At 31.0% G+C, this 141,457-nt stretch overlaps 8 protein-coding genes and 4 long non-coding RNA genes across 15 annotated transcripts; 6 read left to right on the top strand and 6 right to left on the bottom strand.

Moving 5' to 3' along the window:
* Window positions 1–14,400: 14,400 nt before the first annotated feature.
* LOC114927431 (uncharacterized) lies at window positions 14,401–15,159 on the top strand. The gene is made up of 2 exons (XR_003817929.2): window positions 14,401–14,581; window positions 14,902–15,159. It is a non-coding gene; the product is annotated as an uncharacterized lncRNA (long non-coding RNA).
* Window positions 15,160–16,114: 955 nt separating this feature from the next.
* On the top strand, window positions 16,115–16,819 carry LOC112791513 (uncharacterized). Its single transcript, XR_003817930.2, has 2 exons — window positions 16,115–16,527; window positions 16,631–16,819. It is a non-coding gene; the product is annotated as an uncharacterized lncRNA (long non-coding RNA).
* Window positions 16,820–17,159: 340 nt separating this feature from the next.
* Window positions 17,160–18,767, bottom strand: LOC112791514 (uncharacterized). The gene is made up of 2 exons (XR_003197231.2): window positions 18,455–18,767; window positions 17,160–17,659 (listed from the first exon to the last, which is right to left on the bottom strand). It is a non-coding gene; the product is annotated as an uncharacterized lncRNA (long non-coding RNA).
* A 927-nt stretch (window positions 18,768–19,694) lies between these two features.
* On the top strand, window positions 19,695–21,101 carry LOC112782370 (FHA domain-containing protein At4g14490). The gene has a single exon (XM_025824728.1). The coding sequence runs from the start codon at window positions 19,695–19,697 to the stop codon at window positions 21,099–21,101; it is 1,407 nt and encodes a 468-aa protein (XP_025680513.1).
* Window positions 21,102–26,045: 4,944 nt separating this feature from the next.
* On the top strand, window positions 26,046–29,370 carry LOC112791515 (cellulose synthase-like protein G1). Its single transcript, XM_025834374.3, has 8 exons — window positions 26,046–26,691; window positions 26,808–26,915; window positions 26,996–27,118; window positions 27,233–27,445; window positions 27,614–27,713; window positions 27,829–28,001; window positions 28,090–28,437; window positions 28,566–29,370. Exons 1-8 carry the CDS (start codon window positions 26,089–26,091, stop codon window positions 29,112–29,114), a joined length of 2,217 nt encoding a protein of 738 aa, XP_025690159.1. The 5' UTR covers window positions 26,046–26,088; the 3' UTR covers window positions 29,115–29,370.
* Window positions 29,371–31,146: 1,776 nt separating this feature from the next.
* LOC112791517 (uncharacterized) lies at window positions 31,147–38,734 on the bottom strand. The gene is made up of 14 exons (XM_025834375.3): window positions 38,075–38,734; window positions 37,385–37,546; window positions 37,238–37,303; window positions 36,941–37,084; window positions 36,700–36,813; window positions 36,389–36,490; window positions 36,113–36,298; window positions 35,389–35,478; window positions 35,177–35,311; window positions 34,212–34,334; window positions 33,920–34,005; window positions 33,218–33,830; window positions 33,001–33,078; window positions 31,147–32,493 (listed from the first exon to the last, which is right to left on the bottom strand). Exons 1-14 carry the CDS (start codon window positions 38,330–38,332, stop codon window positions 31,468–31,470), a joined length of 3,183 nt encoding a protein of 1,060 aa, XP_025690160.1. The 5' UTR covers window positions 38,333–38,734; the 3' UTR covers window positions 31,147–31,467.
* Window positions 38,735–46,309: 7,575 nt separating this feature from the next.
* On the bottom strand, window positions 46,310–47,439 carry LOC112771371 (glutaredoxin-C9-like). Its single transcript, XM_025816101.3, has one exon. It carries the CDS (start codon window positions 47,385–47,387, stop codon window positions 46,980–46,982), a length of 408 nt encoding a protein of 135 aa, XP_025671886.1. The 5' UTR covers window positions 47,388–47,439; the 3' UTR covers window positions 46,310–46,979.
* A 2,556-nt stretch (window positions 47,440–49,995) lies between these two features.
* LOC112791518 (auxin response factor 3) lies at window positions 49,996–55,577 on the bottom strand. 4 transcript variants are annotated; one of them, XR_011880350.1, is made up of 11 exons: window positions 54,612–55,577; window positions 54,255–54,311; window positions 53,676–53,837; window positions 53,341–53,425; window positions 53,150–53,240; window positions 52,899–53,063; window positions 52,177–52,296; window positions 52,018–52,093; window positions 51,686–51,845; window positions 50,547–51,593; window positions 49,996–50,430 (listed from the first exon to the last, which is right to left on the bottom strand). XR_011880350.1 is itself a non-coding variant. In XM_025834377.3 (11 exons), the coding sequence occupies exons 1-10, from the start codon at window positions 54,951–54,953 to the stop codon at window positions 50,764–50,766; spliced, it is 2,088 nt and encodes a 695-aa protein (XP_025690162.1). In that variant the 5' UTR covers window positions 54,954–55,577; the 3' UTR covers window positions 49,996–50,430; window positions 50,753–50,763. The 4 variants fall into 4 exon arrangements, 2 of the variants coding, with proteins under 2 accessions (XP_025690162.1, XP_025690161.1); XR_003197232.3 differs by having other exon boundaries at window positions 53,676–53,849; XM_025834377.3 differs by having other exon boundaries at window positions 50,753–51,593.
* On the top strand, window positions 55,202–55,853 carry LOC140183878 (uncharacterized). The gene is made up of 2 exons (XR_011880351.1): window positions 55,202–55,334; window positions 55,572–55,853. It is a non-coding gene; the product is annotated as an uncharacterized lncRNA (long non-coding RNA).
* Window positions 55,854–89,100: 33,247 nt separating this feature from the next.
* Window positions 89,101–90,813, bottom strand: LOC112791519 (isoflavone 4'-O-methyltransferase). The gene is made up of 2 exons (XM_025834379.3): window positions 89,771–90,813; window positions 89,101–89,675 (listed from the first exon to the last, which is right to left on the bottom strand). Exons 1-2 carry the CDS (start codon window positions 90,563–90,565, stop codon window positions 89,373–89,375), a joined length of 1,098 nt encoding a protein of 365 aa, XP_025690164.1. The 5' UTR covers window positions 90,566–90,813; the 3' UTR covers window positions 89,101–89,372.
* Window positions 90,814–111,612: 20,799 nt separating this feature from the next.
* On the top strand, window positions 111,613–113,591 carry LOC112791520 (2-hydroxyisoflavanone synthase). Its single transcript, XM_025834380.3, has 2 exons — window positions 111,613–112,618; window positions 112,692–113,591. Exons 1-2 carry the CDS (start codon window positions 111,719–111,721, stop codon window positions 113,364–113,366), a joined length of 1,575 nt encoding a protein of 524 aa, XP_025690165.1. The 5' UTR covers window positions 111,613–111,718; the 3' UTR covers window positions 113,367–113,591.
* Window positions 113,592–116,562: 2,971 nt separating this feature from the next.
* On the bottom strand, window positions 116,563–117,185 carry LOC112791521 (histone H3.2). Its single transcript, XM_025834381.3, has one exon. The coding sequence runs from the start codon at window positions 117,097–117,099 to the stop codon at window positions 116,689–116,691; it is 411 nt and encodes a 136-aa protein (XP_025690166.1). The 5' UTR covers window positions 117,100–117,185; the 3' UTR covers window positions 116,563–116,688.
* Between the last annotated feature and the right edge of the window lie 24,272 nt (window positions 117,186–141,457).

Consider the following 141,457-nt stretch of genomic DNA (forward strand, 5'->3'; position numbering starts at 1 on the left):
ATCTAGAAAGCCATATCTGGGACTTGTGCACGGGTAATGTCGGGAGTGGGTAGGTAACCGACACATGAGTTCATGGCCTGCGTTAGGAATAGACATGCATCATGTTGTTTGCACATTTGCATTTGATTGTGCTTGCTTGTCTTATTTCTTTGTGATTGTGCTGTTTGTCTTGTTGTGACTTGCTTGTACATTGAATTGAATCTATTGCTTGTACTATTTGTTTGTGAATGTATTAAAGTGATTACGAATTGACATTTGACTGAAGATTAACTATGTGTCTGAGAGACGGATAATGTAACTAGTTTTGTATTTAAAATTTGTTGTGAGTTTAGAGATTTTTTAAAGAGAGGTAATTTGTTAGCTAAAGTAGAACAAGAGTATTTTCAAAGGGTTCGATAAAAATAAAGTTTTATTGAGTAAAGTTAACTATTTGCACTTTATTTCGTTACTTTTATGGCATTCCATTCCCTACTGAGAACGTGTGGTTTGTTCTGACCCCAAAATCTTCCACCCTTTCAGTGACACAGGTTCAAAGACTAAGTTTGAAGTTGCGGACAGTTATTAGTTTTATTTGAGTTAAGTTATTTGTTGAGTTACTTTCGTAGAATATCCTTGCCTTTGTTATTAAGATTTTATTTTTATACAGAGGGATAGAAATTGTATCTGAATTCCTTTGATTTCTTTTGTACAATATTTATTATTATTAATAATTATGTGATTGTTATTACTTGGTGTTCTTTGATGATTGGGTTTGATTAATAAAAAAATACAAGTTTTCGGCATATTCTTAAAATTGAAACGCGGAATCGAACTAAAGGCTCAATATTAATTAGTAAATAAGGAAAACAGGTTAGTAATGCCTTACTTTTGGTACGATCATGACGTGCTAAAAGTTAGGGTGTTACATTATAGTATCAAAGCAGTTTGTTCCTGTTAGAGCCTTGGAAATAGACTGACTATACTTCATTGCATACTCTGAGTGTCTGTCATGCAATAGGACTTATCTTAATGGCAAGAGTTTGAATTTCAAATGCATGACTGTCTATTAATTAATACCGTTAGTTTACCTTGCATATATGTTAATACTAAGTCTGGCCAACTTAATGTTGATGGTTTATGTATACGAGAAAGTTAACGGGTTGTCATAGGCAAGATAGAAGTAATAGGTAACGTGAATCGTGGGCTTTGGGAACGTTAGGAGTTAATTTCTTGATGTTACTCGGTTACGTATCTATTCTTTCATGGTTTGCCTTGAGATTCTAGTTCGAGATTTCTTTCCTGAAGAGAGTTAACTACTTATTCTCCAACCCTGTTTCCTTGTTCATATGCTATTTTCATTTAATCTTAACTGCATATGTTTACTTGAATTCTCTGAGATATCTACTTTTCTTAAGATGCGGTTTGGTTCTTTTGCTTCATGTCTTGCATCTTATGTATATCTCATTCCGATTGAATTTGGTTCTTTTGAAGTTTTTGTTTTGAACCTTACATTTTGAATTATTCCCTGTTTGATAGTAGTATTCTTAAACATTCTCTTGAATTCCTGTGAACCCCGTCCATAAAGTTTGTTCTTCTCTTCCTAAGTTTGATATCCTTTTAGGTAACTCAAGCTTGTTTTAGAGTAACGTGCGATTCCTTGGATATTTTTCTTGTGCTGTTTAAATTCCTTTTCTTGTCTCATGTATTCTCTGATGTAAATTTGGACTTGTTGATGTTAGACTTGTGCCTGTTAGTGGGTTGCAGAGTGTTTGATGAGGTTGAGAATTCACAGAGAATCTGTTTAATATGGTATGGTTGGGAATGATGAAGTTACGTCATGTTGAAGTTTAGGCAGCTGAAGCTCTAAAGCTGGTATGAGTTCAGTGTGCAAAAGATATACCCATCGCTCTAATATCAGCCTATCTTGTATCTTTCACTACGCGTCACACTTTTTTTTTCCTATATTTTTTTAAGCCATAAGAATGTCTTGGATTTGAAAACTGTATAAGTATATATATGTTGAGACCTTAAAACTTCTTCTTTATATGTTACGTCTTATACATGTCAAAATATTTTGATTTTTTTAATGTGTTTAACAGTAAAGCTAGTTTGAACTTCTTTCATCTTATATCAATTTTCGAGGACGAAAATTTTTTTAAGTGAGTTAGGATGTAAGACTCTAAATTTTTAAAAATTAAATAATTAGTTATTTATGTGTCATTATATTTATTACAATTTTGTTTTTAAAAAAATTATTATTTTACCAAAAATAATCAAATAAAATTTTATTATTATTGAAGTTTAATTTTATTATGACTTATTCTAGTAAATTGAATTATTTATTAAAAACTATTTTATAGATAAAATTTACATTTATTATTATTATTATTATTCAAAAAAAAAGGAAAAAGGCCGAAGCCATCAAGCTAAGGAAACAAAAGGAAAAAAAATGGAAACGTGTGTTTAGTACACATAGGTATATATATGAATTTAGATACTCTAAAGTTTGAATTTTACTTTAGAGAGTAAAGTGAGATCTCTCACCATTTATTTTATAGGACCAAGAATAAATATGAAAAACAAATTATTCAAAAGTAGAAGATTACACTTTACTCTTTAAAATAAAATTCAAACTTTAAATAATCCGAATCCTATATATATAACCTTGACACCTTCACATGCCTTATCTTTAATCATCATCATTATCTTTTATTCCTTTTCTTTTATCACCGAATCATAAGGAAGGAAAGGAAAGATAGAGAGACCGAGGGTGAGGGAGGATCCGTGACTCCCTATAATATTTCGGCTTCGATTTTTCACGATCCGTAACTTCAATAAAAAATCTAATCCAGTAAAAATATTTGTATCCTCTTCTTCTACATATTGGCGTTACTTTTGTTCAGTAGAAGTTGACGGTGATGTAGCTCTTCTTTCCCTTGAGTTCGATCAATTGGAGTTCTAGGAGGCACAGACAATTTCTGACTTTTTTTTTCAGCAACTGAGTCAAAAAGCTTCTTTGGAATTTTTATGGACTTTGATTACGTACGGAGGTAGGAAATTTATTTTTAAAGTTAAAAGTTTTTAATTTAGAATGCCTACAAAATTAATTAGATAATTGTAAATATATATATATATATATATATATATATATATATATATATATATAATAGTAATGTTATTGATTATAGATTATTGCTTTGAATGTGATTGGTTTGGTTGTTATGAGAGATTAATTGGTGGAATTAAGCTTGGATTAAGGTTTTGAAAATGTGATTGATGTGGAATTGAGATTTACTTAAGGATGGTAGATATTGTTGCAAGCTTGTTTGAGAAATTATTGGTTACTGGATATGTTAATTTGATTGGATGATATTGTGTTGAGCGTTGAATTGATTTAGGCTTTGTGCTCAGTCTGGATTTATTGTGATGACGGTTTATTTGTGACTGTTTTCTGATTATTAAGAATTTTGCTAATTTGAGAATTATTGAGAAAAAGGCTGGTAAATTGTTGAAGAATAGGGAACCCGTAAGGGTGGTTTAGTCCGAATTTTAGAGGAAATGCTGCCGAAATTTTATAAAATCTGAGGTTTTATTTGAAAAATTATTTTAAATGATTTGGTTTTGGAAAATTAAATTATTTGAGATTTATTTAGTTGAGAAAATGTGTATTTTATTTTTAAACTCGATTTATTAAGAAAAACATAATGTTTTAAAACCAATTTTTCAAGGAGAGATTTTGTTTTAAGTGTTGTTTTGATCTCGGTTTTTTAAGAAAAGGAATTTCTGTCACAGGAGAGCAGAGAACAAAGATTAAAGGAATATATTAATTAGAAGGACCTCTACCACATGAGAGCAGAGAGCAAAGATAAAGAAAAACTTTAAGAGACTGTCTGCCACAAGAGAGCAGATGTGACATTGTTTGGGCCTTAGTGCCAAATGTAAAGTGGGGACGCCCACACACTGAAAACTGTTTTCTAGATATACGCTTATTGATTTGGAAAGTCACATTTTATGCGGCCTAACCGTACGACTTATAAGCACACTGTATGCATCTGAAAAGCCATATCTGGGACTTGTACTCGGGTAATGTCGGGAGCGGGTAGGCAACCGACACATGAGCTCATGGCCTGCGTTAGGGATAGACATGCATCATGTTGTTTGTACATTTTCATTTGATTGCACTTGGTTGTCTTATTTCTTTGTGATTGTGTTGTTTGTCTTGTTGTGACTTGCTTGTACATTGAATTGAATCTCTTGCTTGTACTATTTGTTTGTGAATGTATTAAAGTGATTACGAATTGATATTTGACTGAAGATTAACTATGTGGCTGAGAGACGGGTAATGTGACTAGTTTTATATTTAAAATTTGTTGTGAGTTTAGAGATTTTAAAGAGAGGTAATTTGTTAGCTAAAGTAGAACAAGAGTATTTTCAAAGGGTTCGATAAAAATAAAGTTTTATTGAGTAAATTTAACTATTTGCACTTTATTTCGTTACTTTTACGGCATTCCATTCCCTACTGAAAACGTGTGGTTTGTTCTCACCCAAAATCTTCTACCACAGGTTTGAAGACTAAGTTTGAAGCTGTGGACGGTTATTAGTTTTATTTGAGTTAAGTTATTTGTTGAGTTACTTTTGTAGAATACCCTCGCCTTTGTTATTAAGATTTTATTTTTATACAGAAGGATAGGAATTGTATCTAAATTCCTTTGATTTCTTTTTTACAATCTTTATTATTAATAATAATTATGTGATTGTTATTACTTGGTGTTCTTTGATGATTGGGTTTGATTAATAAAAAAATACAAGTTTTTGGCATATTCTTGCGGAATCGAACTAAAGGCTCAATATTAATTAGTAAATAAGGAAAACAGGTTAGTAACGCCTTACTTTTGGTACGATCATGACGCATTAAAAATTAGGGTATTACAGTCGACGTGTCCCGTGTCGTATCGTGTCCCGTATCTGTGTCCGTGCATCATAGAATGACGCCTAATACTTTTATTTTTTTTATCCTTTGCAAAGTAAACAAATTATGCAAAAGAATATTATTTTTATGTTTTATCTTATATTGTGCAAAAACAAAATAGAAAATAAATAAAAGAATAAATAGTCATATATTATTATTTAAGTTTTAGGATAAATAACATTAGTAACTCAAATGTTAACGAGCTATAACTCAAATAATATAGTCCCTTCAAATTCACTTAGAGCTCACGAATTCGATTCTTACTTTTAACTTTAGAAAAAAAAAACATTAAATAACTTAGTTTATTAATATTATTTACCCTAATTTTTAAGTAAAATGAGATTTATATTTAGTTTATTTTTATTACAAATTATAGTAGAATTTTTATTCAAATTTAATTAATTACAATCATCAATTCTAATAAATTCAAACTAAATTCATCAAATACCTATAAATTCAAATCAAGCTTACAAAATCAGCAAGTTTAAAACCAAACTTATTAAATCAGTAGATTCAAACCAAATATATCAAACCAATGAATCTCAAACCAATATCACTAATTTAGCATATTTGAAACAAACATACCTAACCACTAAACTTAAATTAAACTTATCAAATCTCTAAGCTCAGACCTAGAAAAGGAAAGAGAAACAATATTAACTCAAACCAACTTCGTATTTTCGAAATTCAAATACAAACAAAAAAACATAAATCAATAACTTTTTCTATTTTTTCTCTCTTGCTTTTTTAACTAATGGTTTTTTCTTGATTCCTCATTTGATCATCACTTTAGTTTTTTTCTACTAAAAAGGGAGATAGGCTTAACAAGCTAAATAACTCTAACAATAGCTAAGACATCTTAAGACAAACTTTTTTTTTTTAATAAAAATGAACAATAGATATTTCTATGTAATTATTGATGAGGTGGAAAAAGAAAAAAACTTTGAAGAGAAAGAATATTGCTGATTGAGTGATACTCATACTCTTGCTTTTTAAATTATGAAGATGCATTATGCAAGCTATATAGGTGAATGTTAAATTCAGAAATTGAAACTTTTTAACCACAAAAATCTGACATGTGTTAGCTATCATAGTTTTTGTATATTGTCATTGCTCCTTTATGATTGTGCCAACTGTACTGTTGATACTCTCATTTGACCTTCATTCTTATCCCAATCATTTATACTAAAATGTCGTCATTCTTTCCTTTTTTGACTCCAAGTAACAGCAGCCTAACAAAATAAAGTGGACTCAGGGGACATTTCTACCCAACCTTAATTTTGGGTTTTATACTTGTAAATTCTTAATCCTTCCGACAACATTGGGTTTTATACTTGTAAATTCTTAATCCTTCCGACAACATTTAAACACATATATAAAATCATATTAATAATTTAAATTATTAATTCATAATATAACAATTACTTGTCATTATTAAATACTAGTAATTTTAACTTTAAACTCAATAGTTTTACATCTCACTACAATCAGAATTATAAAGTGAATTCTATCCAACCCCCTCTAAAATAACATGTAAGTTACCTTTTATGATGTGTCACATTTTAATTGGTTATTATCTTAACTATAGTTAGGTTATTTTGTAATTTATTATTTTAGATGGGTAATTGTATAATTTCTTAAAATATTAAAATTCTACCCGGTAAGCAGCGCTGACTTAATTGTACGCAATCTCTTTCTACAGTGCATCATTCCTTAATGAGTCGTTGAATTCCCATGACTTGTAACTTTCCCGTTCTTCCCACTATAGCCAGCGCCGACTTTATTGCTATTTCCTGTCCTCTCACTCAATCCTTTTCTTTTTTTGTCGTGGATCACTTCTTACCAACATAATTAATGGTTAGTTCGGTTATTAAATTTTTTTCATTAAAAATAATATATGAAATATATATTCATATGTAAAATATAATATAATAAAATAAATATGTTCAGAATACTTAAAGTATAATTAAAATCAGGAATATACAAATATAATAATAAAATTTGTACTCTAAACAAGTAAATATATCTTTTATCATACATAAATTATTTAAAAAAATATAAATTATTAAAATTAATAACAAAAATTTAAAATAATAAAATTCAACTTTCTTACAAGTATTTTTTATAATATTTTTATTCTTTTAATTTTTAATTTATTAATATTTTATTATTTAATTAATGATTAAACAAATTATTTTCATGAGAAATTATTTTTTGTATAATCTTAAAGAAGAGACCAATATAACAGTTTAAAAATTAATGTAAAAATGATATTTTAAATAAAAAATAGTTAATATTAAAATTTTTAAATACAAAAACAAATTGTATAAATATTCAAGATATAAATATAAATTATATGTTTAAAATAAATAAAGAAGACAAAAATAATTATTTATTTCTTATGAGTACTCCCATTTTATCTGTTTTATTTATTTTATGCATATATTTATATTTATCTTTTAAATATTTATACAAATTATTTTTGTATTTAAAAATTTTAATATTAAATATTTTTATTTAAAATTTTATTTTTACGTTATTTCTTAAACTATTATATTGGTCTCTTCTATAAGATAATACAAAAAATAATTTTTTATAAAAATAATTTTTTTAATCATTAATTAAATAATAAAGTACTAATAAATTGTAAATTAAAAAATAAAAATATTATAAAAAATACAGTAAAAAATTGGATTTTATTATTTTAAATTTGTATTATTAATTTTAATAATATATTTATTTTTTAAATAATTTATGTATGATAAAAAATATGTTTACTTTATTAGAGTACAAATTTTATTATTATATTTATATGTTCATGATTTTAAATATACTTTTAAGTATTTTGAATAGATTTATTTTATTATATTATATATTACATATGAATATATATTCTATCATGTAATTAAATAAATATATATTTTTTTAATGAAAAAAACTTAATAACTGAACTAACCATTAATGATGTTGATGTTGGTAAGGAGTGATCCATGGGTCATGGCCAAAAAAAGGGATTGAGTGAGAGGACAAGAGATAGAAATGAAGTGGGCGCTAGCTATACTGAGAAGAACGAAAAAGTTACGAGCCATGAGAATTCAATGACCCGTTAAGGAATGATGCACTGTAAAAAGAGATTGCGTGAGAACGTGCTTCAATTAACGGGGTAAAATTTTAATATTTTAAAAAATTATACAATTACCCATCTAAAATAATAAATTACAAAATAACCTAATTATAGTTAAGATAATGACCAATTAAAGTGTGATACATCATAAATGGTAACTTACATGTTATTTTAGAGGGGTTGGATAGAATTCACCGAATTATAATCTTATTGTCCTTTTTTTAAGGTAGTATTTTTTTTTAAATGAAGAAAGGCTAAATTAATAATTTTCTCAAAAATATAAAAAAAAATGTGATTTAAAAAAGAAGAATTTTCCTAAAGAGTCCACTTAATTATTAATAAACTAAAACTAAAGTGAAAAAAATATATAGATAAAATACGTTTATAGAATTCAATTTTGATAATATATATAAAGAATTTTACTATCATTAATTAGATTTATCGATTTAATTTTTTTTTTCAAATCTATTTAATATACTAAAACTGGATTTTCTCCCAACTAATGAAGGTGGGGTAACGATCTTTCGTAACTCCGTTTTCCCTCCAAAATGAACTTTTCTATTATCTGTTCTAAATTATTTTATAAAAAATATCTTTATTATAATTATATTATCATTAATATTTAATGAATAATACATAATTATACTAATTTAGAAACATATCTTTATTATAATTATATCAAATCAATATTTAATGCATTATTAAACTACTTATCAATTATCAATTGAAAATACTTTTAATCATTTTAATAATAATAATAATAATAATAATAATAATAATAATAATAATAATAATAATAATAATAATAATATATGATAATGATATGATAATTGCACTGGTCGTAGTAATCATGAGAAGAATATTTGAATCTAATCATAAAATGATCAAATTTTATGATATTAATAACGCACATTAATTTTAAATTTTTTAGTCATTTTAATTATATTAATTTTAAAAATATTAATATAATTCTAATTCTTATTTATTATCCAATAATAATAATAATAATAATAACTTGAAAAATCCGTATATAAACTATTTCAATTACTCGTGTATTATTATTAAAATTCTATATGTTTCTAAATATTGGTCTTGAAAAATACGACCTGGCACGGCTATTAGTGTATAGTTGTTTAGGTTTATTTAGGAAGATAAAATAGAATTTATATTTCTAAATTTCAAGACATATATTTCTATTTTAATATGTGTATATCAAGAATAATATTCTTATTCATTGTCCGGGATTTCTTTAATTATGATAAAAGATAATGATTCTAATCATATTATGGAAAATTATATAATTTTAACAAATTTAATATCTGATGTATAATTATTGTATATAATAAAAAATTACTTTAATAATAAATAATTTACATATTTATTTTTGTTTTACTAAAGTCTGTATATAGTATTTTTCTGTGGTACACGAATCTAAATTTGAGAGTCAACTCATAATTTTATATTTAATATTTTTCTTTTACTATTTTATAGAATAAGAATGTATTCTTCGTTTTTCATCGAAGTTGATCCTTTTAAGGTACAATTTATAATTTTGATACACTATTAGTGTAAAGTAGTTTTACACAAATATTCTGACGTAATATCATATCATAAAAAATAACTATCTTTTATATTGATTGCATTCACCTAAATGATAATCTAAAAAAATAGACATAATTAAACAGTTATATAAAATATTTTATACTATCAATAATTAAAATTAGTCTCTAATTTGTATTTAAAAATATAATATAAAATTATATATTAAATTAATTTAATAAAAAGAAAATATTATTGTAACATTATTTAATTAATAAATTTATTTAGTTAAAGGTTATATTTTTTTTTTCAATTCCACTTTAATATTTACAAATAAATTGAAGAATTTTGTATTGGATATCTATTTTGATAATTAGTTCTCAAACATAAATTAAAATAAAAATCAATTAAAATATTAACGCATTTTGTACTTTTATCTATCTAAACAACTAATTCTATTATTATTATTATTATTATTATTATTATTATTATTATTATTTGAAATTAATTTTTTGTCTTTTTTTATTAAATAATTAAATAATCTATAAAATATATAATGAGGATATGAGAAATTTAGTATAAATTTTTCTCTAAAATATCATTTATTGTATATAATTCATAAAAAAATATATTTCACTTTTATTATTGATTAGAAGATAACCTATTTTTATTTTGATTAATTTCATTTATTATTATTATTATATTTATTTTACAGAAAGATAACTTAATAACCATATTATTATTTATCAATATATTAATATTGATAATGATTACATAAAAATTATTTAAGATTTAATATTTTTATATTATTTATTTTTTATATATTTTAATATATTTATAAATATTTTTTATTATTTTTATATGTTATATGTTTATTCCCATTATTTAAAATTTCTGGATCCGTCACTACTTTTGAGCGTGTTTCTTAATTTATTTTTTTTTAATTCATTGAATACAATTTATTACAGTAAATTAATTATATCAACTAATTGATTTGATTAGATATTTAAATATCACACGATTTATTATAATTCATATCAATCAAATAATTATAATTTATTATATCAATTATTATTTGTTACTTATAATGATTAAATACAATAAATATAGATTAATTTAGTTAAAAAAATTATTGTCTCATATGTTTTCCTATTTATTTTTTTAATTTATTAAATCCAATCAATTATAATAAATTAATTATATCAACTAATTAATTCAATCAATTATTTTCTAATTTATTTTTTTGAATTCAATAAATTAAATAAAATCAATTATACTAATTATTTGTATCAACTACTTATTTGATTAATTCTTAAAAATATTTTTATTTAATTTATTTAATTTATTTAAATACATGAATTATAAATGATTAATTATTTAATTTTATTACGATAAATATCAAATTCTATTATGAATATAAAAATATAAATTTTTATTCCTTCCGTTTTTATTTTACCACTATAAAAGACCATATATGCTAGAAAAAATATCATTCATTTACCAATTACTCTTTCATTAGGTAGCTTTTACAACAATTATTTTTCTTTCTATGAGGCGTCGTTGCAAGAATGCAACTATCGTGGACACAAACTACCACACACTTTTCAACTCCCGTACTCATCATTCAGAGCAATATATGATATGTTATCCTTGAAGCATTTATAGACCATGGTGTTATCATGTATGCATAAATTAAAAAAAAATTCGTAACTAAGCTTAAGTCACTTACCTGTTTGTGTGGTATATTATAGTGTGAAATTACTTTCAATTTGTGTTGTGCAATGATATTATAGTTTAATTTAAACTTTTGTTTTAGAACTGTATTATGATTTTATCTCATCATTTTCTCTTAGATATCAAGTTGATGTATTTTTATTTATTATTATTGAAACGAACGTGATATAAAATTTATAAAAAAATAAAAATAAAACTCTCACACTCAATTTATTTTATTGTAGTCTTTTATGTCTTCTATTTCTTTTTATTTTCTTCTTATTCATTTTATTTTCTTTTTAAATATCATATAATTTATTATAATTTATACCAATTAATTAATTATAATTCATTATATCAGTTAGTTTAATTCATTAATTTATAATATGCATGAAAAATAGATTATTTGTTACTTATACGTTTATTCTTCTAAAATCTAAATCTGAATAATTATATTTTTAGTTTTAGTTATGAACAAAATATTATTAATAATAAATAATAATTAACCACTTATACTTTTAATTAAAGTGTTTAAATAATTTTTATATTTATTAATATTAATTGTTAATTATTTTTTGTCAATAAATTGTATTATAATTTTATGTTAGTTCATAATTAATTAACGATTAATATTCATGAAGCTATGTTATTCTAAATTTTACATTTTATAAATATTTTATTTAAATATTTTTTAAACATAAAAATGTATTATTTTTAATAATATCATACTTTTACTTTTTTTTAATTACTCTAAATGAATATTTTATCAAATACTAATTAAAGCCATCCTTCCATTTGTTTTTACTAATTTATTATCTAACTATCATATAAAATTAAAATCAATGAATTTAATATTAAAGTTACTTTGGTTTTTTATTTAGAGTATTTTTTAATTTTTTTAGTCTAATCAACCAAAACTATTCAATTATAAATAGTCACTTTTATCTTATTTTATATTATCAACTAATTAAAATCACTAAAATTTAATAATACAATTATGTTTTATATTTTTATATTTAGTTCAATCCATCTAAACTATATAATAATCATTTTAATTTTTATATTTTATAATGTAATACTACATACATTAATAGTAAAATAACATAGTAAATTTTCATGTTTTAATATTAAATATAAAATTAATACGTACAAAATTTTTTAAGCTTTTAAATCAATACGAATCATTGTAAATAATACTTATTTATGGCATAAACAAAGAAATATAGAATCTTAAGTTTTGCATATAAAAATTTAGAAACATGTTATATGTACAAATGTAATTGCATAGTTTTTTTTAATGGTGTAGACCAACAATTCTAATTTTATTTAACAGTCAAATTAAAAAAAAAGTCGTAATTTTAAAGGTAGTAAAAAAAATAACAAAATTAATCAAAAAAATAGTTAACTTATATTATTCTATTAATTTATTTAATATATTAAATTATTTTTATTTATATTAAGATTAATTTAAATATTTTAAAATAAAAAGTATAATTAATTATAATTTGCATCTTAAATTATGTTAAGTACATAATATTCTATTGTGCTCTTAAAAATAAAAATGAGATAACAAATATAATTTTATCTCTTAATTCAGTATATTTATTTATATTTTATACTTTTTTTACGGTTAATTTTGTACGGTGTTGGTATATTAAATAAAAATATCTGTTATAATAACAAAAAATAAAATAAAATTTCAATCAATAATTTTATATTCTTTTCTTTTTTTTTCAGTTTTATTTTGGATTTTAATTTATTACTAAAAGATAATGAAATTCTATTGATACTGAAATAAAGTTGCAAAAATGTCTATAGAATAAATAAAATAATGTGATACCCACATTACAACATTCAAATGAAATAACCTAGGATCTAAAATATTTATCTTTCTCTTTCTCGCTATCTATTATATTATCGATTCTATTATATAAAAATCAATTTTTTATATTTAATGATAGAGTCAACGTAGCATGTTTCTGAGAGTGTTTCTTAATTTATTTTGTTTAACTCACTAAATACAATTCATTATGATGCATTAATTATATCAACTAATTGATTTGATTAGATATTTAAATATCACACAATTTAAAATTATGTATATTGATTTGATTTGATTTTTATGATATATAAATTTAAGGAATAAATTAAAATAATATAATTTATTACTTATTTAAATTAAATACAACAAATACAAAATTAATTTAGTCAAAAGTTTATTATTTTCTAATCTTTTATACATAAAAATGACAAAATAAAATTGTAAAAATAAATTTTTTTTATCGTTTTTGCTATTTTAATTTTATTTTCTTTGCTTTTTTTTATGTGTAATTTTATTTTACATTAACTTTGTGTATTTAATAACAAATATACTCATATTAATTCTATCATATAATAATATATTTTTCTGCTATGTTAATCAAAGAATTTCAATAGTTATCAAGTACATCTAATATAATGACTGAGAAGTGAGAACCACGCTAAGTTAAACCCAGGTTCAAAATGCTGAAACGAAGGAAAGAAAACAATGGATATATGATTAGAAAAAAATATATAATAATGAGAAATATACTAAAATTGGATTTTTCCTCCAACTAATAAAAGTGAGGTGTCAATTCTTTATGAATTCATTTTTCTTCGAAAATGAAATCATTATTTTCTTTTCTAAATTTATTTTAGAAAAATATATTTATTATAATTATATTACAATTAATATTTAACAAATAATGCATTATTATACTAATTTAGGAAAATATCTTTATTATAATTATATAAAATCAATATTTAATACATTATCAACTAATAAAAGTGAAGTATCAATTCCTCATGAATTTATTTTCTCTCCAAAATGAAAGTACTATTCTCTCTTCTAAATTTATTTTAGAAAAATAACTTTATTATAATTATATTACAATATTACAATTATGGCCATGGATTCCTTACTCCCATTTTTATGTGGGAGTATGATTAACCACTAACAAAATATTTACAAAATAAACCCCATTTTTTATTTTTAAATTAATTAATAATTAAATATTTGTCCCTCTAATTTTTTTGTTTTACACATTTCTCCTGTTTCTTTCAATTCCATATTCAAAGAAGAAATCCTTGGCTTTGCTAGGTTTTTGCCTCTTTTACTCGCCTTGGTTGTTCTATGTTCCTCTCTATCCGTGCTGCTTCCTCGTTCTCCCCTGCACCGTGTTTGTTTTCTGATCCTCGACGCCGCAACACGTTTCTACCGCCGCCGCTATACTTGGGTATACCACTTTATCGTTTTCTGTCGTTTCTCTGTTTCCCTTCTTCACCAGCGACTCTGATCTCTGCTTCTCCCTCCATTTTATTTTTATTTTTATTTTACTTTATTTTCTTTTCTATGACAATTTTATGTGAATTTGAATGTTCTTCGTTTGTCACAGTATGGATTCTGAGAAGTGTGCAAATGTGCAATTTCCATTGGCAATAGATTTATTTATATATTTAATAATTTTATCTGAATGTTATTTTGATTTCAAAAGAATTTTATGCAGTCATATCATTACTACACACTCTCTTATATTTTATACTTGTATTTTAACAGGGAGATGGGAGGCCATTTTGTGTAATTTCTGAAGTCCCTGGTTCCAGTGATGAAGATTATTTTGAAGAAGTTTACAATGTGACCATTTTACGTAGGAGACTGCTCTATTTGTTATATTAGTCCCAATTTATGATGATTCTCTTAATAAAGTTAATTTATCTATGAATTGCACAATCGTTTTGGAAAATTCAATTCTTACCTATCAAAAGATTCAAAACCTTGAATACTTTGATAATATCTATCCTTTTTAATTGTTCATCTTCTGGTCTTCCTTCTTGTTCATTCCTCAGAATTCATATGTTGTTTCTATTTATCTATATACTATTGCATACTTATCTAAGAAAAATAAATTAGTAGGAGATTTTAAAAGTACCTGACACATGCCTTCAAATTTCAAATATACAATATGACACATGCTTGTTTCTGAACTTAGCGTTATTCATGTCAATATTGTGCAAATGGAGATGTGTGGCATCTTTCAGATGGAGCTTATGAAACAACTACTCTTCTCAAGGATGTTGGAAGTTTCACGAATCAAATATATCTTTTTTCTCCTTAACCATTGTTTTCTTTTAAGTTTGTCCCTCCTATCATAGTAAGATGATAAACACTGGCACAGTTAAGATAACTGTTGTATCCAACTTTGATTCCCGCTTAAGAAAACTATTGAAGGATCTTAATGTTTTGAATCTGTGAGCTTCTGTAGTCCCTTCAATATGTTTTTACTTAACTCATGCATATTTTAGGGATGTATTGAAATCTTTGCATTAATGTTTATGCGAACTTGCTTGTTGAACTTCTCTTAATAATTTGCTCAAATGTTAGAGTGTCTGTGTACACCTTTTATAATGTCTGATTAATTATGTTTTTTTTTTTGCTTCAGTTTGATAAATTTAATATTCTTAACAAATAATTTCGAATAAAGATATCAAACTCTAGAGTTCATTTGAAGTCATGAAGCTTATATAAAATTGAAGTCACGAAGCTTTGATAAATTGGAAGTTTGGCATGGGAATGAATGATGAATTAGGTGTAAGTAGATTAAGTCTTGTTTTTATTCTATATCTTATGATATAAATCATTGTGATTATTACATAGATACTCTTAATTGCCTGACATATTCAGGGAACCTAAAAACTACTCGAATGTGAAAGGTGAAGAAGAAGCACCATAACAAAAATCATTGTGAATCTGTTTCTAATCAATTCATCAGTATTTTTTCATTGATTAAACTTGATAAAGGTGGTGTTGGATTAGCTTCACAATCACAAGTGCAACAATTCAAAGAAGCAATTGATTCAATTAAGTAGGAAGGGTTTCCATCCCCTGCCATAGTCACAAGAATCTTGGACTCATTATTATCAATAACCACATTACTAGGCATTGTGCTTTAACAGGAAGAAGAGATTGGCTGAGACGAAGGAAGCAGCTGAAGTTGAGATTTGGATCAGTGGTTCCAATTTTAGGATCTGATTTTGTTTGAGAGGTTTCACAGGCTTCCTCTGATGTTTGGGTGGTCGTCATCCTTTACAAAGATGGGTATGCTAGATGACATTTCTAAGTTCAAATTTCAGGAAATATTGCTGAACACCACACGTCCTCATATAATATCTATAAATTACTTGGGTAATCCAAATTTGTTTAATTTTATTTTTATGCTTCTTGTGCTTGTTTTTGAAGTTTGTTGTACTTTATTTTTGACATTGCTGAATGTGGAATTTTGATGCAGTGCATTGAAAAATTTGTCACAAGATATCCTGTAACAAAATAAATTTGTTAAGATAATATCAACTGATTGCATTTCCAATCTGCCCACCGTATTGGTATACAACAATGGAGCAGTCAAGGAAAATTGTGTTGGCTTGTGTAGTTTTGGATGAAGATACACTCTTGAAAGAATTTAATTAATTTTATCTTATGATGCCTTTTGTGAAACTTGTTAGTTTAAACTTTAAAAATATTTAAATTTCAGAAACGTGATATTGAATGCATATTTATTTTCTTTCTTCTCTTTTTTCTAATTGGAACTCATATGTATTATTGTATTTTTGTTGTAATTCTTTATTTTTCATAACATTTTAGTTCTGTCACATAACCTTGTCTATGCTATTGTAGTTTGTTATTTGTGTTGTATTTAAAAATTGACAAGATTAATTGCTTGCCAAAACAAGATTAAGACTAATTCTTTCACTGTGGACGAATTCTTATGTATCCAATTCAATTTATTCAAACATAGAAGCGAAATATAATGTATCCAATTTTTATGATTCAACTATTCAACACTTTCTTATGTCATTTGCATAGAATCAACTACAAAATCACTTAGTCCTTGATATATTAGTGTATAATAAGAAACTTCATTCAAATGCTTGTTTATTTTGAATAAATGCATGAAATTAAGCTAAAACTACTTAAACTACCTAGCTAATCTAACTAAAATGTGAATGCATCAATGAACACTTCTGATCCCCAACAGCAAGGCACAGAACAACCACATATTGAGCCACACCTCCTTCAAAGAATGAAGCAAGAGATACTGTTTCTTCTGCTGATTATCAATCTGATCCAAGATAAATGGCAAATTTTTTGGAAGGTTGCCAACAGCGATATTACCAAGAGCATAAGAGGCAGCAGACTTTATCTCTTCAAAAGAAGATTGGAAGGATTCAATGACAATATTTTTTATATGAGCATGTGCACTAAGATCCTTCCTCCTACCAATCTCTCCCAAACATAGAAGGACAAGGTGCTGCTTGGCCTTTAAAATGGAAAACGAAAATATGATTAGTACATAGGAAAGTGCTGAAACAATCTAAAAGGGTAAGTCATGAGGATGTATAATGGGAAGTGTTGGACTAATTCATTCCACAATATATTGAAAAGATATCCTGAAGTTATAGTATCTATTAAATTCCAGGGATAGCCTAAAATACTACAAATTTTAAGGACATCCTATCAGACTAGCCACAAAAAAATTAAAATAAATAAAATACCAAAAACAGCAATAAAGATTCAGCAGTCCATCATCCATATTTTAAACAAGATTTAATTGGGGAAGGCTGCAAAAGTAAGGAGACAGGAAACAGATTATCAGCAAAACATTTGCTATGCAGCCGAAAAACTGGAGAACATACAGAGTTAGAAATAACGAGCATCCAGTCAATTATCAAAGCCTCATGAAAGATGAAATGCTAGAAAAAATAATTAAGAGTGAATTCAAAATCGAAATCGAAAATATTATTGAGAGAGGATGTAATTAGAATAATTAGCATATAACAATTATTGAAGTAATCAGAACAAGAGGATGTGAATTTAGTTACAGATCTAAAAGTGAGAAGTTAGAACGCAAATTGAGAAACAGATCGAGGAGGCGAAGGCACGTTAATGGATAAGGAGAAGCTACCAGAGCAAAAGCTCCAGGAAGGAGGAGAAGCTCGCAAGAGCAAAATACGGCGTTTTGCGCGGCGGCAGATTAGACTCTTTCATATTATTTCCATTTCTTAATTAAAAAATTGAAACTTCGAGAAGAAAGAAACTAAATTGAGAGAGATACCTGAATTGAACTACCGAACTAAAGTAGAGAGCCAGAATGAGTCCAGACAAGAGAAGAAATGTTGCTTCGACTTCGAGTAGACACGGAAGCAAGACACGACGAGATCACCCACCAACGACCGCGAGACACGGGGAGAAGCAGAGCAGTAGCGACGGCACACGGTGAGGAGCAGAGAACCAACGACGATGCACGATGATAAGAGATAGGGACCACAGAGGGAGAAGAATAGAGAACCAGCGACCTGGTAGAAGGAGGCAAAAACCCTAACAGAGCCAAATGTCTCGTCGTCTTTTGAAACTATGATTAAAAGAAAAAGGAAGAATGTGTAAAAAGAAAAAATACAGGGGTAAATGTTTAATTATAAATTCTTCCAAAAATATAAAAACAGGGTGCTATTTATAAATATTTTTATGATGGTTAATGTTACTCCCACATAAAAGTAGGAGTAACGAATCCGTAGACTACAATTATATTACAAATAACATTTAATGAATAATGCATAATTATAGTAATTTAGAAAAATAAAATAAAGTCCAGTAATTTATCTTTCGACTGCACACGTATGTAGAATAACTTGTAAGAAGGAGTCACGTATATTAAATACGGTCAATGATTGTAAAACTGTATACTAACATTGATATAATATTATTTCAGGTATATGTTTTGGAGGTATAAAAAAAGTGTTGAGTTATTTTTTAGTGGGTTTAAATTATTTATTGTTTATTAGAGAATTTTGTGCTTTAGAATTCTCTAATAATTTATTATTTATTTTGAGCTGATTTTGATATATTCTTGCTTGACAGTAAAACCAACATATAAAAATTTGTTGGTGAGTCTAAATATTATTAGGTTATTTATAGTACATATGTTTGATTTATTAAAAAAAATAAGTTATTAAAATTAATTAATAACTATTTTAGAATTAATACATTTAATATTAAATAAAAAAAAACAAATAATATATAATATGTTATATTTTTATTAATCAAATTATTATAATTCAAATTAATCTTAACCAAAAAATTTAAATTATAATTTTAATATTATTACGTGCTACGCTATTACACTTGTAATGTATTTAAAAATGAGTTATTTGTTTGAATATAATGTAGAAATAAAGAGTTAAATAATATCCTGAAACGAAAAGAAACGCAGGTGGGTAGAGCGGGAAAATTGAGCATTCAAACGGCAATACCCGAAACCCTTCTTTTCTGATCTCTCATTTTCATTCTGCATTCAAATGGAAGCTCCGCATCTGAAGCTGGTAATGCTTAAAGGTCCTCGACAAGGTGAATCCTTCGAGTACCGTCCCGGAACCGCCGTCAAGATTGGCCGTGTCGTCCGCGGCAACACCCTCACCGTCAAGGACGCCGGCATCTCCACCAAACATCTCTCCATACTCACCGAATCTGGCCAATGGGTTCTCCGAGACCTCGATTCCTCCAACGGCACCATTATCGACGCTGTCAAGATCCCTCCCAACACCCCCTTCAACCTCTGCGACGGCGCCACCATCAAGATCGGAGAGCGTACTTCCATTCACGTCGTCTTCGTCTACCATCACAACAAAGCTTCGGCCGCCGTACCGCCCCAACCCAAGCGAAACCCCTCGCGTCGCTGTCGATCCGCGAAAGCTGAGGTTCAGAGCGTTGAAGAGAACAGCGATGATGCTGAGGGATCTGAAATTGTGCCTTCACCCGAGAGTAAACGTGCGACCCGAAATCCGAAGAACAATAAACTCGGTGTTGCTGTTGATATTACATTTTCGGAATCGGGCGCTATGGATCTCGATGCTCCGATTGAGAAGCCGAAGAAGACCCGGGGTAGGAAAAAGAAGGTTGTGGTGGTGGAGGAAGCCGAAGAAAAACAATATGCTCCGATTGAGATTTCCGAGTCGACTGCAGTGAATGCTGCTCCTGTAGAGAGCGTAGTGGTGGTGGAGGAACCGAAGAAGACTCGGTTGACCCGGAATTCAAATAAAAAGAAAAGTGTGGCTGAGGGTTCTGATTTCAGTGCAGTGAATGCTCCGTTAGAGAATGTTGTGGTGGCAGAACCGAAGAAAAGCATGCTAACCCGGAGTTCAAAGAAAAAAGGAGGCTTAATTGATGAGATTACTGCTTCTGTTGTACCAGAAGAGAAGGTGATGGTGGAGGAATCCACAGAAACCTGGGTAAGCCAAGATTCGAAGAAAGGGAAAAGCCCGATTCGAATTAGTCCTGCTCAAAACTCAGGATTGGAGGTTAGAGTGGAGAATGCTGAGCCAGAGGAAACAATGGATGGGGATAAGAGTAAGGAATTGGAGGAAGAATGTGCTGCTCAAGCTTTTGAAATGGAGCAGTATGATAAGGTTAATGAGAGAGAGGAAGTTCGAGGTTCTCGATTGGAGGGTGATGAGATTGATGATGGTGGTGGTAGTGGTGAAGATGGAAACAGTGTGAAAGAGTGCGGCGAAGATTGCAGCGTGCAGAAGGAGGATGTGGATTGGGCTGATTTTGAGAAGATGACTCTTGGTGAGTGGTTTGATTTCTTGGAAGTTCATTTGCCCAAACAGATTATTGATGAAACAGAAGAGATGATAGAGTCCATGAAAAGCAAAGCTGAGAGGCTCCGCGAGTATATTATGCAGCACAAGACAGAGCAAAGATAGCAAAAGTAAAATCCCCCTGTAATACATAGCATTATCATTAAGCATATGCTTTCATTTTTTTTTCCTCCTTGATTTCTCTAGTTAGTTCACTTGTTTGCTGTAAATATTATTAAGAACTTTAATGTTAATCAGGAAAACAGATGTGCTATATAGGGATGAGAAGAAGAGGTGTCTGGTATCCATAGATGATGTTTTAGGAAACTGCTACTAAATGGGGGTGAGGATGTTAATTCTTAATTAACTGTGTGAGATTGGAATTTGTAACTTGTAAGCAGCTTTAGTAGTAGACATCTGCAAATGATGTATTGGGGATTGTAATGAAATGTTAGCTCTTGACAGGAGCGAGTGAGACTCCAGTATGTTAACTCTTTTTGTGTATTTGTGTTAATGCTTTATGCATTGATTCACCACACTACTAGTAGCTGCAACCTCAGAATTATAACTCAAATAGGCATATCTGACAAATCTGGAAAGAAAAAGTTGTTGCAATAAGAAACAATCCTTAGAACATGTTGTATATACTATATACAGACAACAGAGCAAGTTTGGTTTTAAATTGTCTCCTAGTATTGCCTGTCTCTGCATAATTGGGATGCAAATGATGTGATGAACTGATTCCACTGATTCCCTGGAATATCATCATTAAGTTCCCATAAAGCATTGGCTGGTCTTACCATGTTTATTACTATGAAATGAATCCAGTTATTTGGACATAATAGGGTGTTTAGATATGCATTCGCCTGGCCTTAATAGGATAGACCTGAAACAGCTTGGGATTAGATATATATACTGTCAACATAACAGGGCAATCAAACTGAAACGTGTTTTTTTGTTTGCATTAATAGGTAGATATTATTAGAGTTTATTAAGTACTGTTGTACTTACTGTGATTCAAGTTACATAGCAGTAATATTAAGTTCTTGATTGTTATTTCCTTGTATTTTATTGCTGCACAAGGCTAATATATATAGTGATATCTTCCTCTCACTCAATGGCTATTCTTAATTATATTTAAGGGGGTTAAGCATATTTGTTTTTGTCTATACTGATCTGTTAACGAAATTGCAGAAACATGTTCTTCAATACTGAATAGGGTTTAATCCCCAAATATGTACAAATTCAGAAATGTGGAAGCCAACATGGAGGATTATATAGCAATTAGCAAATAGATTAAGGTTGAATGGTGGTTCTTTGAAAATAGATTTATTTCAATAATCACACAAACAAAATATACGCATAAATGAAATCCTTTTATTAGAAAAGTAAACATGTTGGTTAAAGACTTAAAGTGAGGGAGAAATATTTTGATTTTTAAAATGCAAACGTAAAAGCTCTGGTTAAATCACTTACCATCTTTATTAATACACTGGCGAAAATAGTGTTATCGATTTTCATTTTATTTGGTAATTTGATATGTAATAGTTATTTTGGTTTCTGTACATATACGCATAAATCATTTTGATACTTGTAGGTTTTAATGAGTTAAAGTAGTCAATGTATGTAACAAATGCGACTCAGATATGAGTAAACTGATTTGACTCACATTAAAAGGACTAATTTGGACTAATTTTTTTACATACAAAAGTTATTTTTGACTAATATTAGACATAATTGATTTTTATTATGATAGACCATAATAAAAAGATTTAAATGTAAAGTATTATTCATAAAATTAATTCTATTTTTTTATTAAACATTGAATTTTTATAAAATCTAAGTAACACTTTTTTTTAATTAGCAGTAGATAATAATTTTATTTTCACTCTTTCTCTAGAAAAAGGAAAGAGCACACAATTGATTAGTTAGTTTGTTATGTCCAAATTTGGGGGGAAAAAAACATTTTTTTGGGTTTGAGTGTGATTTTTATCAGATATTATTTTTTAATCAAATTCGGATTATGCTTTTGATATATCTATCCTAACCCAAAATAACACTTTTTTTCTTAAGAATACATACTTTTTAGTGAAAATTAGTGATAAAATATTTGAATTTTATACTTTAATCGATATTTTGAATATTATCTAATGTAATTTTTTCAAATAATTGATTTTAGTATAAACATTATATAATATCTAACAAATTTTTTTTCTACATACAAGATTTTATTAGCTGAGAGTATATATAGTTTCCAAATTGTGTAAATTAATTGAATGCTAAGTAGACTTGGTTTAACCCGATGGTTTTGGTTTAATTTAAATGTCAACTTTAGGTCTTCAAAAGTAATATGATCAAAATTTTGGATATTCTTAATTTCCTTGTTTTTTTTTTCCCTTATGTTAGTTATATATTGATTACAAAATGATTATGTATGCATGTTGACTTCTCAATTTTATTAGGTATCCAATTTAATTTGATTTGACTTTTGACTTTGTTGAACTTGATTTTGATTTGATATAAGAGGTTTACTACACATACAAGCTTTTTTGACTTACAAGCTATACAAGTTGGTCCAGATAAAAAAAAAAAACATGCACACTACTCTTTTAAAATTGAGCGTCCAATGCACGCGTTCATTATGCCGCACTCTTCCTCTTCTTCCTCAATCAAAACGCAAACTGTCAAGATTCGCATTCTTCTTCTTCTTCCTCAATCAAAATGCAAACCGTCAAGATTCAAGCGACATTCGAAATAAAAGACACGTTTCAACTCCTCGCGAAGAGTAGAAGAAATCAAGAAGAAAAGATACAAATCTCTATAAAAAATCACCAGAAAAAACGAAGAAATATTATTCAAGGTACTGTTTTACTATTTTTCTAGGTTTTTTTTTTCTAGATTGCTTCTGCCATGTGCCTCATTCTTAACCAGCAAAACATTAAAAGATTTCAAGAAAAAATATACTATCTCCCCATATTTTAGGTGTATTTCTTAAATATTTTGGGTGTATTTCTGTAATCCTTTGGGTGTAATTCTGTAACAGTTTGGGTGTATTTCTATAATCCTTTCTGTAACCATTTGGGTGTATTTCTGTAATCGTTTTGGTGTATTTCTGAAGTTTCATTATCTTTAAAACAATTTCAAAGCTTTCAGAAACCATAAAAATCGAAAAAAAATGAAGCAAGAAGGAGATCTAACCAATTTGGCAAAAAATTTGAAAAAAGAAACGAAATCTTTTGAAAAATGAAAGTTATATATTTGTGCATTAATTGATTTGAATTTATTTAAAAGCCTGTTAAAAAGGCACGTAACATAAGCAACGCTTTTAGTGGGTTTTGTTTTCTTTAAACTTGTAAAACTTGTAAGCGCAAAACAATTGTACGTAGAGATTAATCCTTAATATAATATATCTTATTTTATTTGAATATAAAACATAATTGTAATAGCTAAAATGTCTGATTTTTTCATTTAAAAAATTGGTGGAAAAGATATTTTTATTTATTCCTTTTTTTCTATATTATATCTATTAAAATCATTCTAAATTTGATCAAATATGATGGTTGCAATTTATACTTATTAAAAATCACTTTTACTACAACTTATCAAATATAATTACTATCATTGTTAAAAATCACTTTTTTTTTAGAATACATACTTTTTAGTGAAAAGTAGTGATAAAATATTTGAATTTTATACTTTAATCGATATTTTTAATATTATCTAATGTCAGTTTTTCAAATAATTGATTTTAGTATAAACATTATATAATATCTAACAAATTTTATCTCTATATGCAAGATTTTATTAGCTGAGAGTATATATAATTTCCAAATTGTGTAAATTAATTGAATGCTAAGTAGACTTGGTTTAACCCGATGGTTTTGGTTTAATTTAAGTGTCAACTTTAGGTCTTCAAAAGTAATATGGTAAAAATTTTGGATATTCTTAATTTCCTTGTTTTTTTCCCCTTATGTTAGTTATATATTGATTACAAAATGATTATGTATGCATGTTGACTTCTCAATTTTATTAGGTATCCAATTTAATTTGATTTGACTTTGTTGAACTTGATTTTGATTTGATATAATATATCTTATTTTATTTGAATATAAAACATAATTGTAATAGCTAAAATGTCTGATTTTTTTATTTAAAAAATTGGTGGAAAATATATTTTTATTTATTCCTTTTTTATTATATTATATCTATTAAAATCATTCTAAATTTTATCAAATATGATTGTTGCAATTTATACTTATTAAAAATCACTTTTACTACAACTTATCAAATATAATTACTATCATTGTTAAAAATCTATCTTTAATAATAACTATTGTTGAAAAAGTGAAAAATGTATTAAACTGAGTCTAAATGGATAAATATGTCTCTAAGTTTTAGCTGAAATTGTTGAAAGTGTTAGATAATCAAAGTTAATAAAATGCAACTAAGATTTGGAAATGAAAAATAATAACTATAACAAATCATGTTCGTAAATATTAAAACAATGATATTATATATATATATATATATATATATATATATATATATATATATATAATTAAGTCATTTTAGTAATTAAATTCAACTAAATTAATTTAATAACTTATAATTGATTTAGTTAAAAATTAAAACAATAAAAAATTATAATTAAATTTAATTAAAAAATAACTTACTATAATTGTGATAGTTGAAATATTTATTCTGAAATCCAATCTTTAAAAAATATAATTTTTTATTTTCCAGTTTCTGGCCGTTGGTAGTGCGGTAGCTGTGATTATTGACTTAGTACAATTTACATGCTAAAAAATATTCTTTTTAGGATTTAGAGTCTTTAACTTAGTTCTTAAAATTTTAATTGTCTTAATTTAGTTTTTAAATTTTTTAAATTTTAATTACGTTAATTTTTATAATAATTTAATTTCTATTACAAAATTAATTAAAAAATTTAAAAATTAAATTAAAATAATTAAAATTTTAAAGATTAAATTAAAGATTCCAGTACTCCTATGATGATGACATAATAATATAATTTACAAAGACAAAGTGCGCGTATTAAAGGAAAGATGGTTTCCTAAAACATTATATTATATGTCAGAGTCTGTAGGGAACAGAAATGGAGGACTCTCCTCTTCACAGCAGCCATGTCCAGAAGCTCTTACTTGTCACAAACAGAGTCCACATGCTTCTCCACTCCACAGCCTTATGCTTCATCTTCTACTACAGATTCTCTTTTCTTTTCCAACCGCCTCACACCACAGAAAGCCTCTTGTTTCCATGGTTCCTTGTCTTTGCTTCAGAGATCATTCTCTCCTTTATATGGATCCTCGGCCGTGCGTATCGGTGGCGTCCCGTCTCGCGCACCGTCTTTCCGGAGAGGTTGCCTGAAGATCACAAACTTCCTGCTGTTGATGTGTTCATATGCACTGCTGATCATACTAAGGAGCCTACTTTTGAGGTGATGAACACTGTCCTATCTGCCATGGCCCTTGATTATCCTCCTGAGAAGCTCAATGTGTACCTTTCGGACGATGGGGGTTCCTCTGTTACCTTGCGTGCAATGAGGGAGACTTCCAACTTCGCAAGGTTGTGGATTCCATTCTGCACAAGGTACAGAATTAAGAGCAGGTGCCCCAAGGCTTTCTTTTCCTCTTCAGATGATGATGAGTCTGATTTTGTAAGAAGCAGTTTGTATGTGGAAGATAAGAAGCAGATTGAGGTTGAGTGTGTTAAATTGAAAGTTTGAATATTTATTTCCTTGACGTTTTGGGTTTTTAGTAGGCTATAGCAGTAAGCAGTGCTTACTGAATTTAATGTAAGTCAATTGTTATGCAGGAAAAATATGAGGTCTTTAAGGAAAAGATTGTGTCCTTCAGAGATAATATGGCCATTTCAAGAGATGATCCTACCATAAATGTTCAAGATCACCCTCCTAGCATTGAGGTACATAATAAGCTAATAGAATTTTTGGTGTTAATCTATAATTTGCAATCATATGAGAATAAATCTTCTGACTTTGGCAGGTTATGGAAGGTAATATCTTTGATGATGCAGATAATGGCAAAATTCCTCGCCTTGTGTATGTTTCCCGTGAGAAAAGACCATCTCATCCCCACCATTTCAAGGCTGGAGCACTCAATGTCCTTGTATGATTACACTCTTCATATCTTCCAAAATATATATACACTCAAAATTTGCTTTGCAAATATGACACATGTGATGATGCTTCCTCATCTTACATAATAAATATAACCTTGCAGCTCCGAGTATCTGCTGTGATTAGCAATTCTCCCTACATTCTAGTTTTGGACTGTGACATGTTCTGTAATGATCCAAGTTCAGCGCGTTACGCCATGTGTTTTCACCTTGATCCGAAGATATCATCCTCCTTAGCTTTTGTTCAGTTTCCTCAGAAATTTTACAATGTCAGTAAGAATGACATCTATGATAGTCAGCTGAGATCAATATTCACGGTAAGGGCATCAAGATTGCTATCTAGTACAATTGTTTATATATAAAAGGGTTGTGTATGTTTCTAAAGCACACAGTAAATGACAATGCTCCACGCTCATATAGCCCTTAAACCAAGGTAATGATGGTTTAATGTGTACTTAAATAAACTTTTGTTGACAACATTTCAGCTTCAATGGAGAGGTATGGACGGGCTTAAGGGTCCAGTAATGTCTGGTACAGGCTTTTATATAAAAAGGGTGTCACTTTGTGGAAATCTCAATATCAAAGGTATTCAACACAATAATTTCCTAGTTTCTTCTCGGCATAAGATTTCAGTTCATTGAGATGTGAGCATTGCCCTTATGATTGCAACTCCTTACACTTTCTGAGTATTAAATGTTAGGGACTGATCTGACTCAACTTAAAGAATATTTTGGTTCATCCAATGAGTTCATCAAATCACTTACTCAAAACTACACAAGTGATTCCGCTTCTGGTGGGAATGCATTACTAGAAGGAGAAACTCACTTATTGGCTTCTTGTGAATATGAAATCAGTACTAAATGGGGACAAGAGGTAGGTAAACTTTTTAGTCCCATTAATGCAGATATACATAAAAACTCATTTAGAAAAAGTATATACATATTTTGAATCTTTTTTCCAGGTTGGTTTCTTATACGATAGTGTTGTGGAAGACTATCTCACTGGATTCATATTACATTGCAATGGATGGACTTCAGTTTTCTGTGAACCATCTAGGCCACAGTTCCTAGGATCAGCTACAACAAATTTGAATGATGTGTTAATCCAAGGCACTAGATGGTACAGCGGTTTATTTGAAAATGGTATAAACAAATATTGCTCTCTTATATACGGTCCTTCAAGGATGCCAGTCCTTCAGAGACTATGTTTTGCAGAACTCACATATTTCCCTCTTTATTGCTTCCCTCTATGGTGTTTTGCCACCATCCCTCAGCTCTGTTTACTTCATGGAATTCCCTTGTACCCCAAGGTAACAACGCTACCTGTCAAATATCTGCATCTTGGTTCAACCAGAATCTCAGTTCAAAATCGTACCTACAATTCTTCCATATATTTGCTTCATAGACTAAAACAACAATCTTTGAAAATTTGTGACAGGTTGGAGACCCATTTTTCATCATATTTGTATTCATCTTTGTATCAGCTCTTTTAAATCATTTGGAGGAAGTCCTCATAACAGGAGGAACACTTCACAAATGGATGAATGAGCAGAGGATATGGATGATGAAATCAATTACTTGTCATCTATACGGGTGTTTGGATGCACTGCTAAAGAAAGTAGGTATAAGAGAAGCAAATTTCTTGCCAACAAACAAAGTAGCGGATGATGAACAAACTCAGCTGTACCAAATGGATAAATATGATTTCCGAGCATCCAGCATCTTCATAGCTCCAATGCTTGCCGTCATCACGATCAATATATGTTGCTTTCTGGGTGGAGTCTACAGAGCGGTATTTGTTGGTAGTTGGGACAAGATGTTTGTGCAGTTTTTCATTGCAGGTTTCATCATTACCGTTAACTACCCTATAATTGAAGGGTTGGTAATAAGGAAGGACAAGGGACGCATTTCAAAGTTATTAGCCATATGTGTTATCATTGCTACCATGATTCTTTTGGGATGTTTTACACTTCTAAGCTCTGTGTAATGATATCATCTACAATTAATATACAAATACTAAAACGAGACCAGCTCGATGCGCGGAACGGTAAATTAATGATAGTATATAATAAATATTAGAAATCGCTATGTTTTGTAGAATTAAATTAAATATGTGTAAACTAAAGTTAAATTTAAAATGTGTTTTATTTAAAATAATTTGTAATACAAAAGATTTGGACGTTGGAATTGTACAAAGTGACACTTTTGTTTAGTGATTTAATTTTTGCATTTGCTTTTGTTGATGGAGTTAGTCTTTTTATGTAGTGCTCGTCCTTCTTTTTTTTTTATTGGTTATTGTTAGAATTGTTGCTTTCTTCTTTTTGTCGTAGGTTCTTGTGAAGACATGTTCTTTATAAATTGTTGAGTTGTATGTACTTTCTACTGTGTTGTTTGTTCCATCTTTGCATGTATGTTCTTCTTCTGAATGTGTCTTGAATTTATATGATTTTCTTTCTCCTTAATCTCTTGATGGGTATGTGATCTTCGTCTGATGATATTAGTATTGGCGAAGTTGGTTCCTATAATCAATGAATAATTTAAATTAGAAATAAAAATGTCTTGAATAAGTGAATTTTTTCTGGAGTATTACCTGTTTTATTTGTTGTAATGTGTGTTGAGGTTCAGTGTTTTTTGTTGGAACAAATGTTTTGGTAACAGTGTATTGTTGACAATTTTTTTTAGATTAAAATCATTTATTTTGATTTCAAATATAAGTGTAAGGTTGCACAAATTTTTCAGTTAGGATGGTGTTTCAATGTATTACTTTTCTAGAGTGTTATTAGGTTTGAAGTAGTTGTGTCCAACACTTTTTTTTCTTCGCCATCAAATATTACAGAGATTGTTGTAGCACTTTGATTTGAAATAAGTATTAGGTTAGTAAGTAATAATTTAATAGATGAGATTATGAAAAGTATATAAAATTGGGAGTAGATTCTCTCCAGTGAAAAAAAAAACTGAATAATGTCCATTGTTTAATCTAACCATTCATTGCTAAGAGATCACATTGTATTCTGTCAAGTGTTAAAAAAATTGAAGAAGATTCATTTCCTATAGAATTACCTTATTGTTGGATATTGTGGTGTTTGATTACATGTGCCACAAATGTAGTTGTCAGGGGCGGAGCTAGGTGGTGGGAAAGGGGGGCGATGGCCTCCCCTAATTTTAATTTTTTACATGTAAATTATATGTAAATTTCAGTTTAGCCCCCTTAAAATTTTATTTTAGTCTTAGTTTATTGTATAAATATTTTTGGCCCCCCTCTAATATTTTATCTAGTTCCGCCCCTGGTAGTTGTCTCCTTTTTATCTAATATAATCATTTTTAAACAAAGAAGCTCCTCTTCATTTGTGGTGGTTAATATTTTTCATAGACAAATCACGCAAACTTTGATAAACCAATTGTCATATATATGAGTAAGTTTGAGATGTTGTGTAGTTCGAAAATAAATTTTTTGTGCTAAATTTGATATTATTTAAAGGAATAATGATAAGAGACTTATATAAATAGGTCAAATACTATAAAATTTGAATATTTATAATATAAATTTTATTATGATTAATAATATTATTATAACATTTATAATACGGTTGTTTATAATATTTAATGAGTTATTTATAGAAATTAATTATTGGGGGTTATAAACTTATTGGTATTTTTTTTAATGACTTATATATGCATTCAATGTCTTTGTAGGTTAATTTTTAATTATTGATATTTTTTTTTTGCTGATTGGGAAATAATAGGTAATTTGAAAAAAATTGTGTACTTGATTCTAAAATTTTGCCAAATAAACGATGTTGCTGACATAACATTAGTAGAAAGAGAAACATATTTTAAAAATAATGTGAATAAACTTATGTATCTACTTTTATATATTAAGAATAGATAGATATTGTTTTGTGGGTCTAATGCGCTGAGCTTTTTCTTTAGGTTGTGCTAAAATTAAGAATCACGAAAACCCATATTGATTAACCAATCGATCTTCAATCTGAATTTCAGGAAACACAACATTGGGCATATAAAAAAAAAAAGAACTACTGTCAATGTTTAACTCCTTAATGTGCAAACAATGTTAACAGTAACAAATAAATACATGATAAACTATACAAAAATGTAATAAATACAGCTAACTCGACCACTCAGCAAAGAAAGATCGGGCCATCAAAATATTTTATGGCCTGTCTGATGATCATTACTAGCAACAAATTCAAGTAGAAAACACTCGGCAAATATGAACTCAGAAAACGGGGGGCAAAAAAGGTTAAACCATCGCACAACATTTCTAGTCTAATATGTAAGCAACCATCGCACAGCATCCCACATAAGTCTTTTCCCCGTATCTATGACTTCTGCAGAATACATTTCTCGTACAGGGCAAGAATATCTTTTCTGTTGGGTTTAGTCAACTTAAGCAGCTGGTCACCATAGTTATGTTTTGTCAGCTCTTGCTTAAGCTGCGCCACTGTAAGCTTTTTATAATCCTCCTGGTTCGTATGCTGACTGTAATTCTCCTCAGAACCCTCAAAAATGGAACCCCCATCTTCCGGTTGCGTGTATGTACTTTTAGATCTCTTGTTTCCCCTAACAGTTTGAGGGCTTGCATCCATGTCTTGGACAGAGTCCACACCAAATTCATCATCTACTCTCATCCGCTTACCATGGGATGGAGCTTTCATTTTACCATCAAATGCTGATTCATTCAATCGATACTTAGTCAGCTCCAGATGGAGAGAATCAATTTTGGCTTGTGCAGACTGTAGTTGGAGAGAGAGAGCCTCAGCCCGGTCATTTGCCTGTGTATGTGCTTGTCGTTCTGTTTCTAAAAGCTGTTCAAGAATCTGAGCATTATTTCGCCTGTGTGTTTTATCTTTATCCAAAAGCATTTCCAAGTCCTTCTCTCTCTGTTGCACCTTTTCTTCAAGTTTTGCAACTGTGCTAAGTGCATCCTTCTCGGAATCCTTAATTCTCTGCAATTCATTTTGCAGATTGTCTTTCTCCCTCTCCAAACCTTCAATTTTCCTCTCGGCCCTCTCAATATGTGCCAGCCTCTCCATTGCCAGTCTTTGCATCTCACTCTTCTCCTTCTGGGCCATACCTGCTTCAGACCGTGCTTTATCAGCCACTTCAGTGGCCCTTGCAGCTTCTTTTTCAGCAGTTTTACATCTTTCCTGAAGCTCCTCAAATCTTTTGAATTCAGAATGGTACTTCTCCTGCAAATGCTCCTTCTCCTGCTGATACACGATGGCATCCCTCTCATATGATTGGGCCTTAGCATTTTCTGTTTTCAAATTCTCAGTCAATTCATTAATTTCAGTCCTTAATGATGATATTTCACCTTCATAACTCCTTATCTTAGATTCAGCAGCCTGCAGATATATTTAGAGTCAAACACGGCATTAGTCCCTAAAGTCTGACTATAAAAGCATTAATGGACAAAATGCTCTTCTGAAGTAAGATAGTGAAGTTGTATCCTCTATTTCATTATCTCTAGTGGATTGTGATTACAACGTACATTGTTGGCATAAGAATGAACAGTATAGACACAATGAAAGCATCGGTTGTGATAAAGACCAAATCTTACGGCATTACAGAATAACCATTTTGGAGGGCAAACTTACAAGTTACAACCCGTGTCAAGTGAAGGTAACAAAAATCAAGAAATTATAAGAGATGGAAAAGCCCAGACACCAGGAAGCTTGCTTGGCATTGAAGATCAACACCTTTTGAGATGCATGCCCATAATTAAAAACAAGATAGAAATTGGCCAGAAGCATCGCATATATATGATAACATAAATAAACATAAATCTTGTCATACTATGAGCCCTTAACAATAATTCTCTGGAAAAAACACACTCAAGCCAAGAATCTCACCTTCAATTCTAACTTCAAAGTTGTTAAACACTTCTCAGCATGCTCAATTTTGGCAGTCTTCTGCTTTATTTCATCTTCCTGCATAGTTAACATGGCAAAACACATCAGATACCTTCAACTAAAGATGCAAGTAATATGTTCATAATGGTGCTTATTTAACAGTCTTACTAGACAAATAGATATTTGCAAAACAAAAACCAAAGAAGATAGAGCTCACTTTTTCAGCCAAAGTGTCGGAGAATTCTTCTCTTAAAGCATCTTCCCTCAACTGTGTCTGCTTGTTTGTGCGCTCTTGGGCAATAGCTGCCTTCTCTAGAGCATTCTTTGCATCCCTCATAGCAGAATCACACTTCCGCTTCCACTCTTCAGCCTCCTCTTGAGCAGACTGAGCTTGTTCCTTTGCTGCTGCTAATCTTGCTTCAGCAGCACTACTCCGAGACTTTAAGGCTGCTATTTCAGAACTAGCTTGATCTTCCTCAGCTTTTTGCTTCAATATAGCTTGCTCACACTTTCTTTTCCACTCCACGGATTCTTGCTTGGCAGACTCTAGTGATTTTAATAAGCTAGAATACCTCTCCTCCTGTGAGCGACGGTTAGCCTGCAGATCAGTTATGCGATTCATATACTCATCGGTTAGTTTCTTCTTGTCATTCATGGCATCCTCATATCGCCTAATGTACTCAGACTTTTCGTTCTCAACGGCTTCCAGCCGCTTGTTCAGTAGGGCCATCTTGTCTTCAATCATCCGACATTGTAAAGCAACAGAATTCTTCTCTGATTCAACTTTATCTGTTAGCCTCTTAACAAGGTCAAGCACTGGGCCTTCAAAACTACCGCAACAAAACATATTAAGAGTCAGAAAAACAAATAAAAAGAGGCAAGAACGCAAAAGATGCTTTGTTAACACACACGCACAAACCTTTGTTGCAAGAAGACAGAAAGCTTTTGCCACTTCGCTGGACCTTGAACAGTCTTTTCATATTCTGAAAATAGAGCATCAAGAACCTGCAACAGATACAATGTCAAATTGGGTTGCCATTTCAACAAGGCCACCTTAATTTTTACAAGGGAAGACAGCACAAATTTTAGCTTTCTTCTATTCAGGTATCCTTTTAACCAAGTTTCCCTTGCATAAATGTTGGATGATTCTGAAACTTTGAATATCTTTACACTTACAGAACTAACAGGTATCATCAATATTTAAATTTTACCTTTGCAACATTATCAATTGTTGCACCAGAAGCATTACAAGCTGCCCTCAGCCTCTTTTCCATAGACTGTATGGCATTTGAGCATTGTATGTCTGCCTCCATAAATGCATTCCGCTTATAATCCTGTTGGTCAATAAGTGACAAAGCATACAGATGATTTTTCCACAACCATAACTGGAAGTAGGGGTGTGCATGGCCCGGCCCGGCCTGAAGACCCGGCCTGGCCCCGAGCACTTTTGGGCCTAATTTGGTGTGATTTCATCGGGTCTAGGGCCGGGTAAGGGTCTCAAAAATAGACCCTGTCATTATTTTGGGTCGGGTCCAGGCCATGCCTCGGGTCACCCGAAGTCGGCCCAGTGGCCCGGTCATCATACACAATTAATATTTTGTGTTATTAGTGATGGATGATGGCTATTCTTATGTGGAATTTAAGTATTGTAAACCTTAATATTTTGTGTTATTAGTTATTATAAGACTATAAGTTAATGTTTTATGTTTAAAATGCATAAGATTTTAGACTAATGCTGTTGTGTTATTTGTATTGATTTAAATATTTGGTGTTATTATACAATATTAGTATTGATTATGATTATGCTTTAATTTTAGAGAAGAGTCGGTTTTTGTTTTTCTAAGTGAATTTTACCATGTCAAATAATAGTTGGAGTCTTGGAAATTTGGATATTTTCACATGCTAGCTTATAAGAAGGTATCAAAATAATGTAATGTTAATGGCCCGGTTTTCACCCGGTTTTTACCCGGTATAATCGTGGCCCGAAAGTGTATAGGTTTCACCGGGTCTAGGGCCGGGTTCGGGTCTAATAAATAGGCCCGGTATATATTTCGGGCCGGGTCTGGGTCACATCAAACCCGGTTTCACCCGGCCCATGCACACCCCTAACTGGAAGAGAAAAGGTGTTAACTAATACAAAAAATAGCTATATCTAAACCCTCATGTTTTCAAATACCTCAAATGCTTTTTTGAAGAACTTTTGAAGAAGGCCCTCATATTTCTTCCTGGCAGAACCAACTCCTACAGCATTTGCATTAAAAGCAGCCATTGACTTTTGAACTGCTTCATCATGCGCTTCTCTCATAGCAATCTGCAAGCACTGCAATTAGTAAAGGAACGAGAGAAAACAATACGCCCTACAAAAATGATATTCACAACAATACCCACCTCCTCAGGTGGTTTTGAACGGTCAAAAGAAGACATATAAGCTTCAGTAGCAGAATCATATGCCCTGCGACACTCCGCTTCTTCAACACTCTGCAAAACACCAAAATAAAGTCAACAGTAAGCAAATGAAATTCAAAATACTGAATTATTATAATATGTGATTCCCTAGAAGGAGTGTGATTCACAAACTAAATGGGTATGCCTGCATGAATCAAAACAGGAGTAATCATTCAAACAAAAAGAAGTGCATAAAAAGCGTGTGATTCGCAAATTAAGTTGATGCAAAGGAATTTTCTTGGTATATATCAACTGCATGTTAAATATCCCAGTTCTAGAAAACATTGTGTTAGCTGTGCAAAGAATAAGTATTACTTCACATCATTGGGTGCAAATTACATCAATAATCAAAGATTCATTTTATTGATAATCGCATTTCTTAAATGGACCAACCCTAGTAGCATGCCAATCTTAAGCATAATCCAAGGGAGATAGAAAGCAAAGTAGAACATTGGACAGCTAAAAAATATTCCTATATTATCCAATGAACTATTAATACTTCTAAAATATAACATTCATGTTATTCGTTATTACTGCATATAGCTGAAATCTTAAACATATTTGATATATATGACAAGTTGGGAACTTTTTTATACAATAATTATACATTAAGCCTGTTTTGTTTCTCATATAAGCCTGAATAACAATATAAGGATTTAATATTCACCTGCCAGGAGGAAGAAATTGTAGGAACAGCACCATGGTTGAGCGCATCCAAATACGATTCAGTAATACCAACCAATACAGGTCCTGTCATCATAGTTGCCCCAACTTGTTTGGGCCTTGTTCTCTCAAATACAAACTTAGTGAAAGCATCAAGGCCAGCTCGAAATTCAGGTCTTAGTTTGTCCAACTGCATATTGAAGACAAATTATGAAAAAATGATAGAAAAATAGATAACAAAATGACTAGAGAAGCATTTAGTAGCTAATAAGTTACTAACCGATATTTGGTCCAGTCGCTGTAGATCATTTTCATTGTTCAAAGGTCGCACAAGGGTGAAGCATTCCCTGTCTGGGAATAAAGCTCGAATAGAATCTCGAATCTATTGATTGATATTCTCAAAAAGTTAGAAACTCCAGAAAGAACATAAAATACGTTGAAAGAACTTATAAACAGAATATATAAGATAGGTAAAGCAAAATGGATAGAGTACGTGGGTGATACTAATAGAATATTCCTAAAAACTATAACATCCATGAATATACAGCTGCTTCCTTGAACAAACAAGTAAAATAGTTGGTGGAAAAATACCTCATTCTTAGCAGCTATATCCTTTCCACTCCCTTGGACTGGCCTTAAAGCAAGTTCCAGATAATCGCGGGGTGTAATTTTTCTGTTATCTTCTGTTAGGTCCAAATAGAAGTCCTGCCAACAAGAGGGAAAAGCATGCGAGTTGTCAGTGAGAATAGGGTAAGCTATGATACAATTTTAAAAATAAAATTTAAAAAAAAAATATTGTGACATTCATTCCAAACATAAGCACACAACTTACCCTTAAAAGCCAAACGAATATAGGGGAAAACTGTCCAAGTTCTGATACAGAAGCTTTTCCTCCAGATGCTCTAACACGAATGTGCTTTGTCATTTGAGTAACAAGAGAAAGACGATCAAGAGCAGCCTCATCTATACCACCCATCTGGACAAGGAAAACATCGTTTTAACTTCCATAAGAATCCAGAAAGAGGGGAACAAAGCTGGTAGTAAATCCCTATGTAACTGTTAACAGATCCTGAAATGTCATAAAGCAATTATGCCTGAGCAAATATATGTGGCAGTTGTCTATCCCTACCTGGTTATATACGAACATGCTAGACAAAAGTACAGCCAATGAGAATATCTGTGTGCTGTATGTTCCCTGTATAGAAAAAATAATAATGGGTGAACATAAAAACGATCAGAAAGCATGTATCGATTGCATGGAAACTGAAAGACCAACCGTTTGATCATATGCATCAATTCCTTCACTGTCTAAGAGCAGGAGATTGTACTCTGTTCCATCAAGAGCAGTCCTCTTCAAAGGTGTACTCCATAACCAAAGCCCTTTGGTACATGGCTTATGCGTTGAGGCTACTTGAAATCCACTACTCCTTCCTAAAAGCTGCAATGCAAAATTTGTTAGCCACAAATTTATAATAATAAAGCCCGCAGAAACTATTCCCTGAGAAGCTATATTTCATAAATCATAAAGATACAAAAACTAGAGCAATAGCTCAAAACCCCAGTCAAGTAAACAATTAGATTGCCAATTTATCACATTCTTTCTCTTGTACATACGGTAGTATAAATTAGCAAGAAGTTTTTGCCCGAGATTTTCCAATGATGACAGAAGGACACACAATCCCACAACGTTATAATCGCACACAAACCAGAACACGAGTAGACACTCCACTGTGGTCAACTAAATGGTCAACAATGGTCCTGCGTACCATTCAACAAGAGGCTAATCGCAACAGAATATAATGCACTTGATATTTTGGCATAAATGCAAGGCAATCAACACTTATAAACCGAGTAACCATCACCGTCATACAAAAACCCTAATTTACAACAGGTACACCACAATACAAAACCCTAAACTCAAGCAAACCGCAGAAATTGCCGTCGAATTGGAAGAAGTGGGAATTACCTGGTTCAAAATGAAGCTCTTGCCCTGGCGGGCTCGTCCGCAGACGGAGACGACACCGATGGGCTCCTTGACGAGTTGCAAGGTCGCAACCGCTTCCGGATCCATCCGAAACTTTCCCTTCTCATCGCAGTACACGAGACGAATTGGCCTCGCCGGACCGGTGACAGGCGAGGCCGAGGGAGACGATGACGCCACCGAATAGGGCGGCGGGGAGTCATCGGCGGGAGTGTCCCTGCCTCTGAAAAGCCTTTGCATCATGGTGCTTTGTTTCTTTTCTTTTCTTTTTCCTTTTGCGCCTTCGTTGTTCTTTCTTCTTATAATTGGGAATTCTTCTTCGTTCGTACCAAGAGTTGTTGGTTTTTGTTATTTGGAAATAAAATAAAACAATTTTGCCTTTTTCTTTTCTCTCTCCCAAAACTGTCTTTCGAGGGAGGTTTAAAATTGGGGAGGGAAAACCAAAAGCATGGGTTTAAAGAAAGACAGAGGAAAAAAGTGACAGAGCCGAAGAGACTAGTAGCGCTTGCTGTCTCTATGTTCGCTTTTTATTTGTGTTGCGGTTTGGAAGCACAGCGTGCGTATAAAGCTAACACGGCAACGAGTCATAACTCATACGCCGAAGAGTTTTTTTTTTTTCCCCCTTCGTATCATCGAGTCCGACAGGCTAATTCGATGCGATACTAAGCTCTATTTATCTGCTGCGATTCTGAGTTTATTGTTTGTCAATAAGTTATTGCATACATAAAATATAATTTTAAATTTATAATATTTATTTAAATAAACTAATAAATTAATTAGTAGATCAATTTAATTAAATTTTATGTCCAAAGAGTTAAATCTAAAAAACTATATCCAATATATGTTTCTTTTTTTTTTTGGTGACCCAATATATGTTTCTTAGTTTGCGAGAAATTAATTCCTTTTTAAGTACACTGACCCTAAATTTTGTGTATTATAAATTATAAGTTTGTTTGAATATTATTAAAGTATTTGAAAAATTTTCTTTTCATAAAAATAGTTTTTTGTTAGTATGTTTGTCAAAATTTAAATAGTAAAAATAAAAATATTAAAAAAAATATTCAAAATACGATAATAATACATTATATCGAATCAATTTAAAATATTATGTCAACAAAAGATATTAATTTAGACTCCTTAGAAGCATGGAAGAGCATCACTGCAACAAGGGAAGACCGATATCACACCATACCAAAAACATTGTAGATGTGGAGAGACTTCTTACTCATTTGGATGCTTTACTTGTACATGTATGCTTAGACATAGGATAACAAATGCTTTGGCTAGGTCCATTAGGGAAAATGATTTAGTAGTTTAGGAAAAAATGATGAAAATATTTAATTATTGGGTAAATATATTTTCTGTCCCGAAGTTTGACAAAAATTTTAAAAATACCCCTTAGTTTTATTTTGTTTTAATTTTGTCCCAAAAATTTTCGATTTGCATCAAATATATTCTCGGAGGCTAAATTTTCAAAAAATTTAAGACCAATATAACAATAATGTATGAAAATTATGGTTGATTTGCTTGTGTTGAGGGGTTGTTTTTATGAAATTGTTGTTGAATCGATCTTAAATTTTTTGAAAAATTAGCCGTCAGGAGTATATTTGATGCAAATCGAAAACTTTTAGGACAAAATTGAAACAAAATAAAATTTAAGAATATTTTTAAAATTTTTGTCAAATTTTAAGGACAAAAAATATACTTTACCCTTAATTATTTAATTGTACAATATGTTTGTTCTTAGAAATAAAACTGGTTCACTAGTTTGAGTAGTTACTGGCTATGTCGTAAGGTCATGGGGCTAACCTCCTCATATCTTTTTTTTTTTTGGGCTTGACCTCTTCATATCTTAATTGCTATATATATGTAATATGCCCGATGGGTATGGGTCTATCGGACGGAGATGTATATATGAGTAAAGCCCTTCAAAAGTTTAGAATACCTCCGTTACGGGTAGTTAAGATTTTATTGAGCCCAAGATTTAGGCCCAAATGTGTTTTTGTACATAAAACGCCAAAGCCGAAATACAAAATATAAAATAGAAATAAAAATAACCAAGATGGGTTAGTTTAATCCATTTAACCAAATGTTAGAGATTTAAATACCGTCTTATATAGATAGTAATTTATTGGCCGACAAATCTTTAAATAGAATTCTGATTCATGACGAATTAATTTTTATCATGAAAAAAAATATGAAAATTGATATTTTATTGAGGGATCGAATCCTTTTCCCACCCTCTTTCCATAAAAGAAATAAAGAAAGAAAAAAGTTTGTCCATGATTATTATGGTAGAGTGCAGGGCGGTGTATGTAACCTGCTACGGTGCTACCACTACCAGCGACGACAAGTGAACAAGGCCGAGTGAAGGAAAGGGAGAAGCAGTCATGCCTTTTTCTTGTGGATATGTGCTAAAATGATAATGTATGTGTCAAAGTCTGTTATTGATAGAATGTGTTCTTAACATATATACATCGAGACCTGCAACCTAAACCAAAAACCAATCCTTCTAAAACTAACTGCATATCTGCAAAATAGGAAAATAAAGATACAGACCAAAAATAGAGGAACAAATTCTTACTCTAATTATACTAATTGATGCTATCAGCTAACAACTACTAAATATAAACATACTAATTTAGGAATAGAGATTTGGTGCGTATCACCCATTCCCCCTCAAGTTGGAGCATGGAGATTTTGAATGCCCAACTTGTTAAGCAATGAAACAAACTGTTTTGTGCCAAGTGCCTTAGTGAATATATCAGCCAGCTGCTCTTGAGTGGGAACATAAGAAGGACAAATGTGATTATGAAGAATCTCATCACAAATAAAATGACAATCTACTTCGATGTGCTTCATTCTTTTGTAGAAGACCGGGTTCTTGGCAATATGAAGGGCAGCTTGACTGTCACAAAAAAGAGAAATTGGCGTAGGATGAGGAACACCCAAGCAAGTCAAAATATCCTTAAGCCATTTTAGTTCACAGGTGACGGTGGCCATAGACCTATATTCTGCTTCAGCAGAGGATTTAGAGACGGTGAGTTGTTTTTTTTGTCTTTTAAGAGATCGGGGAATGGCCAAGAGAAATGAACCAACCAGTAAGAAATTTGCGTGTGAGTGGGTATCCTGCCAGTCTGAATTGAACCAACCATAAAGGCGCAGATCAGAGTGCCGTTGCAGAAGAATACCTTGACCAGGTTGACCTTTTAAATAACGAACAACTCGAAGAGCACCTTGCCAATGTTCCTCTTGAGGTTGTTGCATAAACTGAGATAAAATATGAACACTATATGAGAGTTCGAGCAGGGTAAAACATAAGTAGATGAGATGCCCAACAAGGCGGCGATATTGGGTAGGATCAGACAGTAGTGGCCTCGTAGCTAAGGCCAATCGATGATTATCTTCCATAGGAGTAGGAGCCGGTTTAGCCCCAAGAAGCCCAATTTCGGCAATTATGTCTAAGGCATATTTCCGCTGGTTCAAATAAATGCCTGTGGGAGATCTCGCGACTTCTACTCCCAAAAAGTACTTCAGCTTGCTAAGTCTTTCATATAGAAGCAACGGTGAAGATAGTTTTTGAAACTACAAATGGCCACATGATCATTTCCCGCAATAACAAAATCATTAACATACACCAGGACCACAAGTTGTACATTTTCTTTTCGAAAAACAAACAGAGAATGATCTGACTTTGAGTATTGAAAACTATACTGAACTAGAGCAGTAGAGAGAGTAGCAAACCAACAACGAGGTGCTTGACGAAGGCCATATATAGATTTTCGAAGGCGACATACCAGTCCTTTTTGTGACAGCGAGAACCCAGGTGGTGGTTTCATGTACACATCTTCCTCAAGGTCACCATGTAGAAAAGCGTTGTGAATATCCATTTGATGGACTTCCCAGTCTCTAGCTGCAGCTACCGCCAAAATAGTGCGGATAGTAGCCATCTTGGCCACAGGAGCAAATGTTTCTGTGTAGTCTATTCCCTCCACTTAATGATTTCTCAGGACAACAAGACGAGCTTTAAATCGTCCAATGCTACCATCCGAATGATACTTGATTCTGTAAATCCATTTGCAGCCAAGAGCTTTCTTGCCGACAAGAAGAGGTGTGAAATCCCAAGTTCTATTCCGTTGGAGGGCATTAATCTCCTCAACCATATCGTCCCTCCAACGTGCATCTCGAATAGCTTCGGAGAAAAGCGTAGGTTCCTGCTCATCTTGAAGAGCTGTGAGAAAAATGCGATGGGAGGAAGAGAATTTTTCACAGTTCATATAGTTTGCCAAAGGATAGACCGTACATGAGGAGCTCGATGGAGAGGGAGAACGACTTGATGGATTGGGAGGTACTGTGGTGCAAGTGACAAAATCTCGTAGCTTGACAGATGGTATCTTCAGTCGATGTCCTCTTCTAAGTGGTGCGACGGTGGTAGGTTAAGGCATGGCGGAGACGGTGGTGGCAGGAGCGGCCGATACCGACAATGAAGTGGCCTCCAAACTCCCAATATCATTGTGAGTATCGATGGTGTCTCTTTGTGTTGAGATGCTACAACCTTGTTCTGTATTGATGGGCTTCGTGTGGTCATTGGGCCTAATTTGACCAATCTGGCAATTAGGCCCTAATTCTTCCTCATTGAGTGCACCAAGTCCAGCAAGAACTTCATTCTCAATGGTAGTAGCTGGACCCATTGTAGAAGCACTGGTTTTAATGAAAAAAGGAAAATCATCTTCAACAATCCTCACATCACGTGAGACAAAGAATGTTTCATTGTCAAGATCAAACAATTTTCACCCCCTTTTTGGCCATGAGAATAACCAACAAACACACACTTACGGCTCCTGCTAACAAATTTATCTCCTTGTCGATTTTGGTTGTGTGCATAACACAGGGACCCAAATACCCTTAAGTGTGCATAGGAGGGGGATTTTCCACTCACAACTTCATAAGGAGGCTTTCCATTGAGGACAGATGAATGTGGCAGATTAATCAAATAACCGGCTGTCAGAATGCATTCTCCCCAAAAACTAATGGGAAGGCTCCCTTGGAATCGAAGTGCACGTGCTACGTTGAGGATATGCATGTGCTTCCTTTCAACCCTACCATTTTGTTGTGGTGTCCCTACGCACGAAGTTTGATGCATGATCCCATTTTTCAAGAAATATGATTTCAAGCACATAAACTCAGCTCCATTATCACTACGCACTTTCTTAACGCGTTTCCCATACTACCTTTCCACAAGTGTAAAGAAATCTATCAAAGTTTGTGACACTTCTTTCTTTTCACACAACAAGTAAATCCATACAGCACGATAATAGTCATCAACGATTGCTAAGAAATATGAAGCACCACTAGATGAAGGAGTTCTATAAGGTCTCCATAAATCACAATGTATTAATTCAAAATTATCATAAGCATGACAATTATTCAAAGGAAATTTTTTTTTATACTTTGTTTGGATTTTTCATACACTTCACAAGTTTTATTCAAACACTCTCTTCTACTACAGTTGCCCAAATTTGAAATCATCTGAACAATTTTATAAGACGGATGTCCGAGACGCTTGTGCCACAATTCCAGTTGAGAATCTCTACCAGCTTGAAATACTTTTACGTCACTTACATCACGATAGAAATAAAGTTCATCCTTCCGTTCACCCACTCCAATCGGCATCCTCGAAGTGAGGTCCTGCAATAGACAAAATTTGTTAGTGAACAACGCCATACATTCTTCTTCATTACTTAATTGTGATATTGATATTAAATTTCATCTCAATTGTGGCACGTATAAAATATTTTTAAGTCTTAGTCCTCCATCGAGAATTGTTGTTCCTTCCTTGTTAGCAAGCACTTTTTTCTCCATCTGGCAACCCAACTGGGCATCCCTGTATATCCCGCAATTCACACAAGTTTCTCAAGGTCCCTGTCATATGATTAAAAGCACCACTATCCACAATCCAAAATTTCCAAAAAATTTTACCGGTCATTTTTCCATGATCATTTGATTTTTGTGAATTTAATGCTGCCATTAACATTTTTCAGTGCTCCTCGCTGATTTTTGTCATCTCAAGTTTCTGTTTTTCTGCGCTTGAGTTGATCCCGCTTTCGATTCCGACATATACCACATTTGCACGAAATTATCCTTTTTTTCCTCGGTTTCCACCCGATTTTTGTTGGGTTCTTCCAGTGGTTCGGCCCTCATTTCGCAGTCGGTCACCCCACCATTCAGGGTATCTAACAAGTTGAAAGCACCCTTTTGTATCATGGCCAGACCTCCCACAATGAGAGCACATAATTGTTTTGTCCTTTGCTTCACCTCTTTCCCTTGGTTTATATCCTGTCTGGACAGCGAGGCCTACTACCATACCTCTTTCCTCCTTCGATCTAGTGGTTGTCTTCATTCTCTCATCTTGTACCATCATAGCATAAACTTAGTTCAGTGGAGGCAGGGGATCTGTTGCTAGAACGTTGGACCGAACTGTCCCGTAACCCACATCGTCCAGCCCCATCAGAAACTGATGAACCTTTTCTTCTTCTCTGTATTTGTCAAATTGTAATGCAAGATTGCAATTGCATCCTCCACACACACATCTTGAAATTTGCTCAAAATTTGCCAGCTCATCCCACAAAACTTTCAGTTTTCCATAGTAATTTACCATGGACATTCCCTGTTGTTTGCATCCCGTCAATTCTGCCTTCAGCTGTTGTATCCTCGGACCGTTTGTTATAGAGAAGCGTTCTTTTATTTCTTTCCACAAGTCCTTCGCATTTTCCACATATGCCATAGTTGAGCGCAAACTAGGCTCAATGGTATTCAGGATCCAGGACACAATCATGAACTGAACAGTCCACCAATCTTTCAATTCTGGAGCATCACTTGCTGGCTCCTTGTGGGTTCCATCAATAAACCCCCACTTTCTTCGAGCCCGTAGAGATATCTTCAATGCTCTAGCCTATTTGTCATAGTTTTCACCTCTCAGCTGTACCTGTGTGATGATATTTTCAGGGTTGTCACTTGCACTCAGCTCATAAGGTGATGGAGTTTTTTTGCTTTCATCGCCTTCAGTCTTTTCTACAATTATCTTTGCAGCGTTTTCATTCCCTTCTTTTGCTGTCATCCTTACAGTGGAGATCTGTCCTTGATTTGAATATCAGAGTTTGGACAGCTCTGATACCATGCTAAAATGATAATGTATGTGCCAAAGTCTGTTATTGATAGAATGTGTTCTCAACATATATACATCGAGACCTGCAACCTAAACCAAAAACCAATCCTTCTAAAACTAACTGCATATCTACAAAATAAGAAAATAAAGATACAGACCAAAAATAGAGAAACACATTCTTATTCTAATTATACTAATTAATGCTATCAGCTAACAACTACTAAATATAAACACACTAATTTAGAAATAAAGATTTGGTGCATATCAATATGGAAGCTAATGAGAATTTTCTTTTTGTTTATTTTTGTCTGTATCTTTTTTGGCCAATGGCCTCTTTGGTAAAAACTTTTTAATATGATATGAAACAAACTTTGTATGTCTTTATTTGTACATATAGTTTTAGCATATGCTGTGAATGAATTTCAACTGGATTTTGGGATGTACATGTATACTATGTTCTATATTTACAGGATGACTCGACTCAGCAACGTAACCATTAAAATAAACAAACAATTTACTCATATTATATATATTTACGGGTAAATAAAGTGGTGTAGATTTACGCATGATATCGCATATGATCGGTTCCTAGCTACTTGAACGTTGCTCGATGTTTTATTTTACTCCATATGAATATATGATAGAGTATAAATTTTGAAAAAAACAATTCTCTACTTCCTCTAAAATTTCTAGCTAGCAAGGGAAAAGCAATACTGTCTAAAATTTCTAAAACTTTGGCTTTAGCATCACTTGATTAGCTATTTGGATGAAAAATCCAATATATGAAGATAAATTGACTGGCGGAAACATTTATTTAATTTTCTCTAATCATCTATCAGTACTTTGGTATATACATCCACTGAATTAAGGTTAATCCATAATCATAGGCGACAAATTAAAGACTATTGACTATTAGCTATTACGTAGAAGTAGAACCATGCAAACATATAGTAGTGAAGTGTGAACCACAAATTTTCACCTCACACGGTTTTGCAATAAGGTTATTATATAATATTCTTCTTCTCATTCAAATATTCAATACAAAATTATCCAAGTATAATGGTCCTGCTATAAGTAATTCATAGCTCTATGCCTCTATCTCTAGCTAAGAAAAGATACATGGAGAATTATTTAATAGATTGACTAACAGTAATTAACAACAAAATAGAAAAAAAGTGTATAATATTGTTGGACACCAAAATCATGGTACTTTGCATGCATTTGCATTGATTTGTGAGAACATCACTCTTGTTTTCTGCTCTTCAATTTTTTTGCATACAATATTCAGATAATACCATTCAACATAACATAAAAAAAGATGAAAACAACACCATATTTAAAAGGAAGATTGAGACTGAGATTAAAAGATAGAGATCGAAACTAAATTATATTTTTATATTATATTAAATATAAAATATACTGAATTGAATTATATTTAAATATAATATTTAATTTAAAAAATATATTATTTGAGTTTTAATCTCAAATTTTAAAAATTTTAGTCTCACTTTTTTATATTTTCTAAAGAGATTGAAAGAACTAAAATGATTAAAATTTTAATTTCAATATTTGACCACCAAACACAATATTAAATCGGTCTCAATCTCAATTTCAGTTTTTGAAAACAAACCCTAACAAGAGAAATATGAATTTCTCTTTTTAGGTAAAATTGTATATAGAAAATTTGGTTAAGGCATGCATATATAGTATTGAAAAGGCTCAAAATTAAAGCCACAAGGCCCCAGCTTGTTTGAGTACAGGAACAAGTTCCCCGGAGATATGAGCCGCCATCACTCTCTCCAATCCACCAAAAAACTTACCACCCACGAACACCGCCGGGAACTCCACCACCTTTGCGCCGCCGCCAACAACCATCCCTGACAGCGCTGCGGCCACCATAGCTTCGTGCTCGTCGTCGAATTCGTACAAAGGAGGGTTGACTCCCTGACCCTGTAAGAGCTTCTGCACAACGGGGCACATGCAGCATCCTCTTTTCCCTATGATTACAACCGCCGTATCAGAAACCAGCTTCAGGACATGAGCGGCAGGTTCCGTCACGGCAGCACTGGATTCTGGGTTTCCATGGGCGGCGGGGGCCGTTGGTGGCGGTGGTGGTGAATGATGTTTGCGCATGTTGTTATGGCGGCGGAAAGTTGAAAACTGAGAAGAGAGAGAGAAAGAGAGGAGTTTGTTGAGAGTTGAGAATGAAAAAAGCGGGAAAAATATGTAATGTTTATTTATATAGAAGAAAGGCATCAAGTGGGAAAGCATATGCACAAGATTATAAGATTATTACGTAATATATAAGAGCAAGTGCGGTGACATGAATGAATCATTTCAATTGGATCACTTATTTTTCTAGCTTCAAAATGCTTTCGCTTGGATTTTTTCTTTACACTCAAATTTAGTACTAAACAACTTTGAGGATAAGATGTAAGATACATTAAATTATTAATAATTATTTAGCACAGTATATCCAAATTAAACATTAGGTTTAATACATGATTTCAGAATTCCAACGTTTTTTTAGTCAGTCCATACTTTGCCCACGTTTACCTGCAGGAGGAAACCAAGAAGAAAGTCAAAAGAATAACAAAATTTCTAAACCGAAAAGTAAATTATTTTGGAAACAAAATAACAAGTTATAATCTAATCGGGTCTAAATTTGCTGCTAATTATGCTGCACAAGGTGTGAATGCCCCAAGCTTGGTAAGGCATATCTTCCGGAGAAGCTCAATGACCCTAATCTTTACTCTTTGCATGTGAGAAACATCAGTCAAATTATTGCGCCACGTTATTACACCGAAATTACACCCATTTTTCTTCGTTCTTTCTATATATATATTGTTTTGCACGTTGATTCAACTATTCATCAAGCTCACTTCTTTTTTAGATTTCCAAAAATACCTAATGCTAACACAATAGATACTATATTATCGTATTTGGACTCATTTGTAACACTATAGGGCCTGGCATAAGAATGTTTTATCCGATAAAGACTAATCACTTCTTCTTTAATAGTCCCTAATCACTGGATAGCAGTAGCGGAGCTTGAAACAAAATTTTGAGGGGATCAGATAGAAGATAATTGTTAACATACTTTTGATATGGACACATTTAAGATAAACTCGTCTAACCTCATTTCTCTAATTTGGGTGATATTGTCAAATTTAAAGCTGTTTTATAGGGTCTCGTTTCAAAGAATTAAGGTCAAACTCATCAGATGCAACCCTTTGAATTTTTTAAGGTTGTATTTCACTTTTTTTTTGTGATTCATTAAAGTAGAAAAACTATCTACAGGTGTTGATATTGTAAAAGTTTCCTTCTTGAATATTAGCCTTCCTCTTAAAAATGCATCAATAATTCTTTGATTTTTCATGATTATTTTGTATAAAAATTCAATATATATATATATATATATATATATATCCTATAAAATATGTAAAAAAGAAATTAGAAGGACAAATATTAAAATTTATAATATTTATTGAATTTTTTTATTAATTATACAAATACAACAATATCAATACTTATTGAATATTCTAATATTTTTTATTATATAAAAAATTAAATTAAATAAATAGTAAAATATAAAATAATATTAAATTACATAAATAAAAAATATCTAATTTTTTTATATTTGAACTCAAGTAGAGGGAGTGTTGCTTATTGAATAGAGAGCTGCGAAATGCGAATACATTCAATTCAGTCCAAATTCAACAAGGTTTGAATGTTTAAAACTAAAAATTATTGTGCAATAAAAGTAAGAGATGAAGATTGAATTTTAGTATTTTAAGTCATAATAAACTATTTGAGCCAACTAAATTATTTTTTATTTTCTGAAGAAGTACTACTAATTTTTTTAACAAAAGTTTGAGAGGCTATGACCCCTTGTCTTAACTAAGCTCTGCTCCTGCCGTATAGTTTTGAACCAGGAAATTGGGTTAGTACTAAAAACAGATCTTGAAATAGTAAATTTCGCCTACTAATAGATGATGATAATTAAATGTAATCTATTACTGTTAAATGTCACGTACCTATACACTAAAAAATAGTTACTAAATAAGTCATTTATATAGAATAAATATTAAGATATAAATTATACATTGAAAATAAATTCAATAATATATATATAACAATCATTAAAAAATCATCGCGAGTAAAGAGGAAAAACACGCTGATACTTACAGCGTACGAGAATTTTATAGTAGTAGTAATAACAACAACAATTAAATAATTAAAATTAAAATGGGAAAGAATAATTTAATGAATTTTATAATCCACAAAAAATTGTATAATTAGATGACTGAATAAATGCAAAGGTGGTTCACAATTTGTGTAGTAGTGTAGTAGGTATCTGGACACAGTAGAAGAACCGCAAATTAAATATACTTCAACTGATTACTAAGCTGTTGTATGCACTAGGTGTCATTTTGAAATCATCACTCGGATGCATAGAGAAGGACGAGTATGAGAGAGATAAATTTCGGAAAAAAAATCATAAACCACCAAGTTTGGAATTTATAGCTAAAATTAAATTTGAACAATGACGTCAACACAATATCCTTATCCAGTGGCCTACTTTTGCTTGCATCACATCAATTCATGGTGCACAAAAAGAGTCTCATGCGACCCTTCAACTTGTTTTGCGTTACCGTTTAACACAAATTGATCGTGACATAAATGAATGCTATTCGATCATGCAGTGCGTCATGTTTTCATGCCATTCGACAAGGAAAAATTATGTCATAACACAAGCACAACTTTCTAATAATCACATAAACCTGTGGGTCTAACAAGATTTCCAGGAGTGAAACCAGGAAAGTAGTGACTCACGTGGTCAAAATGTTTTCATACTTGTTTATAGGGGGACATGCTCTCAAATCATACAAGTACAAAGAAGAAACAAGAAACCACCAAAAGTATATGAATCTAAGTCAACGTGCTTGCATGTTGCATCTCATGATATAGGTTAGAGTAAACAAAGATTAATACAAGAATCCGGTCACAGGATAATGGCCAAATTCAGGTACATGTCTATAAACGTTTATTTTGGTACCCAAAATCCTAAATTATTATGCCAAAGACATTGCACTTTTGCTACATTTATCCCAGTGATCATCGCTAACATGCATTGTGCTTTCTTCTAACTTTGAAACCAATGCTGCAGTTGACCCTGCACACAATATGAAAGGAAGAATAATTTAATAACATAAACTACATGCATAAAAACTCTTCTGACATTTTCAAATTAGTCCCAGTAAAGTTAACCTCAATATATGGTGCACTCACATTGTTAACGATCCATGCTTATTGTGATCTAATCAATGGCCGTTTCATAATTGTTACTGAATCCACTAATCATACAAGTCAAATACTGTGTGCTAACAATTCCAGGTAGTGAAGTTGTTTAGCATTTACCTACAGATTCTATCTTAAGACAAGTGCACTAGAATGACATATCAAATACAGTGTCTCATAGAATGTCTTGCACTTACGTGAATGCCCTTCATTGGCAATGTCTTGTAAAAGAAGGCCCAGAATTTAATTGAAAAGTGACTGTAGAGGGGTCAGTCTCTTCATTTGCAACGGGAGCACCCTCGGTTAGTGAAAAACCAAAGACTCTGCAGTTGCTTTTACATGAAGAAACCAGCTCTTGACTTCCTCTCGGCTCTGATCTTGAATCAGGTGAACGTGGACTACCACCCAACTGATCATGCAGATTTAAAAAAGTGAAAGAATTTTTTCCTTCCTGAGCTTTCCCATGGAAAGTTGTCTCATAAGATGGGAAGGAAGCATTCGTTCCACCATCAACTTCAGAAGCATATGAACCTCGTTGAAGTGCTTTACCACCCTTCACCTGATTAGCTTTGTTGCTATAATCAGAGTTTGAAACTGGATTAAATGCTTGCTGGAACATCAACACGGATGATGGAGATGAGAGTTGACCAGATGGAAAGGGTGCATGCAAATGAGAAGAATTGCTATTCATATGCGCAGACCATCCATTTCTGGACCTTAGCATCTGGTAACCATCAAAAGCTCCGAGGCGACCATTTCCATATGGTTGGCTTGGAAGTATTTCTTGACCTTGCAAGACCTTTTGGAATCGGAAAGATTCACCAAAGCCTATGCCATTGCAGGAAGCATCGGAACTCACTTGTGGGACTGTACCATGTCCTGCTGTGGTAAATCCAGGATAGCACCTTCTTAGTTCCGATAATTGGTGACACTGAGCATTAATACCATTGACAGGATTATTAACACCCAAAATTTCTTGACCTTGCAAGACCTTCTGGAACCTTAGTGATTCCCCAAAGTCTGATGTACTGATCCCATCTGTTAGAAGTAAATAACAACTTAAGTAGCTGAATATTGGACAGGCTAAAAACTAAACCAGATCAAAAGAAAGAATAAAGATTGATGCATACTGGGAACTGGAAATTCTAGCTGTGCTGAAGGCAATCCAATCTTGCTCCTCTTCAAACCAGCTGTCATCAGGCTACTGGCAGTGGAAGCAGAACCTGATGGCTCAATCTCCCATGGAGAAACCCTGTTATGCCGTGTGGTTTCTAAGTCATCCCACCTTACCTACAATGATAAGAGAACTTATAGCTGCCATCATTTAAATCACTGAAGAAATGATGTCACATCCTTGATTAGTCCTTAAAATCCAGTAAACAAGAAACATGCTCATTTGTCAAAAGAGTTTTGTGAATGATAAACCATATTAAGCAAAGTAAGAATGATCCAAACAACATACCAGCAGGCATCTCCATTTTGATCCGGGCCATCTGACAGGATCAACATCATTAATCCCAATAATTAATCCTGTGATTCTGCCAAAAGAAGTCCAAATAAGATTTTCCATTGACAGGGTTGTCTAAGTTCATCAAAGCACAGGAACAAACCACAAACAAACCTTCGATCTGCAGCATCTTCGGTTTCAAAACGCATCCTGAACCTCATTCCAACTGAATATGAATAATCAAGGCTCTTCAAGAATTTGTGGACAGGTATGATGAAGTCTGATGAACTAACCCTACAAAGAAACAATTAATTATAGTAGACAATAATCAGATACCAGGCACACCAAGGCAGAAATCTTTAATGTTTAATAGTATATGGGGCCATTAACTTAATGAGCTGAGACTGAAGAAAAAGCAGGAATCTTATGTTGCTCGGCTAGATATATCAGAAAATACTGGTTGCGTAATAAGGTTTTGCAGAAGTACCAGAGGGTAAATAACCATGCTATTGGCAAAAGAAAATGAGAGATTTTGAATAATGATTGAATTTGAAACAGGGTAAATAAAAATTATAGTGACAAATTAAAAATTACAAATTGAGTGACATTCAAAAGGAGATCTTCAGGTGAAAAAGCTTAATGTATAAGCAGAAACAACTTAGAAAATTGGCTTCACAATTTCTGAGGGATGTTGCCAAGAACTTTACTGTAGCTTGTTTTAGTCTATAAAACCAAATCTCCTGTTCAGTTGTTCGTTTACTGTGACGATATGGGAAGATAGTGATCGAATGAATATCTCTCTATTTGATATATAACTAAACATCCTTCTGAATCACATCATATTCAGTTTCCATTTCAACAACCTGGAAACAGAAGAGAAAAACCAGAAGAAATACCTTGGGTTATAGTGAACACTGAAGGCACATCTTGAAGACAGAGCATTAATCACTTCCACAGGAGTGCTATGATTCAACTGCTGGTGAGGGAGAACTGAAAATTTACCATCACTTTTCAATTGACCTGCCCTACGAATTCCCAATCTCAGTTCACCATCTGCCCCCCTATCATGAAGTATAAAATGTTGGTTATGTCCTTCTTATAAAGACTAGTTAATATTCAATGTTTGGTAGAATTTAGATCTGAATACCTAAGAAACAGGACAGCATCTCCAGACACCAGCTGCTTCTTGTTCACAAATGCACTCCATCCGGTGGTAAGCAAATGCCTTCGTGGCTGCCCTGTTCAGACGAAACAGGAAATACTAATGAAATACACAAACAGCCACATATCCACAATCTCACTGTTTTCCTTAGAAAGAAAAGAGACACCATGACATACCCCTGTAAATATGTCGAAACTTCCATTCCCGGCCATGCAGATCCTTTGCTACAAGCTCTTGTGATGGCCTCTGTTGACTATAATCCTGAAGTAACACTGAGTTATAACTTATATTCATAATTATTCAAACTACGGATCTTACCTAATCCTAGGAAAATTGATGCCAGTTGTTATGATATATGAAAGAAAACTTCCAAATTCTACAACAGTGTAATTTCAATACATTTACAAGGGCTAGCTTAACATCAGTAGATATAAACAAAATGCTAAAAGTAGAATCAAGGAAACACTTGATCAAGGTCACTTTGAAGTGAACGTATCCTCATTATAATTACCAGTGGAGGAAAGCAATCTTCAGCTGCACGACGGGGAACCGAGAATCCACCATGAGTGCTGGTATCAGAAGCTGTCAGAGTCTTGCAAAACATGTGGGGTGTTGTTGCCTTCATCACAGCATCCGTGTCCTCCTCTTCACCATCAGCCTCAATATCCCCTTCCTGAAATTTTTGCTGTACTTCATATAAACAACAGCCAAGTTTATGCAAAATCAAAGTTTAAGAAGGGCACTCAATTTAGTACCAATCTCTTTTCTTTAACTTTTATGATTATGTAACAATAGAATGTGTTTTATAGTTCCCTTGTTCAGTTCAGTTGTAAGGGTGTGTTAATGTGTTTAAATGACTACTAATACCATTGAAAGAGACACTGAACAAAACCTATAGCTATGTTGTGTACTTTTGACACCTTTGGATTTCAAAGACTAGACACTTGAGCTTTACCTTAATTAAGCAAATTCATGAGAATTACAATTATCACAATCTTGTCAATTTTACTTAGCCCCTTAGACTTAGGTACAGTATCGCTTTCCCTGGAAAGGAGCTGAACAAAGGTGAAAAACCATGAATGAGCCTCACCTCATTTTCAGGAACAAGCAAAACCTGGCAATACACTTCATCACTCCCTTCCTCTGCCTGCACACAAGAATCACAACGCACAAACATCACATTACACGTAAGAATTTCCAAATAAGACGAACCGAAAGCTCTCTATTCTACATGACTCGCCCTAAGCAGTAAGAAGCAGAGAGGCCACTGGGTAAAGAACGTTCATAAAAATTCAATCCTTGTTTTTTAAATGAAAAAGTATAATTTTGTGATACACACACTTTGACCCCCCATCAAGCAAGCAAAACCCAGATAAGATACGACAGAAAAATAAATCAACTTCACTACAAAATAAAAGAACAGAGAGCAGAAGAAGATAGTACTGACATGGAGCTTAACATCGAGAACGCGACAGAACACATGGGGTGGGATGCTGTTATTGTTGTTAGAGAGAGGAAAATCGTGAAGTTGCTGCTCAGAGTGTCCCTGTGGGAAGTACACAACAAGAGTTCCCTTCTTCGGCAACGAGATCATTGAACCTGCACACGCGTGCCACAGCTCCAAACACACGGAGTTAGAAGAAGAACCAGGAACAACCGGAGCTGAAGCTGAAACAGAAGCAGTGCTTGTTCCCGAGTGCGAGGAGGAAGAAGATGGAGAAGCAGCGTAGGAACCATACGACGGCGTTTCATCGTCCTCCGTGGTGTTGAGATCAATCAAACCCGCCATGAGAATTAAAATTTAAAAGAAGAAAGAAAAGAACTTGTGAACAATGGTAATGGAGTAGCAAAAGGTACCAACTTGGAGTTGAAGAGTTGGCGTGGAGAAGAAGAGGGAATGGGGAATGGAGAGAGGGATTTGAAAGAGAAGAAGGGTTTCATTTCATTTCATGTTCTCATGATGGGTACTGCATTTTTTCAGAGAGCTAACTTTGGCATTTGCTAAAAAGAAGCTGACCCAATACTCCCAAAAAGAAAGAAAGAAAGAGACCCTCTCTCTCTCTCTCTCTCTCTCTCTCTCTCTCTGATGAATTTCCTTTTCTTTCTTTCTTTTTTGGGTTCTTTCTTCCTTTTACTTTTGTTTCCTGGCTTTGAATGAATGAGTGAAATGGTCTCTCTCTCTCTCTCTCTCTCTCTCTCTCTCTCTCTCTCTCTCTCTCTCTCTCTCTCTCTCTCTCTCTCTCTCTCTCTCTCTCTCTCTCTCTCTCTCTCTCTCTCTCTCTTGGGTACCATCAAATCATGCTTTCATTCCCATTTATCTCATCAAAATCCTTTTTTTTCATTATTTTATTTACTCTCTTTTAATATATTTTGTTTTACTTAAATGTTTTATTTTGTTGGTTTGCAGGGTGAAGCAGCAGGAGGAGCAGTGGTTGCAGCTGCTGCAATGCTGAGACTGTTGGGTGTGATGTGTGGCAGAGAGAGACAGAGAGGGAAAGAAAGAAAGAAACAAGCAAGAACAATGACTGTACTGTAGACTGTAGTAGTAGTAGTGGCTCATGCATTTTATAAGAGCCTTTTATTCAATTTTCATTGGTGAAAGGGCCAATTACAAAATATCACAAAATTAAATAAATAAAAAGAATGTACGGCCTTCTCCCTGTATTTCCGGGGGGGATGTCTATTCTGTCCCCTTCTATTTCACCAAATCTCACTCTTATCCCTTCTTCTTTCTTCTTCCTTTGCCTTACTCACTTACTGCTTAGTAAAATCAATGCACTACTTTAGATTACCACTCATTAGCTCTGGTTTTCGATTTCGTTCTCCCTCATATGATTATGCTTCTTGCCAATGGCCTTTGATTGTGAATAGATTTCCCATCATTTTTAGCACAGGAGACTAGGAGAGTCTTTGTTTTACAGTATTTGGAGGCAAAAGATAGAAAAAAAAAATTTATACACTAAAATTAGTTCATATATATTTATATATAGATATATATGTAATTTAATTTATTTTTAATATATATTTTATATTTTAATATATATTTTACTTTAATAAATAATTTTAGTGTATATTTAATATAATTAAAAATAAAAATATTTTTTATTTTTGTTAGTTTGAGTAAAAGCATTACAAAAATATTTTATGCACGCCAATATAATATCTGACATTATTTTAGAATTCTAATATAATTGTTTTTTATAAAGTAAAATCTGATTTTATACGTGCATTACATCTAATTATATATCTGAGTTAATCTTTAAAATAGTTTATGAGGATAATTGTATACATAATTTCAAATAATTTTTAAAATTTTAATTACATTAACTAAATTTTAAAAAAATATATCACGTTAATATCTAATAGCACTGGGAATCAATCGATTTAAAAAGTTAAGGAAAAACATAATGTATTTTTATCATTCTCAATAATGTAATTAATACAATTGAGATCTTAAATACTTTCTTAATGTAACTAATTTCAAGAATCATTTTAAAATTTAAGCCTATATAATATTATAATTGCATCATAATAACAAAATCATGAACATATGTCTATACAGAAACGTAATGCAAGCATAATGATAATATTGTTCTAGAAAATCTAAGTTGAACCTGAATAATTTTAAGGCACTCCATTACCACTTCTATGAGAGACAAGTGCAAGATAAGTGAGTTTGGATGTGGAAAGTTGCATGCTGTTTTTGGGAAATTCATCCTTCATTTTGGAATTTCTGCCTACCCAAGTTTTGACTTTTCCTTTAGGGTCCTAACTATTATTATTAGCTAGTTTCTTAGAACGAAAGTAACGGCTAATCCTGGTCCCTGTGCCTAACCAATTAGAGAACTGGCAAAATGATGATCAACATATCTTTATGCTTTTCATAGTTTAGACCCTCATTTTTATATATATAGACCTAACCATTTCAAATGTGGAGCAGCTATTTCATATCAGTTCTTTTTAGGCCAACCTTTTTACAATTTTGGAAAATTAAAAATTCATATATAAAATTTATCTTTAAATGTTTTTTATTAAATAAAGACTATTGTATTTTTTACTAAACAAATATTAACATTTTATTTTGTCATACATTATATGAAAAAAATAATTAATTTAATTATTTGTTGAAATTGAAAAAGCATTTAAAATATATAATCTGTCATTCTATTTATCATGTCTAATAACAGATTACTTTTTAAAAGGAGCTGCATTATTCTCAATTTTGCTAATACTCACACACACACAGACTAATTAATAAACAAGATTACAAGAGTATTTATCACTTAATCAATTATATGTTAATTTTGTTGCCTTGAATTAGGTGTCCATGCCTAGCTACCTCTTTAGCTTGTGCCTCCCTACAAAGAAAACTTCTATACTTTCTGCTGGGATTATTAATTATTTAATTACCTGCTCTTATACTTTCACACTGTTTAATTAACTAGTATTCTATGAATTTCTCCATTATATGCAGGAAAAGAATTGAACGTGGTTGCGTTAAATACCATTATAAAAAAAACGTTAAATATTGTCAGATTTATGATTAGATTTAGTATTAAAAGTTAACGACGAATTTGCCGATAAATTTGACAATAAATTTATCGAATAAAAATATTACCATCAGATTTAATTTTCCAAAATAAATTTGCTAGAAATAATTGAAAAAAAAAAGGAAAATTGGCGTGCCAAAAATAATTATATTTAATGGACATACTGTATACTATATTTTACTATCTATTATGATATCATGATCACAAAATAAATCTTTTAGCATATTATTATACGCCTCTAGTTTAACATTAATAGTATATATATATATATATATATCCTGAAATTTGATATTCAACATTAAAAAATCTCAATACCGTTAGTTGACATAGTTTATGTATGATGTTAGAAATTAGTTATATATTGAATTTTATTAGTTTAAAACTTTGAATTTTGTTATATATTGGTTATCTATATTGAATTTTGTTAGTTTATGTACGATGTTCTTAAAATTTTGAATTTTGTTAGTTTTAAAATTATTAAATTTAAATATTTAATATTATATGTTAAAATTTTAAATAAATTTTTTTAAAAAATTAAAATTTAAGTTTGGTTAAACCCATTGGTAACTATTAATTTAATTACTAATAATAAATAATATATTATCGTCAGATTTATCGGGAGAAAAATTCAACAGTAACAAACTCCAAAAATTTTGTCAATTAAAAGTTTATATCTGCCGTTAAATTCGTCGATAATTAGCGACGGACAAAAAAATCTGCCAATAAATAATTACTGACGAAATTTATACCGTCTAATTTATGTTAAATCTGATAATAAACAGATTACCAACAGGTTTTTTTAATAAATCCGACAATATATGACAATTTTTTTACAGTGTACAACAACAAACTAATTTTAGGATAATAAGACATTACTTTAAATAACCTACAAAAAAAAAAGAGATAACACACAAAGAAAATGATGTAAAGATATATATTAGGCAAAAATTATAAAACTGTTAAGTTTTGATAGTTAAAATTAAAATTAATTTTATGAATTCTTAAATAGTGAACATTATTATATAACAAGCTAAATCATGAAGATGATACTGCTGTATTCTACTTTTTTCCTTGGTGTCGGTAACATTAATATAATTGATATCTTACTTGTTTACTCCCTTAAGAATTTGAAACTTCACTGTTATAGCCATATCCACCCTAAACTCGAAATCTACCTTAATTTGATCACTCAAGTTGTGTCATCACCTAAATTATTGGCAACTCATAACAAATCATTCTAGTAGTATTACTCTTCAGTCTTCACAGACAAAACTTATTATCATATCCGTTTTTTCATGCAATTCATTTTGGCGGCATATATAATTCAAACATATTCATATTCTACTACACTACTTAGCATGGTTTTTTATTTATTTTGAACTACTGATGCACTTGCGCTTAGTTCATTATTTATTAAGTGATGATCCACGTTCTACATACAATTTATTCACGAAATTCAAAATAAAGACATGCTGCTATAGTTATATCTATTATACAATGAAAATTAATTAGAATATATATACCTTTTAGTTTTATATTTGTAAAAAAAGAAAAAAAACCTTTTTCTATTTTTAAAATTCGAACAAAAAATATCATGGTTATAATATAAATATTTACTACCTAAACTAATGGGTAAAAAACATAATTAATAAACCGGCTGAAGAAAAAAATTACGGAGATCCCCAAAGTTAAAAATGTTAAGTGTATCTCCTATAACTACATTTCTATATAAATCGAATGAGTTATATAATGTCACTGCATATAATAATAATAATAATAATAATAATAATAATAATAATAATAATAATAATAATAATGTAAAAATTCACATATAGATCTTTACGTGAAATTTTAATAGTTGATAACCGTTAGATAATTATTTAGTCAAATTAAATCATCTAATGATTTTTGACTATTAACTTTATATAAATATAACTGTACCTGAGTTTTACCTATTAATAATAATAAGAAAAAATATAGGTAGACAATGAAAATACTAAATAATATGATCAATGGATATATCGGATGTTTTCAATTCACTAGGTGTGCGAATGATTATCTTAATATTAAAATTTAGGTGGGTTATTTGGGAGTGTAGTGTATTTTTACTTTATTTGACCAATTTTAGAACTCATTGTTCATATTGTTCACAAAAATTACCTAGCAAAGTCCAATAATAATAATAATAATAATAATAATAAGGAAAAGTGTGTTTGTTCGTGACAGTGTAACTCACAACCGACAGTCACATGCATGGCTTAAATTAAATAATAATGTGGAAGAGAAGAAACAAACAGAATTGAGAAACACAGTTAAATGTTCACTTTCAGTTCGTTTTCAATGTCCCAGGCTATATCCTAATAATGCACAAAATTGTTCGGAGCAACACAGCATACACAGTGTACCAAAGTTCTTCCTGAAAAAATCATGCATTATTACTATCCCACCAATTTTTTTATGAAAACATTAATTTATTATTAATCTATATATATCATGCAATAATCAAATAACACACGCCTTTATTTTCCAGTGTGATAGACTTTACTGAAAATAAAATGAAAAAACAAAAAAACAAAGCAAAACTAGGAATCAAGTTAACAATAAAAGTAGCATCCACATATAAAAATGATGGAGACAGACAAAGAATATGAAAAAGCAAACAAGACAAACACAAAACGACCACAAGTGTGTCAATTCAGACCATTCAAAGCTTAGTAAACAATTGATTTTTAATTACTTTTGATTCTCCTAAAGTACTCTTAGTATTCATCACAAATATAGCCCTACAATCAACTGATAAATTAGCCAAATGACATTTCAACAACAACAACAACAATAATAATAATAATAATAATAATAATAATAATAATAATAATAATATAAAGTATAAGAAGCTAATTTTTAGTTAATTAATATCAATTAATTCTTTATAATTCTTAAAATTTTTCATTTTTGAAAGATTTAATATTTATGATTTATAATTTATATTTTAAGATTAAAAATTTATAATTTAAAATAAATAAAATAAATTTAAAAATTGACTGATCGAAAATAAAAATCACTACCTATCATATATATATATATATATATATATATATTCCTCTACACTTTAAAGTATCTATATATAATAGTATCCTAATGAACCTAATTTCATCCCTTTTGAATTCAGTTTAACTAAGTATTGTTTAAATTGTTTTTTATTCAGATTTTTATGACATTAATTAAAAAAATAAAACAAACATATTTAAATAGATTTAATATTTTTTAAATTTAATTATACATCCAAAAAACAAATTAAATAAAATTAAAATTTAAAATTTTAATTTTAAAATTCCATTTTAATTTTAAAATTTTTAATTTCTAATACATCATAATTTAAATACACATCCAAAAAATAAATTAAGTAAAACTAAAATTTAAAATTTTAATTTTAAAATTTCCAAATCAATTTTAAAGTTTTAAATTATTAACACATCCTAAATAAAAACTCTAATTCCAGATTTCAATGATCTAAATAGTTAATGCTGTAAAATCACAGAGCTGTACATCGTCCGTCGCCTTCCTCCTTCTCCGTTGACGCTTCATCCTCCGCACCGTTGTCCTCCTCCTCCGCGCCACTGCTGCAGTCCTCATCTGTGCCGCTTTCTTCTTTGGCGTTCATCCTCGTCGCTGCTCTGTCCTCCTCGTCATTGTTCCTCCGCATCGCCACTTCCTCCACGCTAGAAATGCGTCTCAGGTATTTAGATGTGTCTGTGTTCAAATTTTTTTTACGCATTTTCTATCGTTGCTCATCTTTTTATTCTGTACTGTTGGTGGGTTCCCAACTTCAAGTGGGGCCCACACAACTTAAAAAAAATAAAATAAAATAAAATAAAAAAACAAAATTGGCTTTAGCCACGAAGAGAGAGTGAGAATTGTGTCTCACTTTTGAGAGAAAAGGAGAACAAAGCAAGGGCTTCGACGGCGAGAGAGAAGAAGAAAAATTTGGGGGAAAAGAGCATGACTATCTTGATCACATTGATTTTGTAAACTTGCTCCATTTCTTATGAAATTTTAATATGTTATTCCTGGTGTAGAGATGAACATTAGGATATAACTTATATGTTGTATTGCCTTCTCTTTTACCTGATTTGAGATACCTACTTTTGTGGAAGGCTTATGTTAATTCCACCAGTTTTGGTGATGTATTTTGTTGATTGTTGAGATGCCCTAGTGTCACTAGGAAGATTGTTTGTGTACCCATTATTCTGATAGTGAAAGATTTTTCTGGACTAGGTCCCGTGGATTTTTTGTCCCTCTTTTGGGGGTTTTCCCAAGTTAAAATTCTGGTGTCTGATTATTTAATTCCTGCCATTATATTTGTTGCTTGGAGTATCTTTGGTGTTGCCCATTTAATTGCACAGGTTGTGGGAAAATTATTTTTGGTGCTTCCGCTGTTAGATAGGTTCTTGTTTTTGAACCTTTATTAAGTTTTTTTCCCAACAAAGTGGTATCCAGAGTTTTAGTTGTTTATTTCTGTGCTGATTAAATGGAGGAAAATACTCATGGGCCGAATATGGTCAAATTGAATTTCCAAAATTATTAAATTTGGAAGACCCTCATGGAAGACATGTTGTATAGTAAGGACTTGTATGATCCTGTGGAGGGAGATAAATCCAAAGGTACTAAATCCGATGCTGAATGGAAGAAACTGAATCGGAAGGCAGTTGCTTTGATTAGGCAATGGCTTGATCTTAGTGTGTATCCACATGTTGACACGGAAACGAATGCTGAGAAGATGTGGAAGAAATTGAAGGAGTTATATGAGAGAAAGAATGTGCAAAACAAAGCATTCTTGATTAGGAAGCTTGTCAATATGAAGTATGTTGAAGGTAAATCAATGCCGGAGCACTTGAGTATTTTTCAAGAGACGGTGAACCAACTGACAAATAATGAAATCACTTTGAATGATGAGTTGCAAGCCTTGTCATTGTTGAGCTCTTTGCCTGATAGTTGGGAAGTTCTGGTTGTGACACTGACTAACTCAGCTCCAAAAGAAAAGTTGACATTAGCAATGGTTAAAGAGAGCATGTTGAATGAAGAAGCCAGAAGAAGAGAGCGAGGTTTGACTAATGCCTCCTCACAGTCAGAAGCACTTGTTTCAGAGTCACGGGGAGAAGTCAAAGTAGAAAACCTCACAGTTCTGACAGGTCAGAGAGTCGAAGCAAGTCAAGAGAAAAGTACAAGCCAAGAAAAGAGTTAATTTGTCACCATTGTGGCAAGCCGGGGCATATCAAGAGGTATTGTAAGTTCTTGAAAAGAGAACAATCAAGGGGAAGAAACGAAGACAAAGGTAAAGATAGTGATAAAGAAACTGCTGCTATTGTTTATGAAGATGTTCTTATCACATATGATGAAAATTATGTAAATCTTGTCTGTGATGATTCCACTTGGATTATGGACTCTGGTGCCTCATGTCATGTCACTCCGAGACGTGAATTTTTCACTTCCTATACTGCTGGAAATTTTGGCAAGATCAAATTGGAAGATAAAGGAGTGTGTGATATCATTGGTATGGGTGATATGTGGCTTGAAACCACCATGGGATGCAAGTTGCAGTTGAAGAATGTTAGGCATGCACCAGATATGCGGTTCAATCTCATTTCAGTGAAGGCATTGGATCAAGAGGGGTATTGCACTTCCTTTGGTAGTGAAAAATGCAAGGTTACCAAAGGGGCTCTCATTGTTGCTAAGGAAGACAATAGTCTCACTACTCTCTACCGGTTGCAAGCAAAGTTGTGCAAAGAAGATGTGAATGTAGCTGATGATTCCTCTTCTGATTTGTGGCATATACGTCTTGGTCACATGAGCGAGAAAGGACTAAGCGTCTTGGCCAAGAAGCACTCACTTCCAGTAAAAGGTACAACTTTAAATACTTGCACTCATTGTTTTGTTGGAAAGTATGCTAGAGTATCATTTCATAATTCTGGACCTCATAGGAGATCACATGTTCTAGATTTAGTTCACACTGATGTTTGCACCATGGATGTTAAGACACTAGGTGGTGCATCATATTTTGTTACTTTTATTGATGATTATTCTCGAAAAGTGTGGGCTTTTGTTTTGAAATCTAAAGACCAGGTGCTCGGAATCTTCAAACACTTTCATGCAAGTGTTGAAAGAGAAACAGGAAGCAAATTGAAATGTGTTCGAGCAGATAATGGTGGTGAATACAGGGGTCCGTTTGAAGAGTATTATAAAGGACATGGGATCAAGCTTGAGAAGACGGTTCCCAAGACTCCTCAACATAATGGAGTTGCAGAGAGAATAAATCGCACTATCAATGATAGAGTCAGGTGTATGCTCACTCATGCAAAGTTGCCTAAATCCTTTTGGGGTGAAGCGATGAAGACTGCAGTAGATCTGATCAACCTTTCTCCTTCAGTTCCACTTAATGGTGATGTTCCAGAGAAAGTTTGGAGAGGGAAAGATGTCTCCTATAGTCACCTGAGAGTGTTCGGCTGCAGGGCTTTTGTTCACATTCCAAGAGATAAAAGGTCTAAACTTGATGGAAAGTCAAAACAGTGTATCTTCGTGGGTTATGGTCACGAAGACTTTGGTTACAAATTATGGGATCTGGTGAGCAAGAAGATAATTAGAAGCCGAGATGTGATTTTTCTTGAAGACCAAACTATTGAAGATCTTGAGAAGACAGATAAGCCAACAGTAACTGTTAGACGTTCTGTTGATGATGAACCTGGTCCTTCCACTAGACCTCCTGTTGATGGGGGAGATGTACAAGTTGATAATGATGGTGATGATTTGTAGGATGAACCTACACCTCAACCTGAGGTGCCAGATGCAGAAATTCCACCAGATGTTGAAGTTCCACCTGAACCACCAGTTGAGCATGAATTGAGAAGATCTACTAGAGAGCGTCATCCTTCTCAGAAATACTCTCCTCATGAGTATGTGATGAACACTGAGACTGGGGAGCTAGAGAGCTACCAGGAAGCTATGTCTGATAAACATAAATAAGATTGGTTGAAGGCCATGCAAGAAGAAATGAAACCCTTGCATGAGAATCATACTTTTGAATTGGTGAAATTACCGAAGGGTAAGAGAGCATTCAAGAATAAATGGGTGTTCAAGTTGAAAGCGGATGAAAATGTCTCACGACTAAGGTACAAAGCTCGATTGGTTGTGAAAGGCTTTGAGCAAAAGAAAGGTATTGATTTTGAGGAGATTTTCTCTCCAGATGTGAAGATGTCCTCTATTCGAGTTGTGCTCGGATTGGCGGCTAGCTTGAATTTAGAGGTTGAATAGCTTGATGTGAAAACTGCATTCCTTCACGGTGACATAGATAAAGAAATCTATATGGAGCAACCAGAGGGTTTCGAGGTTAAAGGAAAGGAGCACCTTGTATGCAAGTTGAAGAAGAGCTTATATGGGTTAAAGCAAGCGCCAAGGCAGTGGTACACGAAGTTTGATTCCTTTATGGAAGGTCATGGGTATAGTAAGACTTCTTCTGATCATTGTGTCTATGTTAAGAAATTCTCTGATGATGATTTTATAATTCTCTTGCTTTATGTTGATGACATGTTGATTGTTGGTCATGACACTAAGAAGATTGAAAGTCTTAAGAAAGACTTGAACAGATCCTTTGCTATGAAGGATTTGGGTCCTGCAAAGAAAATCCTTGGCATGAGTATCACTCGTGACAGGAAGAATGTGAAATTGTGGTTGTCGCAGCAGAAGTACATTGAGAAGGTTTTAGAGAGGTTTAGCATGAGTAATTCCAAACATGTTAGTACTCCACTTGCTAGTCATTTCAATCTAAGTTCGCAGCAATGTCCTACAAGTGAGAAAGAGAAAGCGGAAATGAAGAAGATTCCATATGCATCTGCAGTTGGCAGTTTGATGTATGTTATGGTTTGCATCAGGCCGGATATTGCTCATGCCGTTGGAGTTGTTAGTCGATTTCTCTCTAATCCTGGCAAGGAATACTAGCAAGCAGTGAAGTGGATTCTCATATACCTTAATGGTACTTCCAGAGTTTGTTTATGCTTTGGGAGTGGCCAACCTGTGTTGGATGGTTACACAGATGTGGATATGGCTGGGGATCTTGATTCAAGAAAGTCTACTTCTGGTTATATGATGACTTTTGCAGGGGGAGCTGTGTCGTGGCAATCTCGACTTTAGAAATATGTTGCTTTGTCTACTACAGAGGCAGAATACATTGCTGTTGTTGAAGCTTCTAAGGAACTCTTGTGGATGAAGAAATTCCTAAGAGAGTTAGGCATCAATCAAGAGAAGTTTGTGTTATTTTGTGACAGTCAGAGTGCTATCCATCTCTGCAAGAATCCGACGTTTCATTCCAGATTGATGCACATAGAGGTGAGGTATCATTGGATACGTCAAGCGCTTGAGATGAAGTCATATGCACTTGAGAAGATCCATACTGATGATAATGGTTCAGATATGATGACTAAGAATTTACCTGCAGTGAAGTTTGATTCCTGCAAAGAGAAGGCGGGCTTGGTAGAGCAGCCTATCCCCACTTGAGTTGGTGAGGGAGAGATTTGTTGGTGGGTCCCCAACTTCAAGTGGGGCCCACACAACTTAAAACAAAAAAAAAATAAAGAAACAAAAGTGGCTTTAGCCACGAAGAGAGAGTGAGAATTGTGTCTCACTTTTGAGAGAAAAGGAGAACAAAGCAGGGGCTTCAACGGCGAGAGAGAAGAATAAAAATTTGGGGGAAAAGAGCATCGCTATCTTGATCACATTGATTTGGTAAACTTGCTCCATTTCTTATGAAATTTTAGTATGTTATTCCTGGTGTAGAGATGAACATTAGGATATAACTTATTTGTTGTATTGCCTTCTCTTTTGCCTGATTTGAGATACCTACTTTTGTGGAAGGCTTATGTTAATTTTACCAGTTTTGGTGATGTATTTTGTTGATTGTTGAGATGCCCTAGTGTCACTAGGAAGATTGTTTGTGTACCCATTATTCTGATGGTGGAAGATTTTTCTGGACTAGGTCTCGTGGGTTTTTTATTCCTCTTTTGGGGGTTTTTTCACGTTAAAATTCTGGTATCTGATTATTTAATTCCTGCCATTATATTTGTTGCTTGGAGTATCTTTGGTGTTGCCTATTTAATTGCACAAGTTATAGAAAAATTATTTTTGGTGCTTCTGCTGTTAGATTGATTCTTGTTTTTGAACTTTTATTGAGTTTTTTCTAACATGTACAAAATCCTTTTTTTCCTTGTAAACAATAATGAAATAAAATGGCTTGAAGAGATTCTCGTATATCTTGTAATGTTAATGTGTTTTAGATGTGCAAATTCTGAATTTTGAATGTATTTATGTTATTTTCTCAATTTTGAAAATGTATAGTTGATAATATCTACATAATTCTAATTAATAATGTTTTTATCTAAAAAATAAGAATGTAATTTAATTAAAACATAATTAAATAATATTATTTAAATCAAAAGACTAGCCAAAGACTAAAATTTAAATGGATGAGTAGCATATTTCCTTTGAATATGAGGATCCCCATCAAAACCGTGTATTATAGGTGTTCACGGGTCGAGTTGGTTCGAATTTGAGGTGAAATTAGAACCGAACCAATTGAATTATAATTGGTTCAAATTACGTGATTTTGTGTATGTATCCGAACTAAACCAAATTAATTAAGAAAAACATATTGGTTTGGTTTGAGTAATTGGGTACTCGATAAAACATAAATACATAAAAAAAAATTTTATTTTAAAAATTCTGTAAATATAATAAACATGTAAAATCAATAAATAAGTCAATAATATGCTAACAATAACAAAATACCCATAACAATCCACAATTATAGCTAAATACTTAAGTCATTATCATAATCGAAAGTCTAAACACATTAAATCTAAACTAGAGGTATCCAAACAGCAAACACATTAAAATCCAAATATATTAAATACCAAACACATCAAATTCCAAACACATTAAAAACTAAAAACAAAAGTGCAATATAAATAATCCTTCAAAGTCTTCACTCGATAATCTTTCATTCTATCAACCAAACATGTTCAAAAGAGAAGTTGTGACCTTCAAAAAATCAGCATATAATTAGCCAATGTCAATACATAAAATTGATTAATTGAAAATAATTCAACAAACAAATAATTGGTGAAAAAATATTAACCTCAAATTGTTGTAAACAACATCAACTCCAACAACTTGATTAGATATTGTTAAAGCTAAAAATTCTACTTTAACACTACATTAACAACAAAAATTGAACAAAAAAATTATCAACAAAAATAAAATTTGAACAGAAAAATTAACGCTTACTTGACCGGAGAAGATGACCACCACAGATAGAAGTGACAGCGTTGTTGACGAGTAGATGACGCCACATACATTGACGCACGTTGGACGAAGCACACTGCTGGAGAGGACGACGTTGATGAAAGACAAAGACGTTGTTAGAAAAGATGACGCTAACGGAGAAGACGATGCTGCCGCTACTGGAGAATACGATGGAGAAAACGATGCTAAAGGTCACAAAGACGATGATGCTAACAGAGACAACACTGATGGAGACGTCGACAGAGAGACAGCTGTCGTGAGAAAGTTGCTGCCAATTTGGTTGAGTGAGTAAAAATGAGGTGGTCAGAAAGCTGTGCTAGAGTTTATACCATAGGTGATTGTCGCTGCAATGTGTTTAGGTTAGAGTTACTAGGTTAGAATCAGTAAAAGACATTTATATATTTTAAAATTATATTTTATTCATTTAATTAATAAAGATTCGGGTCTACATGTTGGTTCGGATTTCGCATCTCATAACCATTACTTGGACTAATTATTAGAAAATGTCATCAGTTCGGTTAGGGTTGTACCCGATTACCCATTGATTTCAAAAAATTTAATATGTACCATCCATAAATCGCAGTTAGATATAGCGGTTTATGAGGAAACAATTATGTATAGGTGGATTATTTGTACATTATTATTATTATTCAAATCTCTCAGATAGGTCAAGGTAGAGTGAATAGAAGGGTCTTAAATTATTCTATTATTAAAAAAATTCTAAAAAATGTGAAATTTAATAATTAGACCTGTATCAATATTTTTTGGCAAGATTAAGATAATTATAATATAATTAATATTTGACCGCTGAAATAATAATATAATTATTTATCAAATAAAAAAAAAACCATTAAACTAAGAATCGAAGGTGGTGTTGCATTATTTGACCTTCTTTTAATATTTTTATTTATGACTAATTATATGGTACTTATTAATTGGTGTTTAAGTTTTATCTAACTTATTTTTTATAACAAATTTTAAATTTTAAAAATTTATTTACTTTTATACTCTTAAATTAGATATTAATTTTTAATTATTAGACACCACTTTTTAAGTATAATAGGTCAATAATAATCACCATTTATTTAAAAAATAGAGAGTACAATATTTTTTATTCTAGACAATGATAAGAGTATAATATTCAACTGTCTGTTTAAAAAAAATCATTTTTAAAAATTGTCTTAAAAAATATGTTATTTTAAAATTTAATTTATTCAAATAATTTATTTTTACAAAAAATTATTGTGGTAAAATTTAAAAATTTTATTTTTATTCTACAAGCAACAATAAATATGTATAAAAAAATATTTAAAATTATTTTTTAAAAATATTAAAAATTATTTTCATTATCTTTTGAGAGTATTTAAGGAAAGAATTTAATTTTGTATATTCTGAGAATATTAAAGAAGTTTACAATTATAATCAATCGTAAATAATCGTGTATAAAAATAGATAAATTTAATTAAATGATAGTAAAAATCTTAAATTTTTATTTATTAAAAAGTATGTAAAATTTAAGTAAAGCTTTGTTTTGCTCGCTTTCTATGACATGCTTATTTCAAGCTCAATTTCATCTTATTATTCACTTCATTTCATGCATAATTGATAAAGAAATAGAAATAATCTCTATGAATATATAATCCGCTACAAGATGCCAGAAATTATGCTATTTATTATTTTCTCATAAGTCGCTATACCCAATAGCAGTTTATACATGGTATATAACTATATACTCTTTAGAAACTACACACCCTCTAGCGACTTTTGTTTTGTGCTCTGCGTACAAGTTAAAAATCGCAATATTTATATAAAATTTAAAAAATTACAAATACGTATTTTAAAAAGTTATAATTTAATAAATTTAAACCTTAATTATTTTATTTAGGTAAGTTACCCTAAAATAGTGATATAGTAAAAATAACATTATTTGACAATGTTTGTACAAAAAGATGAAAAGGGATGGCATGTATCGACCTGCATGGAATGGCAAATTGGGTACAGTGCTTTGGTTGCGCAGTTGCACACATTACTATTGGAAAAGCCATAAACTACACACTTTTGAGAGGGCAAAGGGGTCACATTTGTGAATTCCATCACTTTTAATTATTTTAAGTGCAAAAACATGACTATAGTAACCAATCCCGTTAGTAATGAAAAGGGTGAGGTCTTTATCAGAGACTATGAATGGCCGAGGACCCAAAACACACAGAGACCCTCCTAGTTTATGGCCCTAGCCTAGCTACCTAGATGTGGGTCACACCACACCACACCACTTAGACCTTAGTGCATAATTGGTTAAAGCCATGACCCATGCTTTTTATCCTTTTCTGGAAACACTTCTCACTTCTCACTCCACGCCCTTTTTCGTGTGTGTATTTCAACTCTCTACACCCAATAATATTAATGCTGAGTTTTGATTTTGAAAATAAAATAAAATAAAATATTAATAACAAAATATAAAATATAAAAATAAATATTTTTATATTTTATTTAATAATAAATTAAAATAAATTATAAAAAAATAATTTATTTTTATTAAAAAAATTTAAAAAACATAATAATAAAAAATTTTAATTATAAAAATTTGATAAAAATAATAAAAAATAAATTTATTTTTTATTAACATCTTTGTATCTTTTTTATCAAAAAAATATAAAATACATTAATTTAATATCTATAGATATTATCAATATCTTATTTACAAAATATAACTTTATATCTTTGTACTTTTGTTTTAATATTTTATACATGTAATACAACCTAAATTAGTCACACACAAAAATACAACCTAAATTTATACTAAAATTAATCACAAAAATTAACTATATATAATTTAATTTATTTTTAATATATATTTTATCTTAACAATTAAATTTATAATTAATTTTAATATACATCTAATATAATTACTCTTTACACCTGCATACAAACACAACACGGTTAATTTTTTTATATATTGAAAAAATTTGGGTGTAATACTTAATCATTGGATTTTATGGTGTTTTTTGAAATTGTGGGAACAGTACAATACGCCCCCCTTGTATTGTATATTTTAAATTAAAATATACAATAGAAGGGGGCGTATTGTCAATACAAGGGGGGCGTATTGTACTGTTCCCACAATTTCGAAAAACACCATAAAATCCAATGATTAAATATTACACCAAGATTATACCAATATGTAAGAAAAAAATCACACAACACAATCCCCTTCTCTTTTTTTCTTCTTTTCGTGGTAAAATATTTTTTTTAGTAAAATAATGTTTTAGTCTTTATTATTTAAACTAAATCCTAATTATATTTTTAACGTTCGAAATGTTATATTTTTTTATCTTAAAAATTTTATTTTATCATATTTTAATTTTTTAGTCAAAACTAATTTTTTTAAAATATTATTTTTTATATTATTGTCTTTTTTTTATTATTCTATTATTTTAATTCTTAAATCACTACAATATTACTATGCGACTACCACTACTATATTTATGATTTTTTCCGCCGCCTAAAAGAATACGGTAATGAAAGAAAGGACGTTAAAAAAAAATAATTTTGACCAAAAGATTAAAATATAATAAAATAAGATATTTAAAATAAAAAATTGATGTTTCAAAAATTAAGAATAAAATTTAAATTTAAATATTTAATCAAAACGTTGTGAATTAAAATAATATTTTGTTTTTAAAGATTACTTTGTTAATTACTGGAAAGATGAGTTTATTTGGTATTTGTGTGATGAATTTACCTAGATATCATCCAATAATATTTAGATTCAATTTCTAAAAGAATTAAAGTCCTACTAATTTTACCTACTATTCTAATTAAATTTTAATATATATTTTATAAAGAAATTAGGTTTGTATATTTCTCTCGTCAAGCTTAAAGAAATTAATTGTGGATTTTTGTTTCTATTTGTATTTAAATTATAAGCTTTTTCTTTCTATTACACTCTCTTTCCACATTTATATTTTCATAAATTTTACTAAAAATTATTTTAAAATAATATGTAATTTATTTTTTATGATATATTTTAATTTTTAATTGGTTAATATTTTGAGTAATTTTTCATATCTAAGTAATTTTACAATTAAATTCATCTAAGTGATTTGAGTCACGCATTTTTTTTCGTTTTCTTTCTCCATTGCGCTTCTTCTTCTTCAATCCAGATGCCACGCCTTCTTTTTTTTCTCATTATTTTTTATTATTTTTCAATTTCGTTACCGTATTATCAACACCTCTTCCTCTTCCTCCTCTTGAAATTTCGTCTCCTCCTTCCTTTTTATCCTTCTCCTCCATCATCATCATCATCATCATCATCATCATCATCATCATCATCATCATTGTCTTCTTCTAATACATATCATCTTATCGTTATCATCGAATTCGAATTTATATAATAGGCAATTTTCGGTTCATTTGGTACAGTGATTTCGTTTTGAGCTAATTTTTGGTTCATTCGAGATGCAAACGTTTTTGAATTCGAATTTACAAATTGGACAATTTTTCGTTCATTTAATATTATACAATTGTTTTGTTTTGATAATATTTTCGATTTATTCGAGACGCAGGTGTTTCTGAATTCAAGTTTATATAATGGACAATTTTCGGTTCATTTGGCATTATAAAATGATTTCGTTTTGATAATATTTTTTGTTCATTCAATCACCGCAAAGAATTAGAATCAATAAAGATGTTAGCAAAATATTAGTATTGTTGGTGATGACGATAATGATGATGGAGGAGAAAGAAGAAAAGGAAGGAGAATATCAAAGAAATTCAAATAAAAAAGAAATAGGAGGAGGAGGAGAAGGAGGAAGAGGAGATAGATATGGTGGTATGGCGGTGGTGACGATGACGATAATAAAAAAATGAAAAAAATGAGAAGGAGAAGGAGAAAAAAAGAAGCGGGAGGAAGAGGAGAAAGAAGAAGAAGAAGAAGAAGAAGAAGTCCCGCAGTGTAAATTAAATAAGTTGGATGAACTTAGATGTTTATGGGTTTGTTTGGATGAGTTTCTAGGAAAAGATATTTTTTCGAGTTATTTTTTTTAAAAGATCTTATGAAAAAGTAAAAGTAATTTTATGTTTGGGTATCTCATGCAAAAAATCTTTTTATCTATCAATTATGTTTGGGTATAATAATATAAAAGTATTTTTTATTTATTTATTACATGAAAAATATCTTTTCTTAAAATTTTTTTTTTAAAAAAGATGTAAATTACAACTTTTCAAAAAAATATATTTTTTAATTTTTTTAATATTTTTGTTTTTACTACTAGAAATTTGTCAAACATACTAAAAAATTAAAAAAATTATTTATTAAAAAAATTATTTTTATCAAAATAATAATATCCAAATAAATACGTAAAATTATTTAAATGTATAAAAGAACTCTAATATTTTAACAACATCCCCCAAGTTTTTTCCGTTAAAATTTCAAACGAAAAAAAAAAAGGAAGAAAACTCATAACGTTCTTTTCTCTTTCAACATAACGGTTATCACTTTATGTACATTAAATTTTTCATTTTTATTGAAGTAAACCATTGTTCACCCCATGCATGTATCTTTTACACTTTAAACCTTCCAATGTTTTTATGTTCATTACTTTCTTAACATTAAAATCAAAAGGTCTTTCATCAATTTTCATTCTTTTTGTTTCACCAATAATCTATTTAATTTTTACCAAAAAATATCTATACAAAAAATATTATAATGTAATCATAAAAGAGTCCGTTATTTTTTTCATTTTTTTTACTGTTGAGCTTTATGTTTTTGTTTTGGTGACTCTGTTGAGCTTTATGTTTGAATCCTAATTTGGATTCAATCTTCTCTACCACGGTAATTAATTGAATATCTATCATGATTATGCTTTTTGTTTTGTTTGACAGAAAAAAATTTGAAAGAGAGATTTATTTATTAATATTTGTAAAAATATACAATAATCTATTATAATAAGTTAATTGTAACTAATTCTATTAAAATTAAAATATTAATTATAGTTCAATTTAAGCAACTCAAATTATTGATATAGTCAATAATTAAATGAAGAATAAATTATACTTTTTGTCCTGAAGTTTGCTAAAAATTTTAAAAATATCTCTAAATTTTGATTTGTTTTAATTTTATCATTCAAATTTTCGATTTGCATAAATTTGATCCTTATTACTAATTTTTTGATAATTTTTTTTTCAAATATACCACTTAAACCAATCATCATCATCATCACAATCTTCTTTGTCTCTTTTCATCCTCGTCATCGTCTCTACTGTCATCGTTATTATTGAGCAACTATTGTCAACCTCCTCCTTCATCGTTACCGGCCAAATCTCTCGTTTTTCCTTCTTTCTCTTTTTTTCTCTGACTCTCCATCACCATCATCTCTGTTGAGCCCCAATCTTAGATAACCACTAACTTTTTTCTTCTTCTTCACGTAAACCCAGCACCGTCGAAGCCATTGTTCTTCTTCTTTCTCTGTTTGTAAATCCAGCCTCATTAATTATTAGTACTAGTTGGGTCAATACTTTTTTTTTGTTTCAGATTTCACACAAAGCAAAGCAAAACCCTTTTGCTACCACACAAACCTGAAACCCTGACCCCAACAACAAAGTTCCTTCCTTTCAATATTACCCGTACTATACCTCATTGAAAAATTAATAACACACAAAAAATATGTGACAAATAACGAAACATGATCCATTTTAACACACTTCTTTTCATTTCTCAAAATGCCAACATCCAAAACAAATAAATTTATTATCATGGCCATGATCATACTCCAACCTCTCTTCATCCCAACAAAAAAAAATTAAAAATTAAAAAAAAGAAAGAATAAAAAGAAAAAGAAGAGGAGGATGAGAAAAAAGACCACATCTTTAAACACTTACATCATCAAAATTATGGTTTTTTTTAAACTCCATTGTTGAGAAAAGATGCATGCTTTTGGAAATTTCAATGAACATATTGAGAGTGAAAAGTGGTAAGAACATTGCTAGAGGGATCCCTGCGAGAAGAGCTCCTCCAAAAACCGGTTCCATAGAACCTATCACACATCTCATTCTCTGTTTGCTAACAGAAAAGGAGGAAGAGCGATGGCTTCAACGGTACTGAGTTTGCACGTAGAAGAAGAAAAAGGGTGGTGGTCATCGAAGATTGGGGCTCAACAGAGATGGTGGTGATGGAGATGGAGTCAAAGAAGAAAGAAAAAAGTAGGAGAATGAGGGGTTTAGCCGACAACGATGGAGGAAGTTGACAGTGGATGCTCAATAATGATGATGGTGGAGAAGATGGTGAGGATGAAAAGAGAGAAATAAAGAGAGACAGAGATGAGAAGTATAAGAGAGGGGTATATTTGGAAAGAAAAATATTAATTATCAAAAAATTAGTAATAAGAGTAAAATTGATGCAAATCGAAAACTTAAAGAACAAAATTGAAACAAATCAAAACTTAGGGATATTTTTAAAATTTTTAGTAAATTTTAAGAAAAAAAAATATACTTTACCTTTAAATTAAAATATCAACTAATCGGAAATTAACGCATCGTATAAAATAAATTATATATTATTTTAAAGAGAATTGAGTAGAATTTAACTTATATTTTAATAATCAGAATTTTTTTAATTTTTTAAATATTAAATTTAAAAGCTATGGGTTAGTTAAGTTATAAAGCAACGTGCGTGTCATTCAATTAATTTTATTTGAGTAAACACTTAATTCGGTCCCTGTCCATATCAAATTAGGACAACGCGATCCTTCACCAAAAAAGTAACCTACGTCGGTCCCTGTCTATGCATAAAATAACTCATCGTGCCCCCTCCCATGTATTTCCGTCTATGGACAGGGACCGACTTGGGTTACTTTTTTTGTAAGGGATCGCGTTGTTCTAATTTAAAATGGACAGGGACCGGATTTGGTGTTTACTAAAAAAAATATTAAAATTAGTAGTGTTAAAAAATTGAAAATTTAATATTATAAAAAAATTATATAAAGACTACTTGACTACAGTTGATATTTTAAAAATTATTTTTAGCAAGTATAGAAATAAAAGTGGTATTTTGTCTAATATTGATATTTGACAATTGGATACGCAAGGGATGTTACTACAGCGTCGTCAAAGATTCGTGTAAGCATGGCGCACATATAGTGCTCAACACGTATTTTGTGTTTTAGTTATGACTTATGATCTACCTTATATATTAGACCTATTCCACCTACAGCAATATCCAAATTTTTTTTAATAAAAGGCCAATTTTCAACAAAAATATCCAAATTTTTTCTTATAGAAAAAAATTAAGCCATGATATTCTTTCATTTTTAAATTAATTCTTATTCAATTTATTAAAATTAATATATTAGAAAAAATTCACCTAAATATATTAATTTTTCAATAAATTCAAAAAGTTAAAAGATTTTAATAATGTAGATATAGAACTTATTTTATACAATTATATTACCTTAACACAAAAAATTAATCACCATATAAAAATAAGTTTAATATTCATAAAGAAAACCTTTTTTGTTATGAAAAAATTAATTTTTTTATTATTGACAAATTTATTATTCTCTTATATCAGATTTTGTTTTCTTTAAAAAGTATAGAATCTAACTTTGCTTCGTGGCTGCTCGTCACTGGAAAAATAAAGAAGTTAATAGAAAATTTCGAATATAACTAATTCATTACTAAGGGTATAATAGATATTTTACCAATTCCTTTTACTAAAATCTTTTCACATAGCTAATGTGAAACATCTTATGAGCAAGGTAATATTCACTAATTTTATTGTGTATTATCAATTTTTTTATTTTTATGTCATTTTTTTTCGTCAATCTTCTCTTATCTTTTATATCTTTAACACTTATGTTGTATTATTTGTATTTATTACACAATGTGCCAATATAACAAATGATTCAATATTTTAATACATATTTTTTCCATGTTATATCAATTATGACGTGCGAACACTTTTACTGATTTATTGTATCGGATGAATATCGAGAAGTGTTAAAATATATTCAACACATAGAAGTGTCATATTTTTAACTTATTATGTCTTAATAAAAAATAAAAATTTTGTAATATTTTTTGACACTACTAATTTTAATATTTTTTTTAGTAAACACCTAACTCGGTCCCTGTCCATTTTAAATTAGGACAATGCGATTCTTCACCAAAAAAGTAACCCAAGCCGGTCCTTGTCCATGGACGGGAATACATGAGAAGGGGCGCGATGAGTTATTTTATGCATAGACAGAGACCGGCGTGGGTTATTTTTTTGGTGAAGGATCGCGTTGTCCTAATTTGATATGGACCGGGTTTGGTGTTTACTCATTTTATTTTTATTAATTATATATATATTTAATAAATAAAAGATAAACTAATAAATACATTAGTATACGAAGAGTATTAGATGATTATCAAAATTTATTATTTTTAACCATCAGTTAGTTATCAATATTTAAAAATATGGGATAAAGTATATTGTTGGATTAATAGACTAAAAAAATTAAACTAAAAAAATTGAGTTAATACCAAAGTAATGATACAAAAAATAATGTATAGCCAAATAGGTCTCTAAAAAAAATCTGATCGAATATTTTCATTCCCAAAAAAATTTTAATACGTTGAGGTCCTTTAACTTTATAAAAATAAGATATATAAGTCTTTTCGTTACATTTTTGAGAACCTATTTATCTAAGTAAAAAAATAATAAATCTGATTAAGATAGCGATTTCTATATCTTACTTTTATAAAGTTTTAGATCTGAAGGTAATAAAAAAATTTTAAAAACAAAAATATTTGATACAAAATTTTTCAAAAATCTACTTAAATATAAACTCTAAAAAATAATAATTTGTAATAGCCCTAGCATTTCTCTTAGTATATATTGATACACTAAATCAGGAAAAAGTATAGGTATTGGTTGTTTGGGGCTTTTAAGTTGTATAATTATAATTTTCCCTTTCTAATAATGGCAGGGGCGGAGCTAGAAAAAATATTGGAGGGGGCAAAAAATATTTACACAATAAAATAAGACTAAAATAAAATTTTAAGGGGGGCTAAACTGAAATTTATATATAATTTACATGTAAAAAATTAAAATTAGGGGGGGCCATTGCCCCCTTTGCTTGTACCTAGCTCCGCCCCTGCTTTCTATCCCCACAACCATAGCCTTTGGTAGCTCCTTCTCCACTACTGTAACGGTTTATATAAAGCTATCGTGAATTTTTTTCTTGGCTGGTAAAAATATTGGTTATATGAAGCTTTTAATCATTATTATCCTTGGTTGGTGTATGTAAAGAATGGATGGGAATGAAGAAAATAAAAGTTACTGAGGCATGTTATTGGTTATGTTTTCCATGATGGATTCTCATCAAAAGGGATGCGACCAATGCGTTAGATTCAATTATTATTGCAGAGATATAGGCAACATGATGAAACCTTTCGTTCAAAGTATCTTAAGAGGTCTTCATTTTTATGTTAAAGATATCATCGCTTTCAACAAATCACTAAAGTTCATACCATTATCACTTCCTATCTGATCATGCTTTTCTTACTATTTCAAGTTTCAACAACAATTCGATTATTAGTTTTCGCTTTCTTTCTTTCTTTCTTGCGCGATCTATTTTAGTAATTGGATTTTAATGTGTACAATATTACATATGTTTAGAATTCGAAACATACTGGATAAACAATTGATTTTCATGATTATATGATGGATAATATATTAATATTATAAAAAGAATAAAAAAATGAGTTCCGATCCGTTAGAGAATGTGTACAATGGACTATATGAGTTATAAAATGAACATCATCCATAATATTCAGAATAACCATTACTCATTCCAAAAATTTAAGCTAATTTTTGAATTCACCAAAGATCAATCAAACTCTTGACCTTTCAGATCTAGAATTCTAATACTATGTCATGATACCACTCATTTCAAAGGCTTACGCTGATATGAAAAGGTAACACTAATAATTATATCTTTAATACTTCCTAAACCTCCATTATTGTACGTATTATACGAATATTTCATTGGCTCCCCATATTTTTCCTAAAAGAATATGTACTTATTTGATCTTGTAACGTTAGAGATCATAATACACGCATCTCTTATTTTTATATAATTATAAAAATTAAAGCTGATTGTTTAGCATACATTGTGAAATTTGGCAAATGGGTTTCAGGCTTTTACTTTCATGATTAACCCTGAATAATTCTTACTCTCTTACCTACCATGCATGTGATGAGGCAAAAGCCAAGTGAAAAAGTGCAGAGGGATCCAGAGGAAGTCATGTTCGAGCTCAACACATGAGATTCAAAGCTATAGCCTACTTTTGTTCAGGTTAGGATAACAATGCCATATCTTTCTTAAAAAAAATTGTTAGTTAAATACTAAATGAATTAAAAGTCGGTTTCGCTAAAAAATTAACTAGGAGTGAAGTCAACTTCAGCCAACTAGTTAAAAAATAAATTTGTTATAAAAAACAAATTTTTGTTACCCTAATTTTTCGAATTTTAAAATTAAAGTTAAAAGAAGATTGATTTACTTGGCTTATATTATAGTTGACTTTCAAAACTTTTTCATTAAAAATAAATACGTCTCAGATCATATCGTAAAACTTTTAAAGATAAATGAACGCTTTATTCATTTAATAACTAAGAAGATGTTTAAATGATGACTTAGGACTTAGGAAGATAAATACCTTTTTTTAAGTTATTTTTTTGAATTGATTTGTTTTAATTAATTTATTTTAATTATAAAAAGTACTACTTCTTTGAATTCATTTGTTTTAATTAATTTTTTTAATTATTAAAAATTATTACTCCATTTTTATTTCGTTAGTTGTCTTTAAAATTTTAAAAATAAATAATTAAAAAAACATAGTATTCCTTTGTAAAAGATTGAATATTTCTATTTGCGATGATGTTTAATATACAAGCATTTCTTATAACTAAGTCTAATTAAATTGGTACAAATCTAACAACAAAAATGCACATATCCATCATCTAATTTTTTTTGTCTCAGTGCTTTTCAACATAGAAAATTAGAAATTTCATTACCACGCAGATAATTTTTGTTACGGAACACAATTTTTTAAAAACAACACAAAAAGAATTACAACGCTATATATATATTTATAGATATAGCATACAAATTTTTGTACATAATAAAAAAAATTATTTGGTATAGCACAAAATTTTTTATGCTATTTTTTGTGACTTTTTTTATGCTATTAATCATTTTTGTTGTACACCAAAATTTATATACTGTGTATCAAATTTTTTGTGCTCAATATTTTTATTGAACATATACAGGAAGAAGAAGAAAAAAATGAAGAAAAAAAAAAGAAAAACATGACTATAATTATGATAATGATAATGATAATGAAAGAGAATGAAACAGCAGTTGCAGCGACGACGACGGCAGTGACAATGACAAAGATGACACCAGAGAAATAAGTGCATAGAAGAAGAAGATAACAAAAAAAAAAGAAGAGGAGAAGGAAGAAGAAGCACCAACAATGTATATATAGAATTAAAAGAAGAAAGCCGGACAATTGGAGTTTTAATTTAAAAAATATTTGAACGCCTAGCTAGTTTTATTATTTTGTTTAAATCTAATTATGTTTTTTTTACTTTTAAATTAAATTTAAGAATTTTAATAAGATAACTTTATTTTAATAGTATACTAATAGAATTTTTTAATTCTAATATTTCAATACATTAAAAATATAAAACAAAAAAGCTCTTTTCAATAATAACCTTTAAAATTTTATTTTTTTAATGTTGCTTTTAAAATGTGCTAGCAAGACCCAATTTAAATATGATTTGAATCATAATTAATATAAAACAGACAATATTAATGATAAACATTCGATCTCCTTTAAAGCATCTTTTTATACATCAATTAACTATGCTTGCGTTGTCTAGTTCATGGAATTTGATGTCCCGAAAAAAATCTTAGACTACAATGGCCCGATTTTGGAATAATTATTAATTATTTTTTGGATTAAATATTTTTTTATTCCTAAAAATCAAAATCGTTTCCGACCTTTTTTTGTTATTAATATCATCCTCCACGTTTAAAAATGCTTTAAAATCATCTTTTCTCTAATTATTGGACCCAAATACTCTCATCATCATCCTCCTCCTCTTTACCTTCCTTACTCCACCACCTCCACTGCCACCAACATTAATTGCCGGCGAGAAGAAGAAGAAAAAGGCTTCGCCGGCGAAAAACAACGCAGCGACAGCAGTGGCAACCCGCAACCCCTCCCTCCTTCGCATCGCTTTTCTCTCTTTCTTCTCCCATGAACCAGCGGTGGCAGCACCTCATTCGCATCGTTTTTCTCTCTCTCCTCCAATAAACCAGCGACCCAGTTGCAGCAGCAACCCATCCGTCCCTCTATTCGCATCGCTTCTCTCTCTCTTCTCCGATGAACCAGCAGCGACAGCACCTTCTTCGCATCGCTTCTCTCTCTCTCTCTTCTCTGATGAACCAGCGACCCAGCGGCAGCAGCAACCTGTCCCGGCGACAACGGTGATCCAACGATGACCTTGTAGCGGCAATGGCAATCTAGTGGCAGTGGCAACCCAACAGCAACCCCTCCCTTTGTTATGGTGGCAGTGGATATGGTGGAAGTAGTGGGAGTGAGGAAGGTGAGAAGAAGGATGATGGTGATAAAGAGTATTTTAGTCCAAAAATTAAAAAAAAGATGATTTTAAAGTGTTTTTAAACGTTAAGTATTATTTTAATAACAAAAAAAAGTCAGAGACGATTTTTATTTTGACCCAAGACATTAGGGACGAAAACATACTTAACCCTTATTTCTTTGCTAATCCATATATTATTAACATCTGCATAAAAATTCTCATACTCACCATAAAGTAGAAAAGAGCATCCCCTTTAAATATCCGTGGACAGAAAAACACAAATTCTTTAAACATAGTTAGTACTTAGTAAAAGTAAAAAATGGGTTTAACCAAAGTTCTCTAACTTGATCATTATTGTTTCACATAGGAATAATCAAAGTATGATGCATGGCTTCACTTGGTTGTGCTTAATGACGTTATACTTCCAATAGCGTGAGGACATAAAAAAAAAAAATCTTGAATGAGAATTAATAACTAAATATAAATATAAATATAAATATATAGATATAGAGATGAAGAAGGAAGTTAAGTGCAGTACAAGAAGTGTTTCTCTTTTGTGAGCGTAGCACATATTTGGCTTCCTTGCCATTTATCAGTATGGACACATGATTATACTTAATATCAATAATGTCACACACACTCTTAGCTAGCAGAGCGTACTTTTCTCCCTATGGATTATATCATACTCAAAATAGTATCAACACCTATAAATAGCTAACATTTTTTTGGATTGGACATTACTCATCTTTTAAAAGAAAGTGAAAAATGGTTTCCTGTACATATATATAAATTAAATGAAGCCATCTTCAATTAATTGAAGCATCAACATCAACCCCATTTATTAGTTACATTAGTTATTAGTACTTGTAACTCTTTTTTTTACTATAATCCTGTGAAATAAATAATTTTGGGTATAAAACAATAAAAACATTAGTCCTGTGGCAGCATGTGAATATGTATATATGACACCAAATCCATATGTAGATACCAAATTTCTGAGAATCACTATAAATTTTGAATGCTGCCTTAACCAAAGTGACTTATACATTCCATATGAATAATAGATGGCCCACCAATACAATGAATGCAAGGCTGCATGAATTTGTACTACCATACAATACATACATCACTATTCACTACTACTGAACCAACCCAGCCCCCCCCACTACCATTCTCTCTTCAGTTTTCAGTTCAATTTTCAGTCCCTTGTGTTGATGAATACACTTAAATATTCTAAACACTTTTCATTTTATTGCCCAAACAAGAACCTGCACCTTTCATCACACTCCACCGCCTCCATCTGCAAGTCCTGCAAAATATATAAATAAAAGAATACAGGCCCACCAACGGGGGCCATGACACCACAACCCATACGGATAGGAGGGCCCATTGGGCTAACCTATCGTCCGTGTAATGCACGCTCCTGATGTTGCGGTGGCAAGGATAGATAAGGAATTAAAGATGTGAGGTCCAAAGTGAACGGGAATAATGATGAGAAGTTCGCACTTACCACTTACCACAGTTTTTTTTTTATCAATTTAATTGTTAAAAAAAAATTGTCTTATTAAATGAAAATTTAGGTTCACTCTATTTCACGTGAAATTAATATTTGAAAGTCGTTAAATGATTTGACTGATTTGACTAAATTTTTATCTAACGATTTTTAACTATCAACTTCACGTCAACCTGAATTTTCACCATTTTATTATTAAAAAAGAAAAGAAAAAATAAGACGAGGGATGGAGAAAAGAAAACCCTCGAGTTTTACGCGGGTGATTCGTGGGTGTGTGTCAGGCTTTCATCGTACATTGGTCATCTCAATATCTACATTATCTAAATCAATCCACTTGGCTCTCCTATTCTATGCTACATTTCTACATAGGTAACTCAGCTCAAAGCCTCAAACCCATTTCTTGCTTCCAACACTTTCACTATACTATTAAATATTAATTTACACGCTATTTTATTTTTTATATAGTATACACTCAATCTTATGGACTACTAATACCACTAATGAGCGACACAATCAAAACCAAAAATTGGTATGATTTGAGGCTGTTACGAAACGTGGCAAGCTGCTTGTGGTGGTAGGTGTGGGCCCGTCTATAGAGTTGCCAAAAGGAACAAGACCGGTCTTTGTTCCTCATCAGAGGTTGTCGGTTATCATCACCGACGGTGGGTCTTTTGATCGTACGCCCAGGAACGGCCAAAACTGAAATTAAAAGCATCCCACTCCCCAGACCCACCTCTTCTCTCTCTCTCTCTCTCTCATGGAATCCTATTATTATTCACCCTAGTTTTTTTTTAGTGAAAAGGAATAGAAGAGCAAATAAAAGATTTGAATATGAATTTAAAATCGGTGAATTCCATATAAACGGGTTTACAAGACATAGATATGGATGATGGATCATGTTTTTTTCGCAAATTGCAAAAGGTAACTATTTTATATTATCTTATACGAGAGATATTTCGCAAGTTAGGAACTGTTACACATGTTTTCTGAGTTTTTTTTTTTTTAAATCTGTCTCCACAAGGAAATTGGTTAACAATTTTTTTTTTTGTATTTAAGTCAATATTAATCAATTCTTTTTTTACACTAAAAAAAGTATTGATTCTCTTACCCTCCTCTTGTTACAAATTGCTTATTTAAAAATACGTGTGACCAATATTTTTTTCTTATATTTACCTCATCTGTGTTCGGCTCTTCATTTTTTTTTGGTTAGAAGTGTTTGACATTTTTCAAATTGAAAATGAAACAGTTCTTCAGTTAGCCCTTGTGGGAAGCACTTAAATGTTTTGTTATTTTTTACAAAAACATTTGGGTCAACAATCTGGTCAGCTTGGGTCCAGTTATAATAAAATGTTTTTTTATCTCCTAAATTTTGAATTTTAATTTAAAAAATAAAATATTATTTTTTATCATTTATGAAAAAAATATATTTAAGAATGAAAGATAACATTTTATCCTCTCAAATAAAAATTTAAAATTTAAATAATTCAAATTCTTTTTTCTTGATCAATTATGAGGGTGAACTTGAACTTTATACGGTATTGGACGTTTTGTTCATAAGAGCTGAAGAGAGTGTTGACCCAAAAACTAAGGCCTGAAAATGTAAACTAGGCCCATAAGCAAAAGCTAGCCTACGAGAGAAATAGGAGACTGCATAGGCTTGTCCTAATGACAAATATGTCTCCTAAAATGCATAGTGAAAAAGAGAGCATTCAACGAATGTGTAATGTATTGAGAGAAAAAAAAAAAAAAAAGACTGCATCCAACTATCTAAGACTCAAAAATAAAAAAACAAGATATAAGCTTTTTCTAAAATTTGATAAATTTTTTATTTTTTTAAAAGTAATAAAAATTTTTTAAAAGTTGTAGTATTTATGTTTAATAAATTAAATTAAAAATAATTTTTAATAAATACAAATAATAATAAATATATTTGGTAAAATAATTTTTAAAGTTTAAAAATACTATAAAAAATATTAATGTAAGAATTAAATTTAAATATTAATTAATAAATAAAATTATATTAAATTTTTTAATTTTAATAAATAAAAGTCACTTTTTAAAAATTGAACTTTAGGTGCTTTCAAAAATACCTCTAATTTTTAAAATCCAGACATAAATAGATGAACTTTAATTTACTAAATACAAAATAAAATACTTTCAAACATATAAATATTTTTTTAAAAAGTTTTACCAAACTAAACTTAAAATCGAGGAAACTGTCAACTTCGTTAGAGTAAGACAAACAATAATTTGAGTGTGGTAACCGATTGTCTTTTTTGTTTGAAGACACTTCAGTAACGATGTATTATTGATGATGTTCTTGGTATGAAGTCTTGAAGCTATAATTGCAAAGAATTGGAACTGTACAATAGTTAAGTTCAAATTTCAAAGAGGCTAATGATATCGAAGTAGAAAAATAATCGTGTTATGGAGACAATAAAATATCAAACCAATCCAAATTTATTTTTTTTAACATTCATTCAAATAAGTTTAGACTGATTTTTTATTGTTTGTCAAACATTATTAAAAAATAATAGTGGACCATAAAACCGTAGAAAACTTTGGTTTGATATATATGAATGACATACAAACTTCTTGACCAGGTCATAATCTAATTGCCTTTTTTAGGAACTATATTTTGTAGTAGTATAGAGAAAAAAAATTACACATCAATTTTTTTATAATAGAAGAAGAACATGTACAATAAAAGTATACACAAGGTAATCCATATAATCCCTTATAAGAAAATAAAAGATCTCCAAATGGTTTATGCATCTAGTCACTCAATAATTTGTCATCTACTTCGGGGTAGTTACGTTGATCTCAAACAAGCAACAAGCCGCTTATTCAATCTCCACATGGCTTACACAATCTGATGGGACCATTGCTTTATTTGACTTACTAGTTGATTTGTTCAGTTACTTATTCTTCTTCCTTCTAGAGTGTGGATCATCTAATTCTACATTTAATACAGATAGCTTTATTTATTTTGATACTACACTCTAAGACTCCTTTAGAAATTTGGAATTGACCAGTCTCCCTACCTTAGTCAGATGACCCCCACCAATGATGCTACATACTGCACTACTACGTAGTCATAGAATTAGATTCTTTGATTTCCTACACGTACTCTCTCCAAATGTGAATATGTCCATGTAGTTGCCATTCTTGACAATGCATTTTTTTCTCCCTTTATTCCAAAGCTAGATATTTCTGTGACTTTTCTAATATATTAGCAACTATAGTTTGATTAGTTTCCAATAACAGACGCTGCATTAAGCTTCACTGGTTTATCTCTTTATGAAGGATACCATTATCATAATATAATTGTTTCATATACGTGGTAATTCAGCCTGAAGCAATAAGATCTGCTGTTATATAACATAATGCTATCTCTAATACCATATCTGATTCTTGGAGGCACAAAAATGCTGCAACTATAAATATAATTGTCGTGTGTTCTATTTCTATATATATTATCTCGAACACTGTATAAATAACTAAGTTATGCTTACCAATTTAGAATTTTAGAATATACTTTTTCAAGGATAATATATGCATGGTAGGACAACATTTTGCCTCGTGACTTTTCTAATATATTTTTATTAATATTTTTAATTAAGAACAAATTTAAAATAAAAATATAATTTAATGTGAAATTTTAATCATTATAAAAAAGATTTTGTTAAGTTGACAATGACTTTTGTGAACAATATGAATAATAGGCTGTAAAATTGGCCAAATAAAGTAAAAACACACTACACTTTCAAATTTTCCTCCTAAATCTGAATATTAGGATAATCACTCACACACCTAATGAAATGAACATCCGATATATGTTAGGTTTTTTCTCTCATTTGTGAGGCCCAAACCCAACTTTTTTTGGGGAGTGTATTCTTGCACCCTAATGTAACAACTTTAATAAGATTTTTGGGGTCATTGAGATGTAAAGAGATTAGCTACCAAGTGAGAGAGAAGAAGGAAAATAGAATTTTCATTTTTATGCAAAGCAGTAAATTTCAAATGCCAGTTTCTCATTCATTCACCGTTGGATTAGCTTAAAATTTAAACTGCGTGTTTCTCTCATCTTGTTCTTTATTTTGGATGGTGGAAATGTTGATTAGAAGTCCACAGTGAGATAAATTGTCTTCCTAAGAGAGAAAATATGTTTTTCATTTTTACACAGAGCAACAATATGAACGGCAGTTTCTCATTATTTCACTGTTGGATCAATGTGAAATTTAGACTGTACATTTTTCACATATTCTTCTTTATTTGAATGGTAAAGATTTTAGTTGAAGATCTGCAGAGAGAGAAATAGGCTTCGAACTGCAGCTCTATTTTTGGGTATTTTTCATCTTCTTGCTTCTCATTTATAAGCTTTGGTGCTTTGATCTTTTGGCTTGTTATATGTACATTTTTGTGATTTGTTTGAGACTCTCTTATATCTCATTTGATTATAGTGGAGCTATTTCATTGGTTTGGACGATCCGTGATTTTTACCTCTCACATTGAGGGATTTTCCACGTTAAAATCTCGGTGTGTTCTTGTTATCACTTTACTTGCTAGATTTGCTTGTTATAGTTGCTGTCATATTGTGTTGAGTGCTTCCATATTATTCTTGTGTTGGATATTTGTGTTGTTTACGTTGCTAGATTCTTTTATACTGGTATCAGAGCCGATGGTTAATCGGTCTGGTGATTTTAAGGAGTATTTAAGGTGAAGCATCGAAAGTCTTTCTGGCAAATGTGGTCCGGGCGGCGTTTATAAGATGAGAGACCCATTAACTTACTACCTTAAGATTTTGAGTTGGATGTAGTATTTTCTCATCTTATGTTCTCTCGCTTGATTACTCTCCGAAGTCTCTCCGATAGTCGAGAGCTCTCTACGGTTGGCCCAACAATATATTCATTGTTCACATTATTTAATATTTTCGATTGTTTACCCGATAAGACATGTAAAAAAAGCAAGGCCGGGGTCGAGAGCCCATTTCATATTCTCCGGTTGCATTCCAGATCGAGTGAGCCAATTGATTGATCTTTCACCGGGGAGAAAGCGCTCTCCTCATATTAGCTTACATAGCTTATAGGCTTCTTTCCTTGCTGCACTCATAAACTCCGGTGGTAAGGTCTTGGAAGCCTTTGATTACAGGTCTAGTTGAACTAGCCTTTTCACCAGCCATTACGATATTAGGTGTACCGTGAGTGGAAGGATGTATTTATTTTTATAAAAATAAAGTTAAACTATTATCAAATTAAGGTAGTTGCATGATAAATTTAACCATTAACCATTGTTGATATTTAACACACTTCTAATATAAATTAAAGGAGTCAAGGAGAGCGCTCGTCTTTTTCTAACGCTGTTTTTTATTTGAGGGGCTGCCTAGTTCGTAATGTAATAAAGCGTGGCCAGTAGAAATTTTAATATTGTTTTAAGAAAACCGACTGTTACGGGTCTAGTGTAAATGTCCACTAACCAAGTTCTCTCTATATTAAATTATTAATCCCGCTGTATTAATGATTAAGGTATATATATTATTAATGGGAAAGTACGAGGAGCCAATGAAATATTTATACAATGTGTACAATGAAGATTTATGGAGTATTAGATATATAATCATTAATGTTACATTTTCTTATCAGTTAAAACTTTTAGGATTGAGTGATATCATGACATGGTATTAAAGCACTAGATTTGAAAGATCAAGAGTTCGATCTTTGGTGAACTGTTCATTTTATAATTCAATAGCCCATTGTACACATTGTACAAATAGTCCATTGTCTCCCTAGCGGGATCCATTATTAAATCCTACTGCGAAGCCATTTTGCAACAGCTTCATGCTTGAATTCCCACACAATTTGGGAGGCACAAGAAATATAATTAACTTGCAATATCATTAAGAAGTTAAAAATTAAATAGCACTTCATGATGCGTTGAATCACAACTAATCCTTTGTTGAAACATAAGTAGCTTAAGATATAGAGTTGATTACTCATATCAAAATAAGGCCAATTTTATGGTATTTTTATTTGGTGTCTAATTTTTGTCTAATTTATTTTTTATAATAATTAATTTAAAATTAATTATTTAATTTTTTAATAATTAGACAATAATTTTTAGATACTTAACAAACACCTTAAAATAAAATCAAGGGTAAACTTCAATAAGAGATTTGAAGCCACAAATTGGGGTAATGGTGTATCTACTGTAGCCTGCTTCATGGATGAGCTTGTCCCATTCCTTCTTCTCTCTTTCCTTTCCATTGAACATTGCCAACATCACCAAATCATAATCCAGTTTCAGCTCAATCAATTCCTTATCATCGCTGGTTTCATCGATGGATATGTCTATGATTATCACCTTCCCTTCTTTCCCTCTTTCCGAAATAGCTTCCTTGCTGTTCTTCAATATCTTCAAGGCCTGCTCATCATTCCAGTCATGTAAAATCCACTGAAAACCAAACCAAATCAAAAACCATTAGATCAGACTACATCATCAATTAATTAGCTAGTTACCAATTAATGGCGACAGAATCATGAAGATACCTTGAGTAAGACTGCATCAGCAGAAGGGATCGATTTGAACATGTCACCGGCAACAAAGTTCAAATTCCCATCTCCTTTGAGGTTACCAACAACCTCCGGCTGGTCGAAAACGGTGCACTTCAACTGCGGAAACTCTTGATGAATAAGCTTGGAGACACCACCAGTACCACCACCAACATCAACAATGGAGCCGAGATTCTCAAACACGTGCCTGCACTCCTTGAGCGCAATCTTGAACATGTATGAATCAGCAGCCATGGCGTCCTGGAACATGGCGATGCAGTCAGGGTTGTTGTTGAGAAAATCCCAGAAGCTCTGTCCTCCAGAAGAGGTCTCATGCATGGTTTGTTCCTTGTCCTCAGTGAACCACTTCTCGGAAGAGTGCCACATGTTAAGGGAGCTCCAATGGAGTGATCCCTTCACGACGGGCGAAAGATTCGTTGGTTTGCTCTTGATGAGAAGCTTGGAGGGAGGGGTGAGAGCGTAAGCGTCTTCTTCTTCTTGTCCTTCTAGAAGCTTGGTCTTGGCGAAGAAACCATTGTGTGTTAGGAGGCGGAGGAAACGGTGGAGGGCGCCGACTTTGGAAGGGTGGAGGTTGAGCTTAGAGGCTAAGTGAGAGAGAGTGAGGGGTTTACCGTGGTTGTGGATGACGTCAGCAACGCCTAACTCCATAACAGCCTTGAGAGCCATGGAGCTAACCCAGTTGTAGACATGCTTGTACAAGTGGATCTGTGCGTGGTACAATTCACTCTCTTCACTGCTGCTAGTGCCGTTGGAGTTAGCACTCAAATCCATAATTGTTTGTTAGCTATGTATGTATGGAGTATGGAGTGTGAAGAATAAAGTGTTATATAAGAAAGCTTTTTATTTAAGAAAGACGGTTGTTGTTTTTGTCGTCGTCTCAAGTGTGAGGCAGTGCAGGGTAAAGTGGGTGGGTGGAGTTGAGCGAGGACAGGGGTAGGTGAGGCTGTTTTACTTGTTTATGTTCAGGCAGGTTAACCGAATTTTATTTCTTGTCATTTTCTGTTTAATTTGACGAGTATTACAAACAAAGCTAAATAAATATATATATATATATATATATATATATATATATATATATATATATATATATAAAGTATACTTAACGAACAATTTTTTTTGAACAATTTCTCTATTTTTATTGCCATCTTCAAAACCTTACTTTTGATTCATAGTTAATAATTAAGTTTTGAAAAAATATAGATAACCAATAATATTTTTGAACCATGTGAATTAATAAAGTTAAAAGAGTAAATTAATTTTAAATTTAATTAGTAACATTAAATTAGAGTGTAGTCAGGGACGAACATACATGTGGCGAGTGGAGGCCTCGACTCCTCAAGTTTTTTTGAAAAAAATTAATAGTAGTCAGTTATTAAGTATGATTTAATTTTTTAAAAAAATTATTTAATATTTAGTCTAGTATAAATAAAGGTAAAGTATACTTTTTGTTCCTATAGTTTGATAAAAATTTTAAAAAATTTGCATAAAAAATATCTCTTTGACGGCTAATTTTTCAAAAAATTTAAGGCCGATTCAACAACAATTTCATAAGAACAACTTCTCAACACAATCAATCATAATTTTCATGTATTATTGTTAGATTGGTTTTAAATTTTTTAAAAATTTAGCCGTCGAAGATATATTTGATGCAAATTGAAAACTTTTGGGACAAAATTGAAACAAAATAAAATTTAGGGATATTTTTAAAACTTTTGTCAAACTTTACGAACAAAAAGTATACTTTGTCCTATAAATAATAGTATAATCCAACCTAAATATTAATGATTTGATTGATTTCTAATATCTAAAAAATAAGTAACAATATAAAAAAATATGAAAAAGATATTATTACTAATATTTTTTAATTAAATAAAATTTTTCAAATTCCATAAAGTAAATTCTTTTTTTTTGTGCTTGTCTTTTTTGATTCATTTGGTATTAATTCTCTCTGTTTTAACTATTACAAATGAAATATCTTTTTTAGCTATGAATATTGTGAAGAATGAATCAGAAACAAAATGAAAGATAAATTTCTTGTTAATTATCTTTTACTTATATATTGAAAAAAATTGTTGAAAAATTTGACACAGATTCTATTTTCGATGAATTTTATAATACCAAGAATCGACTATTTTATTAGTAAAAAGTACACACATATTTTTTGCACTTTAAAATATATTCTCTATTGGTATATTTTTATAATACATCTTGCATTATATAATTTTTTGCATAATTTTTTAATATTATATATATCATTGGCCTCTTATAATAATATTTCTGGATCCGTCCATGAATGTAGTGTATATATTTGATTGATGGTTGTTCATATTATTTAAGATAGTCATTATTTACCTAACACTCCCCATAAATATATTCGTTGATTTTTTTTCTTGCATGAATATATTTTACAATTAAAAAAATATATTAATATAAAATAATAAAAGGTTCATTTTCAAAAGTATTTTATTTATTTTTAATATAATTAAATATAATTTTTTTTACATATAATTTTAAACAATTATTCAACTATCTCTTATTCGATTATATAAGTAAAAGAGGTAAAACAGATAAAGAAGAGGTCATAATGAGAAGAGATACACAATTATAAAGAGCTACTAATTAATAGAAAACAATAACAAAGAAAAAGAGTAAGTATTGTGTGCAATGTGAGTTTTTTTTTTGTTATTTTTTTAATTTTTCTTTGTGCTCTTTATATATTTTTTATTGTGACTGGTGATTAAAAATTTTTCTTCTTCTTGTACTTAATGTACTTTCTATTCTTTCTTTTGAACCTTTGAACCGATTATTTTTGAATTAATAGCTAAATTTATTCCTCAAAAATCACTTATTTTTTAAATTAGTTCTCAAATAATTTTTTTGTCATATTAGTCCTTGAAAAAAAAAACGTAAGTTAAATTGATCTTTTCGTTAGTTAAATGATGACGTGGTAGATTAATGTCACGTGTTATAAGATAATTAATTGACGTGTTAGGTCAGCGACACCTGCCACGTCACGTGTTACTTGACATGTAAACAAATTATTCTTAATCAAAATAGTTTCTAAAAGTCTAGACGTAATTTATTTTCATTCTTGAAATTTTAAAAATTAATTAAATTAGTCCTTATATAAATTTTTTTATTTTTTTATGATATTCTTTAAAATATTTTTAATAGTATTAATTTTAATATTATTTTTTAAATTTTAATAAATAAAATTCTCTTTAAATAAAATAATAAAAATAATTAAATTATTATAATGTTATTTTATTTTTTGTATTTTAAAATTTTTTATTTTAAAATTATAATTTTTATAGTAAAATAATTTTATTTAAACTAATTTATCAAATTATTTTAATTATATATTTGACTAAATATAAAACTTATTTAAACTTGAAAGACTCTTCCATTGGAGTTACTTTAATGAGAAGAGAAAATGGGTGACAATGTGACATGAGGTGCACGCAGCAGTCAAGTCAATAGCAGGCCTCAATCGCTCAATGACTTAATTAGTGAATTGTGGCATTATTATTCAACAAAATCCACTAAGTCAAAGGAATGGAATAAACAATAATAACAACATACATTTATTTCATTTGAATAGAATGAATGAATGAATTGAATGGATATACTTTTTTTTTAAGTTGAATTTAATTAAATGAAAAAGTCTAGATAATTAATTCTCATTTCAGTCAATTTTTTAATAAATTAGTCGATTTTATAACAAAAAATTTTAAAATTTAATAAAAAAATAAACATTAATAATTGAAAAAAATTTAAAATTTAACAAAAAAATTAAAATATAACAAAAAAATTTACAAATTATTAAAAAATATCCAAAACTTTAAAAATATTTTAAATTATTAAAAAAATCTAAATTTGCAATAAGTTATGACTGGAGGCAAGAACATTGTATTCATTGACGAGAGATAATTTTTGCGGAAATTAATTTAGTTATGCAGCCAAAGTTGGTGCTGGACCGCGTTATGAAGAGGAGGAGAGCTTTACATGCGTATAGTGTCAGTTCACATATAAATCGGACTGAGGGACTGCCATAAGCAAATCGGACTGAGGGACTTGTGGTAACCATGCGGACCGTTCGATTTGTGCAAGAGTTCTCCACAACTCGTTAAGTGAAAATAAATTTTTTTTTATTCTTCCACAATTCGAACCCAGCGAGTTGCTCACCCCAACTCCAAGTTTTCGTTAACAAAGAAAAACGGACCATGCAATTACTATCAAGGAATATAAAAATAAACTTTCTGCATGTGCAAGTCGCAGGGTCTGATTTCCTTCATGTTAATTTCGTCTCTCCTCTCCATGCAAAACGAATCCTCCGATTTGCTCAAGAAAAGCTAAAAAAGGAAATCGTTGGGTCCGATTTCTTATCAACAACTCCGACTAAAAAAGCTGTCCCACATATTGGTCTAACTCCTCCTCATCCCATAACCTAAGACAACACACCCACCACTTCCAAACATTCAATAACGAAAAAAATTATAATTATTAAAAAAAACATTCAAAATTTCTGTTTGTTATAGAATTAAACTACTTTTATAAAAAATTATACGAGACAATAATTTTTGTCAACTAAAAATAATAGAGTTTTTAGGTTAAAAAATATTAAATAATAAATTTTTTAGCTATTATTTTTATGTGAAATAATTTAATTTTTTACTAATAATTAAGTTTAATTATCATTATCTAAAACTTAAAAAAATTTAATGTGTATACTTTTATATTTGATTAAGTATTAAGTCTGTTGTACAAATAAAATAATTAATTTTTATGCTTATTATTTAAAAATAATAAAATATACTTTTTATCCCTAAAATTTGACAAAAGTTTTAAAAATATCTCTAAATTTTATCTTGTTTCAATTTTGTCCTAAAAATTTTCGATTTGCATTAAATATATCTTTGACAGTTAAATTTTCAAAAAATTTAAGACCAATTCAATAATAATGGATGACGATTATGTTTGATTTGCTTGTTTTGAAGGTTATTTTTATGAAATTGTAGTTAAATTAGTCTTAAATTTTTTGAAAAATTAGTCATTAGGGGTATCTTTGATGCAAATAAAAAATTTGAGGGACAAAATTGAAACAAAATAAAACTTAGAGATATTTTTAAAATGGGTAAAGTATATTTTTTGTCCTTGATGTTTGCTAAAAGTTTCAAAAATATCCCTAAGTTTTAATTTGTTTCAATTTCATCCCTTAAGTTTTCGATTTGTATCAATTTTATCCTTATAATTAATTTTTTTATAATTAATCTTTTTCTTTCCAATTATACCCCTCTCCTATCCCATCATCTTCTTCGTCATCATCTCTCTCTCTTCTGTCTTCACCATGAGCTCCACCACCACCATCATCAAACAACTACTATCAACTTCCTTCTCCATCCATACCTCTCTTTTTCCTTCGACTATCTATCACGACCATTATGTAAGAGTACTCATTCAATTGAACTTAACATTAAGGATCATTTCTTTTCAAGTTCCCATAGAATATGAAGAGTACTCATTCAATTGGAATAAGCATTATTTTATCTTTTCTAATTCATGCTCTGTCCTCATGGCTACTGGTAGAGTCAATTACAAAACTGCAAAAATAAATGTAATATTCCACCACCACAAGCCACAATAATATTTATCTTTGTCAACGTTCAAACTCAAATTTGTACCCATCAATGACCATTTCATAAGAAATTTTTTTTCATTGATTTGAACTAAAAATTGACATGAAATTTTGAAAAACCATACCAACTCCACGACTTTCCCTAACCCTATTGCTCCTCACAGAACGCGAAATCCTCCTCGAAGCTCCGTTTGGCTTTAGTGCTCCTAATCCTATTTCATCTCCGTTCATCTCCTCGGACCTCCTCTGAACGAATGTGACCACTTCAGATCGATGAGTCCCGATTTGGCGAGCCACGCGAATTCTTCGACAAAGTAATAGACTCCCTTGCTGTCGAAGGCGACGACGGAGAGAAAGAATTTGAGATCGGAGGAGACGTGCGATTTGTGTAGGACTTGGAGTGCGTTGAGGTCTTGGACGAATTTTCCAAGGCGGAAGGACTTGCGGCTGATGTCGACACTGGTGGAGATGGAGGGTCGGAGAAGAAAGGAGAAAAAATGAGAAAGAGGGGTATGGCCGACGATGATGGAAAAGGAGGTTGATAATGGTTATTCACGGTGGGGGAGATGATGGTGAGAACGGGAAAGAGAGAGAGAGAAAAAGAGAGGGGTGTGTGATGATGATGATGGTGGGGGGATAGACGAGGGGTATAGAGAGAGAAAAACAGAGGGGAGTGTGATGATGACGATGATGATGATAGTGGGGGGATAGACCAGGGGTATAATTGTAAAAAAAATATTAATTATCTAAAAATTAATTATAACGATAAAATTGATATAAATCGAAAACTTGAAGGATAAAATTGAAATAAATTAAAACTTAGGGATATTTTTGAAATTTTTAACAAACATTAAGGACAAAAAATATACTTTATCCTTTTAAAATTTTTACCAAATTTTAAGAATAAAAAATATATTTTATCCTATTTTTTGTTTTCTCTATATAGGATAATTCACACAAACAAAATTATTTGAGAATCAAAATTACCCCTATATCCTAAAGTGAATTAGCTTATATACATGTCCTAGAAACAATTAAATTTAATTTACACATTTTCAATGTAAATCAAATCAATTGAATTTAATTTATACTATAATAAAAGCACATGGTAAATCGAATCAATATTATTTTTGCAGCATATAAATATAAATCAGTTTACTTAGAGTTAATATAAATCGAATTTAATAGTTATAATTTACATAGAATTAGTGTGAAAAATAGACATGCATATAAGCTTTTTCGTTTTAGGACATTGATAGAATATTATTCTCTATTTAATTTGTTTGTGTGGATTACCTCACTCTATATATAAAAATAATACAATTAGATATTAATATAAAAAAATTAATAGTTATAAAATTAACTTAAAATTAATATTTTTTAAAATAATTAAATATTAATTCTAATTATTAATCACAACATTAATATTCTCTTCAAATTATATATAATAAATACTTAAAAAAATAGATAAAATATGAATTAAAAAATAAACGGTAAAAATTTGAAATTAAATAAAAAACTAAAAGAATATACATACTATAATAACAATAATATATTTTCATGTAAATAATATTACGAAATTTTTTTTAACCGTATTAATTATAAATTTAAATTATTTTTTATAATTTTATGAATTATTTGAGTTATATTATTTTATTAATTTATTTATTTTTTAGAATAAAAAGGTAGTGAGAAATAAATAACTGAGAGAGAAAAAAGAGAGAAAGATGAAAAAAGGAGAGAAATAATTTGTTAATTTTAGAGGAAAAAATTTTATTTTAATCGTAATAAAAGGATATTTTATCACATATTTTGGTTTGTCAAATTAATAATATAAAATATAAATTGTAAGTATATATAAAATAAAAAAGAATAAAGAGGAATAAAAAAGAAAAGAGAGATAGATAAAAAAAGGGTAAAAAACTCAAATAAGCCAAGCTGAAATTTTTTTACACAAATCTGCGAAACCAAAATCTGCTTCGTGAATCCACCAATTCACATTTATATGTAATTCAAACCAACTTTATTCGAACTCTATCTCTACATAATTCGAACCAGCTGGGTTCGAATTATACATAAACACAGGCATACACTAATTCGAACCAGCTGAATTCGAATTATACACAAACACACGCACACACTAATTCGAACCAGCTGGGTTCGAATTATACACTTTTTAAAAAATTAATAATTTAAAAATTAAAAAATATATTTTATTTTATACATTAAAAAAAAGCTAACAAAATATTTAATTAGGAGACTTCTTTAAAATATTAATGAGCTATTAATTTGAATTTCATATAATACTCTTTTGTCCATTTTTAATAGTTTATGAATATTTTTTAATAAATTTTTTTAGTAAATTCAGAAATGAAAGAAAATATTTTATTCCATATAAAATAATTAAAAAAATATTTTATTCTATACAAAATAATTTTAAAAAAATGGCTTAAAAAATGTTATGAGTACTATAAAAGTTTGTAATATTCTAGTGATTTAGATAAACATATGATAAAAATATTTTTTCTTTAATTTCTAAATTTTTATTGACTATGTAGAGTATTTCTTTAATGTCCTAAGTCATTAGGATATTACAAATTTTTATAGTACTCCTAACATTTTTTAAGCCATTTTTTTAAATTGTTTTGCATAGGATCAAATATTTTTTGTAGTATAATTTAAATAAATTTATTAAAAAAATTTATTAAAAAATATTCATGAGCTATTAAAAATAGATAAAAGAGTATTGTATGGAATTTGAATTGATAGCTCGTTAATATTTTAAAAAAATCTCGTAATTAAATATTTTATTAGCTTTTTATGTATAAAATAAAATATATATTTTTTAATTTTTAAATTATTAATTTTTTAATATATTTTTTTTATAAAATTTTTTAATAAATTATTAATTTTTTAACGGTATAATTCGAATTATACCATGAATAATTCGAATCAGTCAAATTCGAATTACACCCACGCACGCATTTCTAAGAAAAATTATCCATGGTATAATTCAAATTCGAATTGATAGCTAATGAATTATTCATATGATACATTTTAATAAAAAATATCATATGATACATTTTAATTATCAAATAAATAAATATAATATAATTATATATTTTAATTATAATTTTAGTTTTAATTTAATTTTAATTATAATAAAAAATATTATATTATATATTTTAATTATTAAATTTGTAATTAATTATTATTATTAATATATAAAAAAATAAAATTAAAAAAAATCGAAAAAAATAAAAAAAATAATTTAAAATATTAATTTTAATTATAATAAAAAATAATATACGTCAATACATATTGGTTATAAAATTAATAATATATAATAAATTTATATATTTTTTAACATTTTTTGGTTTTGACGAGTGGCCAGGTAGCTGTATTTTTTCTATTTTGATTTTTCTTTTGGGCACTTTTTTCTATTTTGATTTGTATTATTATATACATGCACATTTATTTACCATTAATAATAACTATATCATATTTGTTGCGACTGAAATCTGAATAATCATAAAGTAAGTCAAAATAGGTGACCTCGGTCAGTGATTCAGTATTAATTAATAATATATATATTGTACAAGCATACATGCATCATCATATTTGTCGTCTTTTTTGTGTGATCTACAACATAAGCTTATTCTTTCCAAACTTTATTTTATAGACATTTTCCTTTTTATATCTCCTTCAGAGTGATAATGACAGAGTATTAAAACATATTCGTGTATATCAAGTCTCTCCCTACAATATATATATTCTATTATTATAATACGTAATTAAATAGATTTATTTTAAGGAAAACTCTACAGTAATGTTTATAAAATTTATGCCTAATTTGCTTAAAATTAAAGGAAATTAAGATCTTTTAAAAAGAAAAAATTGATAAAATAATTAATTATTTTTAAATTAAAATAATAAAAAAATATATATTTTATAAAAATTATAAAATCAATAATAATTAACTATTTATTTTACTATTTTATCAACTTTTATTTTAGAAGATTTAAATTTTATTAAAAGTAAAAAATAAAAAGAGTCAATTCTAACATTTATATTTTTATTAAATAATTAAAAATTTTGGTATGTAAAAAGATACCTCATTTTAATATATATTTTTTTAAATTATACATATATTTTTAAAGTAATAATAAAGAATTGAGTAAAAACATATTTTATTACATATTTCTTTTATTAATATGAAAATATGTCTAGCGAGATTGAATAACATTAGCCTGCAATTCGTTGCAGCCAGAGCAGGCTCATAATTATCAGATCACTCTAAAGATGACATTTGGCATTTACTACATTCAAGTACTCAACAAGAAACATATAACCAGAATCTAATGATATTTCTACATTTTATATTTTGATAAACTTATTGAATGATAATTCATTAGTACGTATAATAATATGAGTTATTTAAGCTCCATTTCCATTTTTTTTATGTGCCGTATCTTTAATTTATGAATTTAATTATGTCAGGAAATTAAAAAAGGCATTTCTCATGAAGTTTTACCCCTATACGACAAACCTGCTGCAACATGATTAAAGAATGGCATGAAATAGATGTGTACAATGCAAGTTAAGGCCTAATAAGGTTTATAATTTGGATTTAGTGAGTAAAGTCAAGTCCAAATGAATGGATCCTTCAATTTGCTTTAAATTATGTTGTCTTTCTTGGCTAATTTTTATAAAAATATGAGATGTACATTAAAAATGTCAATTATTAAATTAATTATTTTATTTATTTTTAATATATTTTTATTTTAATATATATTATATACAGTTCATTTATTTTTTATATATAATATAATTAAAATTTTATTATAGTAACAACTACAACAATTATAAAGGTGAACATTTAAAATCATTGAGAAAGACATATATAGCGTATTAGAATATTTAATAGTGAATACTCAATTAAGAACTGTTAAATAATTATAAATATGTTAAATTATTTAATAATTTTTAACCATTAATTTTAGATAAAGGATAATTGTACGTGAATTATTAAAACATAGAAACATTACTGTGAGTGATCCAAATGAGAGGGTAGCTGGGAAGATTTAGCCAACAACTTCGTGTGTCCCACTACTACCTTCTTCTTTTATGTTGCAAAATATTCAGACCTAAATATTCTTTATTTCTTTTAGTTTAATTCCCCCCAAATGTCAATAGTATTTTTTCTTATTCAGTTGGATTATTCAGTATATTCATTCGTAAAATCATAGGATAATGCTTATGAAATTAATTATTTATGCTGAAATAATATATAATATATAAATAAATATTGATAAAATATTATCTTATACCGCAAATATATGAAAGTTAAATCCATAAATACAAGAATATTATCCACTACTAATAATTACTTAATAATTAATTAATAAGAGTTCCATATCAGTCATAGGCCACCTCTGATTCAAATCATTCAATTTTGAAAGACGATCAGAACAGTCAATGCAATAAGTGTTTGGTAACGCTTAGAATAAACACACTAGATTTCACCTACTACTTGAAAAGAAAATGTTTGGCATAAAAAAACATTAGTAAAAAATTATTAAAATTTATTATTTTTAATTTTATTTAATATATTTTATAATAAATAAATATTAAATAAAATAAATTTACATTATTTAAATTAAAGTAAAAACTCAAGTGCAGTTGATATCTGAAAATCATTAGATAATTTAACTGATATATATAACTATATTTTCATTAACAACTCTTATATATCAATTTTACGTGAAGTCGATTTCGCTTGATTTTTCACCAAAAACTAATTGCTTTTCGTCTCTCTAGAATTACTGCACATAAAAGATTACGTAAACAATATTGATTCAACGCTGCACTAAGTTATTAATAATAAACATAATCTTCAGCCAGTATAAGCAGTCAAACTCAAATGTTTATATATGGTAGCTACGTATGTATGCCGTATGTGGTATGGGTTGGAAAATTTAATTGAGAAATATTAGGGCTAATATTTTTAGTAAAAAATGTGAAGAGTTGATTAGTATTAGTTTAAATATAACATAAAAATAATGTTAGTTATTTAATATTTTTAATTCGATTTAACTTATAATTTTTTTTATGTTAAGATATGGAAGGTGAGAAGTAAATGTATGTTTAAAATAAGCACATTTTGTGCTTATTGAATTTGTCGTATTTTTATAAATTATTGGATTTTATTAAATATAAATAAAAAATATTATAAAAAATATTGATATATTATAATAAATATAAAATACATTAGACATTATTAATATATAAATAAATAAGTGATTAAGTATCTTTTAATATATAATACGTTAAATAACAAACATAATTTTTTATTTTTAAATAATTAATATAAATATATAAATACAAAAAATATTTTATTTATTAGAATCAATTATCATGCAATAAAAATTTTATAATATTAAAAAGATTATATTAAAATAATATTTTAAACTACTATAGCATAAAAATAAAAAATTAAATTTTATTTTAATATTAAGACAAATAATTAAATTACTATATTAAAATTTTTTTAACCGATGACTTTGTTAAAAATATTATTATATAATACAAATTATTATTAAAATGAATAGCCAACCAATTTTTATTCTAATACAAATTATTGTTTTAATTTAAAATAACAGAAATCTCATTTCGATTTATATTTTATTTTTTAAAACGAATACCCAACAAATTTTAATTTTAATTTCATTTAAAAAAAAAAAAACTCACCCAATAATTCTTATTTTATAATTTGTCCCTTATATTTTGATAAAACTTCAAAAAGTTTGATATTTTTGTATTTTACAAAAAAAAAGTCTCCCATGTATAAAAAAATTGCCGCATAAAATAGGTACAAATATTATTTCTTAAGTTATTAAAAAATAAATAAAACACAAATACTACTGAGTTCCTCCAATGTATATTGTAGAAAAAAAATAAAATATTAAAATAATAGATTAAAAACAAATGAATAATATTAGCAATATATTAGATAATAGCGGAGTATTTTATTCCATTTTGTTGGAAAATTAATTTTATTCTTAGTCAATAATTAGCCCATAAAATAGTGAATTAATAAAAAAATAAAAAACTAATGTTAATTAATTATTAATTAAAAAATATTAATTCTCGATTTTTATTTTTTATATTTATTTTGATCCTTTTATATCCACCGATGAAATTAAGGATTAGTAAATTTTTATACTATAATAACTTAATTAGAAATTTTTAGCTATAAAAATGTAATAAAAATTTAACACGGAGAACCATTAATCATGAAAAATTAAAAAATTTAATTTATAAATATTTTTATTTATTTTTTAAAATATTATTTTAATATTATAACAATTTTATTGCATGACAATTGATCCTAATAAATAAAATAATTTTTGTATTATATATTTTTATTTATTATTTAAATAAAAGATTATATTTTTTATTTAAAATATTATATATTTAAAAATACTTAATTACTTATTTATTTATATATTAGTGATATTTAGTGCATTCTATATTTATTATTATCTTTAAATATTTTTTATATTAGTTTTTAATTTATATTTAATAAAATTTAATAATTTATAAAAATACAACACATTCAATAAATACAAAATTATTGTACTTATTTTAGACACACCTAAAAAATAATATTCACATTGATTAAAAATAGATTAATTAAAAAGGTATAATATAAATAAAAGATTTTATAACAGTCTTATTTGCATTAAGATCTTTCAATTAAAATATAATGTTTTCAAGATTTTTAATTTGTATCGAATTCTACTTGATTGAGTATTAAAGCATGCTTAAAAGCTAAGGCTTCTAAATTAATTTGGGTTAATTGAGTAATTAACTCACTCGTATGTTTAAGTAAGTGTCGAGAATTTGAATTTTATTTTGTGCATACAGTAATTTATTGGTCGATAACAAACCCTTAAATAAAGTTCAAATTCACAACTTCCTTAATTTATTAAATAAAAAATAAATTTTTATTATCTCTCACTTCTTAAGTTCTTATTATTCATAACATTATTCTAAATCAATAGAATAAATTTATATTATATATAATGAGTATATACGAAAAATTTGTGTTTTAAATTTATTTAAGAGTTAAATACGATTTTAATTTTTAAGGTATAGGACGAAATTTTTTTTTGTTTTTAATTTTTTTTACATATAAAATCGTGTCTGAGATTTAACTTTATTTTAAAATCGTCTTTTTTACTTAAATATTAAATTTTATTACCAAATTATTCTTACTAAAAAATTATAAAATAAAAAAAGAAAAAAAGAAAAGAAAACAGATGAGAGGAAAAAAGCCAAAAAGGAATTTCACAGGGGACGAGGAAGAAGAAGAAGGAAAAAGAGGTGGTGACGATGTGTCTCTCATAAATGACGTCGTTGCCTCCCAACTTCGCAGCGAAACCACCCTATTATTGTTGCAGTAGCACCACCGCTCCGACGACGACGAGGAAGACGAATTAAGAAGATGACGAAAATCGAGTTCAGGAGAAGGTCGTTCCTTATTCTTCCTACGAGATTCTAGAATCTTCCGAGTTTGAGGGAAGAGATAAGAAGGAGAAGAGGAGTAAGAATAAGAGAAAGAAGCAGAAGTGCGATAGATCACGTGAGAGAGGCGGGACGAGGAAGAAGAAGAAGGGAAAAGATAAGGTGGTGACTATGTGTCTCTCATAAATGACGCCGTTGCCTCCCAACTCCGCAGCGAAACCACCCTATTATTGTCGCAATAGTACCATCACTCCGACGACGACGAGGAAGACGAATTAAGAAGATGGCGAAAATCGAGTTCAGGAGAAGGTCGTTCCTTATTCTTCCTACGAGATTCTAGAATCTTCCGAGTTTGAGGGAAGAGATAAGAAGGAGAAGAGGAGTAAGAATAAGAGAAAAAAACAGAAGCGCGATAGATCACGTGAGAGAGGCGGATTCGGCAGTTGTAGTTTGAGGAACTCGGACGTTTGAGTTTGGGCTGATTCAGAGTTGTTCACAACCGCCAAAGACTATTATTTTGATTCTCATGGTGATCATGATAATCTTGTTAATCATATTGTTATTTTTTACTCTGATTCTATTGTTCTTCTGATTTTATTCTTTTGCTTTTGATATTTGCTAGTTAATTTTCTGTAGTTATTGTTAAAATTCACTACAACAATTACGGCAGATAGCGGCAGAAATTTTGCGAACGGCAACCTGCAGCACATATAGTGACGGTTTTTCACGAACCGTCGCTATATTTCAATCAGCTTACATTTAGCTGCATCTTTTCAAAAACCGCCGCTATATGTACTGTCGGGTGAGTTATTGTTTTACATTTTGCGACAGTTTTATTTGAACCGCTGCAAGATGCGTATTACCACATATTACAATATTTTCTTTAGTAATAACCATCTGGGTATAATTTAGTTAAGTAAACACTACTATCTTAAGTTAGATATATTTAAATCATTGTTACTTAAACTCGTAACACTTTTTCTACATTCGTTTTACGTAAAAAAATTCACAAGTTAAATAAGCTATATATGTTAACTCATGTGAACAAATTTACCAATAAGATTTTCTTGTTTACTTTATTGGTATTTAAATTTGCATTTAAACATGAATGTAAAAGAAGAAAATAAAATCATACTCTCAACTAATTAAAAATCAAACATTTTTAAAAAATAATAATTATAAATATTTTCTATAAAATTTTAAAAATAACAATTAAAAATATTTTCTACAAGTCATTAAAAATTCAAAACGTTATAATTTTACCAAAATTATAATTTTAAATTATAATTTTTTATTTTAATGATTTGTTAAGCATTTATTAAAATAAAAAATTTAAATTTATTTTAATAACAATCTTAACTTGTATTCTTAGATATAAGAATTCATAATAACTAAATTCAAAATTAATTAGTGTTTTATCAAAATTAAATACTAAATAGAATAAAAATATTTTTATATGAAAACCAATCAATTATCTGCATATTATCGTGGTTAATAGATTCAATAATACTAACTGACCAACAAAATATAATGTTTTTGACAAATATTTCACTAATTTTAAATATTAAAGATTAAATTCTAAATCTTAATAAATATTTTTAGAAAATATTTAATTTTTAATAATTTATAAAAAATATTTATAATTATTATTTTTTTTATTTTTGATTGAATATACTCTTTATTGAATTCATTATGGATATTATTAAATGTACTCTTTATATATGCTTGGATCATATATAAATAGACGTAAATTAATTTGATCTACTATGGTCCAAAATTAATTTGAAGCAGACCCATTCGAATTACTAAGGACGTCCTAGCGTGCATAATTTGATTGGTTGATTTGAACTACCCTAAGACTACATGCAAGCATAAATTAAATTGGACAAATTCGAGTTACAAACATTACTATTAATTCGAATAGGACTAATTCGAATTAGTGTTGGTTTCTCTAATTTGAATGAGACTGATTCGAATTATATAAGAATGTACTTTTGGGAGATTCTGGTAATGTTTTTCAATTTGGTAGAATTGTGTAATTTGGTCGTCCATTTGATTTAATTGTGTATTTTACCCAATATATAAGGTGCCTATGATAACTATGATCAGATATATAAAGTATACAACAAAAATCTGTGTGGCAATCAAATGTGTTCATATGATATATATAATTATTAGCGCTATATACATCGAAGAGACATTTTGTTTGGTGGTAACATGACATTGTTAAAGCTTTTTCTTCTTACAGGTTTGGGTCTAATGGTGGAAGCGCAGGTTTAACGATTGAGTCAGTTGGACCACCGGACGGTCCGGTCTGATTCTAATAACTATGAACGGAAATACTAAAATTTGGTGGTGGTTTAGAACTGCTGCAAAACAAATGCTGTTTTCGTTTATTTGCTATTTAGCGGCGGTTTGCAAAATTGATAGACGTTTAGCGGCGGTTATTTCAGCGGTTAACTAAAACCACCGCTATCCGTTTAGCCGCGTCTCATCTTCCGGCGTTTCTTTAAACCGCCACGAAATGTTTTGCGACGATTCAAAATCGCCGCTAAACAGCTCCGACGATTCAAAATCGCCGCTAAACAGCTCCAGCAACCGCCGCTTTTGTTGTTGTGATTCTAGTTGAAAAAAAGAAAAAGAATAATAGATGCTAGTGTGATAGAGGAGAAGAAAAAGAAGAATTGAAAAAGAGTATTTTGGTGAAGAGGGGAGAGGGATCTTTTGGTGAAGAATGACAATTTTAAAACAAAGTTAAATTTTGATGGACGATTTTAATTTATATGCAAAAAAAGGTTAGGGACAAAAAATTTTTCAGCCTATATCTTAGAGACCAAAATCGTGATTAACCCTTCGTTTAATAATATCTTTTGTCATATATAATCTATGAAGCATGGACACTTCTCCGATTTTTCGTGTTCGCATGTCGGACACGTTTTGGACATGACACTTATCGACACTCGTTCGACATGCGTGTCTTCTGTGTCCAACCGTGTCCTAATAAAAAATAAAAAAAAATTTTGCTGACACACTTGGACACACCTAAATATCATTACGTGTCTACGTTTCCAACCTTATTTTTAACATATATTCTTGAAATGAATTTAGAAATAATATATTATTAATTATTAAAATAAAAAATATTTTAAATATTTTATATAATTAAAAAATATATTAAAAATAATAAAAAATTAATTTATATTTTAATATCAATAAAATATCAAATATCATTATAATTTATCTAAAAAATATTTTATCTTATATATATGTTGTGTTCCTTTATTTTATAAAAATTTAAAATTGTGTATCCGCGTATTTCGTGTTTGTATTAGTATCCGTACATCAGAATATATAATTCAACAAAAAATATTATTTTTAAAATTTGAACTGAAAATCTTTTATTAAACTAAAAATTATTTATCATCTCAATTAATTTAATCTTTACTATTTTTTATATATATTTCATAAATAAAAGTGTGTGAAGTGCTTATTGATATAAACAAGATTCATGGAATAGCTACACTTGATTTCTTTCATTGTAGTCTTGTAGATAAATATTCTTAATTTTTAATTTATTGTCATCCAAATGTGAAGACCGGCGTTTTGATGTTACAAGCGATGCTATTTAGTATTTAACTATATTTGCTTCTGGTTGTGGTGCAGTTCCCCAAGTCATCTCATCACTTTGAATCAATTATCCAAATCCCCAAAGAAAATTGGCTTTTGTTAACAGTGTTAATTAATTAAACGAAAATATTTGATAATAAATAAAAATAATTAAAATTTATTTTATTTAATATTTATTAATTATCATTAAAATTAATAAATATCAAATAAAATAAATTTAATTTTTTATTTTTTTAGTATTATCGTTCATTAAATGTATAAGAATTAGGATTAAGGTAACATCTGATATAATCACGCTTTCTTGTTAAAAGAATTTTAATTTCAACGACACGAGCGTTGAATGTTAATTATATGAATTATTAAACATAGATAATGTTAACCATATAATATCTTGCTCCTTTAAAGTCCAAAGCTTTGTATATAAATAGTAAAGTGTAACATTTGAATATTATACAAGTAACTGTACATGTAGATTATCTTAGGAGTGAATTACTCATATCACTCCGTCAAGATTTTAAAATCAGCTACTTTATTCTTATGTTTTAAAATATACAAAACGATTTTTAATATTTATTTCTGTTAAACATTATAAATTTTTTTTTAGTTATTAATAATAATTATTAATATAAAATATTAATTTACACACATAGTTATTAAATATCTATATATATAAATTGAACAAATCAACCCTTAAAATAAAGTATAAAATAATCTTTAAAAAACTTTTAAAAATTTCAAACAATTTCTAAAAATTTTAAAATTTTAAAACAGTTCATTCGAATATTTTTTATTTTTTTTCAAAAATCAACGTTTTATAATATTTTTGTTAATCAAAAAATAAAATATTATTAAAAAATATATAATAAATAAAAAATAACAAAATATATACTAAAAAATAATTTTATTTATTAATATCAAAATATTAAAAAATATTATTTAATCATTAATATATATGATATCTACATCGAAGTAATGGGAAAACCATAATAATAATAACAACTAAATATAAGAGGTTATTAAATTATAAAAATTATTATATGTATTACTTAAACTCTTAAAATATTGAACTCAAATAAACTTAAAAAAGTGTTTAAGTGGAAAAGAAAAACTATTTTTTTTGGCATAATTGATAACGGTAAGTACAAAAAGCTTTGCAAGCCTATTTTATAATTTTATGCAATATATTATACAGGGCAGAGCCACTCATATGTAAACGGACAGTGGCCCCTTAAATTTTAAACTTTTTTTTATAAATTATGTGTAAATTTTAATTCAGTTCTCTTTAAAAATTTAATTTTAGTCTCTTTATATTAAAAAAAATAAAATTTTAATCCCTTCCTAAATTTTATCCTAGTTTCACCCTAATATTATAACAATTGAATTTCAATATTTTTAAGAAATATGGACAGAATATTTAGATTTATCAAAATATTTCTTTTTCAAGTATTACAAAATATTAAAAATTTTACATTAAATTTTTTTAAATCATTTATATTAATATTGTGGTTAATCGAAACTTACATATTTAACTTCATAAATAGACTTAGTTTGATTCTATTTGCATTGCATGCAAATTTTAACAAAGTGTTGTCTTCATAAATATTTGTACAAATATTTTTAATTGAATCAATATCTTGTATAATAAAAAATAGAAATAGAATTTTGTAAAAGAAAAAAAAAGTGAAGTAAAAAATTTAAAATATATATAAAAAGACAAGATAAAATAAAAATATATATTTTTTAAAAAGCATATTTAAAAATATTTATTTTTAATTTTTTGTATTTATATTTTTATAATTTTCACGACTTTTTTTTTTAAAAAAAGAAAGAGTTGGCCTGGCCTGCTCCGTACCATTTCGCCAAAATTTGCAAATTTAGTGCATAGAAGCTCGGTGTGAATTTCATGTATGTTGGCATTTTTGTCTTTTTTATCTAAAACATAGAGACGGTTTAACAAGTCAAGAAATTCCTGAATCCGATTTTCGTTTACGATATTTTTTTATCTTTTGAAAGAAAAATTGTTGGGTCTAATTACGTGTTTTTAATTTTTTTTATTTTTAAAAATAAATAATCAGTTAGTCCGATTTGATTAAATTCAAAGTTCGATGCATCCTATTTGTTTCAACTTCAAAAATGGTTGCATCTAATTTGTTTCTCTCTTCCAATTACCAATACGAAATAAAATACTATACCTTCTTATCTTTATGTGTATGTATTACATTTAAGTTTGGCCAATATAAAAAGTTCTCTTTTATGATGCTTAAATTTTAAACACAAAATTTAAAAATAAAAAATAGACTCTATCTTTTTTTATCTTTATTTTTAAATAATTTAAACAAAAATTCAGACACTAATTCTTCATATAAGAATTACTTTGCGGATATGAGTTTGGATTTTTTTTTTTTTAAAGGTTTAGCAAGCTCAGGAATTCAAGCTAGCACCTCTTTTGGTGGTGAACATGGTGAGTTTAGCTCTTTCACCGCTCCTACTCACCTGAAAAGACAACTTCATTTAAGTCATGGCCTTCTTAGTATATACTAGAGCATGTATCAATAATATAAAAATTTAAGAAAAAAATTAATTATTTTTTATTTAAAATAATCAAGTTTTTTATATTAAATTTTAAATTATTATCCTAAATTCTAAAATCTCTTCAAAATGAAAATTGAAAAAGCAATTTTATAATAAAAAAAATACTATGACCAAAGTCTAAGCACGAGGTGTTGGACTAGAATAGTAGTCATCTTTTCATCTTAGGGTTATGTTGGGAACGGATTTTGCAAGGCCAACCTTTGAGTATTGACTAATGAGTAATGAGAAAAGACAAACTATCAAACTTAACACATAATACTAATGAATAATAAATAATAAACTACAATTATTATTATTATTATTAAGTAAATAATTAAATTTATTTTTTAAATATTTTTTATTATTTATTTAATTTTTTAATTTTTAATTTTTAAATTAATTATATTCATCTTTTTGATATTTTCTTTATTTATATCGTCAAAATTTATTGATATTATATGTTAAGTCACGCTATAGCATATACTTACAATTTTAACTAATTCTTAATATAATAAATTTATAAAATTACATCAAATTAAATTTAAAGAAGAAAATTATGAGACATTGAGATTTTTCAATTTAAAATTAATTTAATTTAATTTTTATATTATTTAATATATTATATTAATAAATTCTAATTTTGTTAATAATAAAAGTGAAAAAAATGACATAATAACTTTAAATTTTTTAAGGATAAATTTAATTAAAAATATTTTTTAAAATACTTAGAGATAGATGATTTTAAGATATTAATTTAAATATTTAGGATGTGTTTGGTTTATCGTTTTGAAGTATCAAACAATTATTTAATTTTCATGAAGCTTTATTTTTTTGTTTGGCTATTTTCTTTTTCTAAACACGAACTTGATTCTGCCTTTTCTCTCACATTTATCAAAAGCTACCAATTTTAGTTTGTACATTTATTTTTTTGAGTTATACTAAAATTTATTTTCTATGTATCAATTGTATCTTTTGTTATTTATATGATAAATTTTATTATTTTTTTAAATACTCTCTCATGCATATTATTATTTTTTATAAAATTTTTATTATTTTTTGTTTATATGAATTTTTTTGCTGTTTGTTATTTTTTTATATGGAACAATTTTTTTGCTTTGTATTGTGATTTTCTTAATCCTATTAGAGTACTAAAGAGTACTGATAGTACTAAAAAAATATTAAAATTTATTTAAAATATTTAAAATAAAATTATAAGATAATATAAAATAATTATTTAAATTTATATCATTTTTTACAATTTTTTATTTAAAATAATTTTAAATAATATAATTTAAACAATATTTAATTTACTATAATCCATTTTAAATAAAAGTTATCAAACATAAATCACATCCATACCAACTTATTTTTTATCAAAATCAATTTTATAAAATTAATTTTATACAAACATCAGTTTATAATTATTAATCTAAGGACACACTCAATCATTTCATTCACCAGCATGACCTAGTTATATGCTTATAAAAGGAAAGCAAATCCTCCTCTAATTTACCCTCAAACTCACCCAACTTCTTACGTGTAACAGAGAAAAAAGAGCAACCATGTTATTTCAACTTGCAATTACTTTTTTAGTGATAACACTTTTTATGTACTTTCGTCCTACTCCAACAGCAAAATCCAAAGCCCTCCGCCACCTCCCAAACCCTCCGAGCCCGAAGCCCCGCCTCCCCTTAGTGGGTCACCTCCATCTCTTGGACCCTCTTATTCACCATTCTCTCATTCGTCTCTCCAAGCGCTATGGTCCCATTTTCTCACTCTATTTTGGCTCTATGCCCACCGTAGTCGCCTCTTCTCCTGAACTCTTCAAACTCTTTCTCCAAACGCACGAGGCCACCTCCTTCAACACCAGGTTCCAAACCTCTGCCATCCGCCGTCTAACCTACGACAACTCCGTCGCCATGGTACCTTTCGGTCCTTACTGGAAGTTCATAAGAAAACTCATCATGAACGACCTCCTCAACGCCACCACAGTTGCCAAACTCAGACCTCTCAGGAGCCAAGAGATCAAGAAAGTTCTCAAGGTTCTTGCACAGAACGCGGAGGCTCAAACACCCGTCGACGTCACCGAGGAGCTTCTGAAATGGACCAACAGCACCATCTCCAAGATGATGCTTGGGGAGGCAGAGGAGATCAGACACATTGCCCGGGAACTTCTCAAGATTTTCGGCGAGTACAGCCTCTCTGACTTCATCTGGCCCTTAAAAAAACTCAAAGTTGGCCAGTACGAAAAGAGGATCGACAACATCTTAGGCATGTATGACCCCGTCGTTGAGAGAGTCATCAAGAAACGTCAGGAGATCAGAAGGAGGAGGAAGGAGAGGAATGGCGAGCTCGAGGAAGGCGAACAGAGCGTGGTATTCCTCGACACCTTGCTTGATTTCGCAGAGGATGAAACCATGGAGATCAAGATCACCAAGGAACAAATCAAGGCTCTCGTGGTCGTAAGTATCATGCATGCTCCTTTAATTTCAATGAACAATAATGTTATTGACTTTAATTAATTTGTGTGTGCAGGATTTCTTCTCTGCAGGAACAGATTCGACCGCAGTTGCAACAGACTGGGCGTTGGCAGAGCTGATAAACAACCCAAGGGTTCTTGCAAAGGCCCGTGAAGAAGTGTACAACGTGGTTGGAAAAGACAGGCTTGTAGAAGAAACAGACATACAGAACCTTCCATACATCAGAGCCATCGTAAAAGAGACGTTTCGCATGCACCCACCACTCCCCGTCGTGAAGAGGAAGTGCGTGGCAGAGTGCGAGGTGGACGGTTACGTCATCCCAGAAGGAGCTCTCATACTCTTCAACGTCTGGGCCGTGCAAAGAGACCCTAAGTACTGGGAAAGCCCGCTGGAGTTCAAGCCCGAGAGGTTCTTGGAGAACCCCGCAGAAGCAGGGGAGGCCGGGGCCATTGACCTCAGGGGCCAACACTTCACGCTTTTGCCGTTTGGATCAGGGAGGAGAATGTGCCCGGGTGTCAACTTGGCCACTGCTGGAATGGCATCGCTGCTTGCTTCGCTCATTCAGAACTTCGACTTGCAGGTTGTGGGTCCTACCGGAAAGCCCCTCAAGGGTAAGGATAACAGGGCCAGCATGGAGGAGAGGCCCGGGCTTACTGTCCCAAGGGCCCACAACCTTGTGTGTGTTCCTGTTGCTAAGTCCACTGCAACAACAAAGCTCCTTTCCTCGTAAAAACTCAGCATTATGCTTTAATCATATAAAATAGTTTCAATAAGTGTGTCTATTGCTCGAGCACGACATTGATGACTATCAATGAAGTTCCACGGCATGGCTTCCATTCACTACTTCACATGTGCTGTAATTTTTTTTTTTTTTGCCACTTATTTCAAAAGAAAATCGTCATTTAATTTAAAATACTTAATGTAATATAATGTAATGCCTTATACGTTTGTCTCTTCTCCTTTGTTTTCATTTGTCAGTCACCACACATACAAACTTCTATATTTAGAAAAGTTGCCTTGCCGAAGTGGAGAAGTTAATAATAATAGAATTGTAAGCATACAATGTTTTTTAATTTTCGTTTCTGATTGTTGATGCCAATTTGAGGCATTTAGCAGTCGAAAACTATCTGGCGGCCTTTTATCCCTATAGATGCTGCAGGCTATACATACAGCTCTATCAATGTTTTTAGTGTGTGTATGACATTTATGAAACTACAGGTTCAATTTTTTAATCTCAATGTAATTTCGCTGGGACTATGAAATATAAAATTCAATTATTTTCTTGTGCTGGAGTACACTAGTACTCACTTAAGGACAAAAAGGGACAATCAACCTACTCAACCAACTTTAATTTCACCAATAATAATAATAATTGCTTAGAAAATATAACTCCTCTCAAAGGATTGTTTATAAAATTTGTATAAATGCCATATAAAGTAAATAATAATGCTAAGGGAAGTGGAAAGTAAAATTTTCTTATTAAAATGTAAAGATTGTACATATTAGAAGTAATAAAGTATAAGCAAACTAGACTTAGATGATTCAGTAGAAGTTTAAAGAGATCATATAAAACTAACACTAATGAATTAAAACAATATATAGAACAAAAATTAAAAAAAAAACTCACAATACTCATTCACTTTGTTGGTGTAACTTGGCGATTGAAATATTAAGAAACTTATAATTATTAAATTTTTCTACCTTCAAGACAGGTGGTCAAGCTGGTGGTGTGAAAGCTTTCTTTGATTATCTATCTTAGCAAGTTACTTGTAAGGATTTTTCAATTAGTACTTACAATGGAATTGACATCTTCATTACATGTATTCAAGGATAACCTACAGGATTTCTTTTATTAAGGATCCTTAGGTATAAAATGCCTTGGAAGTACGGGTGTTAATATCTAAAAGAGATTTGTTAAAGCGATTTATGTAAGTCCAAATACTCTTTCTAACTTGCATTCAACTCCAAATTGATAATTGGGATGCTCTGCTTGAGTCAGACTTGTAGTGAAATGGCTAAGAAATTTGTTAAAGATATAAAAACAGAAGAGTATAAAGTCAAAAGGCAAGGAATTAGACTATATTATCGCAGGCCTGTTAGGGTTACTAAATACACCTTGCATCATATTGTGTCTCCCACCCCTTCCAACATCATCCAAGCCTCAAAAAAGTTGATATGCTCTTCGAAATACAATGATTCATCATATTTGGGCTCCTAGTTCTAGAAGATATCGATCTCTTTGGCTCAGAATGAGATCAAGATCATCTATAGTTCTCAGGTCTTGGTTATATCATCTTGTTGAGGAGATGGATGCCTTCTTTCATCTCCATGAGCCTGTCCACCCCTCAAATATAGTCTCAGGTCTTCATTGGGATTCCACTTTATTTAGACTCTTGAAATGAGAAATATGCGTTCTTTTCATAGCATCAAATTGTTGTTCCAAGTGTTGGATTCGGTGACACATGTCTTGCATCATTCTAACATTATCATCTCCCAATCCAACGAAAGGTGGACGTCCGTCTTGTGCCAAGGTACTACGTCAACACCCCCCCCCCTCTTACAATTCTATGTGAATCATTAAAGTCATGTTTAAGGATTTACTTCGATGATTCATACACTTGCTTGTGTTGCTCCCCCTTGATGAGGTGTTTGCTTTTGAAAATCACATTAAGCTACTGAGCTTACGAGATGATAGAGAACTTCTTCCTTACTCCAATGCAAAACAGGTCAAGAGGATAACCTACAAAAACTTTCCGATGATGAAATATAATGTCGTATTTCTTCCATCTACAAAAAAAATTTAAAAAATCATTACTTCCCAAATGTTCAAAACACATCAATTTTTCGTCAAATTATACAAAAAAAAAAAACACTAAATCAATACAAATAACCACCTTTTATTTCAACACTATCCCTATCAATTAATTATGTTAGTACTCATTAACAGGTTATCCTATCCGTGTTTCATTCGGTTATAATTGAACATGACTACAATATCCCAACCTAACTTAAACACAATGAAACCCAATAAACTACACTAAGAACATTTAGGATACCCAACCACACTCAATACGAATATAGTGAAGAACCATTACTACAATGAAAAAAGAAAAATATTGATAAATAACTCTTAACTAATCAACTTTAAACAACTATAATTAATAATTGATAATTCTATATTTTTTAAAAAATAAAATTTAAATAATTACTAATTATTGACAATTTAAAAAATAAGTATAAATTTAAAAATACTTGTGCCCTTCTTAGCTAGACCCTTTGTTGATAAACTAGAAGGATTGTAAAAAGAATCCAAAGTTGCAAAAGGCACAACCACTTACTTGCAGTCGAGGAGGCAATTGTCCAAATGAGTCCTGACACAGATGTCTTGCTGCGCAAAATTTATAACCACACAAACGAAACCATATAGCAGCGACATTCAGGAAGAAAAAAAGGTGGAAGTGAAAACAACGAACGAAGTATTTATGTTTGATTACAAACGTTTTGCAGGCAACATTAGTTTGAAACACCGTCATTTTTGCAAAAACGGGTAACATTTTGACACACTTCATCTATCCGAAACTCGATCGTATAAACTAAAATATAATAAAATTGGAACCTCAGACAACGTTAAGTAGCCAACAGAAGTACAGAGTGAACTATGGGAATTTTCTCGATAAAAGATTTTGCCTCATTGTCCATAAACACGCGCAGAACCCAGCGACAAAAATTGTATTTATCTACACACTTTACTCGTATGACCAGAAATATATCACACTTCGGTCTTTAGAGCTAAAATTAAATGTTTTACTTAGGATAAACATCGTAGCTGGGGTAATCCTTGACTTGGCCTAGGAATTTGGGACATAATGATTATAATAGGAACATTTAGTCAACATTATATCTATGAATAATTCAAAATCGAACAATAAAGAAAGCAGCATTGCCATTGATAAACAGATTTTACACCACTAAGATCTTACAAAATAACAGTTCCAAAACGAACCACATTAAAACACTGCCACTATCTACACAAACCCTAAACTATCCAGACCTTAAGCGCGCTCGCCTCTAATGCGCCTTGCGAGCTGAATGTCCTTGAGCATGATAGTGACTCTCTTGGCGTGGATGGCGCAGAGGTTAGTGTCCTCAAAAAGCCCAACGAGGTAAGCCTCAGCCGCCTCCTGAAGCGCCGCTACAGCGGAGCTCTGGAACCTGAGGTCAGTCTTGAAGTCCTGTGCAATCTCACGGACCAGGCGCTGGAAAGGCAACTTCCTGATCAGGAGCTCCGTACTCTTCTGATACTTCCTGATCTCACGGAGAGCCACCGTTCCGGGCCTGAAACGGTGAGGCTTCTTCACGCCTCCGGTAGCCGGAGCAGACTTCCTTGCTGCCTTTGTTGCCAGTTGCTTCCTAGGGGCCTTGCCGCCGGTGGACTTGCGAGCTGTTTGCTTGGTACGAGCCATTTTCCGATCACCAGATTTTAGTGTGTGGCTGAAATTTGGGAAATGGGGATTTTTGTGTGTGATGAAATGGTGGAAATGGTGAAGTTTGTTTATATAGTGCTCTGGTTTTTCGAATTTTGGGGCGCGTGCCGCGAAGGGTGTGAGAGAGGAATGATCGTAGCCGTTGATTTTTGTGCATCGCGGGGTCTAGAATGGACGGGTGTTGTTTGTTTGGAGCTGTGTCTGCATGCGGATCGGTGACGTGGCGTGTTGATCGACTGGGGGATTGCTAGATAGAGACCGTTGATTTTATTATTATGTACGGCTGAGATGGATTGGATGGAGGTGACGCGGATCGATGTTTAGTGCGGGAAAGGCGTAAAATACGGGGAAGTGAAAGAGAGTGGGAACTTTTCAGTTTTCATATTTTGGGCGGGTTCAAGACCAAATACAAGTGGACTTTGAGCCCATTTTGAAGTCATTAAATGGTTATTCATATTAACTCTTTGATCCATAAAGCCCATTATATTAGTCCAACGTTGAAGACATTAATTAGTACATTCCCCATTGGCATGCAGCAACCCATTGGGCAGCGGCAAACCCTTAAACGGAGCTCAGTACCGCGGCGGATTAGTTCTTGACTTGTCGGGTTGGAGGATACCGTGAGAAACCAAAAAAAAAATTAGTACATTCCCCATGAATAACCACATCAAATTTGAACTAGAAGAGACCAACATTTATGTGCAATTTAATTTTGGTTGCTCAAAATTAAGTTTAGGGGAAAAGCAAACAAGAATTATATTTTCAAGTTATGTTTTAAATGGTATATTATCAGTACAGTATAGCAAAAAAAAAAAATTGCTAGATTATCTTAACATGGTGAACCTGAATTTTTTTTTTAATGTTGTTCGTTTTGGGTATTCATATAACCCTGCTCTGAAAAAATAATAAACGTGCTACTTGCATTGTTTTTCTTTTCTTCTTTGTTCTCAGGCATCAAGATGAGAGAGGAAGCCATTTTCCTTGTCATTTTTTTTAGGAGGAAAAAAAAATGGACAAACATTTGTTTTTTATAAATTTTCTTTTTCTCATTCTGAACAGCATAGTTGTCAGAATCAGATCGGACCGGCTGGTTCGACCGAAAAATCGGTAAACCGAATTCTATGTCGGTTCGGTCCAATATTTGAACCGTATAAAATAGAGAACCGGTATAAATTGGGTATGAATCGGTGAAAATCAGTCAAATCTGACGAAAATCGGACCAGTTTAGGCCGCTCGGTTAACGTTGAAGGGGAATCTATAATGGATCAACCATTTGCAATTTCACCATGCTCTAAACCCTCCAGCGCTACCAAGTGTCGGGGTTCGAACCCCTTCCTCCACCATAAAACAAGCATGCTTCTACCACCAAGCTGAAATGTTTCTCATTAATTAATATACAAATTGTAATACATATAGTATATTTTCTTTTCACTTATATTCTATTTATTTTAATTTCAAAGTCACTCATTTTTAAATTAATTACATTTTATTTAACTATAAATTTTATTAAATATATACAAATAAAAAAGATAAACCAAAAATTTAATTAATCACAATTTATTTTTTTAATATATTATTTTATTTTTTGTCTTCATATAAGGTTGATAGTTGAAAATTGTTAGATGATATTTAGTTAAACTAGTCAAATAATTAAATTTTATATAATTATTTAATTATACCGAATTAACCGGTTCAACCAATGACCCACCAGTTAAACCAGTAACTCAGTGACCTAATAACTTTACCAGTTCGATTCTGACAACTATGCTTATCAACACTACTGCAGAATAACAATGACCTTTTATCCTTTATTCGTTACAGAATCTCATAAAGACGTTTCTTTTTTAAGAGATGGTAATTGGTCACTGACTAATTTAATAAATAGACCAAAATGCATGCATGCAAATTAAAATGAACCAATTATGTGATGATTTCAGGTATTCATCACCGCCCTCGATGCATGGAACCCCATGCATGTGGCTGGTTCTATATGGATGAGATGAGATGCTGTTATTGATTATTGATAAACAAAAATGATGATATTATTGCATATAATATCTGTTAATCCAACAGATATATAGAAAGAACGATTAGAGGCATCAAAATAAGAAGGAGGCGAATCTGTTGGATGGTAGTGGGAAGTGTGCTTTATTCCTTCCTTACCCTCCTCATCAATCTCTCATGCTTTCACCAAATACACCAATTTTCATTATTCATATTTCTCACGTATATAGCATGTAAAAAGGAATCACTTTTTTTTTATTTTAATTCTCTCTCTCTCTCACTTAGCTCCCTTTTTGTTTGATTCTACTTGGGGTTTTCTTTGGCCTATATGCCTATTTCTGTCTTGGATTTTGTTCTCTCTTTTTCATATATATATACCACAGCATACATACATCTCCTTCGGTTCGTTCCATATAGTTTATTGCAACATAAATTACACAATGTAGAATTATTGAATTAAGAAGAGGAATGGCAGTTTATGCATCTATGATGTATCCATTTGTTAAAATGTGGCTTAATTCGAAGTTTACCCTTCGCAGATGGAAATTCATTGACGCTATTGGCGAGGAAGAATAAACATTTTGATTCTCCCACTGAATAAATATCTCAGTGGATAGCCACGCACGTCATTGTCAATACTCTAAAATAATAAAAATTATTATTATTATTTATGGATTATGCCATATGTAGATCAAAGTTAGTCACATATAAAATATACGTTAAAATATAAATATATATTAAAAATAAATTAAATTATACATATATTTATATATAAATACATTAGTGGTTGATTTTAGTGATTAATTTTGATGTACAAATAATATTTTTAATTATTTATATACATCAGCAAAATTCTGTCTTTATTATTATTAATATATCTATTCTATGATTCGATTTGCCTAAATGTGGAAGAGAATGAAGCTGCACAAAGAAAAAGATGATTAATTGCTGATATTTTAGTCCGGCATTTAGATTGAATCAATAGAAATGATATCAATCATCGATGAAATTTGTCCATTCATTTATTTGTAAATCATGTCTCTTTGTTTATAACTTTAATTTTAAGAGCAACAATAATGTTCACAAAACAACAAATAACATGCACTGTCGGACAATGCATTGCATGATTCAAATCATCAATGCAAAATGCAAAAGTCCGTTTTAATAACATCTATGTTTGCGGTGCGGTTTGGATTGATTTTGAATCAAAAACTTATTTGATTTTAATACTAATTTTACTTGTAGTGTAATTTGAATTGGATTTTTAAAAAAAAAAAAATCGATCTGATCCAATTTTAAACGGTTTGGATTGGATTGAATTTACGGTTTTATAAATTAAAAAAATTAAATACATATAAAAAGTCTCAACATCAAATTTTTAATAATCAACAATGACATAACAAATCTTAACAATATATTAAAAAACCAACGATAATATAACAATAGAAATAAAATTATACGTTAGTTAAAATAAATAAATAAATAATATTTTGAACATAAAATATTTATTAAATAATAATATTTGAATAATATAAAAATATATAAAGAATTGAACATGTTATAAGTATAATTGTAAATATAATAATATTATAGCACATTGTGCGGTTTGGATTGAATTGGATTGGATCGGTTACGAAAAGTAGATTCGAAATCCGATCCGATCCAGTGATTTGCAAAAAATAGAATCCAATCAAATCCAAATTAGTCCGGTTTTAATCGATTTTTTGTTTGGATTGAATTGGATGAGCAGTTTAATTTGGATCGGTTTGAATTTGAACACCCCTAATAACATCTATTTAAACCAACTTGGGTTGGTCGAGTGGTCAGCTCACTCGTCCGCTTAAGGAAGTGTCGGGGGTTCAAATCTCGCCTTGTGCATGCAGCAACCCATTGGTCAGCGGCAAACCCTTAAATGAAACTCCGATCCACGACGACCTTGACCTGTCGAAATGGGGAACACCGTAGACAACAAAAAAATAACATCTACTTAAACGTGGATTGGCTTAAGCTGAAAAATAATAATTCTAGCGATAATTTATTAATATTAAATATGATCATTTTAAATTAGAATATATATTTAAATAAATCTTTAAAGAATTTTGTGTTAGATATTTTTGTTTTTAAAACAATTTTATTACATTGAGATTATTGAATTTTATAAAAATAAGACATAAATTTCTACTATAGTTAGATATGTTATTTTTATTTGAATAAATAAATTTTTAAAAGTATGACACAAGCACTTATATATTATATTTTTATAAAGTTTAAGAACATTAACGTAATAAAAATTTTTGGAGACAAAAATATCTCATGAAAACTTTTTTAAATACCTATTTAAATATATATATACTCTTTAAATTATTTAGACTAAATTTTTTATTATATTTTAAATAATATTATTATTATAATAAAAGTTCTTGAAAATTGTCGGAAACATAGTTATGTTCATTGGTTATAAACCATTTTTAAAAACAGTTGCCAATTTAATTAATTAATTAATTTTTATTTTTTAAAGAAATGTAAAAGTTAGAAAAATAAATAACAAATAAATTTTTTATTGTTTGGGAAAGATTGTGAATTAGTGAATAGGAGGGATGTTAATGAATATCGAGTAAATATCCAAATTAGTTCCTGAAAGTTTATTCGATCTCCAAATTGATTCCCGAAAGAATAAATTAACCAAAATTGTCCACCAAAAATTTAAAAATGGTAATGTTAATCCTTACGTCTCTCTTCTGTTCATTCTGTTAGTGACGCTGTTAAATCTTGCTTATGTGGCCATCAGTGTGTCATATTAGCATACCAGGTTAATGCAGGATGTATGATGACAAGATATGTTTTGATATTTATGTCAAACTAGTCCTAGATATGTAAACCCTAATCCCTTCTTCCTGTTAAATACCATTGTTGCTGCAGCAGCAAATTGATTCTGCAGAAGGCGAAATTATTGTTGAACTGCATCACGGGTAGCGTAAGTGGGGGGTCGCAGCCAACAACTATCGCAATCATATGAAAGCAATGCTTCGAGCTCTTCACTGCGCTGGTGGAGGAAGAACACGGGCCAAGTGTGCTTTTGTGGGTTGAAGACATTGATCAAGAAGTCTGGGACAATAGAGAATCTAGATAGATTGTTCTATGCTTGTCCAAGATACCGGGTGAGTTATGAATATAGTCTTCTTCAACCTCTTAATTATTTGTGTGGGATTTTGAGATTTTTGTAACCTAATGTTTTGCAGAAGGACAGCTACTGTAATTACTTTAGGTGGGCTGAGGATGATGAGTATGAAGGATTAGATGGTGCAAAGGGAGATGTTAAAACTGATGCATAAATGGAGAGTGATGTTGTTGTCTTGAACCATAGCATGGAGAATGATGAACTTAGAAGCTAAAGTTAGAGCACTTAGGATGCAGCTGTATTTTGGATTAATAGTTGTGATTGTGGTGGTTATGATTATGTTTATATTCTTTAGTGCCAAGTGAAGCAGTTATTGTGAAATTGTGGATGTGTGAACCTTCTTAGTTTACTGTTAATATATATGAACAAACTTCTAACTAAACCTGTTGATATGCAATGTTCATCTTTTTTTAATATTACAAAAGTCTCTACATGCACTAGTTTTCTTGATCATAATATAATTTTAGCAAATCAGAAGAAATAGAATTAAAATGAAGTGAACTAGAATTAGCATAACATAACCAATGGTCTACCAGTTTTCATTGTCTCAAATTCAAACAACAACACTGTTTTAAAATGGTAATAACATAAAAAGTAGAATCTGATAGTAAAAAGATAAGCTCAAAAAGCCTAACATCAGTTTGTACTAAGGCTATTCTTACCTAAAGGGCTATACAAAAAATAGGGCTATCTAATATACCACAACTACAACATTGTTTACAAATAACAAATTTTGGCCTTGACAAAATAACAAATACTAACTGCCCTATATTTCATGTCTTCAATTCTTCAAGTCATTCCATGTCTTTTTTTTCTGGAGGTTTGAAACCCGAAGTTTGAACAAATGTCATGAAGCTAGCAAGCTTCTTGGTTGTTGCAGAGCTATTATCCTTGATGGTTTCGGTAGATACAACAACTAGTCCTGGAGCAATAGGCTATGGAGAGGCATTTCCCCTTACCCTGGCCTTGGTGACATGGAGTTTTGGAGGCTTTCCTCTAACTCTAGTCTGCAGCAAACAGTTTTCATCATTGTCTCAAACAAAATAGATTTTTAATCAACTAATATTTAACAGATACAATTTACTAATGTTCAATTTGAAACTGAAGACAAGATAACCTTAGTAGCATTGGTTGAGGTGTGTGATTGTTATGTCAGTAGAAGCTGAGCATCTTGACTAACAGAAATTTCAATCTGTTCATCTGAAGCAGCTGGTGGGACTGCAGGGAATGTCTGAATGGGCTGAGTGTCAGCTACGTCGTCTGCTTTCGGACCAGGAGCACCTTATGGTGGTGGCACAACTGCAAGCTGTAATTGCATTAGCCTTGCCTTCTCTTGAGCATCGTCTTGCTTTTTCTTGCTGCAAGTTCTCTTGTTGTGGCCCACCTCTCCACAGTACATGCACCGAATTGGATTATACTTCCTTTTTATCTTCGTCTTTGTGCCAGTGGGTTCTTCAGCCTTGTCCTTCCTTCTCTTTGTTGTTAGTCTTTCTGGTTTAGGTTTTATTGGTGGTGGAACAGGTGCAGGAGAACCAGTTTTCTCCCATGGTTCTTGTCCTTTGATGGGATTCACATTGTATTAGTACGTTCTTCTGTACACCTCCATTGTCAACCATTTGTGACAATACTCCTCAAGCCTCTTATCATTTTTTTCTTCAATGGCCGATATTGTGTGCATACAAGGCATTCCTATAAATTTAACAAAAACAAATTTTATTCAATGAAGTATCAAATATGGTATCTATCTACAACTTGAAATGAGTTAGGATTTGAAGCTGTCAATTGCCAAAACCTACAGGAGCAAGTATGGTTACCCAAGTCTACCACCATATTAGTTGGCCATCTTTGAACTTTGTACAAGACCTCTTTGTCATCACCAGACTAGTGAGGAACCCAGTTTCTGGATAACTTAATCAGAGATTCAAGCCTACTTTGTTGGACCGGAGTAAGAATTCCTTGATAATTCATTAGCTTTAGTCTGTTATTAGTCATGCTTTCCATAACTATTCTTCGCACCTCCTCTGCTAGGCTCAGAATAGGCTTTCCTCTTTCATGCTTGGTCTTTGCATTGAAGGATTCACAAGCGTTGTTGCATATGTTGTCTACCTTTGGCCCTTCACTGAAATGGGCTTTTGTCCGGGCTTCCTTCGGCCACTTGGCTAAATAGTCCTAAGCTTTTTGATTTATCCTCTTGATTCTAGTCATATTCCTTTCGAACTCAACTGGAGTCCTTGATCTCGCACACTCCCACACCAAGTCTTTAAGCTCGATGCTGCCCCACTGTTTAGAGAAGTTCCGCCACAAATGCCAGATACAAAATCTATGTGAAACAGATGGTACGAGTTTTTTCACAGCAGGTATTAACCCCTGCACCAAAAATGAATCTCGAAAAGATATTTAGTCAGTTAGGTCCTTAAAAGAATCATCATTAAATCATAATGGTCCTTAAAAATTAAATCGCGAGTCAAATTAGTCCCCACCTTTTGCATGTCTGAGATGAAACACAAGTTCTTTGCTTCGTAGTCTCCAAGGTCTGAGAGGAGCAGCTCCAGAAACCATTTCCAATTGTCCTTATTCTTCACATCCACAATAGCATATGCAATCACAAAAATGTGATTGTTTGCATCTTGTCCACATGCAATGAGAAGCTGTCTTCCATGTAAAGTTTTCAAGAATGCTCCATCTAACCCTATTAATGGCCTACACGCTGCCTTGAAACCCTTCTTACAAGCATCAAAACAGACATAAAATCTCTCGAATTGAGGTAGATTATCAGTAATGGGAATGACACCCACTTGAACAGTGGGACCTGGATTGGCAGTAAGTAATTCATGTGCATAATCCCATATCAATCCATATTAAAGCAATCTCGTCCCCTTCAACTATCTTCCTAGCTTTCTTAAGAGCTCTGGTAATGCATGAACTATTGAGCTTCACATTGCACTTCCTAACAAACCACTCATACACCTCCCTGTGCTTCATTTTAGAGTGCTTCCTAAGTTTTGGATATAACTTGTTCACAGTCCATTCCTGAGTTGCAGCTCTATTTTTTCGCTTTCTTGCGCAAGTGTGATTGTCAAGTAATATTTTTATCTGCCATGAATTACCACTTGGGTTGTGTGCACAGTATACTACTCAGGGACAGTCTTCACTCTTACAAACAGCCCTCACTCTGATCTTGTCATTCTTAGAGAACCTTATATCCCTACCCCATTGAATAGTATAATCTCTAATGGCAGCCATAAAATGTTTCTTAGACTTGAAAACCATGCTTACCTCAAATTTTAGATCACCAAATTTGGCCTTGTTATTATACTGTGGATGCACAGCTGGACCTTCGTCGTCAGAGTCTAACTCTTGATCAGAATCTTCTGACTTCCATTCATCTCCATCTAATGATTCTTCATACAATAAATCATCATCTGAATCTGAAATTATATCAATTCACCACACAATTGTAATACAAGCAAATAATTTGAAGATTGTGGTAGGCTTAGAGAAGGGGGTTTGAATCTATGCCTTCCTCTTAGGTTGCTGTATTACCCTTTTAAAATAAATGTGCAATTCTGATTCTGTTTGAACTTAGCAGCGAAAATTTATGAGACAATTTATTTTTGTCTCATGAATATCAGAAAACAGAACACAGCAAAGAAGAGAAAAACTAACACCAGCAAGTATCCTGGTTCGGTTGCCTTGTGCTATGCAACCTACATCCAGTCTCCTCCACAACTATGGAAGAATTTCACTATAGTTAACAGTATTACATATACCAATAACACAGGATTGATTCAATCCTTTCACACTCAAGTTCTAACCTAACTTGACATTGGCTATGTTAATACCTAACTATACCTCTTAGTGCTAACCCAACTAAGAAAGGGATACATCACAGGTACAAGATACAAGACATAGACATACCTAAAGAAATATGAAAATAACTCTAGACTTTTCTCTCAAGTGTTTCACTCAGCCTTTTTCCACTCATGGCTTTTACTTGAGCTTTCTCACAATGCCTTTTCTCACAAGAAATTACAGAAAGATAAACATAGAAAAGTACATTACAATCAGTAAAACATGAAGGAGATTGACTTCATCAACAGCCTCTTTGCTATGTTAAAAACCAGCTTTGCAAACCTCTGATTTTGTTCTTCAGTATTGGCCGAATGCTTCTTTGATAGAGAGCATTATCCAAGTAGAGGAACTTCACAGGGAATACTTCACAGAACACAACTCTCAAACTCTGGTTTTCTCTCCTTAGTTCTGAATGAGCAGGAAGTCTTCTTTTATTCTCCTTGCATGTTGCTGGGATCTTCTCCCAAGGTCAACTTCTTGAGCTGTGTGCTTCACCAACTTACCACGTCACTTTTCCAGTTAATCCCCAAATTAGAAATTTGAGTCTGACTTTTTCTTGCTTGACCGAAAGCCTCAGGGAAGCAAAGAAAATTATTTTCAATGGTGAACCCAGATCTGAACCCTTGAGATACTTCTTGGTCCCCAAGAAACAATCTTGACCATTGATGTACAGTAGTGGTGAATAGAGATTACTTTCTTCATATATCCCAAATTGATTTTCAAGCTGTCTCCTTTTTGCTTGACCGAAGACATTTGACATCATACACAGATGTTTCCAATGGTAAAACCCTATTTCAGCCATTGAAAACCAACTTGGTCCCCAAGATACACTTGTGACCGTGGATACACAGCAGATTAGAGCAAAAATCAACTTTCCCTTGTAACCCATTTTTGGAATGGCAGAGTGTTGGGAAGAAGAGAAGAAAATGAGATGCATGTAGAAGGAAATGAAAATCACCTTTAACTTCTGACCTCTTCTTGATATAGATTGATGATGGGTGATTAGACTTCTATCATTTGCTTAATCTTCTCTTTCTTGCTTCTTTAGTGAAGAGCTTAGGGAAGAAGCTCTCTCTTTCTTTTTCTGAGTTCTGACCAAGAGGGGACAGGTTAACGTTGCTTTTGGGTGAGAGCAAGATGGAAGAGTTTGAATGAGAGAGGCAATGAACTGGGCTTGGATCAAATCTTTTTCATTCAGCCCGTTGCCTTGTATTCTTTGTTTCTTTTGGGCTTCGTTTGCATTTTAGCCCACTAGCGTTATTTATATGTTTCTCTCTTTCACTTGGGCTGCTGCTGCATTATATTTATTTTTGGCCTGCAACATATCATCATAAATAATCAACAGCATATAATTATAAATAATTAATATTTATTTATTTTGCCAAATAAAATAATATTTGTCATCACTAATTAATTTAGTTAATTTTCTTAACTCAACAATCTCCCCCTTGATGACAAACATATTCAAGCAATAACCAAAAGGAATTGAATTTTAGTAATGTTTAGAAACTCCCTTTGATTTTTGTCATTTGCTTTTATGTTGCTCCCCCTTTCCTTTTCAAGATTAGCTCCCCCTTGATTTATGCTTTCCTCTTTGTTCCTGTTTTACATTACACTTAAAGAGAGCACAATAAAGAGCTATACACATTTATCTTGTCTACGGGATATCAAATAAGCAACACCACATAATCAGCGAAATCAAGTTTTAATGCAGCAATCAGACAAAAATCCCAAAAAAATACTAGTAGCTGCAGCAATGCCAAAAAATTCCTAGGACACATTTACCATCCTATTATCCTATTGCTATTACTCCCCCTTTTGTCATCAAGGACGGATAGTAAGCAAGATCAGCAAAAACAACACCTTATAACCTGGAAAAGAGAGTTAGTGCACAGTCCTAAAGAATTAACAAATGTGCAATGTTATCCAAGGTTATTGCAGTCATCCAAGAGAACAAAACAGTTCAACAGTAGCAAAAGAAACAGAATTCATCAGACACAATGAGCAGACAGCAGCAGCTTTATGAAACAATTCTTAGGCATCCGAACCACTTTCCTCCGAATCAACTTCTTCATCAGCATCAGTGGCAGGGTCTTCATCCTTTTGAAGGTTATCAATGAAAGTCATGATCATAGACACTCTATTTCTTGACTTACGGAGGAAATTTTCGCGCTTGCTTGCTAGCTTCCTTTGCTCTTTGCTCATAGCAATCAAGTGATTTGATTTGGAGACAAACTCCTGAACAACATTCTTGACAACATTCAGCAGGGCAGATTTCTAGCCAGTAGAGATATGGATGTCGCTTAACCTGAGGACACAGACAATAATGCCAACACAACAATCTAATGTATACACATGCTTATCTAGAATTCTATGTTTGCACAAACGACGGCAGCATGTAAGCAACAATTCACCAGTACAACATAAAGTTCAAATGACTTAAAGTCATCCAAGTTCAGTTCACAAACAAGTCAGCCAAGTTCAATTCACAAACAAGTCAAACAGATTTCAATTCATAAACCCAAGTCAGTCACCAAACACAAGACTAATCAAAACTAATATCCAATAATCTCAGTAAGTCTTATGTCTTATCAAGCCTCATATATGCATTTTTCTCCCCTTTTGTTATCAAGGTGGGAAAAATAAAACAAAACAGAACCTGCAAAATAGTGTGTTAAAGGCATGTTAAAGCTAGATGTTGCGTTTTGAAATACAAAAAAATTCGGAAGAGAAATAAAGATCATATTTCAACCAGCAACACCATAGTTATATAACAAAACTCACAATGTTCAAATACCAATTCTTGGTAAAAAATCATTAGAACCAAAAAGAGAGTTTCATATCACTTGAAGGTTTCAAAAACAAAAAGAGACCACATGTATAATAAGATTCAAGCATGGTCCATGTCCATTTTTACACGACAAAAACCAGATCTCTCATTTCTTATTCAACAAATGTCTCTTTGACCTACAAAATAGAATTCTCAAACAAGACATTAGCACAATTAAAACAGAAGTTGCAATTTTTCAAAAATTGAAATGATGATAATGAGAAATGTAGAAAAGACATGCATAATACATGGATAGGTTTGCAATTTGCAGCAAGTTAAGAGAATTCTTGAAAAAATTTCAGAACCCTATTCCAAGAAGGTTCAGAGCCTAGAAGATAAAGTGCAGAGTGATGGTTCTTCTTCTGCCCAGAATTGTCTCATTCGAACCTGTGAGACCAAGACTTAACAAACACATCAGCAAAGCTCAAACAATGAATCATAGCTTAAAATCCCTAAACTAGTCCTAAGTATGCAAAATCTGTCCTCAGCTAATGGTTTTGTAAAGATATCTGCTAATTGCTCCTCTGATTTAACAAATTGAATGCAAATATCCCCCCTTTGGACATGTTCTCTTATTGAGTGAAATTTCACTTCAATGTGTTTAGTCCTAGAGTGCAAGACTGGATTTTTAGAAATATTAATGGCACTCATATTATCACACATCAAGGGAATATTTTCAGCCTTTAATTTGTAATCAGCAAGCTGTGTTTTTAACCACTTCAGCCCAAAGGAATTTTGGAACATTACTCTCACAAAGCATAGCTCTTGTCATCTCTTGTATGCTTCTATTTCTTCTTTCCACAACACCATTTTGTTGTGGTGTTCTTGGACAAGAGAAGTTGTGAGATATTCCAAATTCCTCACAAAAGGATTCAAACAAATTATTTTTAAATTCAGTTCCATGATCACTTCTTATAGAAGAAATTTTTAAATCCTTTTCATTTTGAAGTTTCTTGCAAAAAGGTTCAAAGGCTGAAAAAGCTTCATTTTTGTGTGCAAGAAATAAAACCCAACCAAACCTAGTATAGTCATCCACAATTACTAAACCATAATGTTTACCACCTAGGCTTTGAGTTCTTCTTGGACCAAATAAATCAATGTGTAGCAACTCAGGTGGTCTTTTAGTAGATATGTCTTCCTTTGGTTTAAAAGAACTTTTTGTTTGTTTTCCCATTTAGCAAGCATCACAAGTGATGTCTTTGTCAAACGTTATCAAAGGGAGACCTCTTACTAATTCTTTCTTTACAAGTTTGTTTATTTGAAACATACTTGCATGGCCCAATCTCTTGTGTCATAACCACTTTTCAGATTCTTTAGAGTGAAGACAAGCTACATTTTGATCCTTTAGTTCATCAAGAGTAAGTCCATACATATTATTAAAACGCTTGGCAACAAACATCACTTCATTTGTCTTTTTATTAACAACACAGCATTCAAGCCTTTTGAAAACAACTAAATATCCTAAATCACACAGCTGACTTATACTCAAAAGATTGTGCTTTAAACCACACACCAAAAGCACATCATCAACGAAAGTAGATTGCTCATTACCTACTTTTCCAACAGCAATGATTTTACCTTTACCATCATCTCCAAAGGTCACAAAACCTCCATTATACTTATTTAGTTTGATGAAGTAGGTTGACCTTCCAGTCATGTGCCTTGAACATCCACTATCCATGTACCAGATGTCCTTTTTGTTCTTGGATGCTAGGCAAATCTGCATGATGAGTTTCAAGTAGCCTTAGGTATCCAAATTAATTTGGATCCTTTGAAGTTAATCCATCTTGGTTGCCCAAGTGCATTGAAATCACAAACAACATTGTAGACTTTGTTTCCTACAACTCTCTTTTCAATGAAGCATTGTGCATATGAGTGACCAAATTTCTTGCAATTAACACAATAATTTTCTGAGGTGTGTTGCTGCAACTGAGGTGAGTTATATTGCTTGAAATGATTAAAGTGTTGAAATTTTCTGGTTTTTGGAGGAGATGCATTTCTTTTGACAAACTGATTTTTATTAAAGTTATTCCTCTTTGCAAAAGCATTTTCACCAGAATTTCTTTGAACATTTTTAGCTTTCGAATATGAGGTTTTGTTGTAAAATGGTGGTTTCTTGAAAACAGCCTCATTTTTCGAAATGTAACCCAAACCTGGCCGGTTTGAACATGGTTCAGTTTTTGGTGAAGGCTTAGTTTCACTTGTGTGTACTTCATCAAATTTTTCTTCAAATATTGGAGCATTTTCAATACCAGATTTGTTTGGTATGGTTTTGGTGTTTGATGAAGAAGCCATAAACTTTATAGAGGAAATATTAGAAACTGCATCTTCCTTGGCTATGTAGCCTAAACCAGATTTTTCAAACAATGGTCTTTGACTTGCAAATAATTTGTCCAAGTTGCTAGAACCTTGAGCAAATTTTGCTAAGTCACCATTCAGCCTTTTAATCATATCATTTAATCTTTCATTTTCAGCAATTAACTCATGTGAAGGATCCACAATGTGCTTTCCTTTTAATTTTTCAAGTTCAGATTTTAGACATCTGTTTTCTTCAATGATGTCCAAAGCACATTCAGTTTCCTTCACTTTTTCTTTTAAAAAATTATTTTCAGCTCTTAACACATCTCTTTCAGATCTGCATTCATTGTATTTGTCAAGCAGTTTTGAGGTGTTTAAGGTAAGATCATCAATAATAGCATGCAAGTCTTCAATGGTCAAATCATAATAATTTACCTCATCAAGATTGTTGTTTCCAGCCATGAAGCAGTCTTTGTCATCTCCTTCAGATTCTTCTTCTTCATTTGAGTCATTCTCAAGATCTTCCCAAGCTGCCATGAGTACTCTCTTCCTTTCCTTCTTTCCTTTGTCCTCCTTTTTGAGCTTTGGACAGTTTGACTTGAAGTGTCCAGCCTCCTTGCAATGATGACACGTCACCTTGCTCAAGTCTATCTTGTGCTCCTTTGAACTTGAACCCTTGTATTTGCCCTTGCTCTTCATCATCCTTCTAAATCTCCTAGCAAAAAACAAAAGCTCGTCATCTGAAATACCATCACTAGACTCACTTTCTTTTGGTTCTATTTGTGACTTGAGGGCTATTCCATTTTTCTTTGAGTCTGTGTTTGTGTGTGTGGCTTCATAGGCAAGGAGTTTTCCTCTCAGCTCATCATAGGTTATGGGACTTATGTTGTTACTCTCGGTTAGGACAGTGGCAGTGTTTTCCCACTCTTTTGTGAGGCTTCTAAGGAGTTTTCTCACCAAGGTTTGTTCTGCATAGTTTGTACCCATAGCATCAAGGTTGTTGATTATGATTGAGAATCTCTCAAATGCTTCATCAATGCTTTCTCCATCCTTCATGCTAAACATCTCGTACTCTTTTCGCAGTATATCAATCCTTGTTTCTTTGACTTGTTTAGTGCCTTCGGGTGTAACCTGGAGTTTTTCCCAGATTTCTATGGCTGTCTTACATCTAGACACCTTCCGGTACTCTTCAAAGCTAATAGCACAGTGAAGAAGGTTCATTGCTTTAACATTCATCTCTATCTTCTTCTTATCATCTTCATTCCATTTAGCTTCTTCTTTTGGAGTCACCACTCCATCAGCACTTGTTTTTGTCTCATGAATATCAGAAAACAGAACACAGCAGAGAAGAGAAAAGCTAACACCAGCAAGTATCCTGGTTCGGTTATCTTATGCTATGCAACCTACATCCAGTCTCCTCCACAACTATGGAAGAATTTCACTATAGTTAACAGTATTACATACACCAATAACACAGGATTGACTTAATCCTTTCACACTCAAGTTCTAACCTAACTTGACATTGGCTATGCTAATACCTAACTATACCTCTTAGTGCTAACCCAACTAAGAAAGGGATACATCACAGGTACAAGATACAAGACATAGACATACCTAAAGAAATCTGAAAATAACTCTAGGCTTTTCTCTCAAGTGTTTCACTCAGCCTTTTTCCACTCATGGCTTTTACTTGAGCTTTCTCACAATGCCTTTTCTCACAAGAAATTACAGAAAGATAAACATAGAAAAGTACATTACAATCAGTAAAACATGAAGGAGATTGACTTCATCAACAACCTCTTTGCTATGTTAAAAACCAGCTTTGCAAACCTCTGATTTTGTTCTTCAGTATTGGTCGAATGCTTCTTTGATAGAGAGCATTATCCAAGTAGAGGAACTTCACTGGGAATACTTCACAGAACACAACTCTCAAACTCTGGTTTTCTCTCCTTAGTTCTGAATGAGCAGGAAGTCTTCTTTTATTCTCCTTGCATGTTGTTGGGATCTTCTCCCAAGGTCAACTTCTTGAGCTGTGTGCTTCACCAACTTACCACGTCACTTTTCCAGTTAATCCCCAAATTAGAAATTTGAGTCTGACTTTTTCTTGCTTGACCGAAAGCCTCAGGGAAGCAAAGAAAATTATTTTCAATGGTGAACCCAGATCTTCACCCTTGAGATACTTTTTGGTCCCTAAAAAACAATCTTAACCATTGATGTACAGTAGTGGTGAACAGAGATTACTTTCTTCATTTATCCCAAATTGATTTCCAAGCTATTTCCTTTTTGCTTGACCGAAGACATTTGACATCATACACAGATGTTTACTATGGTAAAACCTTATCTCAGCCATTGAAAACCAACTTGGTCCCCAAGATACACTTGTGACCGTGGATACACAGCAGATTAGAGCAAAAATCAACTTTCTCTTGTAACCCATTTTTGGAATGGCAGAGTGTTGGGAAGAAGAGAATAAAATGAGATGCATGAAGAAGGAAATGAAAATCACCTTTAACTTCTGACTTCTTCTTGATATAGATTGATGATGGGTGATTAGACTTCTAACATTTGCTTAATCTTTTCTTTCTTGCTTCTTTAGTGAATAGCTTAGGGAAGAAGCTCTCTCTTTCTTTTTCTGAGTTCTGACCAAGAGGGGACAGGTTAACGTTGCTTTTGGGTGAGAGCAAGATGGAAGAGTTTGAATGAGAGAGGCAATGAACTGGGCTTGGATCAAATCTTTTTCATTCAGCCCGTTGCCTTGTATTCTTTGTTTCTTTTGGGCTTCGTTTGCATTTTAGCCCACTAGCGTTATTTATATGTTTCTCTCTTTCACTTGGGCTGCTGCTGCATTATATTTATTTTTGGCCTGCAACATATCATCATAAATAATCAGCAGCATATAATTATAAATAATTAATATTTATTTATTTTGCCAAATAAAATAATATTTGTCATCACTAATTAATTTAGTTAATTTTCTTAACTCAACAATCTCCCCCTTGATGACAAACATATTTAAGCAATAACCAAAAGGAATTGAATTTTAGTAATGTTTAGAAACTCCCTTTGATTTTTGTCATTTGCTTTTATGTTGCTCCCCCTTTCCTTTTCAAGATTAGCTCCCCCTTGATTTATGCTTTCCTCTTTGTTCCTGTTTTACATTACACTTAAAGAGAGCACAATAAAGAGCTATACACATTTATCTTGTCTACGGGATATCAAATAAGCAACACCACATAATCAGCGAAATCAAGTTTTAATGCAGCAATCAGACAAAAATCCCAAAAAAATACTAGTAGCTGCAGCAATGCCAAAAAATTCCTAGGACACATTTACCATCCTATTATCCTATTGCTATTACTCCCCCTTTTGTCATCAAGGATGGATAGTAAGCAAGATCAGCAAAAACAGCACCTTATAACCTGGAAAAGAGAGTTAGTGCACAGTCCTAAAGAATTAACAAAGGTGCAATGTTATCCAAGGTTATTGCAGTTATCCAAGAGAACAAAACAGTTCAACAGTAGCAAAAGAAACAGAATTCATCAGACACAATGAGCAGACAGCAGCAGCTTTATGAAACAATTCTTAGGCATCCGAACCACTTTCCTCCGAATCAACTTCTTCATCAGCATCAGTGGCAGAGTCTTCATCCTTTTGAAGGTTATCAATGAAAGTCATGATCACAGCCACTCTATTTCTTGACTTACGGAGGAAATTTTTGCGCTTGCTTGCTAGCTTCCTTTGCTCTTTGCTCATAGCAATCAAGTGATTTGATTTGGAGACAAACTCCTGAACAACATTCTTGACAACATTCAGCAGGGAAGATTTCTAGCCAGTAGAGATATGGATGTCACTTAACCTGAGGACACAGACAATAATGCCAACACAACAATCTAATGTATACACATGCTTATCTAGAATTCTATGTTTGCACAAACGACGGCAGCATGTAAGCAACAATTCACCAGTACAACATAAAGTTCAAATGACTTAAAGTCATCCAAGTTCAGTTCACAAACAAGTCAGCCAAGTTCAATTCACAAACAAGTCAAACAGATTTCAATTCATAAACCCAAGTCAGTCACCAAACACAAGACTAATCAAAACTAATATCCAATAATCTCAGTAAGTCTTATGTCTTATCAAGCCTCATATATGCATTTTTCTCCCCTTTTGTTATCAAGGTGGGAAAAATAAAACAAAACAGAACCTGCAAAATAGTGTGTTAAAGGCATGTTAAAGCTAGATGTTGCGTTTTGAAATACAAAAAAATTCGGAAGAGAAATAAAGATCATTTTTCAACCAGCAACACCATAGTTATATAACAAAACTCACAATGTTCAAATACCAATTCTTGGTAAAAAATCATTAGAACCAAAAGAGAGTTTCATATCACTTGAAGGTTTCAAAAACAAAAAGAGACCACATGTATAATAAGATTCAAGCATGGTCCATGTCCATTTTTACACGACAAAAACCAGATCTCTCATTTCTTATTCAACAAATGTCTCTTTGACCTGCAAAATAGAATTCTCAAACAAGACATTAGCACAATTAAAACAGAAGTTGCGATTTTTCAAAATTTGAAATGATGATAATGAGAAATGTAGAAAAGACATGCACAATACATGGGTAGGTTTGCAATTTGCAGCAAGTTAAGAGAATTCTTGAAAAAATTTCAGAACCCTATTCCAAGAAGGTTCAGAGCCTAGAAGATAAAGTGCAGAGTGATGGTTCTTCTTCTGCCCAGAATTGTCTCATTCGAACCTGTGAGACCAAGACTTAACAAACACATCAGCAAAGCTCAAACAATGAATCATAGCTTAAAATCCCTAAACTAGTCCTAAGCATGCAAAATCTGTCCTTAGCTAATGGTTTTGTAAAGATATCTGCTAATTGCTCCTCTGATTTAACAAATTGAATGCAAATATCCCCCCTTTGGACATGTTCTCTTATTGAGTGAAATTTCACTTCAATGTGTTTAGTCCTAGAGTGCAAGACTGGATTTTTAGAAATATTAATGGCGCTCATATTATCACACATCAAGGGAATATTTTCAGCCTTTAATTTGTAATCAGCAAGCTGTGTTTTTAACCACTTCAGCCCAAAGGAATTTTGGAACATTACTCTCACAAAGCATAGCTCTTGTCATCTCTTGTATGCTTCTATTTCTTCTTTCCACAACACCATTTTGTTGTGGTGTTCTTGGACAAGAGAAGTTGTGAGATATTCCAAATTCCTCACAAAAGGATTCAAACAAATTATTTTTAAATTCAGTTCCATGATCACTTCTTATAGAAGAAATTTTTAAATCCTTTTCATTTTGAAGTTTCTTGCAAAAAGGTTCAAAGGCTGAAAAAGCTTCATTTTTGTGTGCAAGAAATAAAACCCAACCAAACCTAGTATAGTCATCCACAATTACTAAACCATAATGTTTACCACCTAGGCTTTGAGTTCTTCTTGGACCAAATAAATCTATGTGTAGCAACTCAAGTGGTCTTTTAGTAGATATGTCTTCCTTTGGTTTAAAAGAACTTTTTGTTTGTTTTCCCATTTGGCAAGCATCACAAGTGATGTCTTTGTCAAACTTTATCAAAGGGAGACCTCTTACTAATTCTTTCTTTACAAGTTTGTTTATTTGAAACATACTTGCATGGCCTAATCTCTTGTGCCATAACCACTTTTCAGATTCTTTAGAGTGAAGACAAGCTACATTTTGATCCTTTAGTTCATCAAGAGTAAGTCCATACATATTATTGAAACGCTTGGCAACAAACATCACTTCATTTGTCTTTTCATTAACAACACAGCATTCAAGCCTTTTGAAAATAACTAAATATCCTAAATCACACAGCTGACTTATACTCAAAAGATTGTGCTTTAAACCACACACCAAAAGCACATCATCAACAAAAGTAGATTGCTCATTACCTACTTTTCCAACAGCAATGATTTTACCTTTACCATCATCTTCAAAAGTCACAAAACCTCCATCATACTTATTTAGTTTGATGAAGTAGGTTGACCTTCCAGTCATGTGCCTTGAACATCCACTATCCATGTACCACATGTCCTTTTTGTTCTTGGATGCTAGGCAAATCTACATGATGAGTTTCAAGTAGCCTTAGGTATCCAAATTAATTTGGATCTTTTGAAGTTAATCCATCTTGGTTGCCCAAGTGCATTGAAATCACAAACAACATTGTAGACTTTGTTTCCTACAACTCTCTTTTCAATGAAGCATTGTGCATATGAGTGACCAAATTTCTTGCAATTAACACAATAATTTTCTGAGGTGTGTTGCTGAAACTGAGGTGAGTTATATTGCTTGAAATGATTAAAGTGTTGAAATTTTCTGGTTTTTGGAGGAGATGCATTTCTTTTGACAAACTGATTTTTATTAAAGTTATTCCTCTTTGCAAAAGCATTTTCACCAGAATTTCTTTGAACATTTTTACCTTTCGAATATGAGGTTTTGTTGTAAAATGGTGGTTTCTTGAAAACAGCCTCATTTTTCGAAATGTAACCCAAACCTGGCCGGTTTGAACATGGTTCAGTTTTTGGTGAAGGCTTAGTTTCACTTGTGTGTACTTCATCAAATTTTTCTTCAAATATTGGAGCATTTTCAATACCAGATTTGTTTGGTATGGTTTTGGTGTTTGATGAAGAAGCCACAAACTTTATAGAGGAAATATTAGAAACTGCATCTTCCTTGGCTATGTAGCCTAAACCAGATTTTTCAAACAATGGTCTTTGACTTGCAAATAATTTGTCCAAGTTGCTAGAACCTTGAGCAAATTTTGCTAAGTCACCATTCAGCCTTTTAATCATATCATTTAATCTTTCATTTTCAGCAATTAACTCATGTGAAGGATCCACAATGTGCTTTCCTTTTAATTTTTCAAGTTCAGATTTTAGACATCTGTTTTCTTCAATGATGTCCAAAGCACATTCAGTTTCCTTCACTTTTTCTTTTAAAAAATTATTTTCAGCTCTTAACACATCTCTTTCAGATCTGCATTCATTGTATTTGTCAAGCAGTTTTGAGGTGTTTAAGGTAAGATCATCAATAATAGCATGCAAGTCTTCAATGGTCAAATCATAATAATTTACCTCATCAAGATTGTTGTTTCCAGCCATGAAGCAGTCTTTGTCATCTCCTTCAGATTCTTCTTCTTCATTTGAGTCATTCTCAAGATCCTCCCAAGCTGCCATGAGTACTCTCTTCCTTTCCTTCTTTCCTTTGTCCTCCTTTTTGAGCTTTGGACAGTTTGACTTGAATTGTACAGCCTCCTTGCAATGATGACACGTCACCTTGCTCAAGTCTATCTTGTGCTCCTTTGAACTTGAACCCTTGTATTTGCCCTTGCTCTTCATCATCCTTCTAAATCTCCTAGCAAAAAACAAAAGCTCGTCATCTGAAATACCATCACTAGACTCACTCTCTTTTGGTTCTATTTGTGACTTGAGGGCTATTCCCTTTTTCTTTGAGTCTGTGTTTATGTGTGTGGCTTCATAGGCAAGGAATTTTCCTCTCAGCTCATCATAGGTTATGGGACTTATGTTGTTACTCTCGGTTAGGACAGTGGCAGTGTTTTTCCACTCTTTTGTGAGGCTTCTAAGGAGTTTTCTCACCAAGGTTTGTTATGCATAGTTTGTACCCATAGCATCAAGGTTGTTGATTATGATTGAGAATCTCTCAAATGCTTCATCAATGCTTTCTCCATCCTTCATGCTAAACATCTCGTACTCTTTTCGTAGCATATCAATCCTCGTTTCTTTGACTTGTTTAGTGCCTTCATGTGTAACCTGGAGTTTTTTCCAGATTTCTTTGGCTGTCTTGCATCTAGACACCTTCCGGTACTCTTCAAAGCTGATAGCACAGTGAAGAAGGTTGATTGCTTTAGCATTCAGCTCAATCTTCTTCTTATCATATTCATTCCATTCAGCCTCTTCTTTTGGAGTCACCACTCCATAGCACTTGTTTTTGTCTCATGAATATCAGAAAATAGAACACAGCAGAGAAGAGAAAAGCTAACACCATCAAGTATCCTGGTTCGGTTACCTTATGCTATGCAACCTACATCCAGTCTCCTCCACAACTATGGAAGAATTTCACTATAGTTAACAGTATTACATACACCAATAACACAGGATTAACTCAATCCTTTCACACTCAAGTTCTAACCTAACTTGACATTGGCTATGCTAATACCTAACTATACCTCTTAGTGCTAACCCAACTAAGAAAGGGATACATCACAGGTACAAGATACAAGACATAGACATACCTAAAGAAATCTGAAAATAACTCTAGGCTTTTCTCTCAAGTGTTTCACTCAGCCTTTTTCCACTCATGGCTTTTACTTGAGCTTTCTCACAATGCCTTTTCTCACAAGAAATTACAGAAAGATAAACATAGAAAAGTACATTACAATCAGTAAAACATGAAGGAGATTGACTTCATCAATAGCCTCTTTGCTATGTTAAAAACCAACTTTGCAAACCTCTGATTTTGTTCTTTAGTATTGGCCGAATGCTTCTTTGATAGAGAGCATTATCCAAGTAGAGGAACTTCATAGGGAATACTTCACAGAACACAACTCTCAAACTCTGGTTTTCTCTCCTTAGTTTTGAATGAGCAGGAAGTCTTCTTTTATTCTCCTTGCATGTTGCTGGGATCTTCTCCCAAGGTCAACTTCTTGAGCTGTGTGCTTCACCAACTTACCACGTCACTTTTCCAGTTAATCCCCAAATTAGAAATTTGAGTCTGACTTTTTCTTGCTTGACCGAAAGCCTCAGGGAAGCAAAGAAAATTATTTTCAATGGTGAACCCAGATTTGAACCCTTGAGATACTTCTTGGTCCCCAAGAAACAATCTTGACCATTGATGTACAGTAGTGGTGTACAGAGATTACTTTCTTCATTTATCCCAAATTGATTTCCAAGCTGTCTCCTTTTTGCTTGACCGAAGACATTTGACATCATACACAGATGTTTTCAATGGTAAAACCCTATCTCAGCCATTGAAAACCAACTTGGTCCCCAAGATACACTTGTGACCGTGGATACACAGCAGAGAGCAAAAATCAACTTTCCCTTGTAACCCATTTTTGGAATGGCAGAGTGTTGGGAAGAAGAGAAGAAAATGAGATGCATGTAGAAGGAAATGAAAATCACCTTTAACTTCTGACCTCTTCTTGATATAGATTGATGATGGGTAATTAGACTTCTATCATTTGCTTAATCTTCTCTTTCTTGCTTCTTTAGTGAATAGCTTAGGGAAGAAGCTCTCTCTTTCTTTTTCTGAGTTCTGACCAAGAGGGGACAGGTTAACGTTGCTTTTGGGTGAGAGCAAGATGGAAGAGTTTGAATGAGAGAGGCAATGAACTGGGCTTGGATCAGATCTTTTTCATTCAACCCGTTGCCTTGTATTCTTTGTTTCTTTTGGGCTTCGTTTGCATTTTAGCCCACCAGCCTTATTTATATGTTCTCTCATTCACTTGGGCTGCTGCTGCATTATATTTGTTTTTGGCTTGCAACATATCATCATAAATAATCAGCAGCATATAATTATAAATAATTAATATTTATTTATTTTGCCCAATAAAATAATGTTTGTCATCACTAATTAATTCAGTTAATTTTTTTAACTCAACATAATTCACAGAGATCTATAAAACAAGCAACTTGGATAACTCATAGACAGTTAAATAAACAATACCTGCATCAGAGCATTCATCAGATTCGATATCCTCGTAGCAGGAGTTGTCAATGTCAACAACTTTGTCCCTTGCTCTGTTAGTAGTAGGTCTATGCTTTTCTCTATGATCTACTTTCTTGACCCTAGAAGACTATCCTCCATTAACTCCACTGTCACTGTCATTACTGTATATAGAATCTCCTACAACTTTTGGAGGCTTGTACAAACTGTCTTCAGCACTCTCATATAAATCATGAGAGTCACTATTATTATCAATTGGAGTTGCCTTAACTTGGCTTTCAGATCTTGTTTTGGTTGTATCTTTCACCTTCTTATTGATTTTATCGGCTGGTGTAGGCTTGGCGAAACCTTTAGCAACCTAGGGTTTAGTCCAAGGCTTGGGCTGGTGGGTGGACTTTTTTATGGGATTAGATGTGGGCTAAGGAGTGGGCTTTTGTGTGGGCTGATGTGTTGG

Source organism: Arachis hypogaea, chromosome 3, assembly GCF_003086295.3.
Source record: "Arachis hypogaea cultivar Tifrunner chromosome 3, arahy.Tifrunner.gnm2.J5K5, whole genome shotgun sequence".
NCBI lineage: Eukaryota > Viridiplantae > Streptophyta > Magnoliopsida > Fabales > Fabaceae > Arachis > Arachis hypogaea.

Bases quoted from the DNA above. Each gene is read 5' to 3' on its own strand.
- LOC112782370 (XM_025824728.1), top strand. From the start codon at position 19,695: ATGGAAGCTCCGCATCTGAAGCTGGTAATGCTTAAAGGTCCTCGACAA.
- LOC112791515 (XM_025834374.3), top strand. From the start codon at position 26,089: ATGGAGGACTCTCCTCTTCACAGCAGCCATGTCCAGAAGCTCTTACTT. The intron at 26,692-26,807 runs GTTGAGTGTGTT...ATTGTTATGCAG, and splicing joins AAGATAAGAAGCAGATTGAG to GAAAAATATGAGGTCTTTAA. The intron at 28,002-28,089 runs GTAGGTAAACTT...TCTTTTTTCCAG, and splicing joins GTACTAAATGGGGACAAGAG to GTTGGTTTCTTATACGATAG.
- LOC112791517 (XM_025834375.3), bottom strand. From the start codon at position 38,332: ATGATGCAAAGGCTTTTCAGAGGCAGGGACACTCCCGCCGATGACTCC. The intron at 37,085-37,237 runs GTAGGGATAGAC...TTCCTTGTCCAG, and splicing joins GCATGTTCGTATATAACCAG to ATGGGTGGTATAGATGAGGC. The intron at 34,006-34,211 runs GTAAAATTTAAA...TATCTGTTGCAG, and splicing joins CAATTGATAATGTTGCAAAG to GTTCTTGATGCTCTATTTTC.
- LOC112771371 (XM_025816101.3), bottom strand. From the start codon at position 47,387: ATGCGCAAACATCATTCACCACCACCGCCACCAACGGCCCCCGCCGCC.
- LOC112791518 (XM_025834376.3), bottom strand. From the start codon at position 54,953: ATGGCGGGTTTGATTGATCTCAACACCACGGAGGACGATGAAACGCCG. The intron at 54,312-54,611 runs GTCAGTACTATC...TCTTGTGTGCAG, and splicing joins TTCTCGATGTTAAGCTCCAT to GCAGAGGAAGGGAGTGATGA. The intron at 52,297-52,898 runs GTATTTCTTCTG...GTTTCTTTGTAG, and splicing joins AGTGTTCACTATAACCCAAG to GGTTAGTTCATCAGACTTCA.
- LOC112791519 (XM_025834379.3), bottom strand. From the start codon at position 90,565: ATGGATTTGAGTGCTAACTCCAACGGCACTAGCAGCAGTGAAGAGAGT. The intron at 89,676-89,770 runs GTATCTTCATGA...TTTGGTTTTCAG, and splicing joins CTGATGCAGTCTTACTCAAG to TGGATTTTACATGACTGGAA.
- LOC112791520 (XM_025834380.3), top strand. From the start codon at position 111,719: ATGTTATTTCAACTTGCAATTACTTTTTTAGTGATAACACTTTTTATG. The intron at 112,619-112,691 runs GTAAGTATCATG...TTGTGTGTGCAG, and splicing joins AAATCAAGGCTCTCGTGGTC to GATTTCTTCTCTGCAGGAAC.
- LOC112791521 (XM_025834381.3), bottom strand. From the start codon at position 117,099: ATGGCTCGTACCAAGCAAACAGCTCGCAAGTCCACCGGCGGCAAGGCC.